Source organism: Zosterops lateralis (genome assembly GCF_965231275.1).
Source record: "Zosterops lateralis genome assembly, chromosome: 2".
NCBI lineage: Eukaryota > Metazoa > Chordata > Aves > Passeriformes > Zosteropidae > Zosterops > Zosterops lateralis.
In genome coordinates this window covers 15701679-15826205 of record NC_139763.1, presented here as the reverse complement: position 1 = coordinate 15826205, position 124527 = coordinate 15701679, and the positions used below count along the sequence as shown (strand labels likewise).

General features: G+C 38.2%; 2 protein-coding genes and 1 long non-coding RNA gene across 5 annotated transcripts; 1 reads left to right on the top strand and 2 right to left on the bottom strand.

The window, feature by feature from the left end:
• Window positions 1–18272: 18272 nt before the first annotated feature.
• Window positions 18273–27078, bottom strand: EIF1AX (eukaryotic translation initiation factor 1A X-linked). The gene is made up of 7 exons (XM_083883788.1): window positions 26975–27078; window positions 26022–26105; window positions 24306–24409; window positions 22904–22954; window positions 21417–21498; window positions 21218–21309; window positions 18273–19626 (listed from the first exon to the last, which is right to left on the bottom strand). Exons 1-7 carry the CDS (start codon window positions 26988–26990, stop codon window positions 19621–19623), a joined length of 435 nt encoding a protein of 144 aa, XP_083739914.1. The 5' UTR covers window positions 26991–27078; the 3' UTR covers window positions 18273–19620.
• A 1690-nt stretch (window positions 27079–28768) lies between these two features.
• On the bottom strand, window positions 28769–103693 carry RPS6KA3 (ribosomal protein S6 kinase A3). 3 transcript variants are annotated; one of them, XM_083854737.1, is made up of 22 exons: window positions 103568–103693; window positions 90703–90759; window positions 68884–69000; window positions 66677–66758; window positions 62895–62975; window positions 61823–61902; window positions 59290–59396; window positions 56313–56350; window positions 55802–55944; window positions 52589–52659; window positions 48065–48153; window positions 47741–47805; window positions 47551–47653; window positions 47254–47378; window positions 45381–45506; window positions 43823–43912; window positions 39450–39608; window positions 36104–36265; window positions 35830–35906; window positions 34657–34774; window positions 33764–33904; window positions 28769–32657 (listed from the first exon to the last, which is right to left on the bottom strand). In XM_083854737.1, the coding sequence occupies exons 1-22, from the start codon at window positions 103637–103639 to the stop codon at window positions 32535–32537; spliced, it is 2226 nt and encodes a 741-aa protein (XP_083710863.1). In that variant the 5' UTR covers window positions 103640–103693; the 3' UTR covers window positions 28769–32534. The 3 variants fall into 3 exon arrangements, with proteins under 3 accessions (XP_083710863.1, XP_083710864.1, XP_083710865.1); XM_083854738.1 differs by having other exon boundaries at window positions 45381–45503; XM_083854739.1 differs by lacking the exons at window positions 90703–90759; window positions 103568–103693 and adding an exon at window positions 81581–81689.
• A 341-nt stretch (window positions 103694–104034) lies between these two features.
• Window positions 104035–116761, top strand: LOC310906371. Its single transcript, XR_014589392.1, has 3 exons — window positions 104035–104092; window positions 113969–114147; window positions 116652–116761. It is a non-coding gene; the product is annotated as an uncharacterized lncRNA (long non-coding RNA).
• The last annotated feature ends 7766 nt before the right edge of the window (window positions 116762–124527 follow it).

Here is a 124527-nt window from a genome sequence, read left to right as displayed (position 1 = left end):
TTGCAGACACTTTAGTTATTCTGCTTTCTTCATCTGAAGGCCAGTTTGTCCTGCTATGAATGAAGCTCTGGTAATACTTGTTCTAGATTGTTGTGTTTTGAAGTGTTGTCCTTTCTTTTATGGTATGTTGTACACTGTTAAAATCAACACTACTTTGAGTTTCTTTTGTGGAAAACATTTTTCCTCTCTTAACACATATTTTCAGGGCATGCTGTATTTAAACAGGTCTGTGCAAGTGAGCTACAGTAGGTGGTGGTCAACCTAATCCTGAGAAAAACTCAGAGGTAAATCTGCAGAGAGGTAAAATCTTAAAGTCAGCTCAGGATGCAGACAGAAAAAAGCTGAAGGGACTGATAATTTTGCCAGCTTAACAGACATTCAGATAAGAGCTGTCAGAAGTGTAAACTAATTTTGAAAATCTTGGCTTCTTTTCTCAGTGTTTTTGAGATGGTGGTATCTATGCAACCAGCGCCATCCCACCCTAGGAATGCTTCAGAGGGAAAACAGAACAGTCAGTCCTGAGCAAACTAGCCAGATTTACAATGTTACAGATCTATGTTGGTCCACAGTTTTTGTTGTGTTTTGCCATTTTTGAATCAATAGCCCAGAATTTGAGTGCCCAAAAAAAGTAAGGCAAGTAGAGTGGCTGCCTGGGCTATTTCAGTTGGAGCAATTGGCCCAGTGTCATGTGAACACTGCATGTTAGAGATAGTAAATCCATTTCTCCTAGGCAGTCTTTGTCTGCTTTAATTTCAAAATTATCCTTCCTTTTCTGAAACTCTTGGAGGTCTAGTGCCTCACAACCTCTGGATGAAATTTAGTGCTCAGACCAAAGTATTTTTACAAGCAGTGCAAAGTCATTTGAAGAGAAATACTCCTTTTCATCAGGTAAGTTTGTGTTCTCTGAAACAAACAGAACATGACTCAGAAGTTAGTGTTTTAGCACATGTATCAGAAACTGAAGAAAGGTGGTGGGTATAACTAAATATAGTTGTTCCTGGTTGTTGAAGTATTAACTCAGCATCTTAAGCATTCCCCTAAAACAGATTACAAGGGCCTATAGGGGTAAGGCAAGGGGAATGGCTTTAAACTGACAGAGGGCAAGTTTAGAGTAGATATTAGGAATAAATTCTTTATTGTGGGGGTGGTGAGGTACATGGACACTATGCCGAGAGACGTTTTGGATATCCTATCCCTGGAAGGACGCAAGGCCAAGCTGGATGGAGCTTTGAGTAACCCAGTCTAGTGGAAGGTGCCCCTGCTCACCACAGGGGGTTTGGACTAGATGAGCTCTAAAAGGTCTCTTCCAACTCAAACTATTCTATGGTTCTGTGAAATGACATAAACACTCATGGAGTAATTGACTGATGAGAAATCTTCCTCACAAGAGATCAATCTTGCATAAAAAAATCATGGGCACTGAGGCACATTGTGATTACAAAGAAAATCTTTTTTTTTTCCAGTAGCTTGAAATCTTTCTATAGAATGTGTTGGTGGTAGCAGTCGTGATTGTAGATACCAACAGCAAAATGGTGCTCTGTTTCAAAACCACAGTTTTGAAATCAGAACTCATGGCTGTATTTCTGAAGGATTTCTTTTAGTCAAAAATATTTTTATGAAAAATAGTTGAATTTGCCCAGGTGAAATGGCTTCAATTTCTGTTTGTCTCTCCCTGTTTAAGAAGCCACAGATACTCACAGGTATTAAACTTGCCTTTTTAGGTTCCCCTGATTGAAGATCAGGAGCAATGCGCAACTCAGTCTGGAAAAATCTTGAACTACATCTGTCTGCTTTATTTTTGTGTATCCACATATCTAAGAACTGTCATTCAGTGAGTAATATCAGCCTAGTGTTAAAATAATTTTTAGGATGATTCATAATGGATTGCTTTTGTATTTATTTGACATGTGAGAAGTGTATTCTTTCTCCTTCATGTGAAAGTAGATGTTTTTTAATATTGTTAAATGCTAAATTGTTAAATCACACCCCCCAATATCTTATACCATATGTGATTTATTTTTTTTTATACTCTCCAAATACCTTGAACTAGGGGCTTATTTTCACTTGCTTCATGGTTTTATCCTTTGAAGTTCAGTCATAGCTATTTGATTTGGAAAAGGTTGGCACTAACAGTGTTGATCTTCACAAAAATAAGTGAAACTAGAGCAAGAGAGGAATTCTCTCATCACCTTGTCTTTTGTTATTTACTGACAGCAGAGGCATTTTAAGTCATGTACAAACACAGCCCTGTATACACACCCTGCTTTGCTGAGCATGGTAATGGGATAAACAGTAGTGGAATGCAGCACAAACCTATTTCACATTGATTTAAACTGAATATTTTGTCATCAATATTTCACTGGAAGAGTGATATATATTATTTCTTCAGTTCTCCCTGAATAAGTCCTTAAATATTTGCTCCCAAATGCCACTATTCTCCTCCAGATTCAAACCCTTGGGAGCCATGAATCTCAAGAGCTGCGTTACTAATTGTTTTCCAGATTTGTGGGCAGGTATCAGTGGGGAATATGAACAAGTTAGATTTTACTGAGTTTTGGATTGCTTTTGATTCTGGGATGCAACTAAATGTTATTTACTGCAGTATTAGGCAAAGAAAAGGCAAAAGCTCTATTAGCTTTTCCTGCTTTAAGAGGATGTGACACAGCCTTACCTTTGCTGGGAGAGGCAGGAGAAGATGGGTCTTGCTTTGGCAAGGAAGAATGTCTGCCCTGCAGCCATAGAAATATTTTTCCGTTTCTCTTCAACACCTGCTGAAGTGATTGATATTTGCCTGAAGGACTTGCAGTTATTTGTAGCACTTTTGTTTAACTGCACCAGGATACTTTGCCAGGAGGTGGAATATTCTTCCCCCAGCAGTACCTCAACTAAACATGCAGGAGAAGATTATTATATAGGAGAGAAGCATGGACAGGAAAGTTCCTACCTCAGATTGAAAATGAACTGTTCTCGAGTTTATGGAATATCAACTCCTAAGATGCTTCTACCTTGATTGAATGCCTAAAATAGTATTAAAATAACTGTTTAGTTATCATTGAATAATAATTATACTGCATCAGATGTCAGTCAGTCAGTAGAGAATTAGTTTTTTACTTTTTTGGTTAAACTAGCATCCCAAGTATGATAAATTCAGTCACTTCAAAGAGAAGGGACAGCATGGCTACCGAGGGGATACAAAACCTCAGCAACATATAAACGAGGTAGTCCAAGAAGTCATCTGGTTTTGAGACTACATAACTTTGAGTGGAACTGCATGTGCGCAGCCAGACTGCCTCACAGTTACAGTGAGACCAGTTGCCTGCTCCATGCTCACCCTTTCCTAGATGCCTGCTAAGTCCAGTGCTTCAGCCTGTCTTAGCACTATCCATAAGATAACTCTGGGAGAGACATGATAATTCTAGGAGAGAAGTCTGTATGCTTTAGGTCTGCTTTCATAAGTAATTGTCAATGATTTTTTTAAAGTCATAAACATTCATGAATTTTTATCTTTTAGGAATCTATGACAGACCCAGATGTAATTTAAGAATATACTTAATACCTGCTCAGCACAGGGAAGTAGAAGTCAAAGTCAGATTGTTTTTATTGAAAGAGATAGAAAGAACATTGTAAAAGATAAGGATTTTATTTATTCTTGTAATCAATTTTTCATTCTTCCTTAAATTCCACAGACAAGGGTTGTGCCACATGACTTGGCACACTCAGACACAGAGGAAGCAATGCTGGTCCCAGTGATTCTGTGGCTGCTTCAAAACATGATTAATCAGGCTGTGCCTGGAGATGGTTACAGTCTGAAGGCCTTCAGGTTATTAAAATGAGATCAATAATTTTTAGGCAAGCTGTGTTTGAAAAATGGTTGAGCTGAACCTGAAATCAATTAGTATAAAATATTATACTGGGCATTTTAACACAAAAAGGGAGGGTCTATTGATAAAACTTGTTTATCAAAAGTGAAATGGATTTTCAGGCTGAGCTCCACTGACTTCAAGACAGCTACAACAAATTACTCAGTCTGTCTCTGAAGAGAAAAATCAGTTCCTTCAGTTTGTAATATGTAAACATTTGATTAAAAATCCTAACTAGATATGCTAAAAAGATAAAATGACAACTTCAAGGAATCACATGCAATGCATTTAGATAGCTGTCATGTGTTTCAAATTTGAATAAACATCAGATATTAATCAAACATTAGCTTACCTTAATTTCACAGGTTAGAGATCACTCTCCTGAACAATTAAGCATCCATTTTCTGCCTCCCTGCCAATCTAATCATGGAACATGCAGCTTCCTTTAGATTTGAATCTTATAGAAATTATAACTCAGCAAATACAGTGTACACTTTTGGTACATGTCTATAAACCTCTGTAGCCAACATAGGTGATCATATATTTGCTAGTTATTGAATAAAAATAAGCATGAGAGATTCTGTGGAAATAGTGTTGAGGAAGGTCCCAAATGCATAATGCTGTTTTTGTAGCATTTTGTGTATTTTCTAAATTCTAGTTTTTTAGCTTTCCCTCTCCCCCCACTGAAAATCAGAATTATATCTAGCATCTATTTTCTAAATTCCTTCTTTCATATATGTTTACTGCATATTAGAATGTTCACAGTTTATTTTAAAATTAATTTGTAGCATATTTATGAGAGAAGTTATTTGCTGTCTTCATGCTCAGTTTGAAGATACAACCTGAAGCAACTATCACAATTAATTGGGGAAAATTATGATGACTAAAACCAGTGTTTCTATTCAATGAGAATTCTGACATTTCAGATTTTTTATTTCAAATTGAAATAATGGAAATTACTTTCTTGTAGTTAAAAATATTTTAATTCTACAAGTTTCTTCTAGGAATATGAAAACTATGGCAAAGTTTTCATAGCACTCTTGCGTATCTTCTCACTGCAGTGTAGTGGTCTGTTAGCACATTTAGGAATAGGTCTTACAATGTTATATTGCCATATTTATAGAGAAACTAAAGGTACTTATTTCCTTTTCCAATTGACATGACAGATGTGTCTGTCTGAATCAAGCTCCCAGGCTCTCTTGGATACTCCAGGCTCTCTGATACTCCAGTACAGTATTTTTTTTTTAACTTTTTCTAAACAATCTTTGCTTAAATGTGACTCCTGCTATTACACCATCTCTTTCCTTTCTCTGAAGTCATTAATGTATAATGCTGTTTCACCATTTTTTTTCCTCCTCCATCTTCTGTAAATGATGCATGTAATTCTATTTTATTATTCCAGCCACAGTTGCTAATCCTTCACAGGTATGTGTTAGCTAGTTTTGCATTCTGACACAATAGTTTTGGATCCTCTATTTAGTTTTACCAATCCAATATCTTCATGCTGGCCACCACAAGAGGCTAATTTTTAGCCTCCATGTATCAGTATTGGCATTTTCATTCCTCTGACCTTCTGATATTCCTTTCTCACTATATTATCATCATGCAGATTAAATGAACCTTTCCCAGCTTTGTTCCCTAGTTTAAAATGTAAGCTTTTATCAGTCAAATTAGCCTTGATCCCTGTCCAGACCTCAAACTACTCTGTGTATGCGTGTGTGTATGATCCTCTTCCAAGAATGTTTCCCAATGCCAGACCAACCCTAAGCCTTCCTACAGGTCATCTGTTGGTCTTCACTATCAAGTTGCACCTTCCTTCTAAATCTTTAAAAAACAAAAGAATTCCATTTAAAAATTTTTGATACTGTACTAATTACAATTAATCACATTTAACTGGGTTATAATTTTGGACATTTTTTCCATGTCTTCCTGCTAGCTGCCAATTGCTTCTGCAGTTGGAGCATTTTTTCCATATTCATTCATAAGTTTTGACCTACTGGAACAAAAGTGTGCAAGAGTCAGAATGACCATCACTTCTATGTGATGCTGATTAGCCAAAGTTAAAAAAAAAATTAATGTTCTCAGTAAATCACTACCACTTGACAGACACAGAAACACCAGCAGTGTGAGGCACTTAGTGTCAAAACCAGGAATGCCAAAGCCCAGCTGGAGCTGAGACTGCTGAGGGGCACTGGTCGGAACAAAGCAGATTCTGGAGATTGCTAATTGGAAAAGCAAGTTCAGGACTTCTACTGACAGAGGCCCCTTGTGTCAACTAGTATTGACAAAAAAGCTGATGAACTAAGTGCCTTTTTTCTGCCTCTGTCTTTAGAGCCAAAGCCAGCTCTTCAACTCCTGTTTGTACAGACACAACTGGGGAGGGAATTGGGCAGCCAGCAACAGAGGAGCAAGAGGTTAGAGAAGCTCTGTGTATTCAGATCCACTGAGCTGGATGGGAATCATCCCAAGCTTTCTGGGGGACCTGGTGGGCCTGACTGTGAAGCCACCATCAATACTCATCCTTAAAAAAAGGCAATAAAGAAGATAGGAATCATAGGATCACAGGATGGTTTGGGTTGGAAGGGATTGAGGATTGGAGGGTCGCCCTCTGGATGGGCCAGTAAGCCATGTCTCAGTCAGTGGAAATATCAGGGAGTACATAATCAGCAGAGTCAGCCCAGGAAGGCAAATCATGTTTGACCTGCTGCCTGCCTGCAGTGATGAAATGTCTGGCCCTGTGGGCAAGGGCAGAGTAGTGGCTACAACATACCTTGGTTTGAATATGGCTTTTGACAACACCTTCCCCACCCTTCCCCTCTGGAAACAGCAGAAGCATGGACTGGACAAACCTGTGGACCACCTGTTTGGATGAACTGGAAGCTGTAAGGATAGCAGTTGCTAACTCTGTATTTGGTTGGTAATCAGCAAAGCAGCCTGGGCTCAATACTGGCACTTACATCCAGTGCCTTCATCAACAACCTGGCTGCAATGCAGAGCTCATTCTGAGCAGGTAACACTGAGGTTGGAGAACACTGCTGGTTCAACCCAGAAGGACCCAGAAAAGCTTAAGGATTTGACAGAGATGTTATGATTCTTACGAGAAGTATGAAGTTCTGCCCCTGGAACAGCAGTAATTACCCCATATATGGGTACAGAGTGGGAAGTGGTTGGCAAGGTCACAGCCCTGTGGGGTTACAGCACACACCAGGGCGCACAGGAACTCACGTCTCTTCTGGAAGGAGGCTCTCACTGGGGTGCATTAGAAGCATGGCTAGCACATCACGGGGACTTTGCTGATAATCTCTGCTGGGTGCTGGTGAAGCCATGCCTGAAATAGTTTTGGATTCCTCTGGTCAAGACAGACAGGACAAGATTAGAGTGTGTTCAGTGGAGGGCTGATGAGAAAGTTGTTGAGGAGAGGCTGAAGGTGCTGGAGTTAGCTGGTAGAAAGGAAGCTGTGAAGTAACATAACATCAGCATACCAGTGTTTGAAGAATCATTAAAAAAGTATGAGAGCTGAACTCTTCTTATGCCTGCCAGCTGGTCTAACAGAGCAATTGCCACAGTTTACAACTTGGGAGGTTGAGACTGAGCATCAGAAAATAAAATCAATGAGTAGCTGGGCACTAGGACAGGTTGTCCAGAGGAGTGGAAGAATCTCTGTCACTGAGGCTTTTTAAGACTCAGGCAAAGCCAAGATTGACATAGTCTAGTGCTGACCTGGTCCAACAGACTTCAGAAGTACCTTTCAACCCACATTTTGATGATCTTGCAGCAGGTCCCAGGTCTTCACATCTTATTAATAAAGCCTATTATTAAAATAATCTATTTATTAACTTGTTTGGTTTCATGAGTGGTGGTAAAAGATTGTCACTTAGCCTGTTTGGAGAGAGAAGACTCAATATATGGGAAACACCTTGATGAGTTGCCTAACTGGGACAACACCTCTCACCAACCTACTTCATGGAATTAGAAATGTAGCAAGAGACTTCTGCTCCACATGCCCTTGCCCTGGCACCCATTTGCCTTTCCAACTTAGTTGATTTAGGTCTCTACCACATTAAAATATGAACATATACTCAGCTGCTCTTTCCAGCATGTCTGAAACAAATAGTACTTGGGCTTCTTTGTTCTGTAGAAAATGTTATTATATAAATAGACATAATCCTGTAGTGAACTATAATTGATTCCATAAGACCTCTGCCCAGTAGATTTCCACACTGATCACACCACCAAGACAACTTGCTTTTACTTGTTTTTTTGGGGAACGGTAACCTCCTTGTCTTCTGTTTAGAATTTTTACCCCCTTCTGTCAGAGGGTAGTATAGATTCATATATGCCATACATCTAAATGCTTTCTTGTATTGTGGATTTGATCTTGGGTCCAGAATTCAAAGACTCAGTGGAGAAATGGTGGGACATGATGTATCTAAATGAGAGGAGCAGAGCAGCCATACTCGGAGGAATTAAAACTAGACTATATCTGATGGAATACACCTAACCCACATGGAAGATAAAAAAATGTAACTTTACAGCAGTTTTACAGAGCTGCATTTAGATATTTGTCATACATGTCAAAACTTGAGTTACCATATTAATCAAACATTAACTTACCTTAATTGAAAAGCTTAAAGTTCACTGTCACATACAACTAAGGATGAGGTTTTTTCCTCTCTGCAAATACTGAAATTCATGGAATGTGCTGCTGCTTGTAGATTTGAATTATTTAAGTTATAACAGCATAGAGCTGACTGATATCACTGTGAGGTCACCCTTACTGATCTCTGAAAGGTGCCAATGATCATGGGAGGTTCTTAGGGACTGGAAAAAAAAGCAAATGTCACTGCTTTCTTCAGGAAGGGCAAAAAGGAGAATCTAAGAACCTACAGGGCAGCCAGTCTCACCTCAGACCCGGGGAAGTAATGTTGTGAATGATTTCCAAACATATGAAGGAGAACAAGGTGTTAAAGAGTAGTGAAGATTGATCTCCAAAGGGAGATTATGCCTCCCTATGATGAGATCATATGAGTGACGTAGTGGAGGAAGAGAGAATAGTGGGTGTTATCTATGTTGGCTTTCAATGCTGTCTCTCATAACATCTTTGTAGATAAACTGATAAAATATGTACAAAATCAATGGACAGTGGGGTAGATTGAATACTGACTGAACTGCAGGACTCAAAGTGTTGTGATCAGAGGCATGAGCTCAAGATCGAGGTCGGTCATTTGTAGTATAACCCTGGAGTTAATACTGCATAACGTCTTCATTAATGGCCTGTACAATGCACCCTTTGCAGATGACACAAAAGTGGGAGGAGTAGGTGATACATCTGATGAATGTGCTGCCATTCAAAGGGACTCTGACTGGAGAAATGAGTCAACAAAATCCTTGTAAAGTTCAAGAAAGGAAAATGTCAAGTCCCACACCTGGGGAAAAGAAGTGAAGTACCTGAGGATGGACTGAAACACTGTGTCTGATCTCCTTTTTTCTTTTATTCAAGTCCAAGCAGTAGAAATCTCCCTTTACCTGCCCTTGTTTCAAGCAGTACCTGATGCAGTAGTTCAGTAAAAGCTGATGCTGTTCGAACCATTGGTGACTGCTGTTCCCATTCACCTGTCTGTGACAGTGGGTACTTGGCCAGGGAAGGGTTCTTCAACTTCTGACACTCAGAAGATTGAGCTGAAGGCTCTTTTGCCCTTTTGCCTTACATATTGCAGATAGATGACTATGACTTCAGGGGTTGCTGACACTGAGGCATTGCCAAATAAATAGGGTTTTGGATTAGATCACAGAATAGTTTGAATTAGAAGGGAACTTTAGGATCATCTATTTCAACACCACACCCCCCCCCCCCCTTACAATAGGCAGAGACATCCTCAGCTAGACCAGCTTGTTCAGAGCCCTGTCCAACTCGATCTGGAATGTTCCCAGGGATGAAGTATCCAACACCTCTCTGGGTGAACTGTTCCAGTGCTTCACCACCCACATTGTAAAAAACTTCTGCTTTATAACTATTTTTAATTATTTCAGTTTAGAACTGTTATCCCTTGTCCTATCACAACAGGCCCTGCTAAAAGTTCATCTCTATATTTCTTTTAAGCCCCTTCTAATACTAGAAGGCTGTCAGAAAGTGTCCTCAGAGCCTTCTCTTATCCAGGCTGAACAGGAACAGGCTGAACTCTCTCAACCTTTATTCATAAGGAGAGGTACTTCAACCCTGGGATTGTAGTCGTGGCCCTCCCATGGACCAACAGATCCATGTCTTTCCTGTGCTGAGGACCCCAAAGCTGGATGCAGGACTCCAGATGGGCTCCCACCAGAGCAAAGCAGAGGGGAAAAATTCTCTCCCTCACTGTTCTGCCCACATTGCTTTTGGATTCAGCTCAGGACATGGTTGTTTTTCTAAGCTGCAAGTTGCACACTGCCCATTTGCATCCAGCTTTCCATCCACAAGTATCCTCAAATATTCTCAGCAGGACTACTCTCAATCTGTTCATCCCCCAGCCTCTGTAGATACTGGGGGTTGCTTCAGCCCAGGGGCAGCCCTTTGCATTTGATCTTGTTAAACCTCATGGGATTCCCATGGGCCACTCCTTGAACTTGTCCAGGTCCCTCTGGATGGCATCCCATCCTTCAGGTGTGGCAACCACACCACTCAGATTGGTGCCATCTGCAAACTCACTGAGGGTGCATTTGACCCCGCCATGCCATCAATGTAGACATTAAACAGCGCTGTTTAATGTTTACTGTTGGACAGCCCTTGACACTGTTCTTTATCTGACCACTGCCCTCTAGATGTGACTATCCAACCAATTTCTCATCCACCAAACAGTCCACCCACCAAATGCAGATAGACACAGAAAAGGAGTTTAAAATGGGGCTGGGACAGACAGAGGCTCAGAATAACAACAATTAAATTATTCCAGTGGTTGCACTTATTTCCTCAGAAAGCACCTCCCTAGAAGAAAGGCTGAAAGCTAATTAAATAAAAGGATGAACAAGTGATCCTACAGAATGAGTATTCAGACTGATTATAGGCTTAAGAAAAATACTTTGCTTAAACATGAACTTAAAAATAACTCCAGAACCTCACAGCTCAAGCAAGTGCACCTTTGAAAGTCCTCCTGGTATGAGAAATCTGTCCTACCCTTTATACCAGAATTTACTCTTCTGAGCTGGGATTCAGTAGATATAAATCACACCTTTGAAGATTAGCTCTAAGATTTCCAAACACTTTCAGATCGATCTATCTATCTATCTATCTGTGGTTATGATATTAATTACTTTAGTCTGTGGTGCAGTTTTCAGTAGAGTTACAGCACTGAAGATAAAAGCTAGTTTAAAAAGAAGCTAAAAAAACCTTTTTCATGCAATACTTTCAAATTGTATTTTTCCATTTCTGCTCAGTCAATTGCTCAGTTACCTTCTTTAACAGGGAGGTGAGTCAGGACTTCTCAGATCCTTGGAGTCAAGTTTTAATCTTGTGATTCAGATCAAGTGCTGCAACAGCTCAGCAGTGGACAAAAAAATCATACCAGATGCCTGGTTCAGACTGCAGTGAAGAACACTGTTATGCTGACACTGCGTCCAGAGCACTGCGTCCATTTTGGGGCTCCCCAACATAAGAAAAATGAGCAGCAGATGACTAACAAGATTCCTGAAGGAACTGGAGCACATGATACTGGAGAGAGATTCAAACATCTGGACTTGCTCAGCTTGGAGAAGAGAATGACAAGGGGAAATCTCACTCTTTTCTGCAACTATGCAATTGAGGTGGAGGGGAAGAGAGAGCCAGACTCTTCTTGGCTGCACATTGTGGATGAACAAGAGGCAGCGGACACAACTCAGGGCAAAGGACATTCCAATGAGATGCAAGGAAGTTATTTGTTTTCAAACTCTGGAATAGATTTCTCAGAGAGGCTGTAAAACCTCCAACCTTGAAAATACTAAGAAGGCAACATGACAAAGCCATGAGCAACCTGCTCTAACTGGACCTGCTTTACCCAGAACATTGGACTTGCAGCCCCCAGGGATCCCTTCCAACCTCTGCAATTCTGTGAGTCAAAAACTGCCTGAGGCCGGGATCTCCTCAAAGTCTCCAGAGGCTACACCAGCTCAGAGCAGTATCTGTACCTCCAGTGCTCTTCTCACCTCCCAGTGCATTTTTCCTTCAGCTTGGCTGGCAAATGGAACAGTGAAGTGACCCAGATTAAAAAGAGGTTTGCAAAAAAAAAAAAAAAACCAAAAAAACAAAACCAAACAAAAACAAAAACAAACCAAAACAAAACAAAAAACCACCAAAAAAAAAAAAAAAAAACCCACAACAAAACAGAGAAAGTTTTCTTAAGTAACTAAACAACTAAACTGTCCTGAGATGGTTTAGGCTGTGCTGCTTGTATTGTACACACTGTGGCAGAGGTTCAAAATGAGTATTGACCAGAGAAGGACCTAAAGATCGTTTATCCAAAAATAATGTCTTGCCAGTGATCACTGTTAAAATTTTTACTATTTCAGAAATTCTCCTGTTTTAATAAATGTTAGTTTCATCTTTTTCTCTGCCATTTATACCAATGCAACATTATTCTGCTAACATAACCACACAGAAATAGAGCAACACAAATACTGACTTCCTAATATGGTCAGTACCAACTCTATACTAATAAACATAAAACTAACTTCAGTATCATTAAAGGACTAATTTCACAGAAGAATTACAGGGGGGAAATTTGTTGTAAAGATTCCTAGGCTATTGCTAATTCAGCTTAGCCCAAGAGAGAAAAACGTTTCTGCAGCTTCCGATTTCTTCCTATTGAATAATAAATAGTACAATATATTAATATCTGCTGAAGAGATCATTTGGATGTAGTATTTCTTCCTATTGAATAATAAATAGTACAATATATTAATATCTGCTGAAGAGATCATTTGGATGTAGTATTTCAGCTGTGCTAACTACGTGCATTTATTATTGTTACAGTGAAAAATGTTAAAAAATATGTAAACAGGCAGGACTCCCAAATCTGAATTTGATTGACAGATCTCCATTGGATCTCATTTTCTCCTCACATATGTGTTCTTCAGCTTGTTCTGAGGATCAGTGATCCCAAATTATCCTGAAAGTTTAAATTTCTCAGAATTCTTGTCTGGGGAATGTTCAGTGGTTTACAGCTTACTCTCTTTAGGCATGCACACATCAAAACAAATCCCCAAAACCTGTTCAAGAGTAAGTAACAGTTTGAAAACCATTAATAAGGAAGGCTTGGGTAATAAAGAAGGAAACTATTAGGTGTCATACTCTCCTTCCTTCCCCCTGTTATTTTTGTAATTGATTTAGATGTCAATCTACACAAGTAATTAGGAACACTCATGCTGTCTTCTCAATATAAAATTATTGGCTACTTGGCAATCAAGCTGTTTCCTCTAAATGCTCCCCCATGTCCTAGACTAGACACACATCTTCAGTGTTTTTTGATTCTCCAACATCTGCTTATGTAACTATTGATAGGTTAACTTAAACTGCTTTTAAACACACACAATCAGCTACTGAGTATATTATGCTCTCTTTCTTTGTAACCATACATTATTTTCTGCATTATCCTATACTAAATATTACAGTTAACCTAGACTTCTGTAGTCCTAACCAGCAGCTTTACATCAGTTTCATTTAAAACCTTTCATGAAGCCTGAGATCACTCTTTCTACATTTCTGGACAAAGCATACACCTGGCAATACAACAGCATCAATTCAGACTGGGAGTTGTTGAGGATTAAAGCATAATTTAATACAAAAAAACATGAGCTAATACTGTCTTTTTCCACTTTTCAGCAACTGTTTCACTAGTCAGTGCCAGGATAACAATACACCAGTAACAGTATTTGTTCCACTTACAGGTGGTACACTCACACTTTTAATGAAACAGTCCCTAGGCTGTTGCACACTTCCAACACCTTTGTGAAATTGGTGCCCTGTTTTGGGAAGAGGTTTCTGCTCACTCACCCATGCTCTAGTTAACAGCAGCAATCCAGACACATTACTAGGCTGAAGGTGCTATTAAAGGGGAGGCAGCTGACCACAGTGAGATCCAGGTGCCCATTCCTTCTGACCCAGTCACTCAAGAGGAATACAGTAAGACTGGCCAACACACCAGTGGGTCTTAGGACATCTTTTAAGATGCTTTCAACTAACAGGGCTGCTGGAATTAGATCTGAAGAGCCATCTCTGTATTCCATCACACAGTTACTTAGCACTGACTACTTCTGCCATTTTCAGCAAAGCTAATCATCCAGCTGCATATTGTCACTTGTTCAGAGCTGCCGCAAGACTCCCTCTGGTCAGCCACCTGCTGCAACAGCTCATTATTAACATCCCAATGTATTCCAGAGCAACCTGGCAAGACAAGTTCAGTGGGTAAAATGGCAGCACGGTCTTCCATACTTTTTCAGGGTCTTGGGCTTCTTGACAAGTCTTCAAGACTACAGCTTTAATCACTGTAGTTTCTCTATACATCTTCATGAGCAGGGTTGATGCTGTTGTACACCACAATGACATAAGACTCCGACTTCAGAAGGCTGAAAATGACTCCTTTATTTTTGGGATGTGTCTCCCTTTTTATACTATCCTACACAGACCAATTTGATTGGTGACAAGAAGACAAACCTCTTCAATCACACTGGTCAGACCAGAGGGATATCAAGAAGTCCCTCCAAGGGAAAGAATGTAAACATAGATACAATTACGAAAACACTTCTCTTGTTTACAGAAAATTCCCTGCGAAAAAAATTTCAGGAAACCAAAACATCTCAGGCACAAACCAGGGCTACACAGGGTGGATCTTTCTACTGGGTCAGGCAGCAAAAGACTAAAATTGTTCTCAGAAACCTTGTTAATGCCCCTTTCTCCACCTTCCATCACTGTCTACTACAGTCAGTTTCAGTGTCTTGTAAGTCAGAAGCTGTTTCCTCAAGCCCTGTGCAGCAATTGGCTTTCCTTTCCAAGCACAGAGGCTGAACACAGTCCCCAGAGTGTCCTGTCATTGCCTTAAGGACTGTCACAAGGCTGAATCCTCCCTGACAGTCAGCACCACTGATAGTGGAACATATATAAACTACACAGTTCTGGGTGTCCCATGGGGATCTTTCAGTATTTCTGTTGCTCTTTGCTGTATTTACTCCAACTGGCAACAGCAATATTTACTGTATTTACTGCGGGCAACAGCTGTATCCATTGTGTGCTGCTGCCAGAGCCAGAGGTGCACCTAAGCCCATACTAACATGCTTCAATCAGCTGCTTCTTTAGGAATAAGGTGACCTACTTTAAAAAGCCTAAAAAAATCTCAAGTATTTCTATAACTGACAATACTTATTGCAGACATGGGCACCCCACAGTCCCTGAAAGCCAGGACTAGAAACTTCCTACTGAGATGCTGAGGTGCCCTGCTTGCTTCTGTATGTCAAGGTCTGTTTGGTTTTTTGTTTGTCTGCTCCCTCCAGAGGCCAAGCACACAAAGGCATTTAGCTGATCATCTTCCTCAACAGGGAATAAAATTCATCAATTTAACCATAATGAAGAGTAGGGCTGATTAAGATGCTGGAGACCACAGAACAGATTCCTACACCATCACAGCCTAGACACACAATGACAAGCCACCCACTTTTGCAAGAGGGAAAAAAGAGTGCCTATGAAACACAGTGAGAGGGCTAGAGGGCTTCAAAAGAGAATTTACTGCTAAGTAATTGATGCAGTAAGAGGCTCAAAGTCTCTGTCAGCTTCTGCTGAAGCTTTCCTTCCTTGAGCTGGCAGCCTGGATATAAATAAAACTGCTCTTAAAGTGTCCTCTCTACAAACACAGAAAAAACATGAAGAACAGTTCATACATCAGACAACAGTGCATTTTTTTGAAGTATTTTTTGTCCCACTAAACTAGCTGGAATTACTAAATGAAGGGACTCAGTTTTCACTTTGCCTCTATTTGGTTGTTGTTGCATTTTATAATCACAATGTTGAGCCCTGGCATTCAATCTGATGGGCAAGCTAGCACAGGCTATAACCTGAATTAATCAATGGGAACTCTGACTCTTCCTTGCTGTGATTAAAGATGTAACAAAGCCAAGGCATCCTCCCTTACTTCTCTCTCCTCCAAAAGGAAGGGCCTGAAAAGCAAATTCTGAAGACTCATTTTCGCAACAAAATGAGAAAGCATTGCCAACAGCTACCTGCAGAAGGGACAAATAAAGCTGCATTCACACTACAACAAAATTATTTCAGATAGTACTTCCCTCTTTCCACATATCTTCCAAAGAGCTACACTTAATTTTAAGTCTTCCATGAAGCAATCGACCTGCCCATAGGATAGCACACTGTCCACAGATGAAAAGCCAGGTTTGAGTCCTCCAGGAAACACAGGATAACTCAAGTTCTCTGACATTCATATCCAATAACAGCAAATAATTATAGATTAGACTGGAGCTTGCTCAACTGCAGGAACAGTTGACACCCCAACTCACCTGAGAGCAGGACTTACCTTATGGCCAGAGGGTCTCAGGGAGCAGCAGTCCTAGCATCATTTCACACACAGAGATGCCACCAGTCCTACCAGTTTATCATGAAGAACCTGGTGGGAGTGTGGCTGGATATCACAAAGAGCAACCTGCCAGCCTTGGTCATCAGCTCACTGACATTCATGGACATCACCCAGAGGACAGAGCAACCCCTGTGCCAGCCTAACCTCTGCAGGTTCTATCTGTACACTGATTTACATGTGTGTGTGTATGATACGATCCCATATATGTGAGACTTATGCCATGTATCTGTATCTCTATGGCACTAGCACACAGTACCTCAGACATGCATGCTGGCACATGCAGAGTACAGCCATGACAAAACCTATCAGCAGTGACAAGTAAATGGCACAGAGCTCAGCAGTCATGGGTTACCAGCTCCTCCTCTTGAGAAGGGAGGAGAAGAGAAACAACAAGAGGTTGTTTCTCATACACTTTTTTTTTTTCAGTTGCTGTGTCTGGACTGTATTTAAGGATTAAGGTGGAAAAGTGTTAGGGCTGTCCAAGCAAATGCACAGTTGCCCCTATTGAAGGTGAAGAGGCAAGATTTGGAACAGTGGACAAAATTTTTTTTCAAAATGTTAATCACAGAGAAAACCTCAAAGTGGGAAACAGAGAAGACCAAGTTTGTATTTTGGCCATGGGAAATTAACTCTTGTATCCCTGCTTTCAGTATTGCCCTCTAGGGAAAAAGCCAGCAGCAATTCTCACAGTTACACTAGAATAATTAAAAATTTATCTAGGAAATACTTTTACAGATGGAGCACCTTTCATAGCTTTAGAGTCAGCAACCTTGCAATCCTCTAGCTGGCAGCTGCTGTTCTACCACTGTTTTCTAAATGGAGACATGGGAAAGACAGCTTCTTGTGCAAGCTGTTTTTCCAGCCCCAAAGAAAAAAAGAGGCAAAAGGGATGATATCAAAGCTGCCTAGATTAGACTGTGAAGGGGGCTTTAGCAGAGGACAGAGGAACAAAGTGACCAACGGTACTCAAATACAGCACAGCTTATGAGTAGAAACCTAAGGGTGTTAAGCTGGTGTACTAATAAGAAATTAATAGTTAACTAAAATTTTTCTTTAAAATCTGCAGCTTAGGTTGAGCCAGACATGAACCTGGGAGCAATGATGACTGGAAGGAACCTCAGGGCAAATGACAACCTATTCTGACAGGAACAGTTTTATCTTTGACCCACAGCTGAAGTCTGTGTTATACTGAGAACTGCAGGCTCCTTACAGCAGCAGTGTGTATTTCCCCTTAGCCCTGACCATGCATTTTTACATTTCACATACAGAAAATTAGTTTTGGCAAGTACAGTTTCCATAATATCTGAATCTCCAGTACCTATTTCCTGCAATTTAAACACTGACCTTCCTGCTAGTACAACTGAAAGGACAGACACCTTCTGCACTTGGATCTCAAGAACTTGGAGAGCTTTTAACCATTTTCAGAGCTGCTTATGGCCTGCTGAATACAAAGAGGAAACCAATGAGCTTAGGAGTGGTTTATAAGCCTTATTCTGAAACATTACACTATTTATGTTCCTTCACAACTGAACCTTACAGACATAAAAAGACAGTAAATTGATACATTTATGATCAGTTGAATAAGAATGCTGTACTGGTAGTATCTTTTCCTCAATATTTAACAAGTTTTTACAACAAATAGTAAAAACCATGAAATATTTGGCAAAATTAGTTAATACTAAGAAAATGTTATTTCTAGAGCAGGGTACCTTACCTGATGTAAGGAAAATAGACACCACAATGAAAAAAAAGTAAAAGAGAAGACATTTTTACAAAAGCTCTGGATGTTTAAATCTCCTTTAAAAAACCACGTAAAGCAAAGAGGCCACTCTGTATTTAAAGCCATTTTGTTTTTATCTATTGGGGTAGTCACTTTACATCATACCAAAAAGACTGTATAAGGAATACAAGTGTCAAGAATCAGATCTTTATGGCACAAAAGGAATTTTTCCATTAACCTGCTTTCAGAGTTGTTAAATACATTATTAAAGACAAAGACACTAAGGCTACCACAAAATAATATTTGCATGATGATGTTAGTCTTTATTCAGTTTTTCAACTGACTCCTCCAGTCTGAAGATGGACAAGAATCCTTCCAGTAGTCTGTTTCATTGATTTTTTCTAGATGAAAAGATTCTTTCTACTTTTGACACAAACTTATTTTCTTATTTATATTGTTACTCGAAGTTCACATAAGCTTTTATGTTGCACCTTACAATGTATGGAATTTCAGATTAAAATAAAACTCTACTCTTAACATAACCTTTTATATAATGTAAAAATATTCTACATGTTTAACATATCAAGAATGTTAAGCATTTACTTTGGGGAAAACCTATTTTATGCATTTTTTAGTACAAACCCAACTGTGAAGGCTTTGCATTTGTGTCTCCCTGTTCAGTCGGGTGCCACCCAGTGCTCACCGTCTACAGCTGCAGCTCGGCCACTGCACCAACTGCAGTTTCCAAAAAATTGCAAATTTGAGATGCTGCTCACTTTTCATCTTTACTCCTCTCCCACCCCTCCCTGCACCATGGAAAATTTACATATTTGAAATAATGAGTGTTTTTAATTATCAAAATCAGTATAAAAATAGCAGCATGCTACTAAAGGCGAAAAGCAGATTCATCATGCATTGTGAGTTTAAATACAGATTTCTGCCTTCCTCTTATATTATCAAAATCTTTTTTAAAGTTAACATCAAGGCAAGGGGTATAAGGACAGACACTGCATAGTATGATTTGATACTAATCTGAACTGGGTTATTTGCCTTTAATCAAAATCCATGATAATTACAGGGTAAACAATTTTTATTTCAAAATACAAGTTGAAGTGGAATTGTAGTGATGAAAGCAGAAGAGGGAAAAATGCAGTCTTTTACAACCCATGTCACTGTATCTCACTTACATCCAGAGATAAAAGCTCTAATTGGTGAAGAGACAAAGTATTTGTGGCATGTCATTGAACCTTTGTGATAATCCAGCATTATCCATTTCTAAAGAAATATAAATACTTTAAAACAAACATTGAAAATAAATCCTTTTGATGTAACAAACTACACTCTTTACTGAGATTTTTCAGTCTTCTTAAAAGTAAGGGACTTCACCCAAAAAATAATTGAAGTATCAATGTAGAACAATCCTTGGAGGAAAAGTTGGAATGTAAACCTCTGTTCCAATTTAGATCTGAAAAGCAAAAATACCACACCATGTATTTCATCTTTTTTAAAGTTACTTTTATAGTTCAACAGGAGAACTTGGCACTGTCCTGGTTTTGCCTCAGCTCATATCCTGTTTTCTTAAGACATGAACTATTACTCCCTGCTGTTGTCTCCACCAGCCCTATGACTATACTATGGTCATGCAGGGGAGCAATTCTGCATAACCACAGTATCTGCAATACAGTTATCCATCACTAGAACAGCTATAAATTAGCCCATGATTTTCAAAAACGAAAATAAACGCAAATTTGAGAGTCACTTCCCTAAGCAGTGACTTTCTAATCATTCTTCTGATATAAAAAAACCAAAGGAAAGGCTCCACCAAGTTCCTCCTGTTAGCAAGGACCTTGGAAGCTGCACTTCTTTCCAGATATACGATGGTGATCCTCAGAGAGGTCACTCACATCTTTCCATCTTTTACCTTCTTAAAGCATATTAATGTTTTATTGAAGAGCTGACAAAAGCTTAAAAACAATCATAGCTGCTCACTTAATCCCACACACAGATACATTAGTTTGCAAATCTGTCCTACAGCTACTCATCTCTTTGATGTCTTTCAATAGCCTCATTATTAAAAGCATGCAGTACTAGTTTTTCAAGCTCCAATGAGCTAAATCTTCAGTCAGCTCAACCACTGACAGGCCCAAAGTGAAATTTTCAAAAATCTGAAGAAAAATTCCTCACCATTTTGACATTTTTAAAATACTTGATCTAATGAATACTATATTGAGAACCTCAAAAAAGTCAGAATAATGTAAGCATTTAAAAAGAATTAGTCATATTATCAACTCATAGAGAGAGGACTAAAAAGATGAAGAATTAAAGCGTAATAGTATTCTTAGAACAGTCTATCCAATTAAGTTAACTCACTGGCTCAGTAAGTTACTACTTATCCTCTCAGCCAGCTGACCCTGCACACATTCATCTCTCAGCTGTAAATTAAAGTGCATCAACTTAGAAAACATTGCACAGCAGATTCTACTTCTGCAATTTATTATAAAATTTGAGTCGTAACAATTTTACTACTATAATCTCATAGTGTGCATGACCAATTACTATAGTTTAGTGGTAAACAGTTAACACAAGTGACTGTGACAGTCAAGATTATGCTTAACTTTAGAAAAACTACTAAGATGCAGCTTTCTGCAGTTTTTATGTAAACAAAAATGGAGACTTAAACCCCTTGTTTTCTAAAAACCAGATCCCTCTATTTTTGCAGTTCTGGTGGGACAGTGAGGCTGTTAAACCAACAGAGGAATTGAGGGGGGTCAAACCACCGATTTTCTTTCAGGCACCTTCAGACTGCTCTGCAGGTGTGTTTTAGCAGTGTGACACCAAGTGTACCACGTGTTTAGAGGCCAGCTGGGGAATGACTGTAGGGCAGGAGAGAGGACAGAAAGCTGGCACATGCCTGCACCACACCACTTCCTCAGGCAGTCCCTGAGGAGCAAAGCTATCCTGAACATCTGTGTATTCCTTACTGTAAAACTAACAACAGCTTATTACCAAAGATGAGGGCTTCAAGAATACAACAAAAATACACATTTACTACTTACATCATCAATATCTTCATCATCATCTCCAATATCATCAAACTGGATTTCATCATCATCTCCAGGACCAAATGTGTCTGTTTCATTGATTTTAGCTATGAAGGAATTTAGAGAAGTTAAGGAGTGCACTCACACTGCACCAAGACAGACTGAGTATTCTTGTTCAACATGAACTTCCAATTTGAACTGAAAGGATTCTTACCATGTTCTGGAAGCTCCCCATATGCTTTCAGGCTTCTGGCTTCATCTGCATTGTATTTTAGAATAACATCAGCCTTGTTATCCTAAAGAAGAATTTATTAGAATGTATTAGTCATCTATGAAGGAAAAATAAAACTATTAACCTCAGCAGACTGCATTATTTACAACAACTATATTACTTCCAGTGGATTAACATCTATAATATTTATAGAACGTCTCATTCTTCCTTCCTCTCCAGTTCCTTTAAATGTGAAGTAAACACATTGGAGTATTTTCATTCTTCTGAGTGATAACTTAATTATCTCCAATTACAAGTAATTTATAGCTTCATGGAATGGTTTGGATTGGAAGGGGCCATAAAGATCATCTACTTCAAACCCCCTGCCATGGGCAGTGACACCTTCCACTAGACCAGGGTGCTCAACCTGGTGTTGAACACTGCCAGGGATGGGGCACCCACAACTTCCCTGGGCAACAAGATAAAAGAGAATTTCAGACAAATGAGAAGTGTTGAGAATTCAACAGCTTGACAAGCTCATTTTCATGCCTTTGAAATTAACCTTTTTTTGACAATACATACAGTGAAATGTTTGATGGTCAATCAGGAATCACAGAATCACTGGGTTGGAAGAGCCCTTTCAGATCACTGAGTCCAACCCAGCCCTAACACCTCAATTAAACCACGGCACCAAGCGCCACATCCAGTCTTTTTTTAAACCCATCCAGGGATGGGGACTCCACCACCTCCCCAGGCAGACCATTCCAGTACTTATCACCCCTTCTGTAAAAAACTTTTTCCTAATATCCAATCTATATTTCCCTTAGCGAAGTCAAAACTGAAAAATACCTAGTTTTAAGTATGTTAATATATAAAGTGACTGACAAAATCTTAAATGCTTTTTAAACCTAATGCACATTTCAGAAGCAGAATCTTATCTTTAACAACTGATGACAACACTAACATTCATGAAAGGCGTTCACCTAATGAAAACTTGACAACTCTTTCCATTACTATTTATATTACATAAAGTTATGCCACTCCATTTTTGGAAATTTAAGTACAAACTAATTACTGATTAATTTGTCTCTTAAGGTAAAAGCCTAAACATCAAGGATCCAAAATTCTGATGACCAAAAATTTTAATTATCACAATAAAATGTTTGGTACTTGACTCAATCTCCCTTTGTACCACAGGATGCAAGCACCAAACAGCAACATTTGGAAAAAAAAAGGTCAAGCTTGATGACAATAAGCACCTGCACTCACAAAGTCTCAGGCTGCAGTTTAGAAGAACAAGTCAAACCAGAATTTGTCCACTCATTACAATCTTCCTGTAGTACAAGGAAACTAAAAATCATGACTTAGCACAAGTAAATACAAATGCAAACTTAGACATGAATTTCCTCACAATACCTGCTGCAATTTAACAGTAAATAAAGCTACTTGTAAAATACTCCTTATAGTGGTATATTATACTGAATTTTTACCTGGTAGTCTCTTAAGCCAATCAATATAATATCAGATGTATTTATCCAGACCTGAAGGAGAAAACAGAAACTCAACTTCTGTTGTATAACACAGGAACCAAACAGCACATTTAGATTTACGGAGACAAAACATTTCACTACAGCCACCACCTTCGTTTTCTAACCAGTATGCTAGAAATATCCAATTTAATGTTTTAACAGCAAATCCAAAGTCATAAATACTCATAGTTACATTATTTTTACATGTTATGGAGCTATTAGAGGGTAATCAAACTTTTTTGAAGCGCTTCTGGCCAACAGGGTGGTTATTAAACCTTAACATCTGAGAAAACAGAAAGAATGCATCAAGGCACCAGTCATGAACTCTGTGAACTGAGCTCTTCAAGTGCAAAAATTAAAGAAAAACCTGATGAAGTGGGTGATGGACAAGAACAGTGAAGAGCACAAGAAAATGAACTGAGTCGTCTCTAGAAACAATGTAAACCAGAAATCCGCAGAACAAGACATGCTATTAAATGCACGGGGTGGTTCTATGTGGGTTCTATCCCACATCTGCTTGTCTTTTTGGATATTGAACTAATTTCAGTTGGAATTTCCCTTCTTTTAAACATAAGGAATAGATAAGTGGTGCTTTTTGTAGCAAGAAATTAATTCTGCAGCACTTAGTGTTTGTTTATGCACATTCTCCACTACCTTCAGCAGCTTCTTGCAGGCAGCTATAGCACTGGACACACTGATTCCAAGACATGTGCATTCACTGCTGCCCAAAAAATGGAACAATCCAGAATGAAGACAGTGAATGTCTGTTTTCACTGGAAACAGACTGAGGGCCCTCCTCCTTACCATACACCAGCAGAGGACAGGAAGATGTAACACCTGACAAGGGCCAGAGGGGACACCATCTGAAGATGGCGAAGTTTAGAATGCAAACACTTACACCTGACATCCCTGAAGGTACAAATCTTCAGAGATTATCTTTCAACAGAAATATTTTGGGAACTGATGAAGAGGACAATGAAAAAATGGCATTGGAGGTTTATTTTCTAAATAGTCACCAACTTCCCCATCTGCAATTAGTGAGATTTTTATTATTTTATACAAGTATAATTTTCTAGAATATGAAGAGCTTGTACTTCATAAGCAGCCAAAAAAACCTTCCCCTGAAATACACACATTGAAAGGCAGCCCTTCAACTGTGAGCTTCACCCAAGAGCCAAAGACTGCCTATTCTTGTGCCAGGAATGGAAACAGAAGGACAGACTAGTATACTATAAAAACATGTAGTTTAAGGTATTAAGTGCAGTAGAATTATTCATTTTTGTAACAAGCTACATACGTAAATTTTTTCAATTACGTATCACACATAACATTATTGCTTCTTATTGCAATGCTTCAGAATTACCTTTTTTCTTAGCTTCCCTCTAATGTGACATAACCTCTTCACACCATCAAAACATAATGCCTCCAGTCTTCCATTGCCTAACATCTTGATCACCTGGGCATATTCTGAAAGAGATGGTAACATAGAGAAACACAGAATCATTTAGGCTGGAAAAGATCTTTAGGATCAACAAGTACAACCGTTAACCCAGCAGGGTTAAGTCCACTGCTAAGCCATGTCCCAGAGTGCCATAGAGCAAAACTTCTGAACACATCCAGCTTCAAGACACAACCGATAACTTTTCCCCTGGGACCCAAATTCGCTGTAACATTTTATCAAACATGAACCGCTGAGAGGAGCTTCAAGCACCCACACAGGCTGCTGAATGTATCACAGTTTTGTATCACTGTTGATGTTAACATTTTCAAGCACTGCCCCTTCTTGGTAGCATCCACCCTTTTGTTGCCTCTGAAATGCTCACTACAGAAAATCTCAGAGCTATTGAGTCACACTCAGAGTCTGAAAGTTTATGACAACATCCCAGCACCTGTCCTAAAGGAGAACATCTCAGTGCTGTCACTGAGGGAGGAGGAAGCTGCACACCCTGCATAACCACCCTGAGACTCTGACTCCCTCTTGCAGAGGCTCTGTGGACAACACCCCCTGTCCTTGAAAGGACATAACCTGGTGTTATCAGACACTGTCTGGAAGGCAACCAGCAGAGTTCAGCTGAAGGCTGTGAAGCACCTCTCCAACACCTACCCTCAATCTCTTCACCTTGTATTTCATCTTCTCCCTCACCAAGCTGCAGAAATCACATACTGGAGAACTTCACACAAGTTAGATAGTCCAATGAACCACGAGACTGTTCATAACTGAGAATAATGTTTCATTAAATAGATTTTGCTTGGGAGATGTAAAGGATCTTAAGTTTCAGAAGCACAAAAATGTAAACTCCTTTTTCTGCTTACAACCAACACAAAATACCAGAAATTTGTTCAGTGGCACTTCTTCTACAGTGATCTAAACCAGTACCTTTCCCGTATTTCTAACAAACCAACTGATTAACTGGTTATGAGGAAAGCACTCACATAATCTGAGCAACCACCAGAGTGTGACCCACAAGACTGTGAGCTGAAAGGGAGGTGAGCTCACTGCCACCAAGGGCAGGGCAGATGGGAATCCCAGTCATGCCCTGGCTGAACTCTCTCGTGCCTTACTTCCCTTACAGCATCCCACCTACTGCTCCTGTTTTAACAACTGTTAGACTTCCAGCCCAGGAGCCAACTGACCCAAACCATCAGGGGACAGAACAGTGAGATGAGCTGCTGTGCCACATCAGTGACTTTGGGGAGCTCAGTGAAGGATCCAAGAGATATTAGAGTCCATATAAAACAGAAAGTGGGACTGTGCATCCCAGGGACAATTAGTGGCAAAACTGAATCACATCTGCTAGGACAGCTGCTCACAGACCCTCACACAAAGCCATCCAGAGGTTTCTAGGGAATGCTTAAGTGCTGTTTTACACAGAGCATTGCACAAAGGTCAAGAAGAGGGAAACTTTATTCTTAAGTGGTGAAGCTATTGAAAATTTCCCTTCTCCTACTTCCCTTCTCTTACATTCAATATGTCATCTGGAAGTCAAATACAACCCCAGTAAGAATACTCTCTCTATTTTATCACTTACAGTATGTGACTGAAAGCAATGACATTGCCATAGTACAGTTAAAAACTCACCTTGCCCATCTTCTTTGAACACCAGTTCTCTTTTTTCCGATTCATTCTCATTCTTACCTCGTCGCCTGTTTTTACCTCCTTTGCCTAAATTAAAAGTGGGAGAAGTAAAAAGCCTGTGTTACTGTCTCTAGATACAGTGAGTGAAAAGAATCAGACCTATGGAGATTTTTATGCTTGTACTCTATATGGCTATTTTAAGTATCTTACCCAGATCTAGATTTTTTTTCTTACTTTTAAGTCTAAATTTTTAGCTGAGTAGTAACAAAGTAATTAAACATTAGAATATCTATGGTTAGAGATATTCTGGTTGCTCTGGAGTGACAGCAGCCTTCAAAAAAGATTTTCACAAGATGGCCATTTTCAATTTCTGTGATCCCTGCTACCAAATACCTCAAAAATAACGGTGGGATAGCCTAATGCACGTAATCATCAAGAGCAGACGAATAACTTCAGTTTACTGTGGTGCTGAAATCCCCGAAATACTAAAGAGGAACCTTACGCTCCAAGCGAAGCTGCCCTTTTAAAAAGGCACACACGTGGCAACGGGGTTAGATGCTCTTCACGAAGAGCATAAGAGCAGCCCATAGTTGCCCCGCTGTTAAAATCTGCTGCTCCCTTCCCCTCACGGTTCTGCGTTTCCTTTCCGGGGTAAGAAAGAAGGGAAGCGGCGGCAGCGCTGCCCAGCGAGGGCACGGAGGGGCCCGGCCGCCTCCCCGGCAGGGCCGCTCCTGACAAGCGAGCCCAGGACAGGGCCTCCCGCTCCCGGCCGGGCCTCAGCGGCCTCCGACCCGCGCCCGGCGGGCGGGACCGGCCCGGGACCCGCCGGGAGGCGAGAGGCCCCTCGGCCTGCGGGCCCCGGCAGCGCCCACGTGAGGGGCCCGGGCCTGCCCTGCGCCACCCTGCCCGGGCCCGGCCGCGCCGCCGCGGGCCCGGCGAAGGGAAGGGCGACTCACCTTTATTCTTAGGCATGTCGCCGAACGCTCCGCCGCGGAGGGGCTGCGGGAGGGGCGGCGGGAGGGGCTCCGGGCGGGGGCGGCGGTTCGGGCTCGGCGGCGGCTCCGGGCGGGACCAGCGGCGGGGCCGGGGCTGCGCGGGCTCGTGCGCGGGCTCGCTGCTCCACCCGCCACAGCGCCCCCCCGCGGCACGGAGGACTCCGGGCGGCGCAGGACGCGCCCAGAGCCCGCTCCCCTCGGCCAGCCCCGGGAACGGCCCCGGGAACGGCCCCGGGAACGGCCCCGGGAACGGCCCGCCTGGGCACTGCGAGGCCGTCTGTGTGGAGTTGGAGGAAAAGGAGGACGGGCAGGCGCCCCCAGGCAGCCCCGGGACCCCGCTCGGGGAGAGCGGCGTTAGTGGTAACTCCCTCCAGTACCTGCGGTACCGGCCAGGAAAGGTGGGCCAAGACTATTTACAGGAGCTCGCAGTGACGGAACAAGGAGGAATGGGTTCAAATGCAAAGAGAGTAGGTTTAGACGAGACATTAGGAAGGAATTCTTTACTGTGCGGGTGTGAGGCCTGGCCCGGGCTGCCCAGAGGAGCTGTGGTGCCCCTCTCCGGATGGCTCAGGGCCAGGCTGGATGGGGCTCCGAGCGGCCTGCTCTAGGGGGAGGGGTCCCTGCCCACGGCTCGGGATTGGAACTGGGTGATTTTCAAGCTCCATTCCAATTAAAACTATTCTATAATTCAGTAAATCAGAGGGTATGAAGATGGCTGAGAGCAGGAGCCTTCCTCACCTCAATACCAGCCCCTCCTTTTTGCCTTTGCAGAGTTTCTGGAGGGTTACAAATGATCCCGTTTACTTGTAAATAAATGTAAAAACGTTTTTTGGACAGACAGGATAAAGCCTCATGTGAACAAAGGGCCACAGCTCTGCACACCTCTGAGCCCAGGGGTGAATTCACTGAGGAAATCACAGTACCCTTGCCCCGTATCCATTACCAAACCCGTGTTCTCTGATGCCTTTCTTTTGGTACACTCAGCAAAACCTTTGCTTACGTTCCTCACAAATCCTCTGTCACAATTACTGCATTTTTTTTGTACACTCTGCAGCCTTTGAAACTTTTCAATTATTTCCAGGTTCCAAGGTTATAAAGAATCACAGCTGTAAGCTTCCAAATTGTATGAGCTGCTAAAACATGGGCCTGTTTATGGAGCACTTCTGCATATAACATCATGTTTCAAAAGTTTACAAAGTGCACTAATTATCTGACATGCCCATATTTTCAGTGTCCAGAGCAATGCAGGCATTGCCAGTGTTATTTAGCAGCCTCCCTTTAAGTGGTTCTTTAGAGTCGACTGGAATCCGATGGGGCATTAAAAGACAATACCCTTGCACTGTGGTTGTGTTGTATGTTAGACCAGGTCTATTAGCACCGGCTGAACACGAGTTCTTTCTTTGTCTCCATGTTTACCTTCCTCATCGTGCTGCAGTGTCGGGACACTTGTTTTTTATGAACTCTTTCTGGCTGGCAAAGCTCACTCAGTGTACTATGAAGGTAGTTCAGAGTTAGTGATGAACAAGCAATGACTTTTGTAACTGGTCAGAACAAATGATTACACAAAACAACCCTTTAAGATGTTTGAAAGTTTATTCATAGTAGAAATTTCAATTTCTTTTGAAGACTACAAAACCTGCCATTAGACAGGAAAACAAGCAATGATAACTTTCCAAAACTGTTCATAGTTACATCTGGAACAGTTTTAATTACACATTAATAGCATGATTGGAACATCTCTTAGATCAGACTCTGAATAAAACAATCATTTAAAGTATTCAGTACAATTAATTATTTTTTTTTTAACTAGCATTTCAGTTCTATGACAGCAGTGCCAAGCATCTAACAGATGCTATTGTAATGGTCTAGGACAAGGTACAATACCACTGATTTCCTGGAACAGTACCCTAGACTCACTTACATGCCATGCTGAGAAAACTAGTATAAAGTATGATTGTATAGAATCGTAGAAAAATATTTTATCTGTGATTTTGTCATTTTTTAAAAATTGTTTAAGTAGACATCCCCCCCAACTAGGTTGCAAAATAATTACATCCCTCATAAGTACACCTTCCCTTTGATTAGGTCAAGAGTATCAAGATAAAGCTAATCATTTACATCATTTTCATAAGTGAAAATTCATCTATTAACCATTGCTGCTCAGTAAGGGCCAGCACACTTTGAATCTTTTCCTTCCAATAATAGAAAAGCACAGCTTTAGTTGGTAACACCACATTTACAAAAGTAAAACACACACACACACACAAATCCCAGACACGTAAATCTATTCTCTTATGGCCTTGTCTCTTCAAAATGTTTTAAATATTTTCTTGAAAAAACCCTTTTATGTTTCACTCAATGTTAGAGTAATTATGAACACAGAATTTTGCCCTTACTGGACATAGATGGCATCTAATGGGTATTGCAATTACACTCTTCCCTCTGTTCCCTCATGCTCTCAAGCACAGTAAATGGTAATTTCACACTAAAAAAAAATTAAAAACAAACCATGGTCAACACACAGAAAATTCACCTGTATCTGCATTCTCTTTTTTCAATCCTCTCTGACTCACTTGCTACGCTTTGCAGACCAAGCAGCAGTCCAGCAATGAATGTACACAGCGTGTCATATACTGACATTCTAACAGAAAGGTGCTGAGACTCAGAGAAGCATTATGTGAATTTCTTTATAGGTTATAACAAGTGCAGCTATAAAAACATTAAAAAAAATGGAAGTCATGAACATGGATCCAAACCAAGAAGTAAGGTACATAAACCACGCCTGGCCTGTAAAATACACCTCCCTGATTAGGCAGGCCCTTTATACCTTGGTTTAAAAAGTAACTTAAAAATATAATGGATCTAGACTTCAACACATTCAGCTTAGGGTGTGCTAAATTTTCCTGTTTTGCTACAATTTAAAATGTTCATCCTCTGCTGATATATAGACATGATTTCATAGCAACATTTGTAAAGTCTAGACTAAACAGCTCACTTGAGAGTGTAGATACGTAAAATGCAGGAGTTAACTTTGTTTCACCATTTGGCTAATGATCAGTGAGCTTGAGGACCACAAAATACGGCTACAATAAAACTACTGGAAGTATTTTTATATTATTTTAATGTGGATATTGCCAATAGTGAGGCTGCTTAACACTTCTTTTTGGTCTGTTCTTTGCCAGGTACCTGTACACACACACTGAACAGAGTAAGAACTCCTTCCTGAAGTGCAATGTTATTACTGACACACTGGCAAGTACTGCCATCCTTTTATTTCAACAGCATTTAAATAATTTGGTTGACTAGATATGACTATCTTCTAATTAACACCTTAAAAGCCACCAGAAGGTACAGTTTCTAGATTCTTAAGAGCCTGACTTAAAATTGTTCACAGAGCTGAAAAATACATTTTTTTGAGAGGCAAGGTTTTACTAAATTCCTCTGGAACTGCTGACATTGTAAAAAAAAATAAGATAGTCTTTTTCTGCCTCTACTTAAAAATGTTTCTTGAAGGAGGGGTAGATGCATCTGTACAGATAAAGGGAACTTCAATCCTAGAGCACCAAATAAAGGAAAAATACTGTTTGCTTGGGAAGAGCTGTGTTTTCGAATTTCTGAGAGCTAGGCTAATTTAAGAATCCTTGTTTATAAAACCAATTTCTTCACAATGGTATAATGGATTAAATATTTAGCAAATTTTTAAGGGCATTAAAAGCGGGATCCTTTGCAAATCTAGCAAAGGAAGCCTCCTCAAGGAACTCAGAAATTCTGGCAGAAGAAACACTCCCATTCAGAGCAAATCTGTGGTGTCATAAATATGATTCTTCCTTTCAACAAACTGCTGATGATTTCAGGGAAGTAAGCCAATTAATCACCATAAAAGAAATTTCATACACTAAGCCAAGAAAATACCGTCTTATGCAAAACACAAAATTGCATTGCTCACCAAGAGCCATTCACCCAGATCTGTATTTTACTAAAGCTGGAATTCCCAATAGTCATTTTTGTATTAGGAATGACTTTACAGAGGCCATAATTTTGGTGGAATGGAACACTCACTGTATTCAAACACATTCCAGTGCCCCTTCTCATTTGGGCAATTTCATCTTTTCAAGACCAGTCATCAAGCTGGGCCTTTAATTACTTTAGACACCAAGAGGCCAAGAGTATTAAACATTTATATCAGTATTTAAAGTGAGTCTTCCACCCTCATTACCAACTTACTTCCATCTGCGGAAAAGTGAGAATGTTCCCTCTGAATGGCTTCATCTTACCTGACTGGGATGACATTATTTTCATGGAAAAACAGAATGACCCTTTTCTAACCAAACAGACCTTTATGATTTACCTCTCTTTTTGCTTTTGAAGTCAATTAAAATGATCAGAAAGTAACTGACAGAATATTAGGTCCATCAGTTTTGCAATTGCAATGAACCTCTGAACTTCTTTGTAGGCTGCTGCTTATTAGCGACCAATATGTTTTGCTTTATCTTCAAATGTTGCCTTTCATCTATAATGCCAACATTCATTCACTGAACAATTCCTTTGCAGCTTAAACAAAAGTCATAGAATACAGATAAAATATTAACAATGGATTATAAGAATAAACCATATAGAGATGTCCTCTATCAGAAAGTATTTAGTAATAATTCCTGAGTCCAGAGATTAGATGGAAGAGACTAAAAGAGAGGGGAGGGGTAACAAAGACAGTGAGATATGGAGCAAGTTATCTTTTCTCTGGGTTATATTACCTATAGGATATATAGTATGGTGAGAGATTCACTGTTTAAATTTCATAACATGACATGTGGCATCAAAACCACAGAAATGTAGAAAAGACACAGGCAAGGAAAACTACTTATCCATAGTATTACATTCAATAGCTGTTTAACAGTCAGGCTTCTTTTAGAGCTGTCCAACAATACTGATTAATCCAGGTGAACTGTTTAATCAGACTTACTTGTCATAATGATTAATAATCTAAGTAAAACAAGGCATGTATACATTAAAGAAAACAGCACGGAAATGTACTGCTTGTGAACTGTTTACAAAAACATACAAAATGTTGGATGGCACAATGTTTATAGTGCTAATATAAACAGATTGTTTAAGCTAAGTGCTTAACATAAACTGTCCATCTCGACCTGTAACAAAGAATATTTTAGGGGACAAATAAAATATTCCTTATAAAAATAATGCTATGTGGTGCAGAGTGCTTTATTCAGTGTATTTCTGACAGAGGTGGCGTTTGTCATTCTTCTGGTTTACTCAGTCGCAAACACGATCATTTTCATTGTTTCCACTTGTCACTCCGTTTGCAGCTCCAGTCAGATCAGTAACTTGCCATCAACAGTTTAAAGCGAGAGTAGATGAAAGCAGTAGCAGCAGCAGGAGCAGCAGCATTATAGGTACCAGCTGGGACAGAGTGTGCTTGCAGGTATCTGTCAGATATGTGCTACCTGTCGCCATGATTTGTGCTATCATCTTATGCTGTGGTACCAAGTGTCTGGTTGAGGTCATTTCACAGGGCTGTTGAGGTAATTTTTTTTATACCTCTCCTCTGAGCAAGGGTAGAACGGCCAACTGGCTCCAAAACTGGTGACTGATTACGATTCAAAGCAGAGTAAGTTGCTGCCATTGCACCCTGTGGATTAGAGGGGAAAAGAACAGTAAGAGTATGTTGTGACTGATGCACACACTGGGGCAGTGCTAAATGCCAGAAACTCTGAACAAGTTTTAACTTTCAGTCTATTTTCATTTACAAAATAGAAACATACTACTGCATTACTCAAGTCCACTCAATAGCAGTGTTAGGAGTGAGTGTTTTATAGTTTTACATCGCTTAAAGAGTCAAACCCAGAAGGCAAGAGCTAGATTGCCAAATTAAGTTCTCTCACTATGTTGTGTTGGGGAATGAAACCCCATTGGTAGACTGTTTCTGCTTCTCACTTATATAACCATTTCAGTTTCCAACAAAATACTTAAGAATCACCCACATTATTCAGCACATGAAATCTTAAAAACATATAGAAAGTTGTGAGCTGGGGGGATCAGAACTCCCCCACTTCTTGTTTGTGTTTTTGGATGCCAGAAATTTCTAACAGCTGACTCAGAAAATGTGTTAATTATATTCTTCAGATCCCTTTTATATTGCACAAGAGATTCTTGAAAGTAGGACTGAAAACAAGGTTGAATACAAAGAAGTAGAATTCAATTATTTTTGATTTTCCTTTGTTTGTTCAAAGTGAAAAAATTCCAGGGTAAAAAACAGATCTTGTTTCAGACAGAGTGCAGAAGTGTGATACTATAGTAATTAACACTGCCCTTTTGACTTCTCTTCAGCTTTTACTGTGTTCACAAGGTATTCTGTACCCTCCTCTGAAACTGTAAAGTTAACAAACGATTTTACAACTCCCCTATAGTCACCTGACATTTTTCACTATGAGAAGAATGATTTATGTTGGTTTCTGAAAGCACTTAAGCCTTCCAGTGTAAGTAAGTTCAATAGATTTCAAACACAAGAAAACAAAAGTCTTTTTCAAATGTATTAGATTTATTCTCTGTAAGTGGTTTCTCATTAAATCCTATTAGAAATTACAAGTTCATTTTAGGGGTCAGTGCAACATCCAGTCGTAATAACTTTTTCATAGTATTTAGAGGAGACACGTTACCCTCTAACTTTAAAAACAAAACCCCCTTTTGTTTACACTAATTTTGGCTAAACAGCAAGCTGAACAAATATCTACTCACCTTCACTAAATGGGGAGCATCCTGCCTGTTGAGCTGGTATTGAGGCAACCGGTCACAGTGAACTATCCAGGGGTGACTGAGAACTTGAGCTGCAGTCAGTCTTTGATGAGGGTCAACATGAAGCATTTTTGAAACAAGGTCCTATCAACAAAGAGTCAATGGAAATAACAGAAGAACTTCAGCTTTAAAACATATTAGTAGTTAAAAACTATAAAAGAAGATTCTAGAGGTATAAAAATATGTTTATAATGTCAGTTTAAAACAAATGAAAAGCCATCCAGCAATGCTAACAGTATATCTTTTAATTATATAACTTAATAGACATTTGGTAACACAAAAGGAAGGTATCCAATTAAACAAAGAAAATTTTAGCATTTAAAGCATATAGAAGGGGCATAAAGGATATTGCACACTGAAATTCAGAATCTATTTGCTTTTAAAAACAGGCTTCTCTAAAACGTAAAAAATGTTTGTTTTGCAGTAAAATGCAGTAAAAAAAGTGCAATACTTCACTGGTTTTCGTTATCATGATTAGGATTATCTATGATTTTGAATGTCCTGTTTCCACATGACATATTATCAAAGCACTTCTCACCATGGATAATGGTGTGTGTGAATACTGATATAACACACTGTATTTCTAAGGACAGCTGTTAACTACTACAGTGTAAGGAACACCTGTTCTTTCCTCCTACATGCAAGTGACTGCTGAAACATGAACAGATCAAAAACAAGAAATGAAATTTTAGGCACATAAGGGATTAGATCAGTATTTTAATATACCAATGGGTGGAACTTACCCAATCATCTGTGATATAAGATATACATTATAATCAAAATGTTACATTGCAATCCATCCCTGATCCCACAAGAGACAAAGCAAATATACTTGCCTTAGCTGTGTCTGAAACACTGTTCCAATAACCACCACTGAGAGAGAACTTTCCACTTCCTATTCGGGCCAAAATCTCCTCTGGAGTGTCATCAGGACCATTTGCAAAAGGAGTGTAGCTATTTAACCAAAAAAATTCAATGTTAGTAACTTCCCTAACCTGGGCCTCAGTAAGTATTATTGCAAGTTCAACATAATTATAGGCAACAAATGGCCAAACCACTGTAAAAGGAATTTATTCTTAACCTGTGAAAGCACATGGGCACTGACTATAGATTTGTTCTTATTGCACGTACTCCCTCTGTATCTGGTCTGAAAAGCAGATTTTTCCTATAGCAGTTCAAGTACTGGTGGTACCTGAATTACAGAAAATATTCCTTAAGCTTTCTTATTCTAGTGAACTACTAAACAATCCATCCTGTTGTAAAATCTAAATGTCTGCGAAAGAATAAATGCTAGTTTAATGCCAGAGGAAGAAAGGTGCACCAGTTTTCCTTGCTTGACTCTACATACTCTTGCTGCTATCAGAATGCCCCCAACCAAAAAATAGATACATTTAAAACCAAATATGTTTGTTACTTATTTATTTAAAAATAAGAAAATCTTCGATGATGTTAATTCTTAACCAAACTGGCAACCTGAATAACCTAGCATAAAAAGACAGTTGCTATTGCATCTGCTAAGTAGATTTTATTTTGAACTTCTGGTACTATAGTTGAATTCCTTATCTTTTATATGATTAATTTCTGCTGCATATACAAATGCCTTTCTGTGGCATTTATTATATTCTAACTGCATCACTCCAAATATTCAGTGGCTGGATTTTGCACACAAACATGCTTTAAAGCATTGCAATTGTATTTGCAATATGTACTTTCTTCGACGTACATGCTGCTTAATCTATCTTTTAATTTTCACATGAAACAATAAATTTGTAGTGCAATTAAGCAGAAATTAAAAAACTAAAATAGAGGAGATGTTAGAAGCAAAGAATTTTTCACATTAGTCCCTGCAAACTTGGATTTTATTTAAGGTAAAGCATTTTCTCAACCCCAAAGTTGAGATTAACTGGTGCTTTGATAGAAACATGTGCAACAGTGGGCCTACATTTATTACTGGTTTTGTTTGTATTGGTTTGGTATTCTACAGTGAAGCAAACGATAATCACCCTTACCCAGTGAGCATGGTATAAAGTAGAACACCAAGGCTCCATATGTCACATGCAGCATCATAACCTTGCCTCTTTAAAACCTGAGGAAGACAAATATTTTTTTCTGAAAAAAATGCTTAGAAATGCTTTGATTATGCTATAAAAATGGTAACATTTCAAATTTTTACTGTTTACAGAGTGAGTCTACTTGTTACACAGGAACAACAACAAAAAAATCTAGCTAGCAAAAAAATCCCAGTAAAATATATCAAGGCATATAAACTATCCTGGGTTTTACCTCTGGTGCAACAAAATTTGCTGTGTAACATGGAGTCATCAGAAGACCATTTTCTGCTCGCAGTTGTTTTGCAAAGCCAAAGTCACAAATTCTAATTGATTCTGGATTACCAGATTCATCAACATAAAGAATATTGCTAGGCTTCAGGTCTCTGTGAACAACCTAAAAAAAAAAAAAAAAAAAAAGAAATCATTAAACACAATAAGCTAAACACATGAAAAGCTTTTTATTATAATTAGCAATTCTGCTACTTAATTTGAAGTCTCCCATCAGTGTGCTCAGTTTCCAGAGTTCCAACCTCCACCATCAGCTGTGGTGTTTTGATCCTCTGTGGTGTCTGGAGTATGAGAATTCTAACTTGGAAACTCTAACTATAAAACCTCCTCCAGACATCCCCACCCCCCTAATTTATTTGTACAGTTCCAGATGTCTCTTCTGATGGTTGAATCGTGTACTTCCTTTTTAACAAGCATAACTACCAGGCTTTTTAAATCAGAACCTTTGGCTACTAATATCTTTTGGGAGTCAGGGGCTCCCATAGCTGCTGATGTACCACCTTGCTATGTAACCACAGACTAGTTATTGTTTGAGTAACTCTTCATTCAGACAGTCTGAATTAATCTCAGAAAAACACTTAAAACCTGATTAAGAAGAAATTTTAATAATAAAAAACCCCAATGAAGTATCAAAGAGGTATTCTCCGAATATCAATAAAAGCCTGTATTGGTTCCCAAGTGGTTGCCTTTGCAGGGGCTTGAGATATAAAATGCTTGACAATACTGGAGAAACTGCCAAAATTCTGGCAGAATTTGAAGTTATGTTATAACAAGCCTTAACAAAACCTGGAATGCACAAGGACAGTCCTTGAAATCAGATGACTTGATATATTTTCTTCACAAGACAAGTTAGCTTACAGCCTCCAGAAACTTTGCTCTCTGTAAAGGAGAGGGTATGTATCACTGTAAAACAGCAGAGTGGATCTAAGTGAATGAAGCTTTTGGATTCAGAAATCAGAAGTTCAACACACTCATCCAAACCTAGCAGGGTTTCAGGAAAGCAATATGAGACCAAGGAGTAAGAGTGCAGAGGGTTGTGCACATTGCAAAGCCATTTAACACATTAAGTCTTTTTAGTAGAGACTTCTCCAGTATGCAAATCCTGTGCAATTCTCAGATTTAACAAATCAAGTACTTAAAATTATGGAAATAAGCACTTTGTAAGCTGAAATATACAAATGATATTAAAGAATTTGACTTGGAACAGTAGGCGTTAAGGGGAACATCCTGGCTTTAGATGTCAGTGTATAAGAGAACCAGTTTCCTGATTGCCCTTGTTTTTTACCTTTTTCTCTAATAATGAGTGAAACAACCTTTACTGGTCCAAGAGGCAAAAAAACCCAAACCAAACCGAATCCATTTTTATTCTTGTTGATGTTTCGGGCATTTTTTTGAAAGAGATTCTAAAAGGGGTAGAAAGGAAGAAGTGGGCAACGGAAGCAGCACAGAGCTCGGGATTTGGCAGTTTCTAGAACAGTCTGCTTGAGTTGTATTTTTTTTTTCGGAAGATGAAGCAATGCTCAAGTAGGAGGAAGAGTCAGTGTAAGAGTCTAGTTCAAATTAAAACACTTCTTCCCAAGCAATCAAAATGTTTATGTCAAAGAATAAGTGAAACACCTTCCTATGTTAAGCTCTTTTCCCCCAAAGGTAAATCTTGAAAAGATTAAAAAATTTAATGCTTAAAAAAATTTTGCCAAATTGTTTAGATTATGTTGGTATTTAGTATAGAAATAAAATTTTATTTTAGAGCAACAAAAGAGAGCAAAATAACATGCAGGAACTTTCAGTTCTATTTCTTAGCACTGTGCTTTTGACCAGCAGTCTTAATGATCTACCAGCATTCACAAGACTGCTGCTCCAGGATGACATGACACTTCTCGTTTATCTGTTTTATGATGTCTCTTGTGCCAATCCTTAACCACTGTATGTTGGCCCTAATACTTTCAGAATGCTCTGGGTGAGTGTTGAAAGCACTGCTTACCCTGAGGATTTAACTTCTTGCTTAGATAGTTTCTCACTTCAAAAGTATTTTATGAACATCCATGAGGAAACTCTTGGAAGGGTTGTGGAGACTGCACACAGATGCAGAGACTGTCCAACTAGATATTACTTAATACCATATTCAAATAAGCTCCTCCAGTGTCCAAAGGAGTTTCAACAGGAAAATCCACTGAAGACATGAGGGACTCTTCCAGAAAAGAATTAGACTACAGAAGTACTCACTATTTACATATATGGCCAGCTTTCCTGTGGAGGTGTACTTAATATAAGACTTGAAAATTTCCAAAAGCAAACGTTCCAAAGTGTATAGGGTCTGATACAAGTTCAAATGCCAATATTTACAGATATCTACAGTAAAAAACCAAACACTTCTAAAGCCCCTAACTTGATGCAAGGACACTGGGCCACACATGGCAACAATGAACCAAGTTATGATTTGTTATTCTATTATCTGCATTTCCATACAGAAGGTATCAAGGCTTGATCTCAATTCCCATGGGTGCTGCTGGCCAAGGACTATTATCTGTACACACAGGCCCAAATAAAAACACATACATGAGTAAGTGACTGAAGTGATGAATTACTGAATGAGATACCAGATAACTTTGAGCATAACTTTTCTGAAATAACAGCTTCCAGACATGACAGTGTATATCGAATTGCTATTTGTTACTTAAAATAATTTGAGTACTATATGTTCTAAAGCATCCTTTCTTGGATAACAACATCATGCATTAGCAGTTTGACTTTTTCCTTGCACCCTTATTTTCTGCCTTTCCTTTTTTCTTGTTTACTTAAAAATGCAACACAACTTGTCTTTCTTGCCATGCAATTATCACAATGTCCTTCTCTATATGTGAACTACTTCCCCTGCCTTCAAATTAATTACAAAGGAATTACAAGTATGACAGGTGGAAAATAAATTTTCAGGGTATATCACAGGACGAGATTGAAATTACATTAGGTCCCATGGCTATGCAACAACACTGGTCCTAGCACTTCTTCCTGGACTTTCTTCCCATCATATCCTCTCTGTTAGTAATTATCTGCATATTCCACAGAACTGTTGATAGACTGCTTGAAGAACAACAGAAACAGTTGCATCATCTCAGTTATCTGAACGCATACAGAGCTGATAAGGAAAGTTTTGATTTCAACACAAATTCCTGCTGCAATGTAATTGTTTACCCAAAACTACTTCATTACCACACAGAAGAATGTATCAAGATACAAGTTAATGCTTCTGAATATCAATAGCTATAAACATTTTGTCTGAGATGAAAACTTACCCCTTGTGTGTGAAGATATTCAACCGTTTTTGTTATTGTGAACAGAACAGCACTCGCTTCTCGTTCTGAGAAAAATTTCTGCCTAAGAATTTTATCCAGCAGTTCTCCTCCTTTCATAAGTTCTGTTACTACATACACGTATTTTCCATCATCATACACCTGCAAAAAGTACATAAAAAATTTAAACCTCAAAATATTTATTCTCTGCTGTCTTCCTGTGAAATGCACACAGAGATAGTGCAGGTGTGTCCACAAGCTGTTTTCCTCAATTGTTTTCCCCGTATTTCACAACCCACACACTGTCCAAATGTTCATCCTCAGAAGTGAACACAAAGGCTTTACAAAAAGGCAATACCGTACCAAAATAACATAGAAATACTGGCATGAAAGAGTTTAAAGATAAAAAAGGATAAATAACAGGTAGTTTCTCCCACAGTTTCTCTAAAACTAAGTAAACTAGATATATGAGAAATTAAGTAGTAAAAAATGGAAACTAGTCTAATTAAGGCAAAACCAGAGCTAATTCAAGCAGCAATTATTGCACCAAATTAAAAATATAAACAGAGATCATCTCAACAGTCACCAAAAAAGAGGAAAAAATTAATCTAAGTTTATCTCCAATATCCTCTGTCAACAGTGAATACAAAGTTGCTATGGTAAAAACCCCTACAACTTATACATTACTCTGCACATAAAACCTATGCCAAAGTCTAAAAGTATTAAAATATGCATTTTTATCCCTTACTTCTAGTTATGGAAAACAGCTTAATTTTTGCATGGCTTATATCGTCCAGGGAAGCATTTGAGAATTCTTTACATTCTCACCAGAGGGCACTACAGACTGATACCAAAGCACATTTTAAGATACTTGCACTTCAGCATTTCATTTCAGTTGCACTTTCACAGAATCACAGAACAGTTTAGGTTGAAAGAGCCCTTAAAGATCATCTAGTCCCAACCTTCCTCCATAGGCAGGGACATGTTTCACTAGATCAAGGTGCTCAAAGCCCCATCCAACCTGGCCTGGGAGTTACAACTTAATCCAGAAGTAATTCCTGCTTTAGTGAAGCCTTTTATAGACTGTTCCCTTTAATAATTTCAACCTACTTTTATGGTGATGTTGCAATTTTTTTTTTTCAGTAAAATGTGTGGAAAAAAACCTCATATGTTTCACCAGAAACAATTATCAAAAATTTAGTAAAATGAATTTAGGAATATCAGCTAAGTAACAGAAAATAAAAATTAAAAAAAGGCTTTCATGAAAGTTAAATAATTCTTTTGGCCTTACAAGCTTATGACATTGAGAAGAAGAGAAGAAGACATGATGGGTTTCTGTGTTCTCATTTAACAGGAATTTTCCCACCATGAAATATAAATGACTTGAGCATCTGAATGTGTATTAAGACTTTAACCATTACACAGTATTCAAAAGCAGAATTACCTAATTCTAGATACTAAACTGGATTTTTTTTTGTTTGTTTTTTGATAGGCATGCTTCCTCTAATCCTAGTTTAACATGAGGAGATCAGCTTATTTCATTTGACATGACAGAGCATACACATCTCAGGACTGCAGGATTCAAGCAAAATTTGCATTTGGTTTTATCTGCTGGTCCTGTCTACCAGCCAAAAAACCCTACAGATAACTCACCCCAAATAAACTATTCCCCTTGCACTAATTCCTCTAATGGTATTATCAACTTAAGTTGTTTTTGAATTAAATACTGATGAAGTTTTCTTCACAGGTGCACAGTATCACACTAAGATCACAAATGTGACACTACTTTTTAAAATTAACTCTGAGCACAAGCCACAGGTCAGTCAGTATGTCTTTTCTATGAGGCAAAATGGAAGAAACTATAGTGAGAAACAGATGTAGGCACATGAATAAAATACAATGCAATGGAGAAAGAAATCAAGATTTTTGCCAAGGGAAGTAAGATCTTACAGACATATGAGATATTTTGAAATTATAAATAACCACTTGGACAGGGAGACTGGATATCTTGTATTCAGGTTTCTAAAATGTCTCTGAAATGATTCTTCAGGCAATGCTTTAAATAACTCAAAACAGGTCAAAAGTTCTGTTACAGAACTGTAACTATTACATAAAAAGGGTGAAATACTTATAATGGCCCGGCACAGGAAGTTTCTAGGTAATGTTTTGTTGGAAGCTGTGTGCTTCCTCCCTTCTTACACTGTTTCCTAGGCATCCACTAAGGGCCTCTGTCAGAGGCAGGATATTGGATAAGAAGAACCATCTGATTTAGCACAATATAGCTCCTTTTGTTTATATACTGTGTAACTGAAAAAGACCACTGATAACAATCAGAAAGAAAACCCCCAGAGGACTGTGCACTGCAGAAAGAATTTGGTCTCTTGAATATCCATTGTTTCAATCCAAACACCTTCAGAATTAAATTACATAAAAAGGCTGAACAAGAATGAAAACTTCCATCTTAAGCAAAATTCAAATATTACTGCATTTCTTCTTGAAATAGAAGGAAAGAAAGAAATTATTTCTTGCAGAATAATAATTTCCAAAGTAGGCACTTAAATGCTCAAATATTTTATTTTGGCACTTCAGATTAGTAACATTTAGGTTTTGATGTGGAACTAAATAAAAAATTGAGCAAATCAACAATGAGTTTTATTTTTATAATAGTACATGGTACTCTAGAGTTTGGGACCTGAAGGCAAAACACTCCTTGTCTTCTCTGAAAGCTGTAATAGCACACCATTATAATGTGGGATATGCAAGCAGTCTTCCCCATGGGTCTGTATTAGGACAAGAAAAACTTTATGTCAAATTCTTACAGATTTACACAAGATCCTATTACATATGAATCCCATCTCTTTTTTTTACACTAGACATCCTTCCATAGTTTCTGCTTGGGGAACTGATCTGAAGCAGAAGTGGGTAAGAATTACAGCCTTTCTCCCTTTGTGGGCTTAAGGTGGTTTTTTTTGGTAGTCTCCTATTTGTGTATTGGTGTTGCTGTGCATGGAAGATGGTTCCTGCTGGAAGATGACTGACAATGATAAAAGATTAATTACAAAGTGAAGTAATTCAGCATATATTGCAGCTATTTAAGACTGCCTGGATTTCTGTCCTCAGTGTAAAAGTTCAAGTGCTCAAGTTCAAGTAAGCGCTCACATTCTTGTGTTTTGTCTTCCTGCTTAAATAACATAAGCCCTGTTATGAATCAAAGTAACACATGAGCCCAGCATGCAGCACTAAAAGCACCATGAATGCTGATGCAGGTTCTGTGCAGCACAGCTCCTTTCAAGCAGCTTTACTGTCCAACCACATGAAGCAGAACAGAAAGTGGGACTGTAATTGTGATATCTTGCTTACAATAAGATAAGCTCCCTGGTGGGCTCCCCTGAATATCTATCTTATTTTCACTGTCCAAGAAAAGGCCAAACAGTACAATATCAATCAAGTGAAGACAGATTATAGTACCCAACTTCATGCAGAGTTCTATAGTGCTCATCTCCTCAGTATTTATGAGCTGCTGTTTTAATGACTTCAAAATGTCTGACAATCTCCTTTCAGCTGAGCTCAGCTTCCTGGAAATGGTTTGCTGTTTTGCCTGAGGTTTGGTTTGGGAGACCAGAATATTTCCCTGCAGTCTAAGAAAGTCATTAAGCATATACCTTTTTAATTTTTAATCCTCTTTAATGAATAACCAAGGAGACAAAGGCAATTTTCTCTTTCAGTTAGATCATCAGAATATACTGTTCACTATGAAAGCCCTCAGCTTATGTTATTCCTTGCTTTTTATGGACAAAGTGTTTCCACGGTCAGAGCAAATAATACAAGGGAAAAAATACCTAGACAGTATTCATACAGAGGCCAGATAAAGATACTGGTTAAAAAAGAGTGAAAACCGTGGACATGGAAAGATTTTTGTCTATTCCTGAGTAATACTTGCTACTGTCCACGAAAATTACTTCGGGTACTGTGCTAACAGTGAGTTCTTTGTTATACAATAATGTACAGTAAAATTGCTTTTGTTTAATGTAGGCAAAAATCAGATTCAAAGTTAACTAAGCAATCAAAAAACTTCCTTATTTCTTTAGAAATACAGCCAACATCAAAAAAATTATTCTCATGCTAAGATTTAGGAAGGATGAATTATTTGGCTTCTTAGAGTAAACACTGTACCACAATATAAGCATCTTTAAAAGAAAACACAGACATCCCAGTAATAGTAGATACTATTAAATAAATTGCATTGGGACATTGTTTTATTCTAAAATACTGAAAAACATGAACATAAATCTAAAACATGTAGCTTGTCATCTCTCAAATTAGAAAGTGATTCACAACTATAATACACTAAATGATGTCTTTAAAACACTACTTACATCTTTCAGGGTAATAATATTTGGATGCTGTCCATAGCGCAGCAGGATTTCAATCTCTTCTGTTGGATCTCTTTTACTCTTGTCAATAATCTGTAAGAGCATGTACAGACATAGGCATAATTCTTTTTGTCAATCTCATGTAATACTTTGGTATGCTTATTAGCATCAACAGTCAAGCAGTATTTATTGTTGGAAAAGACATGGATTATAACCAAACACAAGTTTGTTAAATTGGAAAATCAAGGCAAAGCAAAATATGTTGGGAAAAATGAAAAAAAACCACCTCTTTTGAAAACAGTTTTGGAGGATAAGTGATCTGATCTCTTTGGCTGTGATAAATAATGCAAGGCTGTTTAGTAAGTAAGACTTCAGTGATCCATTATTTAATAAAATAGCAAGTTCCTAATTTAACATGAAATACCAGTTGGATAATGCTAATGAGCTGATTTTCACAATGCTAATCTCAAACAAATATTTGGTTCAGCAAAAGAAAGCAGGAGAGAAAGAGAACAAAAAAGTAGAAAAAGTAAAAATTTCTCAGAGTTAATTCAAACACTTATTCATTATGAAAGTCCATTTGAATCTCTGGTTCTAAAGTTCACCTTGATGAAACAAGCAAAATATTGTTTTGCCCTACTTATATGTATTCTTGTTCTCACTTTTTTTCCTCTCCTGAGATGCAGAATTTCCTATAATGTCTTTTCCATTGTTGTATTACCCCCTCATCCTTATGCCCATACTGCTACCCGTCCCCTGCTAACACATCAGACATTGATCATCTTATTCTTTTTCTCAAGATTCCTTGAGGAAAACTTGCTCTAACAGAGGCAATAGAAAAGCGAGTGAATCTTCACGACCAGTGTTATAGCTGAGGGAATTATCAGCTATGCCAGGACTTTCTTGCAGTTTCAAGAAATTACTTAAAATTGAAAGCACAGTAGTCAAATCTGTTCCTGGCCAGAACCAGAATAAAAATAAGTATTTAACTACCAAATTGAAACTGGGAGGTTTCCAGGAGGCAATCTATATACTTAACCCATCTTTGTATTTTACATGATTAAGTAGTAAGCTGTACAGCAATTTAAAAAGCGAATACCTCATAGTATAAGATTTAAAGTCTGCTTTTTTCCCCCCCACTTATAAAGTCTGCTAATCCATACTCTTGCTTTCCTAGTAAGAATTTGGTCCCAGGTTATTACATAAAAAGACAAAAAACTTTATCATTGCAGTTCTGGGAAATCTACTGATTTAAACTGAGAATTTAATGCCTTCAGAGAAGTGCTAGAAAGCCCTATAGAATAATATAAAAACAACATTAAAAACCTTGCTGAAAACCAGGAAGCCAAAACAGCGTTGAAGTTTATTCTGGAAGTTGTACCACACTGAAGACTGTTATGATCTCCTTACCCATTTGAGAATTTATGAATTTACTTTTACAGTTGCATATAAAATATTTCTATATTAAAAAAATTAATCTCAATCCCTGTGTTTCTCTATGGCAAATAAAAGATGCCCAGTGCTAAAATCTGAAAAGTGCCATTTATAACACAGTAATTACCTTTACAGCATATTCCATGTTTGAAGCTTTATGAACACATCTCTTGCAGACAGAGTAAGAGCCAACTCCAATATCTTCCTTTACTTCATATCCATCAGTAAACTGAATACTGTTCCTGTGCAACTGCTATCAAAATAACATTATCAATTGATGAATATTCTTAATATGTAACTGATTTTTTTACTAAAATAACTTTTAAAAAATTCCTATTGATTTGCTTAAAATTTTAAATTGATGACTCTACTAGATCAAAGTGGTCTAAATCCCCACTACCTTCTGTTCAAAATTAGTATATGTAATATAAATTATATATTAGACATATTGTAAATAATGCACACTGTGTTTTAGAAACTGATGACATTATTTTTCTGATTGCTGCTTTACTAATTTAAAGATAGAAACTCCAAACTAAAGAAAATCAGAAGACTTTAAGATAAAATAGTGATACAACAATGGTAAAGAAGTATCACGGTTTTTATTATCTGAATAGACAGAATGCCAGCTGGAAAATTCAGACATACTGAACAGAATCAGATTGGCTGGAATTGCATGGAATGGCAGTCACAAATCCTTTCACAGAAATAAAAAGCTGAAAGGAGGACAAGTGCTCACTCTTGTAAGGGAAGGAAATGGTGTTCTAGTGTATGGAGTTTGTGCAAAGGATGCAAAGCATTTGCAGGAAACCATCTGAGTATCCTGCAGCACAGAAAAGAGGAAATAGGAGTGAGGAAGTTGTTAAGGGGCACAGAGGAAAGGCAGCAGAGAAACAGACCTTACAAGAGAAGGAAACCATATACAAAGAGCAATAATGCCATCTACAAAACTATGTGGGAATGAAGCAGCACAGAGAAGCTTGCAGAAACTTCTATAGCAAGATACTAGGATCAGAAATCATCCTGATGCATGTATCAAATCAGAAAGCTTCTTCAGAATAAAAAATGATCTAAACTTATATTTTAAAAAATGTTATTACACACGAAACAGTACTGTGTAGAAAAGCATGTTGCAACAATCCTAGACATGACAGTGTTAAAAAAATCCAAGGGCTATTCATGTTCTGTATAAATTGTGGGGGTTTAAAAATTTTCTCAGACATTTGCAAAATACCAGTGCAGTGAAAAATGCAAATAAACCCAATCATACAGCACTACCTATATATTCCTATTTTAAGAAGTTTTCAACACAATTTACATCATGAGTTGATTTCCATGACTCAGAATTATTAAAAACAGAGAGAGGAGGTAGAAATACAATTTTTGCAAAGGTCTCTTCTAGGTGACAACCTGAGAATTATTAATACAAGAGACTCTACTGGAGTAATTCAAACACATCAAGAAACCAAAACTTGAGTGTGCACTGTAACACTGACTTATATGATGCACTGAAATCAGTCACAAAATAGCACAGATTAACAAATTAACTTCAAGTGGCTTGGACAGAATATGTGCTGGGTCCTGGATTCCAAGATGCACTGCAGTCCAGAACATCCAGATACAATTCACGATCATACTCCAGTGCCTCCTACTCCTGCATTGCAGGAGTCAAGTGACATTTTCATGTATGGGGAAAACACCCAATAAATCAATGTATCTGTTATTCCACTCCACGTTATAGTTATGACATTAAAGAGTTATACAGTTCAGATGGTAGAATGTTTTCATTTAAGGTTGAAGCCTATTTGGACTTGTAGCTGCTGCTGAGCAGCTACAAAACTAGTCTTGTACCTTCAGAGATTTTGTTTGGATAAAATAATCTGATTTTTACTTTTCTTGTATAAAAGATGACAATGATTTTGTCATGACTTCATTCTGTGACAAGGAAACAATCCATCCACCAAGAGACAGGACTGATTTTTTTTATTAGATGTACTCACCTGGACAATTGAATGCACTCCAACTGTCTGCATTGCTTGGCTTTCATCATCTGATGCAATAGCTACAAAACTGAATCCCCGAAAAAGTTGATGTGCATTAGCACTGGGTGGAATACCAGGTGAATCTGAAAAAGACATCATCTACTTACAAGCAGAGTCTTTCACATATAGATATGAGATTAAGTATTGAAATTTTGGTAGCACCTTGAATTTGTAAAGACAAATAACGAATGAAAAGATTTGAAATTCAAACTCTATCTTTTGAATATGTAAATTCTTTCATTCAGATCTCTTTACCTTTTGGAGTTTTTGCTGTAAACTCAGGGTCAAAATAAAATGTATCTTCAGGTCTGCCAGTTGCAGGTTTAAAAGGAGGATGAATTTCTCTCCGGTACAATTTCTGAAGAGAAGAGACACATTGTAAATGGAAAAGTTATATGATACCATAGAAGAAATTTACTGGATTGATTTTTAATTAGATACTCACATTCCAATCTATTTTGGAGAAGAATGCATGCCTCTTAATTTCTTCTACTCCATCTGGACCTGCTCCTTTTATAAGGAAGAAAAAGGTCTATGAATTTTCTTCTTGGTCAAAGGAATGGCTATCAAAATCATATTTTTATACCTTCTGCATTAATTTTAGATGCATGACTAGCAGAAATGATAATACTTTAGTGATCACTTTAAGGGCAAACTACATTCTTACTTTAAAGTCTATTTTGCACAGGAAACAAAATTAGTCAGTATAATGATCACTGATGTTATTAATATTAAGATCAAATTTAAAATACTCTGCTACAAACTTTACCTAATCTGTTTGCTGGGTTTCTTTTGAAGAGCATTCGCAGGAGACTCTGTGCTTCAAGACTCAAGAACTGGGGCATTCCAAGTTTTGCCCTAGAGAATAAAAGTAATTAATAGTATACAAACATATCTAGGTAAGAATTAATTCTGCATTCCCCCTGTCCTTTGCCATTCAACAAGTCCATAAAAAATGAAGTAGCATCACTGAGAAAATGCCTTCAGACATCAGATACAGAGCAAAAGTGCTGTCAATCATGTAAACATGTTTGGGGTTTTAATTTTTTTTTTTTTGAGTAGTATAGTATTTTCAGTAATGACTCAGTAATGTAAGTAGAGGAAAAGGTGGAAAATCATGTAGAGAAGAATAGCCAGAGGACAGCAGTTTATAAACTTGTAAGTTTTCAGAATATGCTTTGATCCACTTACAGGTCCATTTACTAGCAAATGACACCAGACAGCATTCTGATAAGTGATATAATAGAAGGACTAAAGAAAGCACCACACTATGACACACATCAAGATGACCCAGGAAACAAACTAGAGTACAGAAATTGAATTCAGGTAGGACAGATCTTGCAGGATTATCTGGTAAAAAAAACAAAACAACAACCCACAAACAAAAAAAAACCCCAAAACAAACAAACCCAAAAAACAAACAAAAAGAAACCCCAAAAAACAACCGCCTCAAAACCAAAAAAGCCCCAAAACAAAAAACACCCCATAGCAACCAACAAAAAACCCCAAAACTAAAGAGTGCAACCAAACAGCAAAAAAACCCCAAAAAACCCTTCATTCATCTTTTCCTTTTTGCTCCTCTCCCCAATCTATTTAAAATAACTTTAACAACTTGCCACTCCTGAATTTTTAGATTGAAGTTTTCATACTTCTTTAATTTAATTTTGTTTTGTAATCCTTGTCGTATTTTTTTCCTCTCCATTTAACATTGAGCCTCCAGTATCTCATTGTTACTAGGGCTTACTTTTTCTTGTAACTATGATAATGGTAAGGAGTGATATAATTCCCTCCTTTCAATTACTCATTCAACCTGTAGCTTGTATTTTTCTGTAAGAGTCCACGACACAATCTTTGTGCTTCCATCAGACCTGACTTTTCTTGTATTCCAGGTATTTGTAGATATTCACCTCTGTATCACTTGAATAAGTTTATATGTGTTGCCACTGATTCACTATTCATTGCTTTAAAACTAAAATTTAGTAAATTTCCCATTCCTTTCAGCAGTAAAAAAGCTAGGGCAGGGAGGAGGAAAACTTGAGAAACTTTGGCTTTGGGCTCTTCAATAACATACTACAGACAGATGAAGGCCACCAATGGAGAGGATGAATGGGCAGTGGGCCATCCAATTCTTCCTGGCAGGCATGCACCACCACCTTTCAATAAATCCTGTATCAGGCACACGACAGAGGAGAAGGAAAGGCAATTGCCAGGTCCTTAGAGTTCCTGTATTATGCAACTACATGAGTGACAGCAATTTTTTTTCTGACATTCCTGATGGACAATGACAAAATTTTATATGAAGGCATACCTCTCAAGTAAAGGAGAAAGATGTTTAAAAATTTAACTTTGTTGCTGCAACCTATGATTTCTTCAAACTGCAGGGTTTCCCAGTTTTAGGTAAAACACACAAGAATAAACAAAAAATTTATCTTGATAACGTTGTGAGGAATAAAGAACCCCCCAAAAATCTGTTGTAAGAAGAATGCATTTTCTGTGGATTTTTAGGAACAGAGAGTAAAAAAATCAATATATCATAAATATACACTATGAAAATCAGAATTCATACACACACCTGTCCGTTTTAAAGTTTTATGAAAAATTTAAGGAAAAATATACTAGGTATGTGGAAAATAAAAAGAAAACATAGACAGAAAAAAAGTGTGAACTTAGCAGAAAACAATTTAAAATATCTTCTGGTTTTCAGCTGCTTATATGACCAAAAGAAAAACATTTCTCTGCAAGATAATATTCATAAGCATACAAAACATTAAAAGAGAGTAAAATGTCTTTACATCATAGCACGCTTTCTGTGCAGCTATTTGAAACATTAACAATTGCAAAGACTAGATGTGAAAAAAGAAAGAAGTTGGAAAGGGCATTAGGAGATACATTCTCAAATGAAATCTGAAAGTAATTACAGAATCATAGAGACCTGTAACTGCTTAGGTTGAAAAAGACCTCTAAGACTATCAAGTCCAAGCATTAAGCCAGCACCACCCAGTCCACCAGTAAAACAAATCCCTATGTGCCACATCTTTTTAGAAAACCTCCAGGTTTTTTTTAAGGAATAGCCACTTCCCTGGGCAGCCTCCTCCAGTGCTTTACAACCCTTTCAATGAAGAAATTTTTCCCAATATCCAATCTAAACCTCCCATAGTGCAACTTGAGGTCCTTTCCTCTCATCCTGTTGCTTCTTACTATGAAGAAGGGACTGATCCTCACCTGGCTACAGCCTCCCTTCGGGTAGTTGTAGAGTGATAAGGTCTCCCCTGTGCATTCTCCAGAATAAACAAACCCAGATCCCTCAGCTGTTCCTCACAGGATCTGTGCTCTAGACCTTTCACTGGCTCCATTGTTCTTCTCTGGACTTGCTCCAGCACCTCAGTGTCCTCACAGTGAGAAGCCCAAAACTGGACACAAGATTTAAGATGCACCATTACCAGTGCTGAGTACAGGGGACAATCACTGCCCTGGTCCTGCTGGCCACACTATTGCTGACACAGGTCAGGATGTCATTGGCTTCTTGGCCACCTGGGCACAGGTGGCTCAAGTTCAGCTGCTGTTGACTAACATTCTTTGGTGCTTTTCTGCCAGGCAACTTTTCAGCCACTCTTCCCTAAGCCTGGCATGTTCCCTTAGGTTGTTGTGACCCATGTGTAGGACCTGGCACTTGGCCTCACTGAACCTTGTCCTACTCGCCTCATCCCATCAATTCAGCCTGTCCAGATCCCTCTGTAGAGCCTTCCTACCCTCCAGCATATCCATATTCCCTCTAATCCAGGTTGGGGACACCTGCAAACTGACACTCAATCCACTTGTGACTGGCCATCAGCTGGATTTCATTCCATTCAGCACTGCTGTCTGGTCTATGAATGACTATGAACATCAATTACCTGGAGAAATGCAAGGATATTCTACATGGCAGCTGAATACAGAAGATATTTATAGCAACAGTGAAAAGACTGTTGAGGAACAGAGCAGAGTCACATGCAGGCAAAGAGAAGAGAAAGATGTGACTCATGAGACACAGATAGAAAAAAATGCATGGCTCCTGAAACAAGCGAGGGTGCAGCAGAACTATCTCAGACTAGCTTCTTGTAAATAGGAGGTGGTCAAGAGGAGTTTGTTTACTGTGAATAGATAGAACTTTGTAGTTAAAAGACACTGAATAATCACAACATGAAGATTTGATCTGGCATGGTGCTGAGGCAGCAGAAGAAACTAGCATCACTAAATATATTTGCAAATAAGATTAAGAGGAAAAACAAGGGCAAAGGAAAACATAACATGTACGCATTATGAAAGCAAAAGCCAGTAAAATAATGAGTATGTTTTCTAGTGAATTACTTAGAGAAAAGATGAAAGAGTTTCATATATTTATTTTTCAAAACAGGCTGTTAGGGCAAAAGAAATTCCAGCTTTGATATATGGGTAGGCAACTGGTTAACAGGACTGCGAACAATGATAAACAATGAAGCTGAAAACAAATGAAAAAGCTAAGATAATCTTATGAGCTTGCACAGAAAAAATGGTATTAGTTGAAAATGGATGGAAACAGAGAAGTGAACCTATGATATGAGGAAACAGACTTGTTTGCACAGTGCTTGGCTACAGTCCCACAAATGGGGCAGTTATGCCATAGGTTGTATTAGTTTAGAGAATATGTGGGGAATTGGCAAGGAAAAGAGCAGACCTTCATTAGCAAAAATAAGAACATGAACTGCATGAAGGAAAGCAATTCCCACAATAGAGCTAATGCAAAATCTATGCTGAAAATAGCAAAGGGGAAAATTGGAGCTTAGGCGAGTCATCGGAGAGTACAGAAAGGAGGAGTATTGGGGAGGCAAGCTGTTGGCAGCACCATTAATATAAAGAGGTACGGTGAGGAGCTGGTAAAATAAAAGAAGGATAAGGAGTGAAAACACTTTCTCAAAAAACTCCAAAAACCTAAAATAAAGGAAAAAAAAAACAAACCAACAAGGAAAAAATGCACAGGTTATCAAAAAGAATAAGAAAGTTAAAAAATATTATGGAAGTAAGATGGGAGAGATCATGTGGTTGGAGAAGTTATTATTACAGATTAAAGAGCTGCTATGAAATCCTTTGTACCTGGTATGGTGGAGGAATAGTGAAGCAAATTAGATAGGCAGCAAAGGGAATTAATAATATGGAAGAGGGAGTGAGGATTTACCAGTACCTTTGAAAATGAGGGAGGAGTAGAAATTAGATATTGCAGCCCGGAGGGCATCCCTGTAGAATACCTGATGAGATATATAAATAAGAGTGTACTCACTTGAGAATCATAGTCATGGTTTCTTTTCTGTCTTTCCCTTGGAAAGGTAGAGTACCAGTGAGCATTTCAAACTGTATAGAGTAAAACTTTCATCAATTACATTACCTGGACAGAAACTAATTTTTGACAAAACTACTTAGCATCTTTACCTTCCAAAATTCATGCATGTTAACAATCAAGTCTGCACAAAACAATTTCATTGTACAGTTTCAATTTCTAAGAACATTGAGCAGCCTTTGCCATTTTTAAAGCTGCAAAATATTTTCCTAAATTGATAACTTGCTTTACATCCTTTTATCTGAACAGCTTAGACTATAATGTTCTGTGTTTCATTTCTGCCTAAAAAGTTTGTTCTAGGAAGACTTGATCTGTACAACTGTATTTTTAGTTTTAAACAAAGGGGAGGGGATAGGGAAAAAGGTTTTCCTTTCAAAAGTTAGTGAAGATTTCTCCTCATGCAGAAATTTTTAAAAAGGTCAAAACTTTGTAAATTGGCATGTACATAGGCTTCATTGGGAAGGGGAAAAGGTTAGCTGATTGACAAAGACATGCATGATGAAAAGTGGTTACTGTATGCATACAGTGGAAATAAAGCCCGAAGGAACATGGAAGAGCTACACAGTACGTGCATGCACATTCTGCAGTGCCTGGCAGTAAGCAACAGACACTACTAAAATACTGATTTGTTCTGAAAGTGACTGAGTAAAAATAGGTAAATATAAAGGCACTCCTGTTGGACTGCAGTATACTGCAGGGATATCAGATCTAAGTGAGGCAGTGAAAGCAGTCCAGCAGCAGTCGTGGCAGCCAGCACTTGGGCAGAAATCTGATTTTTTTGGTTTAAAGATTGCAAAATAATTTAGTTCAATGCAATTTCATGGTATACAGTTAACGACATCAAAATTAAAATAATTATTAAGGAACCCTCTGGACAGCTTATGCAAACTTAAGTCATCCTGAACACAAGACATCCTCTATTCTCCTCTCTTCTGGTATGACCCAAACATTCAGCCACCTAAACATAAAAAATGTATGTGGAAAACTTGAATAAATAATGTGTGACTATAATACTTGTAGAGCTACAATAAGAGCATGAAGTTGCATTCATGCGACTAATAGTATCCTTTAAAACACCATTTTATTGAAATAAAATTTGGATTTCTTACTATCATGTCTTCATTACTGGTAGATACTTTATACTCTGAGTATTTTTTTACAGATATATTTAAAAAATTAAATTTAATAATAATGCCAACACAAAAAAGCCTACTTTTAACTTTAACATTTAAGAAAATTGTCAGGAAGATGTGAGAGGGATAAGCCAGAACGATAAGAAGAAAAAAAATATTTGTTTGTGGTTTAGAAAGATCTTCACAAGGTACACTTATAAAAATAAAACCTTTTTAAAAAGGTAAATTTGGTGTGCTCCACTTACACTTGCATGAAATACAGGTTCTTTAGCAAGCTCCTAATTTGTCACCAGCACACACATTTGTATTAGCAGCTCAATGTGTATTCTTTGTCATCCCTCTCATAATATATTCCAACATTAACAGGCCAATAGTATTTACAGAATAAGCCAACATTGGCCTTCCCTACTTATGTGTTATTTCAGGGGGAGAGTACCTCACTGCTTCTGAAAACTTGAAATGAATGTTTTTACTTGTATGGCATCCCTTAAAACTGTCACTGTTCTAAAGGACAAATTGGAATATAGTTCTTAACGATGCCTTAAGCATATTTCATGTCTAGCAGCACAAGAAAAGAAGCCAAATGATTTGTTGAAATATCTTTAAAGTCTCCATTTCTATGCTATAACTTCTGTTCACTCTAGTTACTGTGTACTTACACCACACCAACCATCACTTGAATTTTTGATCAACTCAGAAATTAAGAACGAGTTAAAAGTGGATACTTACAAATTGGTTATGAAAATTACAAACTGTAAGTGCAAGTAACAAAAATATGTCCTAGAAAAACTGCACTGTATTTCATATATATATATAATATATATGAATATATATATAATACTTTATAGAATTTGGTTTTTGAGGTAATATTTTGGTATTCAAAGTAGAAGAAGCCAAAGTATTTAACATGCAGTGCACTTATGACTGTGAAAGCCACCCCAGTCGCAGCTAACATCTTACAGCAATTTCCAATTATACCATATCCACTTGATAAACACCAAATTATGTTTTCCAGCTTTATAAATTAAAGCTGAAGTTTAATTATGTTTGTGTTATCAACAACAAATATTCTGCAACTACATAGTAATTATCCTTCAATTGACTGTTCTTAGTGATAAAATGTGCGGTTGTGAGGAGTCTGTGTGCTTGTCTGGAGAGTTCAGTTATCAGGTGCTACTTTTACATAGTCAGTTTTCAGATCACAACAGCATTCTGATCATCATAAAGTGATAGGATGATCTATTTTCAGACAAGAGTCCTTCTTGTACTATAAAGCACACACATTAGTTGTACTGTTACAGTTATGTAGTAGAAGCAGTAAGAAATGAATACATTTATACAATTATTCAATTTCCATGTCAAAAATGCACACAAATACTTTAGATATTATTTAAATATTTAAATATTTCAGCATTTCTTAAAGACCAAACATGACCTATTATTCTTTTCCAATTCATATTCCATATACATATTTCCCCCAACCTTGCAACTTTACAGAAAATACCCCTTGCAGAAACATCATAATCAACTGAGAAACTATATCCCATATCAGCTCAGTGTCATATAGATCATTTTGATGTGTGAGAACAACAGTTGTCATTATTCCACTAACTTGTAATTACACTGTAGACTCTAATTAGAAAGTTACCAATCTCCTTTTTTCTCTTAAATGTAAATTCAAATTTAAAATTTGAACATGAATTTCTTCCCCACTTTGGAAAAGACGGCATTTTTCTGTATACTTCTGTATTTCTCTTGGAACCCATAACATTCAAACTACTATAGATATAATGTATTTGAATTTGAAATTATAATAAACATATGGTGTATTATTGGTATGATGTTGATGTGATACTTAGTGCATGTTCTTGATCAAACTCTGTGGTGTTACTAATTTCACGCAGTTTAGACTTCTTTTGTTAAAATTCATATAAAGCTCACCTTAGGGGTTAGTGTTTGATTTGTTTCACCAGACCTTGCAAATCACAATTTTTGCTATTATTTCCATTTACCAGAAACCTACCATTAAAACACCAAAAGACCACCAGTCCGCGCTCTGTGTATGGCCTCGTCTGTTAACAACTTCTGGTGCCATATATTCCACTGTTCCACAGAAAGAGTAGGCTTTCTTTTCATGATCAATTGACTCCTTACTTAAGCCAAAATCTGAAAGGGAAAAAAATTTCCAAATGTAATTAAAAAAACCCAAAAAAAGTTCATGGTTGATACTTTTACCATATGAATTGTTATGCTTTTATCATTCATATATATAACTGAACACTAATATGGGAATTACAGGATTCTCCTTCCCTCCCCACAGTATCATTGGTCTGTAACATCAGATATACTTGTAAAGCAGGTATCTCATTGAAATATTTACAGATTTCATTTAGTTCAAGCTAATTACACTACTTGCTTCCACAGCTAAATTACTGATCAGTTAAAATTACTTATCATATTGGTTTACCAAAAGGAAAATGCAAAGATTTTACTACGAACAGAAATGATCTTAGTATTGCAACGCCTTTATTCACCTGTCAATTTGATATGTCCTTCCTCATCAAGCAGGATGCTAGAAAACAATAAAAAGAATATAAAAAACCAATTAAAGTATCTTTTAAGTGTTGTTTCAGGCAACATACTGACAACATTTAGGAATAAACAGTAAAGGATACACAAAGACAGGGAGAATTAAACATGCATGAAAATGGATTATTAGAAGATACATTCAAACCACACTTTATTTTCCTTCTACTCTTGTTAAAGATTAAGATAAAAAGCAACACTTGTTTCTTAATCTTTAACCCAGAGTTCCAACAAACAAGTTTATTGGAGTTTTATTCAAATATTTGATTAAATTCAATATGTAGTAACAGTTTTGGCCATCTGCAGCACATGCAGCACTACTGTAATTGTTAAAAACAGAGGCATAGTTCTATTTCTCTTATACCAGGTATGTTTTCATATGTATACATAACAGGTACTAATTTCTAATTATTATTTCAAAAGTTGTTGACCACTTCAAGTAACATCAGGTAATAAATATGCTCATGTTGTACCAAAGGACAGAACCCACAGGCCCTATACTCAAAGCAGACCTCAGGCTTCCACCTTTTCACTTTGATCACAAGAAAGGACACACTTCCCCCAAGATACCAACTGTCCTTGACCATCATTGAGTATCACTGCATTGCAAAACATGCAAAGTATTCAAGAACTGTATTTTTTAACACCCCCTCACACAGTGGATTTAATTTCTCCATCTGCATTTCACCCTGGGGGTAAGACATGACCCAGACCCCATCCCCTTCCTCATCCACTTGGCAGTTTGCATGGCAGGAACCATTAAAGCATGTCCTCAAATGCCACAAACATTGCCTTCCTGCTCACCAACAGATCAACACTTCCAACAACCTGGTGTTGTCTGTGGGCTTGCTCAGGGTGCGCTCAATCCCCTCACCCTGATCTCCGATGAAGATGCTAAACAGGACTGGCCCCAACACAGAGTTCTGGGGAACACCACTGGTGACCAGCCTCTGGCTGGATGTAATTCCATTCACCAGCACTCTCTGGGCCTGGTCAACCAATTAGTTTTCTACCCAGTGAAGAGTGGACCTGTCCACACCAAGGGAAGCCAGTTTTTCCAGGAGAATGCTGCAGGAAATGGTGTCAAAGGCATAGAATCACAAAAGATAAGGGGCTAACGTGTATGTCTCAAACACTGAAAGCCATTTGGCTGTGGGGCCAACCAGAGATTGTTGGTAATAACAGATAAGAATTGCTAGTAATAAGCAAGGATTGCTGTTATTACACACAGTGAGAAAGAACAAATTGTGCCCAGAGAAGAGGCCATGCAGAGATAGGGCAGCACTTTTCCGGGACAAACATCCTTGTTCTAATTCCTGAAGATAAGCATAACCCAGTACAGCACAAGCACAAGAATGAGGCTGAGAAGCAGGCATGCACTGTAGGGGAAGAAAAGACCACCCAATATTCCCAAAGACCCCCAACCCATTTCCAGAAAGATCTGAAAGAGCAAACTGTGCCTAGCTAACTTGTATAGAAAACAAGAAACTTACCTTCCTGGCAGGGAAACCTATCTATAAAAACATACTCCCACCAAGCCCAGCCAGCACCCCCTAGAACCTGGATATCCCACCAGTTGGACTGACACTGTACCAAGAGTGGCAATCTCTTTTTCTCTCCTTCTCTCTCTCTCTCTTTAATTCACCTTTTCTCTCTTCCTTTTCATCTCACCCCTTTATCCAAACCCCAATGCATGTGCTTTTATAGTAGGTCAGGGACTAAAATACCAATTTCCATGACAGGTATATAATTTAATAATAACGCCTTGTGATTTTTTTTTCAGACTCTCTAACTTTTTTTGTTCCTTTCCACCATGAGCATTAACAAATCTTGGGAGGTCCTTTCCCCTTACAGGTGGGAAAAGGCTTTACTAAAGTCTAGGCTGACAATATCCAGAGCCTTTCCCTCATCCACCAAGCAGGTCACCTCATCATAGAAGATGATCAGGTTGGTCAAGCAAGACCTGCCTTACATAAACTCAGGCTGGCCTGGCCTGAACCACTGGTTGTCCTGTACACATTACATGATGGCACTCAAGATGATGACTCCATGACCTTCCCTGACAACAAGGTCAGGCTGACAATGTCAGTAGTTTCCTGGTTTCTCGTTCCAACCCTTCTTATTGTTGGCTGTCACATTCACCAGCTTCCAGTGACCTGGGACCTCCATGGTTGACTTGGACTGTTGATAAATGATTGAAAGCAGCTTGATGAATTCTTCTACCAGCTCCCTCAGTACTCTTGGGTGAGTCCTATCTGGTGCCATGAACTTCTGGAAGCAATCTGCTGGCCATTTTCTCCTAGATTATGGGGGTTTCATTCTGCTCCCAATCTGTCTTCCAGATCAGAGGGCTGGGTACCTTGACAACTGGTCTTATTAAAGACTGAGGCAAAAAAGGCACAAAGTACCTCAGCCTTTTCTTCATCCTTTGTCACTTTCCCCTCACACCCAACAAATGATGGAGATTCTCCTTGGTCCTCCTTTTGCTGCTGATTTGTACAAATTTTTTTTGTTATCTTCTGCTGTTGGCATTTCTAACGTATCAATATTCCTTTCATCCTTGCTGCTGCAAGGACCTCTATCCCTTAACTCCACTGCTATGGCAGACCAAAGGACCTTGGTAGAACACTGTCCTTCAAAGAGTGGTGTGCCACCCCCAGGCTTCTCTCTGGCTTTGTCCCCACGCTCCTTCAAGTAAAATTTAAAATTCTCTCAAGAAGCCCCTGTAATTCCTGAGTTAAGATCCTTTTTCCTCTGAGACAGGTGAAATCCTTTTAAATGAAAATAGCTCATAAACCTCCCCCGCCCCCCTCTGTTCAATTTATGTAGTAAATTATCAAAGTTCAACAGTTGGGGAAAAGTGCATAGGAAGAAGTGCTATAAAAATGAAATGAATACACTGCATTTCTCAAAGAGCAGCCTTACTTTTCTGGTTTTAGGTCCCGGTATATTATTCCAAGACTATGTAGATGGTCTAAAGCAAGTGCTAATTCTGCCAAATAAAATTTAACATCGTCTTCTGTGAACATCACCTGAAAAAAGTAACACAATGTATTTCACATGTGAAATCTAAAAACATTACACCAGCACCAACTAAACAACAACAGCAGCTTTTCAGAAGAGTTTCTTACCATACTTGAATTCATCTCTACAAAAACCACTAGAAAATTCAAATTTCTTGGTTACACAAAAACTAGAATTTTATAACCCACACCATTTCATACTTGAAATATTTGGATATACTTGAAAAGAACTTTAAAAGGCAATATATTATTCTTTCTCCAAACTGGGAAATGATCTGTTTTTGATTGTTCAAAAAACCAGACATGTTGTAGTGAAACTGAAATATTTTGGAAGCACTTAAAGAACGCGACTACCTCTTGGTTGGATGGAATCATTTCATTTACAGACAACAAATGGACCAAAGAAGTCCAAATATCTGAATTTCATCCACAAAGTAAGAGAAAAGTATATGTATCTTGGTTTAGGAAAGACTGCCCCTAGGCACTCGGAGAAAGAAGTTACAGCAATAGTAAAAGCCCCAAAGTGCAGTCTGAGATGTAAGGGCAGATCAAAGAGTAAACTGACAGGAGTTAACAAGGAGTAAAGTGAACTGTGTAAGAGCACAGCGAGGATCCCAGGTACCAATCCCACTTTTTGGACTAGGAAGATAATCTCATCTCTATTTATGTTCATTGAAATGAACACATTGTCCCAATATATCAACTGTTTTGATCCCTGACTGAATACATTACAACTCAACTCTTCTGAGACTGTAGAAAAAGACAAAAATAAAAACATCCTGCATGATTTGATTATATTTCAGTTACTACTCAATTACTTTATTTGCTTTGTTTTTATAATTTAAGACTAATACCTTAAGATAAAGCATATAGACCCAGAAAAAAAATGGTAATAGGGAACAAAGCTGAACATTACTTTAAACAACAGTTAAGAATGGAGAGTATGTTTTTCCCTTACTAGTTTCATGGGAGAAAGTGATCCTAAAGCTTGTACAATAGCTTGATGTTACTTCTACAAAGGAGGCAATATTTAGTGCAGACTTATTCGAGCAAGGAAATCTCTATAAAGAAACATTTTTAAAAGCTCAAATAATAAAAGATCCCATGAGGAGGATAATACACCCACACTACATTCTTTAAAACCATTGCATGGGACTCATCTTCCCTAACCTTAAACATCTGCAGTGTAAACATCTAGCTTTAAATCACCTTTCCCTTTGTAGTCAATAGGAAAAAAGCAACAACTTTTAGTTCATCTGATCAATTTCAAAATCACGTGGAGTGGAATGAGGATGACATTAATAGCATCCAGCATGCCCATTCCACTCACCAGTTATGAACACTTTGCTTAGATTCAGGTACTTATAATGAATATTTCTCACCTAACCACGTTAGATTTTATAAAATGTGAGAGGCTTAGGATGAAAAAGTCATTAGCAGGAAGCCAATATACATTCTTTCTTGGGAATTAAGAATGAACTACTAATTTTAAGAATATCTCAGTTTTAGAGCACTAATGATTTATTAGTTATCTGTGGCAAAACAAACAACAAAGGGCAACTTGAAACAGATGGCATCATCAAAACAAATGTAATAATTTATGTGGCCAGTACAGAAGTAATGTACATCTATATACAAATTAAATTCCATTCTATTCTGCTCTTAATAGCAATTTAGCTTTGCAGTGGTAACCCAGCAGTCCCAGATACTGCTGTGGCAAAGGAAAATGGAAAGCAACCAGAACTGCAAGTCCAGGCTACCAGATACACATTGGATTTAATCTCTATCCTAACAAATATTTGTTGTGAGTTTTTGAACAGGAGTAGTGGATAACAAAAACTTTAAAAAATATGGTGATATATTAGATATTAACATTTACTTTAGGAATTATAATCAAATAAAACTGAGGTAATGAAACTCTTCAAAGCTATTACCTATATCTACACACACTTATTACCATCATGACAGAGACAAAACATCCACTTTTTGAAAACTACTAAAATAAGTGGAATAGAATTCTCTCTTTTTAAATATTCATACATAATGCAATTTTGCATTCATGAGTAAAAAAAAGAATATCTTATCTGCCCCTGAATTTTGGATATTAAAACCAGATTTAAATTTACTTTATATAAATCCAGGTTCTGAGTCTTATATTTAAACATGGTAGCAACAGAGGAAGATTTTGCCAGGTGTAAAAAGTAGCACAGAAAGACTGCTTGTCTAAGACTTTTTTCAGAAATAATGTAAATTGCTGTCAGCCCTTCCATGAAGTGACTTGCAAAAAACCCCAACTAAACAAAAACTGTACCTGGTTAAAAAAAGATTAAAATTTTATTCCATGAAAACTGAATTTAAAATGTAAACTCTCCTAACACAGACAATTTATAATCAAATTCTATCAACAGACAATTTTTCAAATTTAAAAAATGTACCTCTTTGGATAAACGTGTAAACAAGTCTCCTCCCCTGAGAAAATCCAAAATAAGATAGAGCTTCCCTTCTGTTTGAAAAGCTGAAAAGATCAATTAAAAAAATTAAATATCACCTAACTTTATCTATGATCAGGAAAATAACATACCAAATAATTCATCTTTATTTTCATTATTAAAATTAATTTCTTTTTCTTCTTTGTGGGAAAATGTATTGAAATGAATTAGGTAACTCCACCATGGATCCTCTACCATGGTCCAAATAATTTCCATGCTATATGAAAGTAAACCAAATCACCAATAAAATTCCTTAAAAAATAAACTTTACTTAGGTTAGCCAGCATTTTATTCCAGATTTTAAAGTAAGAACCCAGTTTTAAAAGGGCAAACTAGTAACTAATGAACCTTTTAAAATCTCTAGAAACTTAACAGGGACATTTAGTCTCGTTTGCAAAAGAATGGCAAGTGAAACAGTGAAAGGTACCTAACTTAGCCACATCAGAAAGTGAGAAAGACATGAGGTTTAACTACAAGAAAAAACAAACCCTGAAAGAAAAATACGAACTAAAAAAATCCAAATCAAAACAAACCAGAAACTCCACCTTTTTTCCACATGTTAAAAGTACTGATATCCTCCCCCCTTACACATAAGTATTCTGTTACAGCTGCTCATACTACTAAAATTAAAAGCCTAATTTCTACTAGTTTTGATGAAAGTGCAATTAATGCCATTGTATACATTTTCTACAGAGTAAATAAAGCAACTGTAAGAAATAAGTTAAAAAGTGTATGTTATACAAAAGATTAGAGGTTTTGGAAAATAATGGCTAGTTATTAATACATAACTGCTTTTTATACACAAAGGGCTACAGACTCAGTCTCACAAAGATTTAACTCTGCATGAAGTCAATCACATGCTTCTTTTGCACGAGAATCATTATAGAGCAAGTCTTGGCACAACTGGAACTTAACACACTGAAGTTCTCTGATTTTCTGAACCACAAAGCAAATGTTAGGAACTATCTTGACCAATATACATTTTTATGCTGTAAAAATGAATTTTTCTGCAACTCACCATAATGTAACTTGACAATAAAAGGATGGTTTACTTCTACTAGGATATCACGTTCCATTTTTGTCCGGACCCGATCTCGAACTACAACAGAACATGAGCGAGCAAGCAAGATTAAAAAAAAAAAACAACTTAACAAAAAAAATTACATTGTGACTCAGTATTTCTCACATGTTTCCTGATGTATTTCCCATTGTGTGTCCTGTAAAATTATAATTGCCTGCAGGTCCTTATACTGAACACAGTTGAGAACTGAGAGAATTTATTCCACATTTTTTTCTGATATGTATCTTTATGCATTTTGCTTCGCTTAAGTTCTTGCTATTGACAAAACCTAACACTAGGCAAATAAATTTAATAAAAGCACATGAGAAAACATAGTCACCTTTCAATCTGCTCTATACTTAGTTAACCTTTTAAACATTACAGCAAAACTGCCACACCTATGTATAGGAAACATGCTGCTAGTGAAAAGTATAGAGAATGAAAGTCATAGGAAAACAAACATAGCATAAATATAATCATACAATCATAAAGATGTTTATATTGGTTTAACTCATTAAATAACACACTAATAAAATACTAAGTCCTTTACAATTTGGAGGGAATTTTTTCATTTCCTTTATCATGAACTTAAAATAAAAATGCCATTGATTCAATGTAATATATACTCCAGATTATATTTTTGATTTTAAGGACATTTACTGAGAATAAATGTGCATGAGAAATATATCAGCCATTAGAAGCAGTTACTGCTCAAGCTGCCTGTGTCTGAACAGGACATGCAAGTGCTCCTGTGCCACCAGACATTAAAGCCAAGCAAGCACCACATGCCAGCAACGCAGGAATACAGGCAGGGCAGTCAGCTGAGCACAGCACCTGCTTCAGCTGTTCTCCACAACTCTCCTGCCAGCTCCAGTCAGGGCTTGGTTCCCATCTGAAGCCCAGAATTAGCCAGGATACAGACAAGGAAACCTATCAAAGTTTGCTTTCAGTGGTTTAAGGCGTTATGTTTTTCTCCTTCCCTCTATTCTACACTTTGTTACTGCTCCTTTCATAAGTGTTACATCTTCCTGAAGGAAGCATCCCACAACAATAAAGTCACGTCCAAAGTTTAAGTTCACAGCATTCCTTGTATAGCTAACAAGCCAGAGTTCTCAGATATTAAAACATATGGCAGGAAAAAAAAAAAAAAAAAAAAACAAAAAAAAAAAAAACCAAGAAGCAAAATTGTGTTTAGGTATTTATCTATCTTCTCCCAGAAACAGGCACTTACAATAATATAAGTACTTACAAAAAAAGTTATATAGATACATTTTCATGAATGACTACAACTATGAAGTTTCCACCTGCCTGCAGAACACATTCCTAAAAATGGAAGCTCATGAAATAAGTGCTCAAATACAGAGCAAACACCACGTTTGAATGTTGACCTTTGTATCTAAAGCCATTAAAATGTCACAAGATAGTTGTGCAGTTCAACTGTTTCAGCAGTTCATCTGAATTACAAGATGGAAATTCAGAATCTTCTTTTTTTTTAGGCAGGTTCAGGTGAGGAAAAAACGTACAAGAATTTCAAGTGCCTGCAGTGATGCAATAGTTACATGGAAAGTATGGACTTAACAAAACTCCAAGCAAAAATAGTGTAAAGAACTGAGCTCATTTCAGACATTAGCATAAGCCATTCTTTGACTTGACATCTGATTTTTGTTTGACTGTAATTTCCACATGCAATCTACTGGAAGCATTGATTTTTCTAAACACATTTGATTCCAGACACTCTAGCAATGTTTTGGCTCTGTTTCTCTCTCCACATCATAAAGGGGCACTGAAAGATAACACCTTCTATAGGAATGTATTAATAAACTAGTCTCTACAGTAAACAAAATTATATGTATATATTCTTGGACTTGATCTAAACATTAAAAAGTTGGACTGTGTAGTTACATGATTGTGTTCTGGCTAATATAGCAGCATTTCTATGAAAATATTCTCTCTAATTTTGATTTGTGGATCAGGTACACTGTTTTCAATGCTCTATCATTCATTATAGGGCACAAAAATAACTATGAAATCAATTTGAAAGAGCTAAAGAAACAGACAAATCGAGTAATATGCTGTATTATTTAAAATATAGTATTATATATATAAAAGCATTGCAATTATGGAAGATAGAACTAATTCCAGTTAATTTCATATTAAAGTTTAAACAGTAACCTTAATTTGCTTGCAACTCTGCTCTTCCTAAAACATGAATCACAAGCAAGCAGTGCATGGAAAGCATCTGACAATCCAGATACAAAGTGTTGAGAACTGTGGCATCTTCCTGATGGTATCACCTTTCTGCTCAACTCTTTTGCATCCTTGAATTCTTAGTGCCTCAGAGTATCTCCTTTCCCAATTATAAGTCACGCTCCCAATTTCAGTATTTATCAGTCTCTCCCATCTGTAGGCAAAACTAGGACCACAGCTTGGACTGGAATTTTTACACAAGGTTAAACTGCAATCAAAAGGTGATGAAAAGAAGCCCTTGAACATCTTAAAAAAGCAACTGCTGAGTGACCTTTGACCACTCCTGAGCTATTAACAGGCTGGGGAATGAAAGGCTGCTGAGGATCTTAATGTACCTTAAATGAGTGGAAATCAAATTCAGAAAAATAGGAAGTAAATAATGAGAATGACACGTGCCACAAAACACAAAGGAATCAAAATATAGGAAACTGTTCAAATACACACCCTCTGTAATTGTTTTAAGTGGAAGATCTGTGACATTTAGCATTAGATTTTAAGTGAAAAAATTTCAACATTTCAGCAGAAGTTCATAGTCCAATGTTTTTGTTCCCTCCATCATTCTATAAATATTTTGTGATAAAACGATATGTAAAACTGAAATTCAATATAATAATCAATAACATAGATAAAGCACCACAAGGTGTTGGAGCCATCCCAAAATTATAATTTCAGTTTCAGTACAGTCATTAATTAGAAGAACTTCACACAGACAAAACTATTAAACAAGGGCATAAAAGAACAAGCATACAATCTGGTTAGGACACTAGTGTGAAAGATGACTTGCAATTTGATCTATGGTAAAAAACATCTTACTTCTTTTTTCTTACAGAATTCTGAGACAGAATTGAGATTGTTCAGGCTTAGATTTATTTGCTACTGATAACATTCAAGATCAAAACCAGCCAAGAAAAAGATCAATTCACAATTCATTTTTGCTCAAGTAACTTAGATGATTAACTTAACATTTTATAAAATACATTCTACATCAAGATCACACTCCAAGAGTTTGGAGCTATTGTCTGTTTCAAAAAAAGAAGACTTTAAGTCATGTTCTTAAGAACTTCTAGAAAAAAACAGCCGATATAATGCACTTTTAAACATCATGACCTAATTATAAACTGAGCAAAAGGCATTAACTGTATCCTTGGTGACACACAGCAAAGGAAAAACGGAAGGATATTAAATTTCAAATAACAGCTCAGGAGCAAGTCAGGTGGCAGATGTAACACAACCACTCTACTAACCCACCATCACCTAAGGAAATTGGCATGGGAAGGAAGCTGCTGTCCTCTCTAACTACCAATATGGTACTCTTAATCCTTAATCCTTCCAGGTTTACGAGACAAAGCAGTGTATTCTGCTATTTCCTGTTTCAAAGAAGAAAGCTGTAAAACATACTCTGTAGAGCAGCACCTGTGTAAAGATGAGGTTTTGGTGTAATGTCCCTGATTTATCTTTTTTATCTCTCTTCCCTTGTTCTAAACAATGCTTACCTTTCAAGGTGGCCTTTTTCAATACCTTCATTGCATAAAGCTGTCTAGCATCTGATCCTGAGATTTTTTTGACAAGGAAGACCTGCATTAAAAATTAGAAAGAATTCTTAAAAGAAAACAAAAGCAAGTCAGATTAATATATTTTGCTATGAAATTCAAGCAGTCATTATGATTTCAATGAAACACTATTTGGCAGTTTTAAATTCTGCAAAGTCAAACCTCCTTTCATTTTTTCCCTTCTATTCTTTTATTTCATAATTTAAAAGGTTCATTCAAGATACTCTGCCAAATTAATTTTGGTCTAATTTAAGTGATTTCAGGGAATAAAAAAAAAAGAAAAATAAATGGATTCTCTAAGAAGTTGATCCAATTTTGAAACACAAAAATCAGCTTTTTAAAATTAATCTCTAGTTTTATCTTATTGAAATTCATAGGATGGCACAGCAAATGTGCTAATAAAACAATTTTCTGATATGACAATAAATACATGAACAAAATTCGATCCAGAAACCCACATAAATCAATGTATAACTAAATAATTTTAAAAATATTCTAGTGTTGCACATACCAATTAAAGAGCAACCAGCTTCAATTAAAGGGTGTTTCATTTCCTTCTTCAGGATCATGGGATTTCTTGACTGGTAATGTTTTTAACACCCTTAACACAAAACTAATTCCAGTAGAGACAAATTTTAGATTTAGAAATGAAAAGAAAACCAAAACAACCACCCAACTGCCACAGGTTTTCTGGCTATGGACACATACAGAGACATGTTGTGGTACATGAGGAAGTTAAACATGTTCTGTGATACCAATTTGAGGTCTGGTTTTGTGCCCAGTTCTCACTCATGTTAACATCCCTTGCATTACCCAGAGACTACCAGATCATCATCAAGAAACCTTCAAAAGCATGTAGATTTACTTTTTTTAAACTAAATGGGAAACTGTGATATCTTCATAAATTATTAGAAGAAAATGATTTGTGGATTTTTTTAAAATATTAATGACTTTTGCCCAAAGGCTATGACAACTGAGGACAAGACTGGCATTTTTGCAGAAATTTGAGTTAGCTAGACAGTTTATTATTTTTGCTTTTTTAAAACTCACATTCCTCCTTCTCCCTCCCATTAAAGTACTGAATTTAGTATTATCAGTAAAAGTGATGGCTGAAATGAGCATTTATTAGCTTACTTTTCCTTGACCTTGAACAATTTACTTCTTGTGATCTGAAGATTCCCAAATAAAAACTTGGTTATTATTCTAGATTAAATCAAACCTTTGGAATAAGGTTTCTCAGTGCATTGTTACTAGTATGAGTACAAAATTATACAGTTTCTAAGCACATAGATTTCCAAACTACACTGGAACAATAATGTGACTAACAGTAACTTACTACAACCAAAAGAAAATTGGACCTATTTTTCTCATTTTCCTCCATATTTAAGGTGGATTTTTTACACGCAAGAGCTTAACATCACATTCACAACTGCAATTAAGGCTGAAAATGGATGTAAAGGCTCCGCTGTCTTCTCTTACGTATTCTATTCAGTCTTGATGATCTGTCTTGCCATGTGAACTTAATGTTTTGCTCTCAAGTTGGATTTGGACAACTAAAAGTATAGAAAATTTATGCCTAGTGATCTCAGTACATGCGAAATGCTAGAAACGTTGAGTCTTTAACAGATGTTCAGATAAATATCAAGGTACATTGCACCATAACCAAATTATGAGAGATAATGAACATGACTGGGGTGTATCACATTTACTTCATTAGCCATTATTGCCTAAAATTTGTTCATTACAGTTGCAACATGCTACAAAAAACCAGCTTCTGTACTGGTGATGTCCTACCATTAGCAAGCAACAAGGAATACTTATCAAAAAACTCTTTCAACCCTCACCCTCTCAAATAGAGAAGAATAGTTAGAGAAGAATGACATTCTATTTTAACAGGAAATACTGAATTATTTCACATCAAGCCATTTTTTCTATTGAACTTTGAAATCCACATGTCATGCTAACATGTAAAAAAATACTGCTTAAAAAGATCTGCCACAATTACAGCACCTAATTAGTACTAATTTCGAAAGCAGTTTTCACTTGCAACATTGCCTTAATGCAAAACCGTGGCAGTTCTAAATATTTCACAACCAATATTCAATGCTATATTTCTGAATAATTGGCTCCACAAGAATCCAGTTACCAACCTTTCCAAAGGATCCTTGTCCTAGTACTTTCAGAAGTTCAAACTGTGAAGGGTCTGCTTTCTCATGTCCCTCCTTTACATGGTGAGTTATTGCAATTTCTTTGATACTTCCTTCTTCCTGGCAGAGGAAAACAGAGGAATAAATTTAGATTAATGGTTTACAAATATTTACAAATTCACAATATGTTGAAAAATACCCAGTACCACTGAACCCAATGAACTAGACAATGCCAAATGTAGCCAAAAGCCATTCAGCAATGATATTTGCCTAATTAAGACAGCACTAGTTCAGTAACAACGTAGCTTACACTTTTAGAGATGCTCCAGGATCCAGACAATAACAGAGTTGACAGAAGTCAGCAATTCCCAAGCTTTTTTTCTTAGGCCCATATTATAGAATTAATATTTTCGTTCCAGATTCACAACCAATAATGGCAACCAATCCTCTTAAGAATTTAGTAATCTTAAAGCACACCTAGAGGACCACTATGCTGCAGCAATGCTAATGCTCACATTTTAAGACAGTGTGAGACTCAAGACATTTCCCCACAGAGCAACACTGTCCACCCTACGTCAGCAGCAGGCTCCACCTGCCATTGACAAAATTCTGTTGAAGAAAGTATTCTGCTTTTCTTCCCAAGGAGAGTCTATCCTATAAAAGCTGCCTGGTCTTCATCCTTTCCCCTTCTGTGAGAAACTGGTCACCAGAAAGCTCTAAGCAACAGTGAATCTTATCTTCTTGTGCTCTGCAATTAATTCAGTATTTTCTGCATTGAATTAGAAAATCTCATGGAAAGTGACACTCCTTGCCACACAAGGAAAGAATTTCAGAGCTTATCAGCATCAAGTAAGTAAAAAACCTGCATTCTTGTTAATGTCATCTGAAGATCGCTCTGGGCACTACATGCAATCCAATCTACTGTAAGTTAAAACGCAACTGACTCTTAGTTAATATACAGAAAAAAATATACTATCTATAGTTTCAACTTCTTGTCGATTCTTTATTTCTTCTATGGGTTATAGTGAATAAAATAAATCTGAGAATACCTTTCATCTATTTAATGAGGAACTCTTAGACCTGTTTCACAGAATGGTTGACACTGAAAGGGACCTCTGGAGACCATCTTGTCTAACTCTAAACCCTCTGCTCAAGCAGGGCCACCCAGAGCCAGCTGCCCAGGACCTGAATATCTCCATGGATTGTGACAACCTCCCTGTGCAGCCCGTGCCAGGGCTCAGCCAGCCTGACAGTGAAAAAGTGTTTCCTGATGTTCAGACAGAAACTCCTGAATTTCCTTTTTTGCCCATTGCCTCAGGTCCTCACACTGGGCAGCACAGAAAAAAACTCTCTGCACCCTCCCTTCAGGCTGCTCAAACATCATTTCACCATTGTGAATCCATTCTGAATAACCCCAGCTACCTTTTGTCCTCCACGTACACAGAAATGCTTCGTTTCTGCACGATTTTCCTGGGGATTAAGGCCTGGCTGACCAACTTGTATCCTGGATACGGGATACCTGGATCCTCCTTCTTGCCCTTTTTGAAGGCAGGAGTTGACATTTGCTTTCCTTCAGTCTTCAGTCACCTCTCCTGGTCATCATAATTAGAAAATAATCAAGAGTGGCCTCACAGTGACAGCTGCCAGCCCCTCAGCACTCATGCACATCCCATCAGGGCCCACAGACTTAGGAACGCTCTGTCTGCTTAAGTGTTCTCTACCTATCCAGCAGCAGGAGCTGAGGGAACGGCCTGAAGTTGTGTCAGAGGAGGTTTAGGCTGAATATTAGGAAAAGGTTCTTCATCCAGAGAGTGACTGGGCACTGGAACAGCTCCCCAGAGAAGTGGTCACAGCATCAAGCCTGACAGAGTTCAAGGAGCATTTGGACAGTGCTCTTGGGGACGTGGTGTGACTCTTGGGGATGGTGCTGTGCGAGACCAGGAGTTGGACCTCAATGATCTTGATGAGTCCCTTCAACTTCAGGATATTCTGATTTTCCTCTAAGAGTATGTCTTCTATGCTCCAGTCTTTCTCTTCATCTATATGCATCAAAATGTGCACTAATTAGTTATAGTGATAGGTTAGTAGAGGCAGAGTTCTAAATCTGTGTTTCTGAAGTGCTAATTTTTATGTTTTTCAATCATTCTGCAAAATTTATGTGCATGAATTAGTGCTGAAAGTATCCTTTTGCATCTGATCATTTCAGTACTGTATACAAATGCAAAGCACCTGTCCACCCAGGTCAGCATATTCCAACACATACTTCTCCCAGACTGACAATTCTTCTTCAAAAGATTCTTTTTTTCAAAAGATTACAAAACTGGAAACAAGAAATCCTGAGATTGTGTGTGAGAGTCTGTATATATTAAAAAACTCTAGCACATGATTTGGAATAATGCACAAAACATGCTGGCAACTTTCAAAATCAGGGAGTGAAAAAAAAGATATTTTAATGTGAAGAATATAGTTTCAAGAATAGTTTTAGAACAACCAAGACAAATCCAAGAAGTTTTCTAAGTTTAGGTGCCTGTTTCCATTTTAAGACAGCCAAAATGTTGCATGTGTGTGCCCAGGCATGCTGAGTACTCCACCTAATAATCTGAACCTCTCTATGTTTTCAGGAGAAAATACTACCATTGTTGACTCCCAGCTGAATTTTTACAGAGTCTGAAAGAAATATTTCCCTTTACTTGTCAAAGGAATAAATTGCTAGTGGACACCTGTAGTTTTATATTTTAAATTAGTTGGATTACATACTACTTAAACCACCCACTGAATCTTAAGAGAATCCCACAAGAGGAACAGAACAGCTCAGCAAAACAGGCTGCCAAGTACACATTACTTCAGATACTTTGATACTTTGATTTCTGCTTAACTGTTCTATCTATTTGCTCCCTAGCAATCTTGGGAAAGTCAAAAACATGTGAAATGGAACATTCTCAAATCTTTTTTATCTGCTGCCTTCAGGGATGCAAAGCAATCAGGTGGATGTAAGAAGGACACGGACCTGTTGGAGCAAGTCCAGAGGAGGGCCATGAAGTTGGCAAGAGGACTGGAGCACCCTCCTATGAAGACAGGCTGACAAAGTTGGGGCTGTTCAGTCTAGAGGAGAGAAGTTTGCATGGAGACCCCACAGCAACCTTCCAGTATCTGAAGGGGGCATACAGGGAAGCCAGAGGGGGATCCTTCATCAAGGGAGTAATGGGAACAAACAGGAAAAAGGGCAATTTAGGTCAGGTATTAGGAAGAAATTCTTTACTGTGAGGATGGTGAGATACTGGAATAGATTGCCCAGGGAGGTTGTAGATGCCCCAACCCTGGCAGTGTTCAAAGCCAGGCCAGATAAGGCCCTGAGCAATCTGATCTAGTGGGAGGTGTCCCTGCCCAGGGCAAGAGGGTTAGAATTAGCTGACCTTTACGGTCCCTTCCTACCCAAACCCTTCTATGATTCTATATTGCTTTAAAAACAAAACTCAAAGTTTAAAAACAAACCCAATTACAAAACTCAACAAGAACAAGAAAAGAAGAAAATATATTAACCTGCTCTGTATACACAAACAAAAATTATTATTTTTGAAAGCCTTGCAATTATTATGCAACCAACTTTCCCGTGGTTATTTTGAGCACCCTCTAAAAAACAAAACAAACCCCAAACCAGCACTTCATGTTCCTGATACCAAGCAAATATTCCCAGACTTTGCATTTTCTCAGGGCTCAGCTACTCTTCAATCCATAAAAGGCAGACCTAACAGAACTCTGCTTTAAACGAAAAGGAACTCAAATGATATCCAACTTTAGTTTGTCAGTAACACTTGTTTGGGAGCAAGATTTATGATGAGCGGTTGCCCACAAATTTGTAGTTTCCTTTTCTGACCTAACTGTTATTTTAACCTAAACAGTGTTCTGCAAATTCAGTTAAAAATACAAAAGCTAAGTCTTCTTTGAAACACAAATTATATGCAGAGGTAATCAAGCCTCACTATCTGCCTGAATTAAAATACAAGTCTTACACACTGTAAAAAGAGATCTCTATTCTCAACCAACTGCACTAATTACATCAGATGATAGATGTCATCTTGCAGTAAACTGGAAGAGAAGCCAGCAGTTCCATCTGGTACTGAATTGTTTGATCATTCCCTGGTACTTGGCAAAAACATTTGTCCCATGTGATGAATTGAAAATAAATGAGATGCTGGAATACTTGGTCCTCCTCTCCTTTCTTCCATTCCTTGACAATGTTCACACAGGTACAGACAGTCAACTCACCAGTTGCAATGGTGGGGTCTTCCTTCCAGCTACAACTATACCCTACTGCCAACCTTTTATTTCTGTTATTCATAAGATTGCAAAGCTCCCTTTCTCAAGCCTGATACTGCAGCAGGGTCTAAAAAAAAAGTCGCAAGACATGATTTCCTCTTCTAGGCATACAGCTCTCTCAAAGCCTTCTTCACACTAGAAAGCTACACTACCTCAGAAAGCCATTAAAAAAAAAAACAAAACAACAAAACAAAACAACAAACCCAAAACAACCATGTGAGTCAACTTTTAAGTGGTTGCTACTGGCTTCCACCACATTGAAACTAAATACAGAATACAAGGAAACAAACAGAAGGTAACATTTCTCTGAGTTTCTTTAACAATGCAACAGTGTTAACACTGGCCACTGGCCTAGAAAGGAAGTGAGTGACAAACAAGTTTAGGTATGAGTTTAAAATACTATATTCCAGGATAATTTCCTGTACTGGTACAGTCTGCAAGTCAGAACTATTCTGGGGAGTGTCTCCATATAAGAAAGCTTATAGTAATATACCTCACAATGTATGTCTATGCACAAGAACACACACATACACATAGGAAAGAACACCAAATGGACCATTATGGTGCAGACAAATAAAATCTGAATGAAAAATTTTAAAGGAAAAAAAGGAGAATTCTGCAACACTAAGAGCAACCCATTTTTACCTTAAGTAATCAGCTGCCAATTGGAATAGGAAACATGCTTGCCAGTAAAACAAGAAGGACCTTCTAGGGAAGCACTGAAAAACTATTTAATCATTATAAGGCTATAAAAATAATAGCCTAATCATGTTGTTGGAAAAAAACCCCAATATTTTAGGTACTTAAACATTAAACACTCATTTTACTTCTAGTAATTGAATTTATGTGAATTTCCTTTACCTTCACTTTTTAATTCAAAGATAAATAAACCCTGCTGCAACATAAAATACTTGTATTTTTTTTCTGACATCTTATTACAGGAACAACTAATAGATAATGTGTTAAAAGGAAACCAGACTTCAAACCCTAAAGGAAGTAGAAACAGAGTCTTACCAGGTACATATTTCTCCATTGTAATGAAAAAGCCCAGAAAAGCAAGAGAAAAACATGAGTTTATCCATACACAGACTCTTCTGTAATTCACCCTTCAGAATTCTGAATTTTCAGTAGGAGACCTGAAAACTGCTGTGTAAAGAAGTGGCTCATGCAGAGCTGGATGGCATAAGCTCATCAGTGCAGAACAAGCTGTATGTTATCTGCAGACCTTTTTCTGAGCAGTGTGTTCCAGGGACAGCTGAAAAGCTGGTCTAGGACTACTAAACTGGACTCCGAACTGGTATTTAGGAAAATTGCCAGTAAAATCTACAATACCATTGTGACACTCGTTAAGTTTTAAATAGCACCTCAAAAAATGGAATTCTTACTCTACAAATTTTATGTAAAAAGGAGAAAGAAACAACTAAAGACTAAAATAATTTTTAAAAATATGTAAGTGTATGCTGCAATATTGGCAAAATAATTCACAAGGAAATACTACAAATCATCTAAATAGGCAGCACAGGATCGGATCTGTGCTCTTACTCGTAGCAGGAAGAGGAAAGCCATTCAGAACAAAGAATATTAGCACATTCAAACACCACAGGAGTCTCACTGCACCTAAAATTCTCAGCCGCAGCTTCCTGAAAAAAATGCACAAGTAAAATGTGAACATGCACGGTAACAACTGCTTGGCAAAGAAATTTCAAAATACTGGGACAGATATAGGAAATTCAGCAAGAATTTATGCTTAAAGAGGTGTAATAACTAGATGTGAATTAACTTAACCAGAACATCAAAGAATAAACTGCTGTATTATGTATGGAATGCTTACTTAGGAAAGGTATTTCTGGAAGACAGATTTCTCCTTTTCTGGATACTCAAAATTATGGGAGTATGAGTAGAAATATTTTAAACACTTAAATCTTAATGACAGTTATAACAGTTATTAAAAGAACTAATTAGTCCATCAGCTTCATGATGAGTGACAAAGACTTGAGTATACACTTTTCAATATACTGAAAGTATAAATTAAAATTATGATATGCATAAATTACTCCAAAGGAAAAAAAGCAGCAACTACCTAAAAATTGTAAAAAGATGTATTTTTTAGTGCAAAAAAAAAATAATGGACCAGTGTACTTAAATTGCTCCTACTTACAGATGACATTTATGGGGTGTAAAGTCATGAAGTGACATAGAACTGGAAAGGTAAGGGAAAGAATGTTCAGGGAAACATTTACAGCTTAAGACATTCAAATATTAAAGTCAATAGCATGTGACTCTAAAAGTAAACTGGACCCATCCTGAACAGAAAGACTGACTGCAGTCTCTGCTGTCAGCTTCAGTGAAATTAAACTTAACAGTTGACCAAAAGCAAGATAGCCAAAGATAACAAAGATAGGCATGCACAGCAGGATTGGGGGCTGGAAGGGTCCAGGAAGATTTTATTTGATTATAATAGTGTGAGATTTTAAAAAAACTCAAATTAAAAAAAAATAACAAAAAACAAAAACCCAAAAAAACCCCAAAACAAAACAACCAAAAAAAAAACCCCCACCAAAACCACAAAAAAACCCCACCAAAAAAACCCCCAAACAACAACAACAACAAAAAAAACCCACAAAAAACCAAAAAACCCCACCAAAACCAAACAAAAAACCCCATAAAAAACCCTCACAAAACAAACAAACAAAAAACAAACAACAACAAAAAAACCACCAAAAAAACCCAACAAACAACTTTCTGATTAACTATGCAGAGAGTAACAAAAAACCTGGACAGTTTAATTTGTTTACCATACCAAGAGCAAAGACAGGTATATGCAGTATATGCCACGAGTGCCTATAGATTAAGGCTTTTTGAAAGAGCATTCTATTTGTATTTAACATGTTGAAACACTTCATAAGGATTGGCATAACTTTTTGGATTACTCTGAGGTGCATTATTGTGGAAAATGGATGTTCTTATTTGATGACAAAAAAGAAGTAACAGCAGCTAAAGGCTAAACAAAATAAGTGACTCCACCATATCCAAGCTCCACCTGGAACAAATTCAGAAACAGATTTCTGAGAAAGTTCTCTTCATAAAAGGTTGATTTAGAAAATCCCTTCAGTCATTACTGAGTGAGACATGTGATGAGTAACTATCCTATCTTGAGTCCTTTGCATCAGGAAGGGGATATTGAAGATAACACACAACATCCGCACCCTGCTACAACAAGGGACTCACAAGAACTGTGTGCAAAACAAGGCTGGCTGTATGTTCACTTTCCCACAGAATGAACATTGCCCAGATAAAGGTGAAAATCTCTGAAGAGTTGCAGTGAATTTCAGCTGGCAGATGACTAAATACTGATCAAAAACTTCCCCTCTGCACACTCGTTGGCTATACAAAATATAACAAGAAATACAACACCAAACATGTAAGATCAGAATAAAAGGTTTCATGGTTGAAAAAAGTAAAAGGCCATACACCAATCCCTTCTGTATCTAACAGAGATGGAAATTATGAAATAAAGGACATAAGGAAACAAGGACAGGGACAAAACTCACACTGATTTTAAATAAAATCTCTGAACTTTACAACAATTTTTGGACAGAAAGAAACTCCTGTAGTATCTTTGCTCTTTTAGAACTGAGAAAAAACTTGACTATCAGTAGGACTTTTAAATAAACTGCCATTTTCCAATAAGAAGCACACATCACTAGGACAGATGTGGCTACACATATTCAAGTTGATCCAACCCAGCGGGAGGGAAATCTGACACATTCAACAAATCCTTGGATGGGTCCAGTAATCATAGAAGTTCTTCCCAGACATCAAACATTGTTGACATGCTAACTAAAAACTGTCAAAATGAGGTTAAGACTTTGACTTCAGGTAAGCATTAGATAAGAATATTAACAAAATTTAATCTCAATAAATAACTAAAACCTTTATAATAGCTAAGCCATCTTAAGCAACTGTTGGAGAAATTAATTTAAATACTGATAATCCTGGTTCCAGCATTACCCAGGTTTCATCTTAACTTGTTAATTCTGTACCAGTCTTAAGAGAGTAAAGAAGGTACAAAACGGAACCATCTTTGACATATAGTTACTTACAGAAAATAAGTAGTCTTAGTTAATTTGCTCCTTAAGAATTTTTTCAGGTTTTCCACTGTAAAGTGTTTTTTACAGCTCACATTCTTGTAAAGTCTTTCCTGATTTTTTTTTTTTTTTTACTACTTGATTGTTCATTTTATTATGGAAGCCTCTGCATCCCTGATTTATGCTGCACACAGAGCAATGGCTCCCACGCTTCCAGCCACAATCAATCCTCCTGCCTCGACCTGCAGCGAGCACAGCTGCTGGGGGACCAAGCACGGGGCTGTGTTCAGTGGTCCTGAGAGTCCTTCCAAGAGTCACTGCCTGGCAAAGTCGAGTCACTCCCCCAAAGTCTGCAAGATTTTTTTTCTTAATACACCATTTAGTATTTAACTGTGACAGTATTGTGACTTTAATACTTCTTTTAAACAGACCCTATTATACATTAGAAAATGTTGTTGGGATGCCATCAGAAACTCTTTAGGGAACTATTTAATGAATATTTTCAGTTTAAAATCACATATTGCAATATTTGTTGTATCTATTTTATATGAGGATAATTTACATATGAGAAACAGCCAGAATCACAATAAGGAAAGATCACAGTCCTGGAACTTCAACTTTTATAGTCAGGAATCAGAGGGGAAAAAAATTTCTTTTGATAGCTTTAATCATAACAATTAAGTCAAAACCATACTGCCCATATGGGTGAACACCTTCCTCAAACATCAGCTATTTTCAAGACAAGACCTAAATCAGTGTATCAGTCCTAAAATCAGTGTATGCTGTTTATCGTACAATTTTAAAAAAAGCAAATCCAATAAATTAAGAACTAACTGCAATCTAATTTTTCTTCTGAGAAATGTGCAGCAGCCAAGATACTGCTTTTATAATTTTTCATTAGTTAGTATTGATTATGTAGCAACATCGATTTTTCCATTTTCAGTACAGAAGTAGCGGCTTTGTTTGCACCCCTCTCAATTTCTTTTCAGGAATGTTTTGCTTCCTTTAGACAAATGCACTTTCCTGAAACACATGTACATTCACTACAAGCAAAGATAAGGCTGAAAAAAGAAAAATGGATTCCCTAGCCATTTACTTAACATTGCTCCAACAATAGTTGTAGGTTGCCTTTTACACTTTGTCAGCCCTCACTGTACTGCTAAGAGCTCTGCTGTATATGGCCGTGTTTGGCAAAGAATTTGTCTATCACAGGCATCATAATGTTGATCTCAATAATCAAATAAACCATTTCTGAAGTATTGACTGTGATATTAAACCTTGGTGCTGAAGTTACATAATGCAGCTATATCCTGTAAGGACAGTCAGCTTATTGGATATCAAGTGATTTTAAAAGGATGACTCAATGTTGGCACAGTTCCCCAGCTCATATACAGAATTTCCTTTTCCTCCCCTCCCTTGAGTCAGGAAGTCTCCTAGATGCATTTTTACTTTCCCAACTTGTTACGAACATAGGATTTTCAGCATTATCTGCAGAAATGAAATCTCCTTTTGAGTTATACTTTTTGAAGTAATAAAGAGCCAACAAGCTGAAAACCAGTTACTTTTACCTCTTTTATTAGAGCCTATAGAAACCTTCATTAAGGTAAAAATTGGAGTTAAAAATGTGAAGAGTGCACCAGTCTAGGTATTTTGAAATATCTTAGACACCTTTTATACACATTCATAAATTCTATACTTTTTTATACTTCTACCTTCAAGTTCAAAACTACCTTAAAAATAAAACTCACAGTCCAGCAAGTACTTCACAGCCTCCCATTACTTTGGTAAGTACTGTTAGTGAGCTAAATCATGGACGAAAACCTATTCTTTATATCTGTGACTAATATTCAAATTGAGTCATTTAATAGAACTAATCACTACTTATATGCTCATACACAAACAATTGCTCCAAAAAGCTGATTAAAAATCCTACTTCTGAAGTACCAATTTTTCCAGTACAACAAAAAGCAAGGCAGTTCCAGGCACAAAATTAAGTCAAGCTGATCTGAGGATTGTGTGTGTTGTCTGTTTTACACTACTACCAGAGAAAAGCAAGAGTAGCAAAGCAGAAGTTCTAAATGTGGACATCTAAAGTCAGAAATACAGGCTTTCACAATTTATGTCTTCGCTTCTTTTGAAAAGATAGAAAAACTTATAATTTCAACTAACATCAATCATTGGTTGCTGACAGCATCTATTGTTTTACATGATATAAAGTAAGATTTCCTAAAAGAAAACTCTATTTATAAATGTTTAATTTCAGGTCTGGGCTTTTTTGAAATTCTTGAATTCTTAAGTCTCTCAGACAACAACAATTTATAGAGATAACAAAGAAAAAATATATTTATGTATTTATTCGTTACCCTCTTTCTAGTCTTTTTCATTCCTGGCTTTTTCTGCAACATATTTGAGTTCTAGAAGGATGCCTATGTCTGTATTTGTTCCACGTAGCCAACTCACAGGATGAAGACTGCAGAGCTGGTTACTGAGACAGAACTCCCATTCTTTTGGTTGTACAGATGAAGCAAGATAGGAGTTTGAAGAATGAATCCTCTCCCAGAGAAACAAGCCAGAGGGTAGGTAAGGCCCTACGGATAAATGTGGATCACCAGGCTGGGAGTGTAATACTGAAAATGCTTTCTTTTCTTGGAATGAAAATATAAAAGGCCAGGATAGAAGTAGGATACTACCCCTTCCTTCCCAATGGAACTGTGAGCAGTAGGGTGTTTGGCAGGTACGCTGAGGAATTCCTGAAAGCATTTTGAAAGCTCAATGTCACCAAAAGCAGTTTTACAATGCAGTTCTCTTTTGATCAAACAGCACAAAATTATCTCATGAACAAAAATGTGCTCATCAGCATTGGAAAAAACCACTCATTGGGTGGAACTTTCATTTCCCAGTAACTCTAAGTTTTTTTCCTACTTTGTAAGCACTAACATTTCAGAGAATTGCAATTTAAAAAAAGCTAATCGAAAGTTTAAAAGCGCCAAACTATTTAGAAGGAAAAATAATCCCTGACCATATTCAGCACTAATCTATGAAAGCTACAAATCCTGTTTTATTGCCATAATTTCCTACACATATACTGAAATCTATATGGGTTGAAAACCTTTAGTTTGGTCTGCATTTTAAAATCAACACAATGTTGAAGACAACCTAACCAGGCTGCTGTAAGTAGATAAAACAATGCCATTTTTGACCAAATTTCTGAGGAATAACTTTCATGTTGCCTGTGGAAAAGAACTATAATTCAGGACACTGAGCTGATAAATACTTATAAGGTCAACATTAAAAAAATGCTTGATTATGTCGCAACTTATGTTCTATTGTTTCACATTCATGTCTTGTTCTGGTGTTTCTCTTACGGCAAAAAAAAATCCGTTTAAATTTTTAATACGCATTGCAAAAACTATTACATATTGTTTAAACCAGTACATGGGTTAGTAGGTGTCTACCACTCCTACAAGTTAATAGACCTTCACTTAACATGTTAAGTCATTACACAAGAAGGTCATGGGGTTTTGGGCTTTTTACCCCCTCACTGACAGTATTTGCAGAACAGAAGGTAAATGCAAAAACTGATTTGATTTCCAACGACAAAATGTTCTACCCCATTGCATGTTTATATGTAATGTTAAATAGCTCTGAAATAGTGTTTGGGATGATACAATAGTCCACTAGTAATTTTTCTCAACTTAAACTAAACTTTTTAACGCTTAAATATATGCCTAACAAGACAATTATATAAATCAAACATTTGCTATGACTAAGTTATCATTTAAAAGTTGGAATAACCCTAACACTGTTATGCAAGCATCACTACACTTCATACCATTTCAGAAGTAAATCTAAGATATTAATAAGCCTGAGTTATTTTCACTATCACCACACAGAGCTATATTTTACAGTCTAAAGTACTATATGAAGATGTAACTATTAAAATAGCCACTAAGTATTAAAAATACAAAAGTTTTTAATAAAACTTAACTCTCCGTGAGAAAACATACAGCTAAGCTCATTTTAACACCCCCCACCTCCCTCTGAAATAGAAGTTTTACACTATTTACATGCAGGTAACAAGTTCCTAATAAGGCTTAGTTATCAGCAGGTATCTTAGAAACTTCTACAACATATGAACATATCACAGACTTTTTCTTTTTAAGGAAATACGAAACTCTTTGTATCCAAACAATGCCGATCCTTAAGCAGTGAAAGACTAAAACTCCTCTGAAATTAGAAGTGAAATTAAAGTAAAACTTCCCCCTTTATTCTCTTAAACAAGAAACTAAGCTCACCCGAACAGAGCGAACACGCGGAGCCAGAAACTTAAACATGACTAAGAAACCATGATGTTTGGATTTTCTGAGTGAGCGATCATAAGTCTAGCAGGGAAGACCAACCCTGGCGTTTTTGCTGTGACCAGCTGTTCCGGCAATTAGAAAATTTCCTGTCAGGCAAGTCAGACACAGCTGGGGGGTGGGGAGAGAGAAGGGGGGAAAAAAAGGGTCAAAAAAAGGAGAAAAGACATTTTAAAAAAAAGACACTGATTTCACACACACAGAGCTGTGATAAAGAAATACTGGGCAGCAGTGGTACTCATGTTGCTGATTCTTACAGAGATCAGCACAGGAAATGTAAGCAGATTGCCTGATAGCAACAGGCTGTTGCAGATGTTACTGATTCCTGGTTCCCAGAAAAGAACAAAAGAGACCAGGATCTCTTTCAGAAATCACACCACTATGCAACATTTAAATGATTAAGCACAATAGCAAGTATTTTAAGTCCTATATGTGATAATTGTATTTTTATGGATTTAACTTTACAAAATATTTTAAGAACTCACATATCACTACTTTACAGACTTCAATGCAGAGAATGCCGAAAGATTGTTTTTTTTTTTTTTACTAGAGATTAGTTAGAGGATCAAAATGACCTTGAGCCTAGTCCTTTGAAATCCTTCATATAGAAAATGCTACACAGATGTTCTAAGCCAAGGCAAACTGCAGAAATATTTGAATTGGATTGCCCAGCTCAAATGTCTGACTTATACATCAATATTGTATTGCTCTGTAGAGAGTGAACTTCTTGAAATAAAAAGATCCCTAAGCTTTCTTTCAATGTTAAAAAGTCCCAACACTTCAAATGTTTTACGAATTAGAATTCAATCTAGTTACTTCAAAGAGTAAGAGATGAAGTTTTTAATTTGATGTCTCTAGATTTAGTGCAGGACATATTTTCCTGAATATTGACACTATCTTTAGCTTTCTTGATACTTGTTAAAACAATGAATTCCAAAGTACATGCTCCTTCAGTGGAACAAGACTGTTTTTCAAGTAATAAATAAACAAAGGCAAGTAAAGACCTTTAGTCAAAGGCATATACAAGTATTCAGCTGTAAACATATCCAGGTGATTCCGTTTAGTGACTAAGTATCAAAGGAAACATACAGCAAGATACCGTAGTCCTGCCTGCACAAGACATGAAAACAAACCCACCCTGCAAGACAGCTTCCCTTGACTGGGTTCTAACAAATATCTGCATTACTGCTTTTTTTGTTATATTTTCATTCCTCTTCAGAAGACAAAGCCAGTAATTTAAGTGACAGAATACATTGCTGCTATCTCTATCCCACATCCTGGCTCCCTACACTATCAGTTTCTAGCTTTTCCCTTAAATTGGGATTACACATGTCCCCAGCGTGAGCCAAGATTCTCTTGTCAAAATGGAGAGGGGAAATAAAGACTTGACTTTAGCCATATCCCAGAAACAAAATTGTCCTTTTAGTGTTCTCTTGTACTCCTCTGGGTCTTTATTTGTGTAACATCTGCAGTGTGCCGAATATACATCATTATTATTACAATAAACACAGGCCTTCAGGAACTACTACTGCACAAAGGAGGACTTTGTGACTCAACTGAGGGCTCAAAAGTCCTCAATGCCAATGTGCTTTTTACAGTGCTGTGTGGTACAGCGTTTTTTGGAAGAAGCAGTCTTTCCTATAACAGCAGTTACACAGCATGAAGAATTATTAAACATTAGTTTCAAGATGAACAAAGCTTCTTGAACACAAGGAGCTTACTGCAACACAAGGATTTCACATACTTCATGAGTAACATAAAAATTACTTGAAGCTTTCCTCTCTTCAATTGTTTCAAACCTGCACCTACTTCCTCCTTCAAAACTGAAATACTTCAAGAATTTAATTTTGCAGTTTAACAGCAATATAGTTATTTGCACTTGGAAAACTTAAAAGAAAAATAAATAAATAAATAAATGGCAGACCACTCAAGCAATCTGCCTTTACCTTGCCAAGAATAGATACAATTACACTAAAAGCAGAGTGACCAGGAATCTTCAAGTCATTAAATTAAACCCTGTGATACCAAAAAAATCTAAAGGCAGAAATGGAGAGTAAATGGTAAAAGCTGCTCTAACTACAGTATTCCTTAAAGATGAAAAAATACCATGGGTAAATAATAATTTTCTTATATTTTGGCTGTAAAGGGTAAGAGCACATTTTGCTGTATCTGCTAAGGGTGACAGGAATAAGGCACTTCAACCAAAACATTTGTACAATTACTGACTACTGCTCTCCCAAACCTTTTATGTGACCTCCCCGAGAAGCACAAAGCACAGTGCTCAGGGGTCAGTGGGGTTACTTCACAACAATAGCTCTCCTATAACTGGCATGAGTCTGGCAGGTGGAAGAAATTTCTTGTGCTCTGGGAGAACACAGCCTGCATGGTTCCCAAAGAGCACCAGCAGCTAACCAGAAACATTAAGATATAAGCTACACAGCTGACTTTGAGAATCTCTCAGAAGAGAGCTTGCCCTTTTAAATATTCCTTCGTATATGAAGGAGACAGGTTAGAGGGCAGCAGTCCCCAACAGGAAAGTCTCTGATAAAAAGAACAAATTGCTTCAGCAAGTTGCTTCCCTACCTTAAAATCTTTGGTAAGGATTTGTATTATATTTGTTTATCAGGAGACACAACTGTCTCCAAAACAAAGGGAATGTGGTGTGCCTGTCTGTCACAGTTCTGTCAATTACTGAACTCCACTTGCACAATGCATTTCCTTCTCATCCAATACAGAAATATAAAGTCAGTTCATCTCCCATCTTCCCCTCCTCATCGTTTAAATTGGATGATCTGAGTTCACAAAATTAAGAGAAATGCTGTCTAGACTTTGAAGACAACAGAGCTCACAGACACTACAGACAGCGGGAGAACTGAAAAACGCTGAGGAACTCTCTAAACAATACAGAACATTTGGGAATCCATGAGTTTCATTGGATGCTGAAACATTTAATCTAAGTGGAGTCCATCAGGTAAGCTGACAATACCCTCAGCTTGAGAAGTGTAATAATGCAAATTAAGTCTTTACAGTGCTAGAAAAGCAAGTCTACAGTATGGACTGCTTTCAATTATTTGCAAAAATCAAAGAAGTAGCACATATATGGAATGAAAAGCCCTCGTTTGACAAAGGTCAACAGTTGAGAAACAGAGAGCTAATTTTTTAAGTTTTCAGAAGCTCAATAACATACTTTTCTTAGTAATAAATACATTTGTATAGCCAAAGCAGCAATATTCTATTAAACAGGGGGTGTGGCAGCTTCCATCTGTCAGTTTACAGGCTTTGCAGGGCTACCATCTGTTTTCTCTCTATGTAACAAGTAAGCAGCTTGACTTTGAACATTGCTTACACTCTCAAATTATTCAAATTTTCTGACCAAGATCCAGAAAGTATCCTGCACCTAAGACATTAAGCCATGCAGAAAATCCAGTAGAACACATCAATGAAAGTTTTGCTGCAACCTTTCCCCAACACTTGGAGGAAAAAAGTATTCCAGGGCTTGCCTTCTTCATACATTAGTTTGATATCTAAGAGTTAACATCTCAGATCAAATGATCTGCACTGTTTACAAGGATGCTGTAACTTCTTACGTACTTGAAGACCTGCAAGTTCATTCTCAGAGAGGTAAGATGCACCATGTCACTAAGTTGGTAACAAAATTCATCCAAGTTTCAGCAGAGTAGAGTGCTTTGGAAGATAATGAATTTCCAATTTCAGCATATTAGACAAAAAAAAAAAAAAAAGCATTCTGCCTTTTGCAAAGCACAATCTGGTCATTGAGAAGGAAATGACTGGATTTAATTTTTTTAATTTTTACTGGATGCAAATTGTTTGTCTAAAAAAGCTTATTTGTTCAAGAATTAAGTTATTTGTTTGTAAAATAGAATTAAATACATGAATACATATATCTAAGTATATTTAGTAGAATACACTAAAAGGAAAGTAAGAATTATAGAATACTTTCAAGTATGTTTAGTATTTGTAACCCAAGCTGTTACAAGAAGCTACACAAGTAGCTGTTTCAGCTAAAGTTAAGTATCAGTCTGTAAATAATGAGGAGGAGTATGGACTATGAACACTTGTGAATCCAAACATTTCCCTAATGTTTAAGAAATTATAGCTATGTCTTAAAGCTCTACTACAGAGCCAAGACGTTCTATCAAAAAACTGACAAAAATGCACAGACAGAAAATTGAAACATGAAGGTTGTAGTAGCAAAAGTAAAACAAATATATTGAAATAATCATCAGAAATGCCTTCATTGTCATGTTAACAAACATGACTGTTCTTAAACATGGAAACTGTTATTGATCACCTGAGCAGGAATATCCAGAAGTTTAGAGCAGCCCTGAAATGGTGCTTCAACTTGCCAAAAGGCAAACAAAAGTTTCTGAAACATTGAGTTATCACTAGTACAGAATATTACAAATTGAGGTAAAACTAAGAATCAGTTAAAGCCTCTCTGAAATGTTTTAAAATCTGTCAGTTTAGTTACGTTTTTTTCTCCTGAATTTTTCTGAATAACACTCTCATCCTACATTATTTTCACAGATGAAGACATAACAAATGAGATTACCCCAGATTACTCTGGATTTAGCATTACTGCTTGAGTAATGGGTGCTGTTTTGCCCACGGCTGTAACTGATGAATGATCTCGCTCTCCTTATGGAGACATCCCCATTCCGGTGCTTTATAGATTTGAGGTAAATTGTATAGTACACATGCATGTAAAATACAGAATCTCAGCACTCGCCAATCAAACTCAATTCTTCGACAATGAGATTGTATTGTCCACATGCTTCAGGTTTTTTCCAATGTATTCTGAAGCCTTTTTAAGATCACACTTTTCTTATAAACTCTTTTAATAAAAAACACTGATTGGAAAGACAACAGTCCTAATTTTCATCTCTCCTGACCGCAAATAGATGTGTTATTTAAATTCTACCAGGAAAAAATAAATGAAAAAGACTTTTTAAACTTACTGACTTCTCTTTGCAAGCATTTCTTACTCTGCCTTTTGACTACCCTCTGACTAGTGATTGTTACCTTAATTATATATTTTTAGTAAGATGACAGCTTAATTAACTGAGATTTAATTTTTTATCACCCCAATCAGCATATTTCAATATGATTTGTTTTGATTTAGTTTTAATTCTTTTTATGCTTTAATTCTGCTTGTTTAAAAGTAGGGCCAAAGCAAGAAGTCAAGGGTAGTAATATGACCCCACCACCTGCATTCAAGAGAGGTTCATCACAAGTTTTGAGCCTGAATAGGTTCCACTTCTGCCTATACTGAAAAAATAACAACCTTTAGTCCTTGTAGGTTACCAAAAAGAAATTTTCCTGCAACTTACAAATGAAAACTTCACTTCTAGTGAAAAAACTTTTTAAAATTCTTGGAACCTAATATTTTTCATATGCTTAATAATTAGGCTTAAGCTAGTAGAATGCAATGGTAATACATCAGTTGTAGTAAGTGTTTTATCAGCTACATAGGATCCAGATCACAGAACAAAAAGAACACAGCACAAATATGATATGATCTTCACATACACACAAAATGGAAAGCCACCTGCTAGACTAGCTGCAGTTTCTGGTTAGCTTTAACTAGCAATAAAGCATCCAGCATGATTACAACAGCTCAAAACAATTAATTGGCTCAGCTAATTTACTCAATCTCTATGGACACAGAGGTACAAAAAGCAATGGCAGACAGCATAAGAGTAAGAAAGGTAGCAAATAAAAGGCTTTAAATAGCTTCCCCTTTCAATAATGTCCACTTAAGCTTTCACATTAGGTTCAGCTTCAGCCAGCTGTTCTTACATTTATTTCCTGCTGGTCCCAGGTCATTTATGAGATACAGATAAATAAAATGTTGGCAACAAGCTATAAAGTCAGATATAATCAGCACACTTGTTGCCATAAAACCGGAGTAGTGAATGACTCCCCTTTTAAAAGAAGCAAGACTTTGAACCATACAGCATCTTGGACTCCTTAGAAATGGGTATCTTTATATTTCCTGCTTTCCCTAAAACTACCACCAAGTTTGAATCACAGCCATGTAACTCAGGCTTTCCTGTTAAATAATTTTACTTTTGACCAAAAGAACACAGATGTAATTAAACAATTTCTCTTTTGATACACAGAATATTAGAGAGAGTTCCTATGTACACAGAACTGTGTTAGGTTTTAATATTTATTTTAAATTTCCTATCTCATTTGCATCATCAGCATTCTATCCAACTACTTACAACAGCAAAAGGATGCTGATTCCAAGTTTTCACCTTCTATTCCCACACGTATGGCAACTTTCTACCCTGAAGTTCCATACTTTACTCACCTACCAAAGTATTTTGTTTTCTTACCTGATTTGCTAGTACACCCTTGGCATTCTACTGTCCTCAGTTACAGCTGAGAAATTTCATACATTGTTAGTAACTATGTAAGTGCCCCAAGTCCATTCAAGTGCAAAGTTAAACAGAACAACTTAAATGACTTCCAGTGGTAATTTAAAATGGTCTGTATTTTGCAACAAAGCAGATTATGAAGCACTGACAGACTCTCATATCCCAGCTCAAGTAGTATTTTATCACCTGCCTGACAGCACTGGTTAGCTTCCAGCTACATAACTGACTAACCAGCAGTAGTAACATCTTGTTTAAAAACACTGAGATTAATTTACACCACAATTGGCAACCTTTTACTCATCACAGACTAGAAATAAATGCAAAGTATACTCCTAAAATACTGGTCCGAGACATTAAAAAGCTAAAACAATCCTAACAAAGCAGTTCAAGCATGACAGAAAGAATACTAAAGAATTGTTTTAACTTTTTGATACTTATGCTTTATTAAAATGGAAAAAAAGCAGCAGTTAGGAAATTTCCAAAGAAGGTACAGGGAAACATTTGTAATCATCCCGTAGTTATCAACTATTGAAGGAAAGGCTTGATAATTTTGAGTGATAAACTCTAGCTGGTTGCAAGACACGCAACCAGTCACTTTCTCAATCCCCTCTCCTCAGCAGGACATGTAGAAGAAAAGCCCAGGCACTGCCTTAAGAACAGGGATAGCACACACCAGTTACCACCATGGGCCAAAGAGTATAAATTTCAGGAAAATTTATTTCACCTGTTTGCAGGACAGTGGGAAACAAAGATGGAACTAAAACCATCTTTTTCTCCACCCTCCCCTTCTTCTAAGGCTGCTACCACTCTTCTACCTCCTCTCTGTCAAACAGAACAGGTGGAATGGGGATTACAGTCAGTTAACACTTTCTGCTACTTCCTCAGTTTTCCCCTGCTCCATCCAGCACAGATCCTTTCCACAAAGTCCAATTCTTCAAGAACAGACTGCTCCAGCCTAAGTCCCCCATGAGCTGCAGTCCTGCCAGAAAACCTGCTCCCTCTGTGGGCTTCTCTGGGCTGCAGTTCCTGCCATCAACCTACTCCAGAATGGGCTCTGCACAGGCTGCAGCTCCCTGCAGGGCACATCTACCTGCTCCAGTGTGGAGTTCTCCACAGCCTGCAGGGTGGAGATCTTCCCCCTGTAATCCTCCAACAGGCTGCAGGGGACAGCTTCCATCACCATGTCTTCTCTGGGGCTGCAGGGGAATCTCTGCTCTGGCACACAAAGCGCCTCCTTGTCCCTCCTTCTTCACTCATCTTGGTGGCTTGCAGGGCTGTTTCTCCCACAGTTTTTTACTCCTTACCCTCACAGATGCAACACAGTAATTTTTATCCTAAACCTGATATCACAGATCTCCACCCACATGTTTGATGGGCTTAGCTTTGGCCAGGGCTGGGCCCATTTTGGAGCTGGTTGAATCTGGCTCTGTCCTACATGGTGGTGCAAACCCTCTTCCCTCTTCTCACAGAGATCAACCCTCCCCACCAAAACCTTGCTTTGTAAGCCAAATACAACAGTTAAGTTACAGGCTCAAAACAAGGAAATAATCAAGCAATGGCAAAAGTCAAAATAAATTAACAAACCAAAGCTTTCCCAATGATTTGTTCTAGTTTACACAAAAATTGAAATAAGAACTGCAGTCTCTATTATGCACAATATTAGAACAAATGATCTCCTGGTGTTTCCTTCTAAACACACAAATACTGTTCTTTTCTTACTGTTAACACTGCACTACTTCAGTCACTTGTCAGCAGTTGCCTCATTTCTTCACCTTGTGGTACATACAGCAGAGCCTTGATGCTGAGAGGAGGAATCAAGAACAGCTACGCAGTACAGGCTTGCAGTCACCCAGTTTTCATGTCAGCTTAAGAGCTACATCTATTACTGGTACATTTAAGACAAACATGGAAAAAGCAACTTACTATCTCAACTGTCTCTGCAGGATTTCAGCAGAGAGAAACTGCTATAGTGTTGCAATTATATCCATGCTGTATAGACGGAAACAGCTTTGACCACCTACTCACAACCTGAAGTCTGCACAATACGCAATAGCAGCAAATGAACCTTGAAGTCCAACCAAATATGGAGTTTTATTGGCAAAGCCATTCATCACCAGGTTTAACATTCAGCTAGTATTCTCTAACACAAAATACAGGTAAACTTGATGTTTGACAAAACTCACAGGCATTGCAACAAGAAAACTGAACTCCGGATCTTCACATTACGAAATTCTGTAAACTGCAAGTTTGACATAAAGACAAGGAACCTTAAAAAATTATCACAGTCAGGAAAGTTCATTGGTCCTCTCTTTAGTAACAATCTCTATTTTTAAGAAGCCCAGGTTAAGAATTTCTTTGATGAATGCCTTTCAATGAGAAGCACAATGGAAACTATACTTTCACAGTTGTTCCTCACCCTTGACCTTTCCTGAAACACTATTAAAAGCTGAGGAATGAGTTTTGAGAACAGTAGGACACCAACTAGACCTGAGCCAGTGAGGAAAAAACCTCTCTCAAAAATATTAAAATCTGAGAGTGTACCCCATGTCCAGTAAACTCAAACAACAAAGCACTAGTGGCAAATGGCCTATGAATTAAGCGATGTCAGTGTGCTCCAATATGGTACTATTTTTATTACAGCCATCTTTTACTCACAGTTTGTTGGTTGATATCATCTTCTGCCATAGGTTCATCCACAATTTGCTGTCCATTCTGTAAAAAAAGATTCAGAAAGTGAAAACAAATATTGACTCCAAGTACAGAAATAAATATATTGGAGATAGGCTGTCATAGCATGTTACTGTACTCTCCTCTCCATATTCTACAAAAGAAGGTAATTGGAAGCAAACATGGAAAACTCCCTATTCAGGCACATAATGCCACCCTTGCTTTGATCCTTATGTATTCTCAACCTGGATGAAGTCACAGTAAGGAATATGTAAAACCATCTGGCATTTGAAGCCTCACTACTACACAGCTAGACATTATTTTTCATTACTACAACTTCAGCAAAACAGTTAAACCTGATGAAGACTGAATGGCAAAAAGCCACACAAGGCGAACAGATAAACGGGTTCTTTCTGAGGACACGACCTTAAACAGCAAGTCAGCCCTTATTCCACCTTAAGGAAATTTTGTAACTACAGTATAGACTTAGAAAAAAACATTGAATGCAATTCTAATTTTACTATCAATTTTACAGCATTTATCACTTTCTGTACTTTCCCAAGGGCCATTTTAACAAGCCATACAGAAAAAGGCTTTTGAATTTGAAATTTAGCTATGAAGATTTTTTTATAAGTCTTAAATACCTTGTTGGTCAACAAAGGCTTTCTTTTGCTTGACAGTGATACAGTCCTACTTGGAGAATTTCTAAGAGATATTTTTCCCTGAAAGGTAATTTTTTTATTAACTTTGTTTACACAACAAACATGACCAATACCAAGTTGTAAGGAAAAGTATGTATTTCCTAAGTTATGGTACAGGGCATCACCTCAGGCATTAATTCTTAGTTTTCTGTGAAAGTTTAACAGCAATTCAGTATCATTTTAGAAACAAATGAAAAACTATTAAAAATGGTTATCATTTTCCATTTCCATTGGAGACAGAATTTGAGTTCATTTTTGCACTGTTTCCCTAGAGAAGCCAAAGTCTAATCAAAATTTTCAAATCTTAATTTACTTAAAAGTTACATACATGTATAGACAGTTACCTTTTAGATGTCAGAAAGTTAATAAAAGCTGCTCAGAAATGCAGAGATTTTAGCTTCATTCCACACCTTCCTTTCCATTATTCAGCTTTTCAGCAGATTTCTTCAAAACCTTCCTAGCATTCTTCTGTAACAACTTCTAATTAATACAATCTTATAGCTTGCATATGGCTAGAGGGGAGTCCTTCATATGTGACAGATTAAATCCTAACCACTTACGAATTCTGATTTTCAAATATTGCAAGCACACTGAATGTTCAATCAGATGATTACCAGCTCTCTAAGCAACTTTTCTCCTGAGCTCTTTTTTTTCCCCACCCCACCCCGTGGAAGATGAAGCTGGAAAAAGCTAAATTACAGGAATAATGGATTTCTCAAATATGACACAGGTGGGTTGGGTTTTTTTGAGGGGGTGTTCCTTTAGGTTTTTGGGGTGTTTTTATGTGGGGTTTTTTTTTTTGTTTTTGTTTTTTTTTTTTTTTTTTTTTTTTTTTTTTTGTTTTTTTTTTTTTTTTTTGGTTGTTTTGTTTAGGTAGTGGGGAGGGGAAGAAGGCTGGGCTTTCTGATTGTCTTTCTAGTGCAGACATCTGGCACACGGTAGCAGTGCTATTTTCTCATCTTTCCTGGCTTCAGGGAGATACTAGAGATTTCTGGCATGACTCTGGTCTACTCTAAAAGTCATCTTTCCATGTTGGAGGACTAGTAAGAAATCAGTGGCATATGCTACACATTACTACAGCAGTGAATATAATCTTTAAAAGCTGTCTCAGTTAAGGACCATCAATACAACCTTCTATCTGTACAGCAAAGGGTAATTGATGATGCTCCAAAAAGCCCACATGCCCCACACCGTATTATCTTTTACTTACACTGTACAGGCAGTGAATATTGTATTGCATTATCCTTCCTTAAGATACATAAAAAAATCAGTATTATCAAATGAAAGACCAGAAAAATACCAGCTTAGCTAAGTAACAGAAATGAGTGTTTTTAATAAAGCTTGTTTACAGGAAAACATACTGAGTAAACATATATCATTACCATCAAGGCCACAAGTCACATACTTCCCCTTTTCTCAATTTTATGACATAAATTAACATTTGTGTTTTAGCTACACATCTCTACATTCTGTTCATGCTACAAGATAGCTTCCTTCGATCTTGCCAATTGGAAAAAAAAATTTTAAAAAAAATCAGTATAACAAATAAAATAATTGACTTTAGCTGAAAAGGAGGCGTCTATAATGTCCTAACAACAACAATGGCTAAACTCTGGGGCCTAAAATAGGGCAATTTGTATATCAAAACCATGTGCTCTACACTAACTCCATTCCACATGCAGAGTTTCAGAAAAAGTGATTCCTGCTACAATAGTCATTCTGCTAAATAATAATGTACATTAACTGCAGGTTAAATAAGAATTTACCACACAATAAGTTTAAGTTTTCACATTTACTATTTTAAGACAACTGAATACAGTTGGAAGTGAAACCCACTCTCAGAAACTTCAGACAAGCCTCCCTTCAAAGAGAAAAAGGCAAGATCAACCTCTGTTTTTAAAAAGGCTCTAATCTTCAACCTCACTGACTTTCTTAGCAGTCAACCAGAAAAACCACAGCAAACTTCTGCAAAACAAATAAACTGTTTTGCACAATCTGGTTTTCCTGTTTAATCCTGCACTCCTTACAGTTGCTTTTCAGCTGAACTCAAGCAATGCATTCAAAACACACTCCCTGGAACTAGGAACAAACTCAAGGAATCAGCATGAGCGCCATGGAGTCATGTCTGAGCCAGAGCACTGGATTAGCAAGATCTTTTTAAACAGGTCTACCCAAGCAATGATTATGCTAAGGGAATCACTGAATGGTAGAACCAGTTTTTCTCAGAACAGTCTGAGCCATGTAAAAAAGAATATGTATATATGATTTATGGTTTGCTGGTATATACCATTAAATGGAAAGCAGCTGTGTATTCAGAAAGGCTACAAAGCACACAGCCTTTCTTAGGAGTTAAAATGTAAAGCCCAAAGGTTCCTGTTGGAAACAGCACTATAGAAACCAGTGTAGAGTGAGGAGGTCAGCAGCATGCTTAAGAGGTGAGCAAATGAAATACATTTGGTTTTGCTGGGTGTAGACTCCCTCTAGTATTTAACTAGCACCAAGGGCATGCCTTGATGACATAACAGACTGGGAGTAGATATAACAGTCTGATGAATACGGACTAAGAGAAGGCTGAATATATACCTTTCACATTCTCAGATTAGTCTAATTCAAAAGAGACTCTAGACCTTGATTATCCTTCAGGTGCTCTCCTCTCACAGCAGGACAACTAAGTGAAGCAGAATTGATACAAGATCTGGCTATTCCCAGTACTCTGGTTCCAAAAGTAAAACATGTTTCAGGTGACAAGACAAGAGAAATAAAAGACAAATAACAGAAAAAGTCCACAGAAAATTTCTACTTACACCTGAACATATTAACAATTGATTTCTGCCAGGGAAAGGAGGGTGCACATCCCTTATAAAAGCAACCTACAAAATGACCTTCCAATCCACTCTGATTCAACTTCCTATTCTGTTTTGCAGTGGAAAAAGTCATGTTAATTAAAGTATAAAATCTGTTTCCCCAAAGCTTTTAAACCTGTTGCCATATCTCACTAAATTAGTAGAAATCAATACCTAAACACAGCTGGGTTCCAGCAGTTTTCCTGAAGGCACACGGGCAGGAACACAAAGAGATCCTACAGGTTCTCTACTAGGTGTAAAGCAGACAGACACCAGGGAATCTTTATCAGGCAGCTGGTCCCCTACATGAGCTGACAGAACATCTGACACAAAAGTCAATCAATCATCAATATTTCTAGCAACCAAAAATTACAGGCTTCAACCCACTGAACTCTCAGGATGTAATAACTCTTAGGAATTTCCTGGCAGAAAGAGTTTAAAGAAAGCTCTTTTAAAATTCAAATTATTTCAAATCTGGACCAGTAAGGCACACCCACAAAAAACCACACTGCAGGGGCAATGAGGTCACAAGTAGCATCATACGTTAAAGTACTGGCATCAAGAAAACAGAGTCATACCAAACCCTTCCTAAGAAAGAAGTACACCAAGAAATGCAGCCCACATCCCTCCACAATCAATTAACCACTTCCTTTGAAGCACTGAATATCCTGCACTTTACATATACTACACTTATATATTGATCTGCAAGTCATAATGCCACCTTTTTTCTTTTTTTTTTTTAAATTATGGTTCTAACATTTACTGCAAGAGATCCAATTCATCTCAGAAGTCTGGCAAAACTCACCTGCACAGTAAACCTAATGCTGTTTACATCTACCTTTCTGATTAGCACTGGATCCATATGGGTCATTTTGTAGGTACAATACAGTACCAAGCATCCATAAATACCATTAGGACTTAGCAGTCTGGGGCAGGATTTCTTGTTTTAATAATAATGTCAGGTAACCATCATTCCCATTACAGCGTTTTTTACATGTATCCAAAATATCACTTGAAATATTAAGTGGGCAAACCATTATGTTTCCTATTGTACACTATTTTTTCTCTTTCCCCCTTCATTTCATCAATAATATGATAGATAGCATACACTCAAAGTTTTTAGATTTAGTTTAGCATTTCCATTCCTACATTCTTTTTGCAAATCAAAGTTCCACTGATTTGGACCTACCTTGCTAAAAACTTTGTTCTTTTCTATAGTCTAAAAGGATTTTTTTTCTGAAGGGCATTAAGTTTGTCCCCAGACCTTCTTCAATATTAGACCCAGAATATCCGTCCTTTGCATTTAGACTATTGTTAGACTATTTCAGGATGTTTAAGTACTCTTTCTGGCAAATATTTTAACTTTTTTCCTCAACCATGTTTGTCAACTATTTAAAAACTCCTTATGAAACTGATACCAATTGCATCTTTTGGAATAATTCTTCTGCCATTAAACTCAACATTTCCTAATTATTAATACTGGAACTGAGCATATAAATAAGTAAGCAGTCCTTATACTATTAACAGAGTTCAGTAGACGTGGCAGCTATTGGCTTTACCATGTAATTGGTGCCTTGTAGCAGAACCTTAAAACTCTGTAAAGACAAAAAATGTTGTGTTCTTACACTTAACAATTAATCAACACTTAACTAGAATTAAATCAAGAATTAAACTGTGTATCAGTGCAGAATGATGCTTTGATGACACAAATAAGCAAAAGAGATAAGACAACTGAATCAGACCCTTTATTAATTGTTATGTGGAAGTTTTAACATGCCATTGAGTAACATAGGTGATGAAGCTTCTCTCAGGTAACTCCTAGTTGTCAACTATCAAAACTTCCAGACTCACCCAACAACTGCTGTTATTGATTTAAACACATAAGAACTACCAGTATTATTTATTATTTAGTCATTGAAACACTGGGTATATATAGAGCTGAGCTCTTCCTCTCTGGTGTTTCCAAGGGTCTCTCAACGGACAAAGCCCAAGAACCATGAGGTCCCTGGATGGAGTAAAGCTGTGACAATGCTTCGGGCTTCTTTCAAAGCTGCACAGAGATTCCCACTGAAACACTCATAACAAATCTGCAGTCAGCAACACAAGGCGCTGTGTGGAACCACATTCGGTGAAAACCTTTCAAACTGTGCATTTCAAACTTGCTATTCTAAGCAGCAATGAGCTACCCCGAGAAAAAATTTGTAGGTCTGAAAAACATAGTTGAAAATAGACTAAGAGGACCTTAAGAGGTCATCCAATCTATCTCCACACACCAAAGCATGATCAGCTATTCCTACAACGCTGCTCACAAGACATTTATGTCTAAGCCCTTCTTAAATCTTCAGGAGTTTTCACAATCTATTCCAGTGCTTAAATAAAATATAAGGCTTTAATAGGATCTGAATTAATGACTTGTGCCCTAACTTCTGAGCTGTGAAGCCACACAGATCTAAAGCACTTTCCTAAATCCTGACCTGATTAAAATTTACTAGATGTAAATAGGAGAAGTGAGCCATCATCTTAGACTTCTCTAGCTGTTCTCTTATAGCACTTATCCAAAACATTTTGCATATACTGTTAGAAATAGTACATGTAAATATTAAAAACTCTTTATTAAAAAAAAAATCCCACATGTATTTTTATATAAAACTTTGTTAACTCAACTTCCATGCCTTCCACATAATTTATTCCCAATTTTATTGTCTAAGGACTTCTTCCTTTGCTGAGTATTAAAAGAAACAACAGGATGTTGAAACTTGCCTCTCCGTAGACAACCTCAGACAAAAGCCATTAACTTGCAAATCATTTAGGTACAAAGCCAAACTTCTTTAAGTTAGGATACTTGGGCAACTTTAACTATGTGATTTTGTAAACCCTATCTACTTTGCCACCTTCTTCCTATCTAGCATGACTCAAGAGTATGGTTTAACAATATAGAAAAGCACTCCCCTTTCCTGCGCTGGCATTTGTCCAGCACTGTGCCAAGTCATATTAGAAAAGAATAGTAAAAAGGCTTGCAGCTCTCAGCAAGTTTAAGTCTCTGAATTAACTCATCTTGGGGTCCAATAAGCACCACAACATTATTCAAGATGCTGTACATACACTGTTACAAAATCTTTGTTTTGGACAAGCAGTCTATGTAGCTAAAACCAGCTCCAAATCACGTGTGGTGATGTGCTCACAAAAAAACCTCAACCAACCAACCAACCAACCAACCAACCACCTGAGAAAATAAAGAAAGACAGGGAAGAGGAAGTCTCATTTAGTTTCCTACCTGTACAAGTGGATGACTAGTAAATTATTACACTTAACACATAAATTCAGCAGCTTAGTAAAACAAAGTCAAAAACCCCCACAGCACCTAATCTCTGTCCATCTGCTCCAAAGAGGAAAAAGAAATACACACCTTAGAAATCACCTACCTCAAATATCCAACCACTGCTGAAAACCTGAGAATAAAAGAAATTCCTTCTGCTTGCACACATAGTCTTAAGAGTGACTCTGGCACCTGATAGTGCACAAATCTTATTATCAAGCCTGCATCTCACAAGAAGGCAGGTGCACCTCACCCTCCCTGCCTCCTGCAGTCTCAGGGAAATGCCCCCTGTGCCTTCCTGGGCTCCTGCCAAAGGACTGGCTGCACACAGGGAGGAAGTGCCAGAGCCTTCCCCTACGAGCAGGGGCAGCCAGCAGGCACAGCAAGGCTGTGTAATGACACACAAGGCTGTGAGCTGCAGTTCCCTGCGTTGCACACACAGGTTTTCAGATGTGGGCTGGTTTCTCAGAACGCTGGATAAATTCAGAGGGTGAAATTTAATACTGCAGTCAACTAGAGCATTACTCTTTACACTTACTTTATAATTTATTATTTTGATACATTCTGCTAAGAAGAGAGAATAAGCTGTGGAACAACTTCACTATTTACTAAAATTCAGGACTTCTGAAGTGACTATATATGAAGTAAGCTACAGGAAGACAGGAGAAGAAAGAATCCCCATGAAGCTAAAAGCATTGTTTCACAAGTAAGTCAAGGTTCTAACAGTAACTAATTTTGGCAAACATGTTATGCAAAAAATAATTCAAATAATATTTGCATCCTAAAACCACCACCTCTTGAATTTGCAGGACAAAGAGGGTTTTATTTTTCAGAGCTATGTATTGTTGTATATTTAAAATCATAAAATACCATTTATTCAAATCATCTGCATATAGCTAAGCATGTTCCAATAAATTAATGCTTGGATTAAGTTATTTAAATTATTTTAACATTTATTTTAATTTAAACTTAGAAACTCTCAGGAAACAAATCTAGACCACAGTAATGTATTTTCAAGATACATACTCACTTATACACAATTGAATGGCTTCGCTGAATACATAAATTAATTAGTAATCTTAAAAATGGTAGCACATTTCCTCCAAAAATAGTTAAGTGGAGCATTAAGCATGTCACCGAGGTTTCCTGCATCAAAGGCAACATACAGTAACTCTTACTGATAGGAAGGAACTAGCAGTAACTTTGTGGTCAAGGCACTGGAATAGGTCTCAAGAAATCAGAGTTCAAGTAGTTCTAGAACAAACTCCATGAATGATGCGAGATGGGGTCACTAAGCTGTTGAGCCTCATTCCCCCATCTGTTACACAGAGCGGGATTTTTTCTCCCCTCTGTTTCCAATGGGCATTTAATCTTATTCCAGGGAGTAAGGAGAGAGTAAGTAGCATGGCATCATGTATGCAAGCATATAGCACAGCAACTGTGGTACTCAACCACTTTGTCCAAACTTAAAAATTCCCTGAATGGATTCAAACTTTTTCCAGTTTTACTGATTAAATTGTTCTCCTCTTGAAAGTCACCAATATTAAAACCAATTATACGAATTTAAGCAGCTTTTCAGGCCAGAGTAAAAGTCTCACTATTGGAATATTGCTAAGAATTATACCTGGTGAAAAAAAAAAACCCCAAACAACAACAACAAAAAAGCCCCAAACCTAAAACAAAACACCTCCCCCAACCAAATGCCCCAGAAAAAAACCACAACTCCAAAAGAGTATCTTGAATGAGTTCTTAAAGCTGGTAGATCTGCCAACTGCCATGATCAGTCAACACACAAATCTAGTATTTTTGATGTGCAGAAATAATTAAACGCCCACTTCAGTCTATGTAACATTGTGACTTTAAGTCAAGCATCTCAAATGACAAGCAACTACAGTCAGTGTGACAGACCACAACCAGTTCAAAGATAACAGACACACCCTTAAATGTGTCAATCTGCTTACATCTACTTTGTGTTACATGTCCCAGCTGGGGCAAGAAATATTGCCTACACTACAACAAACAAAACAGTAACAAGAACTGCCTATGTCATAAGAAAACCAACAGAACCATTCAAAGAAGTTAAACTCATCACCTTTACAAGGAAACCAAGAGCTGCAGAGAGCACACAGTAGTGCATGAAGGTACTGAATTCAACAAAGTAAAGCTCCTGCCTTTCCCTGCCCCACTCAGCTGAACACAGGACATCATTACTATGTCATGGACTAGGATTGTGTTAATTGAAAAACAAAGCAGGTAAAATGGTACTAATAAGGATATGAAAAATCTGAACACGCCCCTCCCCCAACACTTTTCATGCGCATGATGTGTTTCTCAAGACAGCATTTACATATATATAAGATCTGTCATCTGTCTATCACAGCAGTTTGTGGCATATACTGTACACTAATTTAGACGAGAATTAAATTTCCAATTCCCATTTTTAACTCTGTACAAGGAAACATCACCCCACAAATCAGTGAAAAATTCAGACTTCCAAATGTACCGTGCTGACAGTACATTCATATGTTATGCATGAGAAGTGACAGCCAAGTGCTGCCCAGAATTTTGTCTATAATGGAGAGACAATGGACAGTCTTCAAAATCCCCACAGTCCATTTAGGTGATTCCACTTTGGCTTTAACTATTTACCTGTGTTGGCTATACCAGAAATGACTGTAAATATAGCCTTTGTTCCTAAGACAAGTACAAGACTGATTACACAGTACAGAATGTGAAGAGACAATCACAACCACAGGCTCAAGGCTACAGGTGGCAAGACATCTGACAAATTTCAGCTTTCAGGCCAGAAATATATATTGACATAGAGAACGCCACACTGAAACTCAGAATGAAATTACAAAGCAAAATTTACATTATACTAGTTTCTTTAAAGTATCAGCATGACTGTTAAATGCTCTAGCATTCCTTGCCTCATGCAAAGTTCAAATAGTCCTGGATACAGAATATAAAACAAAAATTTGTGAAGGAAGAGTCATATCACCCATTTAAACACCTGAACAAGTGACCACAAACCTTGTGGAAAAAAATGAACTTTCTCCACAGCCAATTTTGAAGCATATAAATTAAAACTCCTAACTGTCACAAATGCTTCCCAGAAAGTCTAGCAAATGGCATCTCCTTATGATGGCCAGTTCTTTCAACATACTGGTGTCTAAAATTTGGCTGTCATAACTGTATCCATTCTCCTCCAGTTGATATTAATATGCATAGCTGGGAGTAAGATCAAAGGATCAGTCTAGTTATTCAGGCATTCAAATGCAAGCTCCAGTCATCAATACTTAATTTGCTCGAAAGCAGATGACTTGCAAGAACAGACACATTCTCACCGTAAAAAACAAACCTATGCTTGTTATGAATCCTGAGTATACCCTGAGTCAAAACAGGCAGGATCGTTCCACAAGCTTTAAAGGTGCTGTGATTTACAACATGAAACTGAAACTACACATATTATACAGACAAAATATTTTAAAAATAGTGTAACAACTTTACACATTGAAAAAGCTGTCAGAGATGCAAGGTGGATCACTGATCTATTTGCACCTGTAGAAACAGAAGTCCTGAAGACGATTTTTGAAAACCATAAAGCCACATTTTATCTAAAAAATGTGTCTATTTTATTTTTTAAGAAAAACTACATTCTACTGTTCTGCACACCTAAGTTACAGCAGCTGTTTATGGTTCACTACACTTCCAAACTAAAGCTATTTAAAGGTATTCTAGTCCCCCTCCTAAATTTGCTCACCCATCACAGAACTACAGGACAGCACTGGGAAACAAATGAAAAATCAAGTCAATTAAAAACTCCATGAGTTGATAAGACAAGGAAAGTGTCTGAGCTGAGTTTTAGAGCTCAAAAATGTATAACTCCATATGCGGATAATACAGCATTACAAGGACTGTGTCAGCAAATCTGAGAGGTTAGCAGAAATGCTTTACTCAGAGTTACAGCTAAAGACATTATTAGTATCAAACTCTGACTGAAATCACAATGAGTTTCAGGCAAATGTAAGAATATTTTTGCCCAAGGATACTCTTGCAGAATAGGGTCTGTAATTAGGATATTGCTATGCTACAGATAAACACAACTCATGCAAATCTAAGTTATGTATTTAGGTCACTTGTCTATGTATTTTAATTAAACTTATCTATTTTTACTAAAATATCTTTTCTTAAAGTCGTTTCATGTAAGCAACCTTTCTAAGTAACTTCTTCCTCTTGAGTGTCATCTGAGAAGCTTTTGCAGGTGCAGCCTGGTCTTTTCAACAACTGTTTATTCTAGACTAGGGCCTTGGAGTGCAAACCTGTCAGTTCATGCTGTTTCATGTTTTACTAGTGGTCCTAGACATTTTTTGGTGATAAACTACTGTAGACTCATGTCGATACAAAAGTTTAATTATTTTTAAGGAAGTGATAAAATACACTTGTTTCAAGAAGTTTATGACAGTAATTTAAAAAGAAACGATGTCTGAAATATCATAAAACAAGTAACAAAATATAATCATGCATGTCTACACATTGCAAATAACAATCTATTTTTCCACCTATCTAGCATATATACTATTATTGAAGTTAAATCGCATGTAGTGAGTATCAAAGACTAAAGCAAAAGTTCATTTCCCTAAATGATTAATTTAAGTGCTTTCCCCTACCACCTTCTGCCCCACCCTCAAGCATCACACTACTACAGTAGTTACTCCCAATTTAAAATCATCTAAGATCACTACTCCAGAAGTCAGTGAATAACTAGCACGAATTTAAAAAGTAACTACAAGACTTTGAAAGATACGTATGCCTGTCAGATCTGAACTGTAGGTTCTTCTGACTCTCTGAGATACCGTGACTTTCAGCAGAACTATGACAAGACAAAGATCAAAAGGAGAAATCCTGATACCGCAGAAACTCTGCATTGGTCTCTCTTTGCTCCTCTCACTAAGGAGAGAGTCCTAACCTTGCGACTAATTGTTGTGAGCTGGCCCGGGTCCACACCGTTCCACATCAGCATCACTTGAAGCAGCCTGGCTGCACATCAGCTGGAGCCGATTCAGGTCCAAGCTGCACTGTCAGGAGCAGCTTTTCCTTTTCAGATGGAATCTGGTCACAAAGTAGCACAGGACCGTGGGCTACCAGGGACTCACGGAGCAAGCACAACCGACTGTGTAGGTGCAGTGTTTACGTAGATCCAAACCCACAGTAGTAAGGATAAAAATTAAAATAGCTGAAAGCGTCTATGGCCTCGGTCGCAAGCGACTCTAATTTCCAGCCGCCCTCATTATTCCCGCTTAGGAAAGCTGACACGCGTCCTGCCAACAAGGACAGGCACAACGCGCACTCCCCGCTACCGCAGCGGGAAACCCACATTGCGTGGCGCCCCGGGATGTTCCCGGCAACGCCGCCGAGCACAAAGCTTCACCCGCGCCTCTCCACCCTCCACGTCCCTGCGGTTTCCCGAAACTGCCGGGAACCCCATCCTGCCGAGATAAGGGGCAGCGGCACCGGGCGGGACTCACACGGGGAGCGGCGGCAAAGCGGGGCACCGGGCAAGGCGAGGGCAGGCCCGGCCCTCCTGCCCACCCCGAGCCGCGCCGGCGGAGGCGGCCCCGGGAAAGGAAACTCGCCGTGACAGTAACCAGACACCGCGCTGGAACAAAAGCGGCCGAGCCGGCGGCCACGGCGGAGGCAGGTTACCCCTCCCGGGAGCGGGGCGGAAGGGGAGGGAGCGGCCGGGAGCAGCCGGTCCCGGGAAACACGCCCCGAGCCCGGTGCCGGCCCTGAGTCAGTGCCCGGGGAGGAAGCGGCGTGCAGGGGCCGGGGCTCGCCGCGTTCCCCCGCCGGGCCGCCACCGCCCGGCCCCGGCCCGAAACCTCCGGGGCGGGGGAAACTCTGCCCCATCCCCTGAGCGACGGCGGCACCGGAGCCCCGGTCCCGTCCTCTCCTCGCAACTTTCTCCGCAGCACCCCCCGCCCGCCTCGTACCTCGGTGCTGCTCTCGGCCGTGCTCTCCACAGCCATCTTCTGCCAAGGGTCTGCCAACTGCGCCAGGGGCATCTTCCCCGTCCGGCTCTCGCAGCCTCCGCGCTCCGCGTTCCCGCTACCCGGCGGGGGCGGCCAGGCAGGCAGCGAGCCTTGCGGAGGGCGCGGGACAGCCCGGCTGGCTCCGGCGGCGGCTCCGGCGGCGACTGCTGCCCGCTGCCGCCGCCGCGGTGCGCCCGTCCCTCCCCCGCGCCCTCCCCGCCGCCGGGCGGAGCCGCGCTGCGCCCTCCCCCGGCCCGGCCCGGCTTCCGCTCACGACATGGCGGCGCCCCGGGCCGGGGCCCGCCCGCGCCTGCGCCCCGCGCCCCGAGCGGCGCCGCTCTGTGCCCCGCGCCCCTGAGGGGCCGCAGCCCCCGCCCTGCCCGGGCCCACCGACCGGGGCTGCTGCCGCCCCCGGGCTGCGGGGAATGGGGGACACGGAGAGTTTGTTTGCACAAACAAACAGCGGAGGGCGAAGTCAAGAGGCGGGTGAGACGTGGTGTTGTGCAGAATATCATTAGGCAAAGAGGGAAGGGAATTAAGGTGTAGGAATTTGTTTTTGTAGCAACACCGTTTAAGTAGTACTTGGAGTGCGTGAGTAGGAGTTGCCTCGAAGCGGGAAAATCGTACTTCCATAGGCCAACAGACGTGAAGATAAAGCTGTCAAAAAAAAAAAAAATTCTACAAGGTTCTGAAAACGGCCCTTATTTTACTTTTTATTCTCAGCTGTTAGCTAGTATGTAAACGTATAAACTGAGACCCACAGCCTGTGGGGTGTTACATGGTTCTCCTGAAAAGCTAAGCACTGCCATAAATACCCAGCGTTTTGCAACATTAGATGGCTGGGCTGGTGCTGAGGAATCCTCGAATCCTTGAAACGTGAGACCGGCAAGTGAAGGTGGGTGAGCACTGGTATCAGGCTTCTGGGTGTTGAAGCCAAACTTTCCGGAGCTGTTTGAGAAGGCCGCTGAGTTTTGTACAGCCCCCACTGCCCCGGGCATTTCTAGATTGTGACAGGTCACATGAATTGTTCCATCCTTTATAAAAGTTAACATTCTTTACATACTTGGAAGGTTTTTTGGAGTGGGAGGAATAGCAAGAGTGTAGTAATTATAAGTGTGTGTGTGTGTGTGTGTGTGCATGCACACGCTGCTGTGATGAACACAGGCTGCTACTGTTTATGCTCGGTAGCATTTTTGATCCCACTTCATATTCATGTGAGCGTAAATACCTACCTACAAGGAGGAACAAAGGAGTGGATAGGCAGTTGCTCATGATGAAATAGTCTTCAGCTGGTCCTACAGACACTTCCATATCTGGAGTAAAAGGTCCTGGTTGAAGGATCACCTGAAGCCAGGAAAAGCAGATGTGCCCTTCCCCTGTTCACTGCAGTTCAGTCTGGCCCTTGCCTTGGCCTCTCTTCTGAAGGGGTGCAGGTGCTTGTGCTGTCATCTGAGAACAGGGAACAGATCCACATCAAAACTTACCCTACCCTTTTTACCTTCTGTTGTCCTCAAAAAACCCCCACCAACCAACCCACCCTATTAAATGCCAAAGAGGAGTTGGGATTGCTTCCTTCCAGTGTGGTAAATTTGCAGAACTCTGGCTGGTTAATAGTATGAAATTTAGAACAAGGCAACAGAAGACAGATAATTCTGTAGTGCTTGGCAGCCGTTATGCTTAATATCATAATATTTGCATTATGATATTAATCATAGTGCAAGGAATAATTTTTCGTAGTCTGATCGGCACCAGGTCACTTCAGTCTCAAACTGACTGCTGGAATGTTGAACATAAAATTAATTTTTTACAGCAGTCATACATTATGTGGTTGACACACAAATCAGGGCTTTAAAAAGAATCCCTGAGTTCATGTAAAAATTCATGATGTTAAAAAACCCCGTTACCTTACATCCCTCTGGAAATACAAGTTCCTATTCCCCCACAGGGATGTTTCATTTGACTTTATCAAAGCTCATGCATTTGTACCTGCATCAACTGCACAGTCATGTACATACATCTGAGACGTGCCATTAGGGAGAAGAACCTGAGAACTGAAAGGTGGCAATCACAACAAGAGAACTACACCAAACCTAAGCTTGCATTTCACATTGTTCAACAAGTCTTTCTTTATAAAATACTTCCTTCCTCTAACTAAAGAACTCAGTGATATCTTTTCCTTTCATAGTTGTCTGGTCCTTTCTTGCCATAGGTATGGCAGCATATTCTAAATTACTTGTTTGGATTTAAAACTCTTTTTAGAAGGGGATGGGGGGGGTCATAGTTTGGTTATCATTTCTGAATTTTTTACATAGATCCTCTTTTGTCCTTCCCTGTATGCATCTTACAAATTTGAAATAAAACAGGGGCAAATATTGTCTGCACTAGCAGGTAAGAGGGCTGCAAACAATAGGAATCTGACCTTTTCTCAGGCACTGAAGTACAGAGTAGGTAGAAGTATGCTATTTCATTGTTCAGGGGTTTCAGTATTATCACACCACACATTTAAATTTTATAAAAGAGAAAGCTGCATCAGGATTTTAATAGGAGCTACTATGCAAGAACAGACTTCAGGGCAAGAAAATCATCTGTGAAGTGTCTCCACAGGGAAGACAAACATATCAGTTAATCTCTGGGAGATGCGGGGGATTCTGACTTTCAAATCCTGCTAAGCTCAGAGTTGGATCATCCTCCCAGCAAGAGGTAATAAGATGCTGAAGATATTTTGCCTCAAGACAGTGGCTCCTATTTTTCATTCCTTTTGTCTCAGGCCAGAGTCAGGTAGTGCTTTCACCTGTGGCAGCAGACCTCTTCTTCTGCCCTCTTTCCCTCTGGGCACAGCTCTCTGCTTGACTGCAGTCACTGCTAATAACTGTCTGTCACTAGACTCGGTTGTGGGCGTTGATTTCACCTTTGCATAAGTGGTTGCAATCGTGGTGCATCCACATGGATGTTTTATATGCATTGCAACAGAAAATTTGATCACGTTTGTTAGGAAAAGGGTAGCATATGGCACTGAAATGACAGTGCTGTATAAAATCCCATTAACTTGTCATATGAATTAGGTGGGCTTCATATGCTGCACCATTTTTTTCTTTTTGTTTCTAACAAACCTCACTAAAATGTCACTCGATTGCAAGGGAGACATCAGCTTAATAGTACTTACCTGTCTTTTTGCACAGGCATCCTCTTGATATATATCTGTCAGAAATTAGGGAAACTTGCTTATGGTTGGTGGTATCTAATGCTTTGCTTAGCTTTGAAGTAGTACCTACTTTTTGCAATTAGTGCAGAGTTGCAGAGTTAGTAAACCACCATAGTGTCATGCCCCCCCAAATAGTAAATATAAAACAAAATTAGTTTACTAATATTACTGTCGGAATTATATTTGATAACTTGAACTTGCTTTTTGAAAATACGCATAAAAGCGGGGAGAAAACCAAACGAAACTATGGCAACAAACCCCACAATCTGACACTCATCTAGAAGGTCTGGTAGTGCATTAGGTGGGAATTATGATGGTGTATCTTCTGAGTACAATATGAAACAGTGTATACAGTGCAAAAGTGTGAAATTCTGTTTCAAGTATTATGACCATAGCACTGAGGTGTAAAATTTGAATGTAATGCACAGGAAAATATATAGAAGGTACTGTCTGAATTTATATGGGAAAAAAACCTCCAAGGACTTAAAAAAATAATCAATACTGTTTATTTGTTTAGTTAATAGACAAAGAGAGTCTCTTACTCTCAAGACACTTGGATTCAATTCCTAGCAGAACACAAAGGACAATTGTGTAATTTAGTCAGTCACTTCATGTAGATAAGATTCAACTAAGGAGACTTAGTCTTTCTTTACAATCTTTTTAAAAGCGTGAGGAGGCCTTGATTGGAGAAGCATAAATAAATAAATATTTAATAAATATTTATTTATGCTTCTATGATCAAGATTGAGAGAACCATAAATACATCTTGCCAAAATAAACTAAGGAAGCCTTAGCAGTAGTTAGAGTTGGTTGCTCTGTGCTTTAGGTACAGATGTAAAGAACATCTCCTTAACCTCACTGGGATATTGGAAGGATGGTTTCAGTGATGTTTGGAAAGCTGACAAAGACCAGGGGAAGAGAGACGAAGTGCTGCAAGAAGTTTCCAGCTGGTGTGAGTTGTCATAGCAGAGACACCAGAAGGATTTGCTGTACAAATCAGATTTATAATCAATAACTAAAAAGGGAAGAACTGAAATGAATGTCTATTGTGTATTAAGATTTAACCTGACCTTTCAAACAGCATCTGCTGAAGGGTGCTTTCACCATTATAGGCCCCTGGATGATGGAATCATACAGGAATGCAAACATTTCCTGCATTTTCCTCTGGCAGGCTCTTCTTTGAAGTTCTAATCCTACAAGTGTAGTAGATGTGATAATGACAATAAGAATGCTTCTAAATCCTGTGTATGTTAGAGATACAGTGTCTGACTCACTGCTTAAAACTATAGCTTTTCTGGATATGTTTACATAAAATTGCACCGAAAGGGTAAAGCATAATGCATCAAGCTCGATGGAATTACTTATCCAAGTTTTATCTGTGGTCACTATGCTAGCAGGAAATAATTGTGCCTGTGGTTTCTACATCCTGAGTGGAAATCTGGATTTCAATAAAATATGGTCTCATTACTGCATACCTGTCTCCAACATATGTTCTCATTTTAGTGTTTCTGTACATACAGATAGCTCAGATTTATCTTCTAAATGACAGAATTTATCCTGTTCACCACAGAGTGTAAGAAACCTCTTGCTGAGCTTTGAAATCTTACATGGAAACCTGCTGTTAAATACTGAATGCAACTTGTCACCCCTTTGCAGTGGAACATTGAGAAGCAGATTAGAATTTCAGATTGTGGTATTTTGAGACAAAAAGGAAATGGTAGAGTATGAACAAGCATCAGTGTTCAAGGGTCAGGATTCTCTTGGGTTAAACAGAACACAAGATGGCTGTTCACAAAAAAAACCCAATAAAAACCAAACCAACTAAACAAACAAAACAACAACAAACCCAAAACTAAAACCAGTGGTGATAGAAGTAGAATATGATGTTACATTATACAATATCGCAATATAGCAATCAAATCTCATCAGCTTTACAAATCATTGCTATAAAACACACAAGGTCTAGAGGAGGCCACTGCATTATTTATGCACCCTACCTCCCCCAGATCTAGGAATTTAAGGGTCACAGACCCTTTTATTATTGTTATCAAATTAGATCTGATTTAAAGAGCCTACTGACAAGCAAAGCCTAGTTTATCTCACTTTTTTGCTATTTAACCTTACTACCTAAATTTCCTGATTTTATGCCCTCCCTATTAAATAGTGCCTTGGTCTCTTTTAAACTACTTACCAAATCTTCTCTAATAATCTTACTCTTCACTCTTCACTTCCTTTTATAGATTATCCAGCATCTCTTAGCCAAGAATCCCTTTTAAATCTAGAAAGCTTCACTTTCTCTTTACTGACCCTTAATTATACTGAACAGGATTCTCCAGACTGAGCTAACAGCTGTTCTTTATCCTGCTTGACGACACCTGATGCTCATTTCCAGTAGTGTAGGGATATTTTCCAAAATATGTGCTGTTGAAGTAATCATACCTAAAAATAGTTTGTTACCTCTACTGTATTGAGAGAATACAGTAGAATACATGTATTGCCTCAAGACAGTGCACTCGCTTTTCCTTCAGCATCTCGCCTTTGTGCCTTGCCTTTTGACCTGTGGCGAATGAAGCAGTGCCAGAGGGCACCCAGGTTTGTGATTATGTCAAAAAATGTTCTCTCGTGATCAATAAAATTTGTTACATCATCAGATGTAAATCAGTAAGGATTGTAATTGTGTATGTTTGACAAGAGGCTGCATAGAGGTAGTATTTTCCTCAGCTCCCTGTATGAACCCTGGGCCCCTGTGTGTTTCAGTGAAAATGATGGATTCACACTCCTGTGTGCTGTTGATACATCAAAAAGGAACTTCACTGATGACTGACTTACCCTGGAGTGTTTTCTCAGCACTCCGTATTGGCTGGGAGCATCAAACTCCAAAGCATACCAGCACCTTTCCTTGTGTCTCACAAGTGATTTTACTGGTGAAAAGGTGCCTGCTCTAAGTATGGATATTTTACATCCCCAACAGTTATTTCAGCACATTGCAATGATGCAGTTCCACAATGAGTGCACATTTCTATCCCCCAAAGTCAACATTTGCTGAAGGGAAGCATGAATGTGATGGAAGACAGCTCTGGAAGCATTATTGGGAAGCAGTGAAGAGAAATATGTTAGTTAAAAGAACCCTGCTCCCCCCATAAGTATCTCACTCTGCCCCAGCTGTGTTAACCCACTTTGTCCTATTTGATTCAGCAAAGACATGCTCAAGGCCTTGCTCCAGAGTCACAACTTTGCCAAAAGGAGTAGCAGGATTAGGAAACAGCAGCATTTATCCTGTGCTGCAGAGCAGCTGAAAACTGTATTAAGATGTGGTCCCTTCTTTAAAGCTTCAGTGTTGCAAGATGGTACATATGCAACAGGTGAGTCAGAAACTGTTCAGTCTGTGCTGATACATGCTGGAGGCTCTGGGCTTAAGCTAGTGAATGGTATGGACTTGATCTACTACTAGATGGGCAAGATACTGGAGGAGGGGAGATTGTGGAAGATTTTTGGCTTGTTGGTCATTCTTCAGTAAGTGCCAAGGAAGGTAATGTAAGATAATGTAAGATGTAGGATAGAATGGAGAGGGAATACTGAGAATAGAGGATGGCTTTTTAAACAGAGAAAAGAGCAGAACAGTTTTAAAGAGCATAAGGAGCGGCTGGTTGTGTCTTGGATATGAATAGCCAGTTAAATCTATATATACTTGTGCCAATATTTAGTGAATCACAGGAAATCATAAAGGCTCTTTTGTTAACAGTGATAAGCCAGAGAGATGCTCTAAACATTTGTAGAAACCTGTCAGTATTTTATTTTTTAAACTCACCTGATACAGGATTAATGAAATAACCATTCAGTGTCTCATTAAATCTGTTACAACTGGATAAAATTTCCAGTGGCTTAACCTAACGCTTGCAGTAAGAAGTAAATTTTCAGCTCATGAGTGGACCTATAAATAGAGTCTTTGGTATTACATCACCACAGACAGTAGAAAGGATTAAACAAGTTGTCAGGATTATATTCTTCCTCTACTGGTTCACTTTCAGCAAAACTGAAACTTTTTTTTAAAAAAGAAGCTATTTTAAAAATCACATTTTTCAGGAAAGAATGATGTTATTTTGCCTGCTTCATCAGAATGAATGCTGCTCTGCTGTGCACAAATGAGCTGCTTGCCCTAGTTGAACAAAAGCTATGATGAGAGCTTTGATCAGTGTTGACAGTGTTCCTGCAGTATTTCAGTGCCTCATTCCTTTTGGCTTCCTAGAACCACTACTAATGACGTTGGTTAAGAGGGAGTGTAAATTGCAATAAGATGGCCATCTCCGGAGCGTGCTGAATTGGTCTGTTGCAAGGCTTCCTTAATTATTAATTTCATTGCTACAGATTTTTTTGGTTTAATAGTTTCTCAGGATGAAGAAATTCTTTATTAGCTCCTTAAAGCAGCACTCGTGTATGACAAAATTTGTACACTTTAGTCTACAGGAGCACCTTTTACATTCACAACATATCATGTCATGAATGTTCTTTTCTGAAGTGTGACATTCCACACTGGGTTTATTTTTTCCTTGGAGACAAGCAGGAAATCTGTCACTAATTTCCTTCCGGCCAGCTCTGACTGCTTTTTCTCAGTGCTCTTAGTCCTTTGTACATTTCTTCTTTTCCATTTTATCTTCTGAAGACAGAAACAGTTTTCTTAACTTCATTCTTGTGTTTCTTTCAAGGTATTCTTTATCCTTGTCACACGGCTTAAGGCACTTGGCAGAAGATTGCCTGCTCTCCTTGCATTATATTTAGTAGATCTGAGGTGCCCACCCACCTCATGTACATTTATTTCCTTGCTTACCATGACTCCTCTTTCCTGCCCAGTCATCATTATTTTTAAATTATCTGTGTATTTTATGTGGTGCATCCAGAACTTTGCTTCCCCTTCTCTCAATAACTTCCCACTTGCTGCGCGAGAAGCCAGCCTCTCTAATCCTCCTTGTCAAGTCATCAGCTTCTCACTAAATCATGTACCTTCAGGAAACTGCATATTGGCAATTCAGCATTTCCTTCCTCTCTGTTGCCGATGCCAGGAGTTGCAGTCCTGTTGCTGCAACGTTCTCATCACCTCACATCTCATCACTCACCAACACAACGGGGCTGCTCCCATCTCCCTCAACACTTCCACACTTTCACTTTCCGCTTCTTACTCAGGTTCAGCCTCATAGCTTGGCAGAACTCTGTCCTGTATTATTTCTTCATTTTCTCCTTTATCTTGTTCCTGGTCCTCTATACTCATGTGTCTTCTTTTCTACTGTTTCTCAGCCTCATGCATTTTTTATGTCACTCTGTACTTCAGGCTTCTTAGCTAGAAAGGCCTTTCCTCAAATCCCCTCGAGTCTCCCTGTATCCACCTTAATAGTGTTTCTCAGCCACTGTCCCAGAAAGTCTTTTTTTTTTCCAAGTTAGAAAACTCTTCAAAGCACAGTTTTTGTACTGTCAAAAAGCAGAAGCTTTTCCACCTCCACTTTAAAGGAAAGCAATGCAGTTGAGAGAGAGAGAGGTATTTTTGCAGATGTAGAGCCACACTCTATGCTGCCCACAGGGCTCACAGGTTGGGCATCTGAAGACTGACAGATTTCATATAAGGTCACTTTTGAACATTTTGGCAAATGGTCTAGACTCTTCTTTGGTTTATTTAGATGGAATTCTAAAGTATTTGGAGGACTTGTTCCTGCTTCATATGAGGCTACAATTGCTATAAATCTTATGTTTTGGTGCTTCCCAAAGAAAGAAAAAATGTTTTATATGGCTACAAGCTTTTAAAAAATGCTGTATACTTTTAAACACAGAACGACAATAGCAGAAAGTACCTAACTTGAGGGAGGAGGTGTAAAGCAAATATATTAGGAGTAGGTACGAAAAAAAAGTTATGTTTCCCTTTCTCACTTTTATGCTTCTCCTTTACCGGTGCTGTAGAGACTAAAAATAACTCTGCTGTCAGTGGTGTCATCACCATTAGAGGCATGCTGTCAGCTTAATTTGTTTTCTGACTTCAACAAGGAAAATAGAATCTGACTGCTGACTCGCTTGTTAGGTCTGAAGTGAGTAGGTATGCTTATTTCATCTATTTTGGCCATGAGTTTGGGTCTTTTAATATCTACTTTCTTTGAAGCAGGTACAGGTACTCTTATTCATGAAGAAAAATGGAAATGAAGACTGAAATAATTTTGCGCTTTGTTATCATACAGAAGATGTTGTCAAAAGCAGGAATATATACGGTTTTTGCAGAGTTGTCCTACTGAAGAGTTTTCTCCTGCTGTACAAGGCCACAGTGTTGGTTTAGTTGCTGGTTGTCTGGGATGGTTGAATTGCTACCTTCCCCTCAGCTGACGCAGTGCCAGTGGTGTCAGCAAGTGATGGTTTGACTGCAAATCCACCCCTCAGATGCTTTTATTTTTCCTTCCTAGCCTGCCCCAAAATACCTCTGCAAGCTAAAGTGAAAATATCTTGTAGAAAATGAGTGTTCAAATGGACCCTCTTTTGTCTGTGTATTTTTTTTCCCATGTAGCTGCAAGATTGGGCAGAATTGCTCCTGCTCACAAAGAATATTTCTGATTTCTACATGACATGTTTTATGCACGTTATAGGGGAAAAAAGTTACAGTTTAGTTTGGATAAACAAAATAGCAGCAAATGGAGGCTTTTCCTGACAGCATACTTTTTTTGGCTCTCCTGTATGTATCTAGGGGCCAGATCCTTTGCTGGCAGAAGATGAAAGGGGCTCTAGCTTTTCTGACCACTTTGCATTTTCAGGGATGCCATTGGCTCCCCCAAGCAGAATGGAGTTGTGTCCATAATCAAAAGATAAGATATATCTGAATGCAGTGAATGGCTCTATATAGCAAGGAACAACACACACATGAAATAAGAATAAGCAAAAATATAGAGATTGTTTCATTTGTGTGGTTTTCCTCAGGATGTTTAAGTAGCATTGCCTTGGTTTCACTTTATTTTTTTTGTAAGCCTTAGAAGTTATTTCATATCAGATCTAATCTAATTTTCTGCCTTCAGTTTGTTTGTTTTTAGTTTCTCCTTCTGAAGTTTAGGTTGGAAGCTGCTCCTTGCTGGTTTTTCAACTCAACAAATAATTTTTTGATTTGTCATGCTTTTAATCATGTGTGTGCATTTCTGTAGGAAGAAAATCAAGGAATTCTAGAAATTGATGTCACGACAACACTAACAGTCCTGCAGAATCCCAGAATTACATAATCACAGAATGGCTGCAGTTGGAAGGAACCACAGTGAGGTCATCTGGTCCAACCCTCCTGCTGGAGCAAGTTCACCTAGGTCTGGCTGCACAGGATTGTGACCAGGCAAGTTTCAAATATCACTAGAGAAGGAGATATGCCGGTGCTTTGTCACCCTCCAAGTATAAGTCAAAGTAGACAACATCCACTGCTCTTCCCTCATCTACCTGGCCTGTTGTGCCATATAAGAATCTCAGATTGGTTAAGCATATTTTCCTCTTGGTGAATCCACTCATTCAGAAGTCTCCCCCTAGACATTAATTTCAATTGTAGAATGTACTTTTTTATAAACAAACTGAAAACTAATGCAGTATTTCATTTAAATATGAGGTACATGGAAAGGTAATTTCTTCCAACTGAGAATATTTTGTGATTCTCTATTTTACTGTGCTAGTACATTACAGAATCAATGAATAGAATTATTTTCCTATTCAAACCATAAGCATAATTCAAATAAATACCTACAGGAGCAAAAATCAATCTGGCTCTTAAACTTTTTTTTTAAAATGGGACAGTTCATCCTGTCATAGGGGATTGCTGCATAGCATCCTTCAACTTAGGAGTTTTCAAAACAGCTTTCTGGTATAACACTATATATTTAAAATACATATGAAGAACTTTAATTTACAGAACCAAAATTTCCATGCTGTGTCATAGGCTAAGACGGACTTCATCTCACATCCCACAGCAGCATCTACATGATTCATGCTTAATCTTGCTTTTAACTGTCCATACAGTTTGATGAGTTCTTCACATAAACTGCTCTGCATCCTATAAAACAGCTTATACTCGTAGCTTTCAAAAGGCAAGGACCAATCAAATCTCATGGAAGTTTTGTTTAACAAAGAACTGAGTAAACTTTAGATAGAAACCTCAGATTCTGTCCCTGAGAAAGCTCAAGTAAATAATTCTTTTTGTTACTACTGGCAGTTATTGAGGTTGTTAAACACGATGAAGTGGATTTCAGCTAAAGAAACAATATCTGAAAAGTAAAAAGTTATAATAAGTAAACAGCATTGCAAAAACTGGGAACTCAGACTTACTGATTATATGTGGTTTTTAAGGTGTTCAAGACCATTATCATTAGTACTTTTTCTACCATAGTATTATTCTGTTATGTATTTGGAGATGTTTACAAAAAATTAAATAACTAGATTGAATGTCATGTCATTTGGGTGTGTCCAAACTGTGAGTCTAAAGGCTGAGGGGACAATAAGGACACCAAAGCCATTTCTGTGTTTGGTATTGTGTGTATTAGGTGAATATTCATATGAAATACAATAGAAGTGAGGAAACTATGGAAGGATAATTCTTCTTGCCTTATGCATTGTGTAATTTTGCCATAGAAAACAGAGTAAAGCCCAGGTTTTCTGAGGGTAATGTTTCAGATCAGGCCCTGAGATCCATTGGTTCCCAGCACATCCACTCACTTGCCCTGCTTTTTCTCTCTCATGAGTTAACCATTTGTAGCAGTAATATTCAAAACAGTACCTGGGCAGCAGCTGATCTGCATGCTTTATACTTGTCAGCAAAGCAAAAGGAATACAAAACCCAACACAAGTTCAGCAAAAGGTAGTTCGGCTTGACTTTTTAGCTGGAGGAAGAAGCTAATACTGGTGTTAATTACATGCCTTTGAAAATTCAAATCTTCATTACAGCTATTGTTGCCAATTCAAAGTCAGTTAGATTAACTGTCTGTCACAATTCCTATCTGCAACTGCCTCCATACAAAAGACTGCAATCAGGAACTTGCCAAAATTAAATAGATGCGAGCATTGACATGCTTATTATAGCATTTATGATGCATTAAGTGCCAGGTGGATGCATGGACTATGAGAGAATAAAAAATACAGAGCAGTCCCAGTGTTATGAATTTGTATTGCTTTGTGAAATATATCTAACGCCCTGTTTTGCAGAGGTATTGAGATGACATACTTTCAAAAAACTTCTTTAGGATGGAGGAGCAGGGTTTATTAAGGTTGAGAAATGTTGGTTCTTATAGCACATCTGTAGCACATTTTTATGAACTGAACTTCACTGTCCGAAAATATCTTCTAACAGTCTTTAATCATGCCAACAATAGAAAGATGGTACATGTGTAGCTTACCTGTAGTTGTATATTGTGTCAGTGTCTGAAGATGAACCTTAAAATACGAGGAAAAATGCCAATCACTTGAAATCAAGCTCAGCGTTGTATCTGGAGGAGGCTTTCTGCACTCAAGCAGTAATTTCTCAAGTGGAGCAACAAATTATGATCTTTCTAGTAGACAAGCCTCTCCCAAGCTTTTCAAGCCCCTGGGGAACCATTGGCAAGGCTCGTGTCTCAGGCTGCTCCTCACACACAGACCTTCTTACCACCCTGAATTCCTTGTCACTAGGGCAATGCAGATGTGAGAAAGAGAGACCACAGCTGGCAGAAGTCTCTTGCACAAAATCAGTGTTGTATGAGGAAATTATCCAGACGCTATAAGGACTCGCTGGGAATCCTTTAGTGTGATCCCACACAGCTCTGCCCCTGATTTTGAACTCTTGTCCAGAATGCAAGTGTTGCTTCTTGTTTCTCCTCTCAGCCACATGTCAGATGCCATGGTAGGAGGTGCCCATCTGCCTTCCAGCCCACCACATCTTAAAGATAGCCTTGGATGTCTGGAGAGACTTCAAAGCAGCCTCAAAGCTGACAGATGCAAGAGGGGTCAAGCTGCACCAGGTGAGAGCCAACCCTCACTGATAGGAGCAGATTGGTGGCTGCACCTAAATCGGTCAGCAATATGCTGATCAACTTTCACTCCTTAGGCTGAAATGCTAAACAACAACACAACCTCAAAACCAAAGAAACTGAAAAAGTGACTTCTAGTATTTTCAAATGCCAGGATACTTGCAGAGCTAAGAACAGGAGGGTTGTGGTCAGGGCAAAGGATGGGAGTGGACCTGAGTGCAAAACTTGGAGGAACAGCTACGACCACAACAATCAGGAGTTGCTTAGATAAGCAGATTCAAGAGAAAATCCTGCTTCCCTGTCCTTGGAATGAACAGACAGACCTAGTCCTACCTTATTGACCTGCCTATAAAATCAGGCATGACTGCTGGGCTCCTGGGTTTTTCATACATAGAAAGAGTCAATAATTTCTAATCATGATTTTCTTTTAGGCAGCAACAACAGCTTTTAAAAAGATAGTCTGGGCTTGTCCCATGTCTGTTCTGGCTTTTCCCATTTCAAAAAATGAGAAAAATCTGACAAGTGTAGTCAAGGGCTGTTTTCCAAACACTGCTCTGGTCCTGATTGGCCTTCCTGTGCTATATTCAGTAATCATCTGAGAAATTATCCTGGAAAAAAGGCCTGTGCTCAGATCATAAAGGCCAATAAACATTTTCGTCTTTGATGTTTCTGAGTGAGAAAGGCCATGGTAGGGAGTTTCAGTTGTTTCTCTGATATCTAGGACAAAGTGTTTACCTCAGAGGCTCCCCTTAGCCCTCCTGCAGCCATGGCTGGAGCTGTCCCGTAGTCTGTGCTCTCTCTGGTTCATCAAACTTTAAAGCTGTCTCAGGTCTTGGTCTGTCCATACAACTGTTCCAGGAAGATGAGTGGTAGTCCAGTCCTTATCTTCTTGCTAATACCCCTTCCAAGCTCTGTTGCTGTCTTCCAATTCATCCTTCTCAATCCCAACTGGTTTCTGTGAAAACACATCTTACATATCTCTTTGGTGTTGGGTAATTCATGGCTGAGGGTTTCAGTATTTACACAGAGTGGCTGAACCTGATTGTCAGTATGGGAGCTTTGGTTTTTACATGTTTAGGTTGGCCAGAGACGGTGTAAGCTCAGGGAGAACTGGGAAGATGGTGGAGGAAATGGGACTTACAGGGCCAGCATGTGACTAAATGGCCCCAATGTATTAGGCAAGGGCTGAATATTTACATAGGAATATGGCCCATGTGTCCCAGACTCTGTGTGACCTTTGGGTGGAGACATCAAGTTAGTACTAGAAATCTACTGGAGAGGAGTGAGATGAATTGCAGTGGGATGTACCTATCAAAATTGCCTTTGACAGATATTTTGATGAGCCTGGCCACTAACATTCAAATTGCTAAAATTGTATGAAACTATTCATGTAGAAATATCTTGGAGAAAGTGTGAGAATGCCGGGTGGGAATAATAGAAAGGATAAGTGATTTAGGCTGTATGAACTATCAGAGTCAGACTATGAGCAACTAATTAGAAGCTGCCTTGAAGCACAGTGCTTGGATTTGTCAATTGGCATAATTGTAAAGAAAAAAAGAGACATGCAGGTGTAAGCGACTCTGCCAAACCCTTATCTGGAGTATTGTGTGTACCTTCTGAGCGTCAGTGGCTGAGTGAGAGGGAATTCAGACTGGAGCAGGTGCAGAGAATTCATGACAATAATGGAAAGTGGTTTAGACTAGAGAGCTTGCTCATCTTAGAAAAGCTGAAAGAGGACCTGTTTACTCTCTGTGAATGTTAAAAAGGTAAAGCACCTGGAAGAGAAAGAGCCACTTATGCTCAAGAACAATACTGACACAGGAACTAATGAGTATAAATTGTCTTTGAATAAAAGTAGATTGAAAGCAGAGATGGTTTATAACTATCAGAGCAGTAAGGTTTTGATTGCTTTGAAACTACAGTGGAAATAAGAGACAACAGAATCTACATAGTTTTAAAACAGATGTTGGTCGGTTTATAAAATGGAAGATGCAGATTGTTTGCCAGTAATACCAGATAGGTAGAACTTGACGCACTGGGAAATTCCATCCAGTCCATTGCTCCTGGGTCAGTCTCTAGCCTTTATACTTGGGCAGATATAGCAAGTGCCCATAACAGAAAAAAATAAAACTAAACTAAAATTGAAATATGAGTGGCTTTTTGTGGAAGGATGAGTGATTATTTAGAACATTATATGGTCCTGTAGATACTAGAATCAAGTTACTACTGGTAGCATTCAGGTACTTAGGCATGAATGCCAATGCCAACATGCAAACCTGATTAGATAAAGACAACTAGGGTAAGATAGGAAATAAGAAATAATGTGTTGTGAACAGAGATTACATTATAGAGGTGGCCTAGCAAACACTATTAACCTAGAACCCTGAAAGCAGAGGAATAAGACGTTAGGGAAAAATATTTTCTTTTCTACATGGTCCTTAAAACTCAAAATACTCAAGGTCTGCAGAGTTTCACTCTACTGCAGCAAAGGCAACAAAGAACCACACAACTTCTGAGCTTTGAGAAAAAAACATTACTGGTGGCTGATACATATGACTGGAATAAGAAATATTGGATGAGATGGGCCAAATTGTCTGTTCCTAAATTTCTGTGATAGTTATTCCTGAGAATTATTGACATTTCTATCAGTCTTCAGTGTGTTCTTCATCCCCTGAAATAAGAATCTCATTTTAGGATCTCTGATGCGAAAATTGAGTTTCTGGTAATGACAATCTGCAGTGTGAATCTCAAGGATCGAAAAAAATGGCCAAGGAAGAGTATAGATGGCAACAATTAAACCAACACTCTGCACCTTTAGTTTTTGGTCCTGCAGACTAAAACTTGCTTAAAACACATGTACCACACTCAGCAGCTCTGACAGAGCTGTTAATCATTTTTTCCTGTAGAAAAAGTAGTCTTAAAATCTTCTAGATGAGAAAACTCTCAAAGGTAACCCCTTTTCAACATGTTTTACATTTTTGGATCTAAATTTCAACACTGAAGATTCCAGATGCTATAAAAAAACATTATTGAAGTGCAACATGGTATTAAGGTCATGCCTCACTGGTGCAGACTGTACTGGTTTAGCCACCCAGCCTGGCAAACTCCTGCCACTGCCAAACCAATATATCTTTTTTTCCTCCATAATTACACCATTTTTATCCCTGAGTGAGATTTTTCAGACAAGCTAGTGTTGTTGGGGAAATAAGACTCCATTTACCACTATGCTGCAAACTTTGCCCTGCCCCCACAATGCATTCAAATATATATTTGCTTTTACAAAACAATGGTTTCATAATCACATATTGAGCAAAGTGTCATTGTGCTAAATAAAGTGCTGAAGTACAGACATGTAATTTTTAAAATAAACCCTAAAAACAAAATCTCTGTACAATAGTATTTTGTTCTTTTAACTCTCAATCCCCTTCTAAGACTTAGATGCTGTATCAAAATTTAAAAACAAGAAGTCTTTGAGTGGTAAGACTTGTGGTTGTCATGCCAGAAAATAATTAAAAATGAAAACAAACTGGAAAGCTGTATTTCACATGAAACAATTACATCAGTGATTAATAAGCAGTAATTTGAGTTGATATTCCTATTGTTTCCAGAAAGGAGTTCCAAAGTCCAGATTCTAGAAGAAATATCATTTTCATTGTATTAAGGATAACCATAATTGACAGAAAAGCTGCCAGTTATCTAAAAATAGAGGACCAGCTCGCCTCTTCAAGGCAACTATTATGGAACAATCTTAGGAAGTTTAATAGTGTCTGTGGCTGGCAATGCCTGGCAGTACAGACAGACAGCGCTCACCCGTGGCAGGAAGGTGCGCCCTCCTTGGGAACAGACACAAGCTCCAAACCAGCAGTATGATGCTGCTGGCAGGCTCTCCTCCTCGGGGTGATGGTTTGAAAGAACCCCACAGATTGACTCAGCCTGCTCCTCACAAGCAGGGAAGAGCTGGTGGCAGCTCTGCTCACACAGGGCAGCCCAGGATGCAGTGAGACAAGATGCTGGAGGTTGGGGAATTGAAGAAGGCTGGAAGGTGAGCAGAGGACCCTGGTCTTTGGGGAAGCAAACAGGGACTGGTTCAGGGTTTACTTGGCATGACCCCTTATGGAGCTGCTGTGAAGGGAAAGAGTGCCTAGGAAAGCTGGCTGGTTTCTAAAGGTGATTTATTGAGAGCTCAGAATTGAATCCTCTATTTGGGAAGACTGAACATCTGGAGAAGGCATGCATGGTTGCGTGGGGAGCTTCTCATTGAACTAGCTCACAGAAAGGAAGTGGAGAAGATGTAGAAAGGACAGGCAGTACAGATGGAGCAGTGTTAGAAACTTAGTGTCAAAATTAGGAGGGCCAAAGCCCAGCTGGACCTGAAGCTACTCAGGAGCATAGATTCTGGAAATGTTAATTTCAAAGTAAATTCAGGACCCAGGAATGTGTGGAGAAGTGCTAGTTACAATGGAGCAAAAAGGGCTTAGGTATTCAGTGACTTTTTAATCTCAGTATTCACAAGGAAAAGCTGATTTGGAACTGGCATGATATGGGTTGGAAAGGGACAGCCCTTCCTGAGTGGGGAGAGATGAAACAAGTTAGAGACTTGAAAGAAGCTGGATGTACTCAATACCAGGGGGTAGGGCTGGGTAGGATTTATCTGAAGGTGCTGGAGAAGCTGGCCAGTGTAATTGTGGGATCAGTATATGGATAAAACATTTTTAAATTAGATTTTTTTTTTTTTAATAGCAAAGCTGGTGTGAAGGAGAAAATGGAGCAGGCATGTGCGCAATTTTAGATGTAGCTGAGCTATGTTAGCTGCACTGGTTATTATAATGAAAGAAATTCCCACAACTGAGTGGGCCATGGGATTTGATTTTCGTATCTCTTGTCCTACTTTTATTTTTATAAGACATTACATATAGCAGCTTTCGTTAAAACCTGGGATTTGGTGTTTAGTATTTCTGAAACAAAAATGAAGGATTTGCTGAATTTATCAGTGAGGGAAGAGGGAAAATCCAACACCAGGTGAAATGGTGCTTGCCTAGATGAGATCAGCTGGTACCCTGGTGAAATACTAACTTGCCATCTGGGGAAGAAATGATGTGAGGAAGTGAGCTCTTACAGCCACTGGGCCAAAGCTTCTGCTTAGATTTAGCCCAGCCAAATGCTTGTCTGACTCATGTGGATTCTTCTTCAGAACTTAGATATTCACAAGGACTGCAAGTCATGATCAAACTGATCTTCCCTCCTCAAAATAATGAAAATAAAAATAATTTTAAAAAAAGTAACACAGCATCCAGTTTATGAGTTGTCACTTGTGAATCTTGATTTCCAGTGTGGCATCTGATCTGCCTAAGTCTCCTGTCACACTCATCCTGACTCATCCTTCTGTTTGTTCTGTAATTCCCAGCTATCAACATTGCTATCTGTGCTTCCCAAGTACTGCCTTCACTAGAGGGGCTGCAGCCTGGCAAAATGGGGAGGAAGTAAAAACCCACCTCACACTAGGAGAATGGTGACAACCTTTCTCCTAGAGGGATGACTGATCTGGCTCTCTCTTATCTGCTATTTCCCCAGAATGCATAGAAATACAATCTTTTGGAGATCAGGAGCTCTCTCAAGGTAAGGTACAGTAAGCCAGAGGATTCAAAAGTAAAGTTGAGCAGACAGACAGTGTGGTCAGATAATCCCCATCTCCTTCAGAAACCAATATAAATGTATAGTGAATCTAAGAAGGAAGAGAAAAAAGGAAGCTGAGGCTGGGAGTGAAAGATACTGAAATGTCTCATTTTCCTTTTCATTTGTGTCTTTGGGCTTGAATAGGAACTGAGCTGAACCCTAATTCAGCCATGCATATTTAAAAAAAAAAATATTTAATTTGGGCCATAATTAGCAAAGCTGTAATTTAAACAGAGGAAAGAGGAGACAATATTAAAAAAGCAATGGTGCTTGTTACTTTTTCAAAAAAATTGTTTGGTATTAATATTTGGGCATCTATCGGCACACTAATAACTGCTTTGAGAAACAATTAAAGAAAAAATGGCTCCTTTGGAGCTAGGTGGCAATATAAAATAAATTACTTGATACACTGGAATAGGTAGAGAAATGGATAGAAATGTTTTATTACCAATTAAGAAACAGTGAAAGGGACTCATTTAAGATTGGATGCATAACCTCAACATTATTGTTTTCCATTTTGCTGTGCTTGGAACAATTTCATGTTCTTTGAATGTATTGCTTTTAATGAACATAGGGATGATACAGTGTCTGTGTGCATACTGAGATAAATTCACTTTCACCTTGGCTATCTTCTGTACATTCTGAATGACTGTATATGAAATGTAATTATTAAAGAACTTTGGTCTCCTAATATTTAAGTCTAAATTTTTTTTAGATCTTCTCTAGTGGCATCACCCATGTTAACAAATTTTCCAATTTTCCTTTGCTGAATCTGCTTCTTCAGAGTCAGCACAGGATGAGCACATGCTTTGTTAGTCTGACCACACAGTTTCATAACCATTGAGCACTGGAATTGTTAGTCCTTATGCCTTTATTTGGCCGGGTATGAACAAAGCAGTGGATAAACATTTAATTTGGGCAAGAGCTTAAAGTTGTGTGAATTCTGCTGGACAAATACGCCCCTTCTTGGAGTTGTGCCTAGGGATGCCATGATTCATCACACATATTCAGGCACAAGAAATAAAAGGCAAAGAGAGAAAAGAAGAAGTATTTCTGAGACAGACTCATCTTCCATAGACCCTGGAAATGGCTCTGGACACCTGCAATATGCAACCTCCTGACATCTGGAAATCAACCAGGAAGGAACTGGCTTTACAACTTAGTCATTGAGAAGCCAGAGAAAACATGGGTTTGTTAAATAAGAATCCATGGAATTTTTCTACGTCAGGTTTAATGTGCTTATATTTTTGTAGGCTGTAATTTAAAAAAAATCGAACTAGGCATCTTCTGACAGAAGGTTGTCCACTGACTGACAATTTTCTTTGCTTCTGCTTTTTAATTCCTCCTGTATTTTTCCAAAAATGGATCTTCTGTATTATTCTCTCCAGATGTATTAACAGGGGCTCAGCATCTTCTTATGACATAATTTAGTGCTTAGCTATCACTGACCTTGAGTATTCACAGCTGAAAACTTGTTTGCCCTGGCCAAGAGCCAAAGGTTTTCAAGGGTGGCACGTGAGGTGGGTGATCAGGCTTCATTGTTCCTGTTCACCCTGTGCTCCATGCAAGGCTTGGCCCCGTGTCCTCTCATAGGTTCTTTGTCAGTTGGGAGGGCAAACGCAGGAAAGGAGACAAAAGAGACACATGCACAAATTGTTTAAAGCCTGGCTTCTGTATGCAGATGCCTGATGTGATTTAAAAGCCAAATAAAGACATTTCACTGAGGTCTGCAGTGGCCAGAGCTGGTTGTTGGGCTGCCATACCCCACACAACTTCTGCTCCCAGGCAATAAGCTGTGAAAACAGCTGAAGCACAATGTGACTTACAGGAAATATTCACTATATAGGATGAGTAACTATATACAGTAGAACTTCATAAGCTTATAAAAGCTGATCTTGGTTATGCAGAAAGAATGGCTGAGATCTGAAACGGAACTACTAAAAATGCCACTTTCTCATCTGATTTATAAATTCCAGTTTTGGGCTGTACTTAGAGCTGTAATCAGTGTTTTGAAAGAAGTTAATCCCAGAGCATGAGGAGTGACTAATACTATTACT

Bases quoted from the DNA above. Each gene is read 5' to 3' on its own strand.
- EIF1AX (XM_083883788.1), bottom strand. The intron at 21,499-22,903 runs GTAAAAATTCAG...ATTCTTCTTTAG, and splicing joins TTGGCTTAAGAGACTACCAG to GATAACAAGGCTGATGTTAT. The intron at 21,310-21,416 runs GTAAGAATCCTT...ATTCCTTCATAG, and splicing joins TGGGGAGCTTCCAGAACATG to CTAAAATCAATGAAACAGAC.
- RPS6KA3 (XM_083854737.1), bottom strand. From the start codon at position 103,639: ATGCCCCTGGCGCAGTTGGCAGACCCTTGGCAGAAGATGGCTGTGGAG. The intron at 45,507-47,253 runs GTGAGTACATCT...TTATTTTGATAG, and splicing joins GAGTGCATTCAATTGTCCAG to CAGTTGCACAGGAACAGTAT. The intron at 39,609-43,822 runs GTAAGTAGTGTT...TACTTTTTGCAG, and splicing joins ATATTATTACCCTGAAAGAT to GTGTATGATGATGGAAAATA.